The sequence below is a fragment of the Aythya fuligula genome, chromosome 4 (assembly GCF_009819795.1).
Source record: "Aythya fuligula isolate bAytFul2 chromosome 4, bAytFul2.pri, whole genome shotgun sequence".
Taxonomy (NCBI): Eukaryota; Metazoa; Chordata; class Aves; order Anseriformes; family Anatidae; genus Aythya; species Aythya fuligula.
Genome location: NC_045562.1, coordinates 69,297,364 through 69,441,542, shown reverse-complemented (window position 1 = coordinate 69,441,542; position 144,179 = coordinate 69,297,364). Strand labels below are relative to the sequence as shown.

General features: G+C 41.9%; 1 protein-coding gene across 2 annotated transcripts; it reads right to left on the bottom strand.

Moving 5' to 3' along the window:
* Window positions 1-39,760: 39,760 nt before the first annotated feature.
* Window positions 39,761-108,571, bottom strand: FAM53A (family with sequence similarity 53 member A). Of its 2 annotated transcripts, none has more exons than XM_032186549.1 (5): window positions 108,525-108,571; window positions 87,544-87,788; window positions 80,242-80,296; window positions 77,195-77,997; window positions 39,761-40,957 (listed from the first exon to the last, which is right to left on the bottom strand). In XM_032186549.1, the coding sequence occupies exons 2-5, from the start codon at window positions 87,619-87,621 to the stop codon at window positions 40,634-40,636; spliced, it is 1,260 nt and encodes a 419-aa protein (XP_032042440.1). In that variant the 5' UTR covers window positions 87,622-87,788; window positions 108,525-108,571; the 3' UTR covers window positions 39,761-40,633. The 2 variants fall into 2 exon arrangements, with proteins under 2 accessions (XP_032042440.1, XP_032042441.1); XM_032186550.1 differs by having other exon boundaries at window positions 77,195-77,994.
* Between the last annotated feature and the right edge of the window lie 35,608 nt (window positions 108,572-144,179).

Genomic DNA, 144,179 nt, shown 5'->3' with positions numbered 1-144,179 from the left:
GTACTCTCTGTTGAATATATTCAGTTTAACTATGCTTTCCCTTTGCTGTTTTCTTTAGTCTTGTGTCTTGCCTCCTTAAGATCACAAAGAGACTTCTTTTTGTTGGAGGAAACTAAAGCAAAAAGGCATTAAATATGTTGGTCTTCTCCAGGTCATGTGTACCTCTCCTGTTCCTCATTAGGTAATGGGTTTCTGCCTGCTGCTGTCTTTCTCTTACTTTACTGTATTTATAGCACCTTTCTCCTTGTTTCCTAACACTCCTTGGTGGTTGTAATTCATTTAGCACAGCAACCTTTCTGCCCTACATGCTTATTTTATTCCTTGATCTCATCCTCAGTAATGTGACCTCATTCTCCTTTTTTAAACGATTCTTTTGGGACTCCTATCCTTATCCTACCCTCTGGCTATCTGCAGAGGGTAGAGGTGGATCTTCTACCATGAGCTTTGTAGCCTGGCTCGAGCGCTTGCCACCCACAAGTGGAGCTGCAGCTCCTCACCTCTGGCCACACAGAACAAACCTGCCGAGTTGTGGGAGCTCACTCAAATGGGGGCAATACAGGTCTTTATCAACCATACAGCACCCACATCACTCCCAGCCCTCCCAGCACCCACAGACAGGGCTGTGACCCATATCTGAGCCATATCAGGGATATGGTAGATGAAATCCTCTTATCCACATCCCATGTCACTGACATGTTTTGACAGCAACGGGTGGGAAATGGTGGGCTCCCTCATCCATTCCTCATTTCCACCAGCAAAGGACAGGGGAGCATCCAGAGGGAGGAGGACAGGGCTCTAGAAAAACATCTCAGCCCCCTCCATTACCGAGGGGAAGCCATGGCAATTTCCCTCCAGTTTTAAAGTCTGTTGGACACCTTAGCATCAGCTAGAGGCTTATTTGGTCATATTCTGCAGCAGAGATGAGCATTTGCATGTACAGAGCCTCTGTGGCAAGGTTAAAAGGAGGCAACCTTCTCTCCTCCCCACTTCCTACTGCACACAGGAACTGACACCTCCCAAAACCACCTCTAGAAAGTCTGCAGTGAATTAACATTGCCCTGGCAAAAATAAAGCCGTTAAAAACGTTTATATCTTTAAAACATCTATCCCCTTTGGCAAAAACATCTGATATAAAAAGCAAAAGCAATCACACAGTACAGATAACCTGAATAGAAGTGCAGGGGATATTCTGTCCTGCTGCCTGACAAAAAGAAGTTCGCCCACATTTAACTTCCCAAAAGCTTTATCTGTTCCTGCTATGATGCACAGCACCACAGCTCCCGCACAAAAATCCCTGTGCTTTGCTGTACCCATCAGCAGGCAGAAATACCCGTTGAGTGGTGGTGGGGTCCAGCCCCACTTCCTATAACCCTGCCCCCAAAATTCAGACAAAGAACTGATCACCACCCCAGTCCAGGTAGGACACCAAAGACGTCGTGTGTCCCATTTGGACTTGGTGAAAACAAGAGTGACTCTGCCAAGAGCTGATTTGGTCTCATCAAGAAGCCTTCCCCCTCAGCAAAAGATGCCAAATAATTTGCAAAATGCTTGCAGTTGCATTGATACATGCTGACTCTTCTGGACGAGGATGCTTTTGGGGTACTACCTAATCCTAGCATGTGGGGTACATACCTAACCCCATCCTCTTCAAAAGCCTTCTTCTCTGAGATTGCAAGGATTTGGCATTCAGCAGCTGAGGGAAGAGATATCTGTTGTGATTTCTGAACCAGCAGCCCAGGGTGTTTCATTTCAGCGTACCCGGAGGCCAACAACTCCAGAGAGAATCATCTCCTTTATTTAGAGACCACAAACATTGCAGGGCTAAGAGAAGAAGTCAAGAAGCCTCACAGGCTGCTCTTCCAAACTTCCTAGATGAAAAACTGATTTTTAAATATTTTGAAGAAGCATTTTAACACTCACTTACTCGCACATATGTCTAGTGCACCAGAGCATCAGTTATAATATCACAGAAGCACTCTCCTATTGCCATATCTATAAACGTTCTCAAACCTCTCTTTATCATGGAAAGGATGCTTTTTGTTGTTTATACCTTAATACTTTAAATTCGTGTAGACACCAAGGAGCATCCCAAAGTCATCCTAGATCTGCCTGCAGTCAGCCCAGGAGTAGATCAGCGGGGCTAGTTTATTTTCCAGCCTGCAGCTGATCCAGGCCCTTGTTGCTGCCAATCTCACCCCATCCGACCCTGGGGGGAAGCAGCCTGGCCCCAGCAGCTCCGTATCAGGTTGTGTGAATGCAAGCTAAATGCAGTAAGCAGCCCTAATTAATGCTCCTCATGTTTATTTGACTCACCGAAGATACGCGTCAATCTAAGTAGTAAATCTCATCGTTGCATAGGAACTATAGGGATCAGTTCATTCCCGAATGTGTCCTGGATAGAGCCCAAGATATCTAATACTGTGGGGAAAACACATATTGAGTGTCAAATTAAAGCAACAGCAGCTCTGCAACAAATGGCAACTTCCTCCTGGAGGAGTCAAAGATGGCTGTACGTGCTGGTGCTTTCAAATGTACTTTCGGAGTATTAATAGAGCTGATCTGTTTAAAATAGTTCCTCTCATTCCAGTTCCTGCTTTAACTCATACCCAACTGCAAAACAGACTGTGGCTTTTCCTGCTAATACGCTCCCTCGCAAATCACAGCCATGCACAGGTTCCCTCTCAGTATTTTCAATTTACTTTTTTAATGGAAGACAAATGTGTCTGATTTACTGACTGCTTAATGAGTCTTGAAGACTTTCCAGGCGTGCAATGGGACGGTGCTTATTACAGCTGCTTGCACGTTGTCTTATTTGCTTACTGTCTGTACACTAACATCTACATCAGAATATTAGGTAAAAAATAGAAACTTCAGTGGGAGTATTCCCGTTCACACTTGACAAGAGTCAGAAACCAGCACATCAAACTGACAAGTTATACACATAAACAATTGCTTCACTTTCATAGTTGCGCAGCAGCTACTGCTATCTGGCTTCCCATCGTAAGCCTCCTGCAAAAGCACATCAAGGGTCTGATCGTGCCAAATTCAGGTCTAGGTTCAAGCACCTAGGGTTTATTACTGATTATACAGAGGGACTCATTGTTTTGGTGGCCATGTGAAGGGAAGATATCTCTTTGTGGATTTGTTTGTGCATTTGGGGGTTGGATTTATTTATTTATTTTATTATTTTTAGGGTGACAGCTCCATTAGTTGCCTCCAGCGCAGTCTTGCAGACCTAAATATTTATATTACCACCTGCTTTTCCACCTGCTCTCAGCCACTGGGCCAGAGGTGGGAAATGTGGCTTGAGGCCTAGAGACAAGAGAAAAATCAGCAAGGAGATGACATGAGAGGAGAGCCTGGGGCAAGGATGCTCAGGGCATGAGAGCAGCTGGAGGAGATGAGGAACAGCCAGGGTAAGAGTCATGGGCAGGGGTTGAGGGGGCTGTAAAAATAGAATGTAGAATATAGAATTTTGGTTAGGGTGTGAGCAGGTTTTCAAATCTCTTGCTGTTCTTCTCCCTTTTTTCACAAAGGGGTTTATGGGGTGCTGGCATTTGTATGGGCTGTGGGTACGTGGCTGTGCACACTGCAGAGCGCCTTTGGCAACAAAGAGCCAGATGCAGTGGGTTTTATCAGTCAGATAGAGTTTGGGGAAATAAAGAAAAAAGAAAAAAAAACACACACACACAACAAAATAGATGGTCATTGGAATAGAAATAAAAAGAGAAATTGTACATTGACCCTGAGCTCATCTGACCGAAAAAAGGAATAAATCCCTCATTTTTCCTGCATAAAAACCTATGCCATTTTCTAGAGACTCAGAGGCCTTAGATCTTACTGCTTTGTCTTTCCTACTGCTAGTAGGGCATTCAACCTTAAGAAAACCATTAAGAATATGTTTTCCCAGGGTATCCCAGGCTTTTTACTATTCAATAGCAGGAAAAAAAAAAAATGAATTAATATTATTCTGTTGGTTTCACAAGCTGAGAGAGGACTTAAGGATTTTCCCCTTTTAGAAAAATTTTACTTTGCAAGTCTCAACTGTACCATATTAACCACATTTGCTGCAGAATAACCCCTTTAAAGTTTAGCATGCATTTGAAATACACAGGCACGCCAGATGAAAACCAGCAGTATGAAATTAGTGCATCAAGAGAGAAAGGCAAGGATCCGACCCAATCCTCTCAAGCCGGCCGCTGTGCATGTGTGCTTTCCACTTTACTCACAGCGCCCTTGATTTCTCAGGCTGTTTTGAAAGACAAAAAGAAAGTTGGTAATCATACACCGACAGATGGTTCCTTGGTTAGTTGCTCTTTATTTAGAGTGAAGCAACTGCGATTCATCAGCTTTAGATATATATATATATACACACACATATATATATGGTTACATATATATATATGGCTGCATCATGGTGAACTTCCAACTCAAATCTATTTCTAAGAAATACTGAGCAGCAAAAGATCTATTAATAACAAACCCTGGGCTGACTGACAACACACATATTCCACTGTTCATGATGCCTTCATCCAATTTTGTTTCACTTTTCTGTGACAGAGATGTCTAGAAAGTTTTCCAGTCAATGCCACATTAAATGTATTGCTTTTAACACCTATAATTAGGAATTAAATATTTCTTTCTTATTTTTTGAACTGTTTTTCTTTAACTTCACCTTAATTGTAAATTGATAGCAAGCGAACAGTTTGGTGTTTATTTAGATCCTAAACATTTTTCATTGGTTACTTTGGGGCAAACATTATTTTTTTTTAGCACCTACCCGTATGCACATCAAAGTTAAGCTGCATCAGTGAACAGTCTTTTTGAATGGAAATTTACAACACTCCATATGCACTTAAAGTCAAGAATGTCCCTAATAACTTGACTAGATGGAGGCTTGAATTGAAAATTTGGCCCATTGCCTTGATGCTGAGAAAGTGTCTCTCTCCAGTAAATAGAGAAAGTATGTTACAGTCCAGCTCATGCCTAAGGCTGCACTTTCCTTTTGACCCTTTTGCATTGATGTAGGAATTCATTGCACATTTTAGAGCCACAAGAACAGCAATTTTTCCATGATACCCTAATTAGAGGAAAATTCAATTTAAAACAAACATATAAATTAAAAAAATAAATCAGAGACTCTTTGGGGGCTTCTGTTTCATGTTTCCTACCTTAGCAGACATCAGTACAGACCTGCCCTAGAATTTGTGAATGCAAACAAGTGCCCGCATGAAGCAGTGCCCAAGTTTTCTTTTACAGATGTGAAGAATGCTTTTACTGATTGTTGCTGTTTTTTTTTTTCCTAGCAACACAAACTGTGACCTAAAATCAGAACTACTCACTGTTTCAGGTACTGAAGTGGATTGAAGGAAAAAAGATTACAATTTTGACTTTTAAAGAATACATTAAAAATATTTAAGATTTGAAAAACAGGGAACCATCTCTATATTCAGCTACCACAAATAACTTAATATATGTGTGATTATTTGACTTTAAGGAATTCCTCTGAATTTTGTAAGGGAAAATCCCACAGATCTCTAATATCCAATATAATATCTTTAATCCTAAAAAAATCTGATCCAGGCATGCTCTAAATTCTTTTATACTTGGGTCTGACATTTTGGGTTAGTCCACTACAAATCTGTGAAATTCAGATCTACCTCAAAACCAGCCCGTAGTTGTAGGGATCAAAGCTCAATTCAATACCATTTCCAGGTCAATCAGCACTATGCAAGTTTATTTATTTATTTATTTATTTATAATTCTTCACTTTTTTCTCAGGTTATTACCACTACCAAGTGTCTGCCTCAATGTTCATTCTATAACATGGAAAATGAGGGGAACTCTTTCTCACAGGTGTTTCATGGATATACCACATTCCTTGCCTTCTAGCCTAAAACTGTATGTATTGATTTTCTCTGAAGAGCGCCATATTGGCACTAGACAGGATCACTGGCATGAATGACTCACTGCCTTGCAAACCATGTCTTCCTTGTCTTCCTTTTGCATAAAACTCCCTTCTTATTCATGTAAATCAGCAGTCAAATGGGCATTTCTTCTGGTGTTGTGTTCTCAGTTCACACGCCATGCCTTGAGCCTGCTCAAGTGCTGCTGAAAGGCACTAGGCTGATGCCACTTTTAAGATGTCACAAGGACATGCAATGGGAGGTCCCTTAGACACAATTATCCAGAGGACTGGACCAGTGATTTCAAGGATTTATTTTGGAGACTTCTCCCCACAGGAGAGCTCAGTGTAGGCCCTTTGGTCCAGCCAGGAGGGCAGTCCTTCCCTGTCTCCTTGCCATGAGAACCACCACTGGGCCCTGCAGGCACCTTTCTCCTTCCTTGGCTCTGCCGACCCCCTGGCCGCTGTTCTCCTCCTCCTCCTCCCCTCCTTGGCACAGACCTGAAACCCCTACGGGTCACACAGTGGGCAATGAGATTAGGGCCCGGATTTGTAAAGATGATGCCTTTTTAGACAGCTTAACAGGCCAGATGCTCAGTTGAGGCTCAGGCCATCTGTCTACTCAGGGCCTACCTGTACCAAACAGGTTAGTGCCAGCAGAGCAGTTAAGAGAGGGGGAGAGATGATCACAAACCCCAAACCCAGATACTCAGAGATGCAGAAGGACTTCCTGACATGGAGCATGTGGAAGAGAAAATGGGAGACGGCACTCATGGCTGATATTGTAAGAGGGAGACAATCCCAACTGCTTGCATGCCGAAGGACTTCATCCCTCTTTCAGCACATATAAAGGAGTCCAAGCATCAGTAAAAGGCATGATTATAATAACTTTAAAACCCTTTGCACTGCCAGAGTAGTGTGAACTGAGCCTCCCCTCTAAATGAGAGTCAGGGCTGGTCTCCAAAGCCAGCTGTTCCTTTAGTGCAGTGATCTGTCTCCATGCTTGCTGATAAGCAGTCTGTGCCCCGTGACTTATAATAAAAGGGAACGATGGTCCCCGAACAAACCCAGAGAAGAGGTATTGATTTGCAAATAGTTTAAAAGAATATTCAAGGGTCATGAGCTGACCCTTTTTCAGTGCTGACATTTTATATCAGGGAGGATCCTATTGAGATGGGAATTCATATCCTAGACATTGTTTTGTCTTGTTTCATAAATAAGTTGAATAGCTTAATTGATTGACACCCACTGCACTTTCCCAGCTTCCTCAAGCTCAAAAGTACACTGCTGTTTTCTGCCATAAATAATATGAACTTTCAATCAGTTGCCAGGCACAAAAAAGAACTGAAAATTCTTCATACAATAGCTGCAATCTGGCATATGAGGCACTGCAGGTCTAAAAAGGAGAGCGGTATTTGATATCACCAGGTATTCATTTTCTTCCTGTGGCAGCAATAGCATTTTCCAACCCAAGCGACCTAAACCCTAAACAAGAAATACCCAGGGGCCCCTGCAGGGAGGAAGGCTATTTTGTCTCAGCATTTGTGTGTGTCCCGGGGCACTGGAAAACTGGTTTGCAATCCTGTGAACATAACACAGAGAAGGACATGCCGGACCACCAAATACAGTCCCTTAGAGGTGCCAGTGCTGCATCCCCTTGTCCCTTCTGGACTCTGATCCAACTCTGTCTCAAACCAAGCAATGTTATTTGCTCCCAAAATCCTCATTTGTCTCCAAATTTCCTTTGGTAGTTACAAGCCTCCTAATTTCCAGTCTATGCTTATTCATGAGATCATGAATTAACATTAATTAGTTAATTGAGATCAACCTGTTTTCATGGCAGGTTTATTCTCTTACTTAAATAGCTCTTTTCCTCCCTGGGTATTTAGCTTGCCTGATGGATTTTCATTTCTCCTCCTCAGCCTTGGTTTCATAAAGGGAAATAAGCCACACACTTTGAGTCTTTTTAAGACAGTTGAATGATCTTGTCAGCAATTCTGGTGACTTTTGGTGAGCCCTTGGGTAACCTAAAAGCCCAAGTTTTCAAAAACTAGGTACAAAAGTGAGTTAGAAAGTGTCAAAGATTTCCTCTTAAGGGAGAAAGGTGTGGATGTAAGTGCTTACCTTTAGCTGCCCAGCTTGGAAAATGTAAGCTTCTAACCTCCCTGTGCTTTAATTTCCTCATCTGTAAAACAGAACAGAAACCACAGGCCTCAAAAGGTAGTAAATAAGGTTTCCAAAATATTCTGATATCTTTAAAAGAAAGGTTCAGTTCTAAATGCAAAACTCTTATGTCTGTTGTTCTTGTCTTGCTACTTCTTAAGGTCTGCAAACCCTGGGGAGGCAGCACAGAGCCACACTAAAGCCAAGGGAATCCTTCCCTATTGATTACAGTGGAAAACTTGTGTGCAAGAAGTTACAGACAGGGTGACAGGCATCAGTTATTAAGGCACAGCAATAAAAACTTGGAGAGAAAGAACACTGATATAAACTATTGCAAGGCTAAATGCTAAGATCAGTTTTTTTTTTCTTTTTTTTTTTTCTTTTTTTTTTTATTTTTTTTTTTTTTTATTATTTAGAAGCAGCAGCGAACAGTTAAGTCCATTTTTCATGCTTTCAGAAGAAATGTCCCCAAGGATGACCACCATACACATCTTCATCTGTAATTAATAAATGCTTGGAAGGACACTTTCCCACTCAACATATGAAATTATAGATGATCCCTTAATTCCCTAGACATTTGCAAGCCTTGTCTTGTCAGAATTGAATTTACTACAGCTGATTACCCTGAGAATGCACTGACCTTCTTAGCTCCTGCTGTGGTCTTTATTTTTTCCATGGCAGATAATATGGGGACCAGAAACTGGGGACTTAGTAGTAGGGATTATGTGATACTAATGAGACAAAGCTTATTGTTGATGTTAACTGTTATTACCACTAAAAAAAGTACACAACTCCAGACAGATGGACTTCACTTTGTTACACCAGGAGGGAGCAAATGCATTTTGACAGCAGCAGCATCTATTTAAAATCTGGATCACATCTGGTGCCTCTCTGAGGCAGACCATATCGGATCAATCAGAATTATGGCTCTTCAGTCTCCAGATGAGTTAGAAGAAATTCATTATCTGTTTTGAAGCCTGCTTCTCTTTCATCTATTAAAAATGAAATAAGATTCATTGTCACTGGATCCATTTAGCTACTGAAAGAAAAAAAAATGGACAGTAATTAAACTAACTAGCAGGCTCCACATCTGAAGACATGATTAATTCTTTGAAACACTGTGCATGTACATACTTGGCTCTTCAGTCTTAAACAGTTTCTTAGCTGACAAAACACTCTAAGACTGTATCTCAATATCCGGTTATTTGATGAAGTCTTGGGAACCCCCATGTGAATTTCTTCAGGCTCTGGCAGAGATTGATATCTGCCATTCAGTCACATTTATCCCTTGATTGGGCATGAAGCTTGGGAGATATCACCTTGGGGACAGCGATGTCCCAGTGGTGCCGCCAAGGATGTTCTGACCATCCTGTGTAACCCCTTCTAAACAAACAGTTTTGAATGCTGAAAACTGATGCTGAAATGCTGGGAAATCTTCCACACATAAGAGATCTGCTGAATTAATACATCCCAAAAGATGGTGACAGCCTTGGTTAATGAATGACTAAAAGTAGAATATAAAGGGATAAATCCTGCTCTCTGTCACTTTAATTTTTTTGTATGGTTTTTCTGATTACAGAGGGATTTTCTTTCTTGGTACTGTTGATGATAACAAGGGTCACAGTCATGAGTTAGCCCCTGAAATTCTTGTTATTGCTTCCCCCTTTACCATGTGTTTTCTCTGGGGTCTGCAAGAGCATAGCTTAGAGAAAAGCTTTTTAAGAGCAATGGAGTTTTATTTCTTTCATGTAAATTTTTTAAAATAAAATATTGAAAAGATAAGGCGTTTTATAGTTATCAAGCTTAGGGGTGGTAAAAGAACAAAATGGTATTTGGGGGACAGGGAATCTCAGAGTTTAGGTTCAAAATTTTAACCTTTAAATAACAGGTTAAAATGCTCATCAACGATTGTGAAATATTTTTCAAAATTCATTGTGTATTTGCTATTTTCACCTATTTGTGCTAATGAAACCCAGAGAAAAGATGTCCCTGAGTGTCCCTATGTTCCTGAGTAGGGGTGAGGGCAGTGACCATAACCTTTCAGCAGAGGATCAGGTGTGCAAAGGAGACCATGGCTGGCATTTCCTGTCAAACTAAGCTTAAATTTCTTCTGTAGCAGTGACAGCTCAAAAGCAAATGCTTTTGAATACTTATGGATGATGTCCAAATGGGTAAAAAGAAGGTTATAATAACTGCCTGCACCAAACTGCTAAACCACCCTCTAAATCAGGTGGGGCAGTTCCAAAACCATTTATCTGTCATGCACACAGTAATGTCATGGAAACTTCACTCTGAACAACATATCAAAAATGTCCTTCCAGCAGTACTAACTGTTCTGGAATTTCTACAAATAGTGGATGACAATTTTCTAACCAAGAAGTAAAAGTTAGTGGTAGTGAAGGTGGAAGTGATTATGTTTGATTCCTGTCCAAGCCAGTTAAAAACATGAGGCATTTCAAGACAGCCAGTTTCACAAAGCTGTATCAAGTACAAGCCAGCTGTAAGGAAAGATTGAAGACTAAAATGCAATGACTGTTTTGTGTAGCTTTTTTTTTTTTTTTTTTACCTGGATGTAAAAAGAACTAAACAAGAACAACAAAAATAAACTAAATGTGTAAGCAAGAAAACATACTGACATGGTTCAAAAACAAACTAAGCTAGAAAGGGATGATTACTAGTAAAGATGAATGGCTGTTTGGGTGGATGTTTAGAACATAGATGTTGTAAACACTGAAAATACATTAAAATCTTGGAGCTATAGAAAACTACTAAAAAAAGCAAAGGGATACAGGATTACACATATGACCAAAGAAAAAGTAAGATGTCTGAGCGCATTAGGAACAATTGTAACCCTACCAATCCTATTAGCCCATGAATACTAAGAACATATACACTAAGAACATCATGAATACTAAGAACATCTGAACAGTCAGTAATAATACAGAAAGTCCAAAGTGTTCAGCAAATACATCCATTCTTTGTCTGGGAGAAAAACAGATATTGTATTCATCTCATAAGGAAAGGATGAACATTTTTGACTCTAGCCATAATCAACACTGATGTAAAACAGTCACTACTACAGTAACATGTTCATATGAGTATATCCAGATACCTTGCAGCAGGATTGCTAGAAGAGCAGATTAGGAAGCTCTTCTGGAGGCTGATTTTAATCACTCATGTCCAGAAGTGGCAGAAATTTGAGAAAGCAAATATCATGGGGTTGTGTGGACATGGTAAAGGAGATGATCAAATAAGTATAGGTCTGTCAGCCTGACACTTACTGAGGGTAAGAATAACAGAAAATTTGATACAAGATTTAACTGCTAAAGAATTCAAGCAGGTACTGGAAATAAATTTTTTTTTTTTTTTTTTTTGAATTTATGGAAAACTGAGCTTCTATAAGTTTCTATCCTTTTACTGGAATTTCAGGTTTGCTTGACAAAGGCCCTGAGTCCATAAATGCAGATTGTTTTCAAGCATGGTTGAGTGAAACCTCTCAGCAGTATCCATACCCAAAAACTTAATCATTGCAAGAGAGACAGACAGGACCGACTGCTTTCATTTGTTCTCATCTTCAGAAAGGATGCGAAATATTCGGCTTTATCCCCCAGAAAATAAATATTTGTGGGTAGGAAAATGTGACACAAAATTCAGTCTTATGTTCCTTGAAATATATATTTCTTATCAAACTTAGAAGAACGGAGGAAGTCCATTGGAGATTACTAGCTCTAACGTGTAAATTTTGAGTTAGCTGTGGTGATGCAGTAATAGGTTTTTGTCAGTATCGTATTTTAGGAGTGGTATAAAGCCTTGAAGCAGTGTGATCCAGAGCAGCTGCAGAAATCCATAGTTGATATGAGATACTCTTCTCCCCTCTATTTTTATGCACGCTTAGATAATTAAACTCCAAAATGAAGAAATAAAGCATCTGTGAAAAAGTATAAAAGAAACTGCTAACCTCATCTACTGAAGTCAGAAACAGCCATGAAGCATGGGCTCTGTAAATCACTGAAGCACTTTTTTTCCCCAAATATGTAATTTCTTCATTGAATTAAAGCACATTGGATTCCTTGAGGTGAAGAGACAAATTCTCGTTTTATCCTGAACCTTCTGAAATACTTGGCACGCACTTTCAGTTTCCAAACCATCACACTTGCTTTAAAATTGACTCTGTTTGGAGAAGTTAGGTTGAACTCACAGATCAGAACACGGGAATGTACAGGAGTATCCAAATTCTCACTGTGTTCAGTGGAAATGCAGTCAATGCCATCACTGAAATCTGATGTGCCCCTTGACTCTTTTTTTGAAGGAAGGAAAATGAGGCCATTCTCCCAAATGCTGTGTGTCCCCTTCCAGCTTCAGCCAAGAAATAACAATGCTTCCAAATCAAGCTTGCAGGGGATGCAAATCCCTTGCACCAAACAGTCCTCGCCAAAAAGCCAGACCATAGCCACCTCTGTCTTGCAACACAGAGCTAAGAAATGACCAGCAGTTTTGCTCAGATCACACAAGTCTTAACCTTTGGTGGAAACCCCCAAAGCATGAACAGAGTGGGAAGGGCATGGGACAAGAACCAAAGGTGGGAATGCACATTTGCATCAGGTCTCTGACAACCAAGATATGCTGCCAAATGACTGTTTATAGTTACTCCACTATCACAACATGATTTGCAATATTCCAGAACATACACAAAACAGACTCCAAACCGAGGCTATACCCTGCAGCACCACCTCCAGTGCTAGAAATACTTTCCAAACCTGCTGCTTTCACACCCAAACCAATGTCTGTTTAATAAACACTGCAGGGAGAAAAAAATACAGCCCTGGAGTTTCGTCTGCAATTAGAGAGTACCTTCTGGTTTGTCAGCAGTCAGTTGTTTCTGTTTGAGGACTGTCAAGCACTTTGGGATGAGATGTGTTTCTTGGGTGTTCTCATTTGGGACAACATCACAATGTGGGTGAACAATAATTTTAAAAAGCAATCAGAAAACCTGATTTATGTGCTGAATTAGAAAAAATCTCATGGTGGAATTCAGACACAAGATTATCTTGTTCATACATACGGCATAAGCACATTTCCATCCTAGTTTGTGTTTGTATTTCTAGTGCTAATTACATTTAGTTAGACAAGACAAGGAGATTTTTAAGCTTGTTGATAGTCTTTTTGCTTTGCAAGCCATGCCAGTTGTCAATTATTAGCACCTCACAGTCTTCAGATCTTTACCTCTGACATTTTTCTTCAAAGCCTTTTATTTCAGATTCTTTGGATACTCCTCAGAGCCCTACCCAGTCCTCCTGCTTGAACGTCACTCGCTCACCTTCACATGTTGAGCATTAAGCTGCTTGTTGATTTACTTAACAATACTGCCTTGCAAGATCCCAAGATGCCTGTCATCACGATGTTTGGTAATGTAAGTACTCCCTACAAGAAAAATGAATGGTTTTGGTTTTGTTTTCCCCAATGAAATGTTGCATTCTTACTGAAAATTTTCTGCAAATAAACTTATTGAAACTAAAAGTCTAGCATTTTTATGACTTTCCAAAAAAAAGCTACTAAGCCTAAATATATCAAAGAAAGACCTTGAGCTAGAGCAAGAGTGCAACAAAACATTTTAGTCTCAATTCCTAAAAGCAAGTCAAAATTAAGGATCTTGGCAGGAGTCAAGGTTTCTCCAGCTGAATTTTGGTAACCTGAGAACTTTTATAAACCTGGCGCAAAGCCTTCACCAGCCAAATCATCCTATAAAAGAAGAGCCCCTTCCCCAGGGCCCCCCATGCAGCTCTGTTTGCCATCAGCTGAGGACATGTCCTGCTCCGTCCCAGCCCTGCTGGGAGGTTCTCCACCTTTCCCAGCCAGCCAAGTCCACTTGTATCTCACACACCGCCTGCCCAGGGCCATCCCCTTTTTATGCATGTGCCCACTTGGCAGCCCCCCAGCCCCTTCCCCCTGCCCGCGTTCGTGTTACTGCTGTCTGCACACACACGGATCGCAGCCAGAGGACCGTGTTGGCACTTCAAATGCTCAACACCTGTTTTGAAGGTTAACAGATGGTGACAAGTATAATCACAGCCTCTGCTGAAGCTTTAGCCAGTCAATTCTGCTAGTATTTTTTGTAGTTTTTTTTCTCCCCCCCCCTATACATACCCCGTCACCGTGTAAGCCAGCTCTGCAGGCAGTTGCAACATGCTCCATTTTGTGAAGAAGGGCACCTTTTCTTTCTCCCCATCCTGGTGGCCAACAGCTCTTGATATTGTCCTTCACCGTGCCAAGCCACTGCACCACGATGCGGCTCCTTGATGGATGCATGACATGAGGGTGCTCCAGCAGCTTTGGCCACCTGTTGGTCGCGGTTACCACACAAGGCGAGGTTACCTCTGGGGCTCCATCCTCAGATTTCACCATCAAGGGCTCCGAGCTCCATGGCCAAGAGGAGTCACAAGCTGCCCTGGTCTTGGTTGCATGCTGCAGGCCAAGGATTTGAGCTGGGGTCACTGCGAGGGCAAGAGAGGGAGGGATGAGCCACAATGCTGGCTCATATATCCTCATCTAAATGTTCCTGCAACCAGAAAGTTCCTCCTAAGCTCAGTCCAGAGGGCTTTCATTTGTCTATGAAAGTGCTTTGACAGAGGTCTTCTCCCCAGGCAGCACAGGCAAATGTCTTGTGCAGGGAGGAGGACGGGGAAAGGGGCACCATTTTGATTTCATTTTAGCCCAGAAAGTAGAGACCAAAGTGTCTCCTTCCCTCCCTGGGAGGAGGTCCTAAGACCCCTGCAGCACTATGGGCATTCAAAGTCCATCTCTGCTACAAACCCTCTCGACCCAAGCTAAACAGCATGGACACCAAATGAGGGTCCTTTCTTTGGGGTGCTTAACACACACTGCAATTGTATCTCAAGGGTAGAAAGCCAATGTTGAGCCTGGTGGATGCAAACTGTATGGGCAGGGAGAAAAAAGCCAGCTTGTTTATTCATAAAACAAAGACTGTCAACTTTTTTTAAAATACATTATTTTCTCCCCAGTTAAACTGAAAGAAAAGGCAGCAATAAATGCTAAGGGGTCATTAAGTCTGCTGTCCAAAATAAGGCAAACATAGCATCATTGGAAAGAGCTGTGACAAGATGACAGTCTGAAGCTCTTGTCCACAGTGACATCCATTGCTCATCTCCACTGCAGCAGGCATCCATAGGGCCACATGAACTTGGTGGCCTTATCCCCATCCCAGTGATGGGGATGCCAGCCACACTCAGCAGTTCACACTCAGGTTCACAGTGATGAGGTTCTTTGTGGTGTAAAGTTGCAGGCTAGAAAACAGAACATGATTTGTGTTTATTTTGTCCCAACATCAAGAAAAAATGCAGGCCTATCTCCTTTGGAGTGGGAAGAATGGGCAGGAAATATGCTTTTTCTTTTTGCTGTCTTCCCAGACATTTAGCAGGACCTGCAAATGAACAAAACTCTCACAGGTTTGGGGAATGGAATAGGATTTCCTCTGTAAATTTCCAGCAAAATGTCAGTGGAATCCACAATTTCTCTGTGGACAGGAGGTTGACAGCAGCACAGTTTTCAGTGGGCTCCCTTACATGCTCTGAAATAAGAAAGTTCACAGAGCTGTATGGCATCCATTTAAGGAGGTGGTCACCTCCTTTAAGGGAAAGACTGAGGAGAAGGTGAAGGTAGGACCAGCTTCTGTTCATCACAGAGTGGTCCTGTGGTGCCTCGAGGTCCTGGCTTTGGCAGATCAGCCCCATGGCTTCATCTGCTACCTGGCCCATGGGATGGCAGGGGGGTCACAGCACAAAGTCACAAATGCAGATGATAAAAGCCTGGCTGGAGCGGCTCGCACAGGTTCACAGTCTATTTGCTCTAAGCAATTGTTTCCTCAGATACCATGTGCACTCACCTGGATTACAGCAGGGAAGAGAACTGGCCATCACTGCTGCAAGAGGATCTGCCTCAAGATGACCACGACACTCAGGAGGCATCACAATAATTTTTCCCCTGGAAGGAATAATGAAAATCAGAACCTGCTCCCTCAACAACAGCAACCCGATTCTGTTCCCTTAAACGCAGCCACAACAAATAGCCACCATGCCGTGAAGTCTTATATTTATTACTTACTACATTTAAATGAAAGGTGAGCCCCTTGTGCTATTGCCAAATCCAAATGTTGATACACTTTGGAAAGGACCATATAAATTACTAAAAAAGAATAAAAAATTGTAATAAAAAAATCTAGGCTGCTGAACCAAAAGCACAAACTGAAGCACAGGAGGTTCCAGCTCAATATGATGGGGCACTTCTTCACTGTGAGGGTGACAGAGCACTGGAACAGGCTGCCCAGAGAGGTTTTGGGGTCTCCTTCTCTGGAGATATCCCAAACCTGCCTGGAGGCCACCCTACACAATGGGCTTTAGGTGATCCTACTCAGCAGGGGGGTTGGACTGGATGATCTTGAGAGGTCCCTTCCAACCTTGGCCATTCTGTGATTCTGTGTGGGACTGAGACTCCTCCATTGCTATAGAGCACTGGCATATAGAGGTTGTTGTGGATGCTAAGAAACCAAAACGACTCAGCAAAACAGTCCGCAGAAGTGAAAAGGTTATTTAAAGGGTGCTTGCCAGGGCTACGCGCTCGCAATGCTCTCTCTGTGTGGAGGCCAACAACCCTACCGTGGGGGGAGATGGTGCGAGGTGGGGAGGAAGGTGCCAAGTTCTCATCAGCCTGTTCCAGCCACAACACTGCTGCTAAATTTAAATGAAATCTGTTCCCGTCCATTCAGCCCAGTCACACCAGGTGACCTGAACCTGATACATGCTCCAGGACGCTATTTTATTTATTTATTTATTTATTTACGTGCAGCCTGTTCACCTGGAGACCACCCATCCCTCCAGAACACCCCATGACTTCAGGGGCAGCTGGGGCACCCAGCCACTACTGCATGGGAGAGGCCAGAAAAATGCACTAAAGTTGCTGATGTACTGCACTAAATGCCCCCAGGAAGAGCCAGGATTTGCACACTGTGTTGTGTTGGAACCAACTGTTCCCAAAGAGAGGCAAAATTCACATTTTATTTTATTTTATTTTATTTTATTTTATTTTATTTTATTTTATTTTATTTATTTTATTTTTTTTGCTGAAAGAAGGCAAATCCTTTTCCTTTCTTGAGACAGGAGAAGAGGAGGAAGAGCCTGCTCAGAGCTCTAGCAAAGAGCAAAGAAACAGCTCATTGACTGATCCTGTGCTATTAAATTCAAACCAGTGATACCACACAAGTTTTCCCCATGTTATATAATCAAACAAAACCAAATTTTCCATTCTTTTTCAACTGCACTAATACCATTGGAATGGTGAGTAGTGAAGCACCAGAGAAGTTCATGCTGTAAAATAAGCACCTGGTATTTAGTTTTCATACAAGCTTGGGTTCCCACACTGCATGGATTGGAGGCTATTATCTGTTTTGATATATGTCTTTTGTGATGTATTAGAAGCAGAGCTTTTAGAAGCCTGAGAAACAATATGTTTGCATAGTGCCTGCAACAAACACTGATAATTAAAACATTCTGCGGTATATTGCTAATATGATACCCAAAAGTCCAAAATGACAACCACACCATCAGCAAAAAAAAATCATAGGACGTGTCCTCAGCAGAAGGAAGAGACAAAGCACACCTATATTCCACACTGGCATCCAAAATTTTCCCATTTGTCATAGCCAAAATATTGTCATGAGCACAGCATGTCTGAATGAAATCCAAGACGGGTGGGTGGGAAAATGCCAGACCTTTTATTTTTTCCTCAAAATTTTCTGAAAGGAAATAATAATTTAGTTTACAAAGCCTTTCTCATTGGAAAAAAAAAAAAAAATCTATTGGGAAAAGGAAAAAAGGAAAAGGAAAAACCATCAACAACCAATTCAAGCTGTATATGATTCTGCCAAAGCAGTCTTTGTAATTACTACCCCAAGAGAGACCTGGGCTCTTACTTGAGTTCCCCAGCATTTATGTAATTAAATACATAACAACATGAAAGAATTTGTAATTTTTGCCATGGTCACTTGTGGCCTGGGCTGGAAGCTGTGGCCCAACTACCAGGACTTTCTTCCATCTGGCCTGTGACTGTTTTTTTCTTAAGTAACCCTGTACGGACTGGATGTGGTCTCCAAACAAAGCCACGGCTGTGAGCACCCAGTGCTTCTGTCTACACTATGTAGACAAATATGCAGAAAAAAAAAAACACTCTGAAAGCAGGACCCAACCTGTTCTGTATGTTGCCCTAGAAGGTTAGTGCTGAATCACTCTTTGTGAACATGCAAATGATTCAAAGCAGCTACATAAGGCACCTGACCAAAGCCTTCACCCCAGAATAATCTGGAAGAAGGCTCAGATTTCTTATTCAATATCTGTTTTTGCCATAGTGGATGAATGATTTCTGTCATACAGACTTGAGACAGCTCTGCCTATGATACCTTGTCAACAGGAAAGCAGAGAACGGCAAATGCCTCTCAATCTTTCAATCTTAGTCTTTCAATCCCTGTGTATGAAAATGGGGATGGGTTTCTGAGCTGTTGGCTTGAGCCTGAATGCCAGCTCTGCACCACATGCATTTGGGACACTAGATAAATAAAGCCACATACATCACTTATGTGTAACAGAAAACAGTGGACAACAAGAAAAACCTCACTTGACCTTAAGAAGGAGGTCAAATCTATTTTATGAGCAGAGACCTGCTCCCTGGCACATGGCTAAGAGCACTCACACGTTGCTGTGTCATTCCCCATCACCAGTAAAGCTGCCTCCAGCCCTGGTGAGCTCTCAGCAAATAAGCTGGTCCTAGCACAAGGCAAAGAGAAGAGATCATCCTCTATCTTGATTCATCCCTACATAGCATACTGTGTCTTGAGCACCTGAGAACAACAGCATGGGAGACACCAGCCTTGTAGAGAGGTGGAGCATCTCCCTCGGTCCTCAGCCATGACTCTGCAGTTGGCAGTGCCAGGCCTGGCTCTAGTCACCCACCACAAGGACATCACGTAGATGTCCATTTTAAGTATAGGGAGGTGATCCACTCCTCTGCCACTGTGCAGTTAACTGGTGCTTAGCCAATTAGATTGATCTGAGTGTCCTAAATGGGAGGTAGTCAGCATTTAAGTAGATCATTGACAAAAATAGAAAATTAGAAGGACCCGGGAGCTATTTTGGTCTAACCTTTGACTGTAAATGGTGTGGCTGGTAACTGAGACCACTGGCTCCACTACAAGTAAAAGCCCCATTTAAAGTAGGCAGATTAACTGGATCAAATAGGTTAGCTTCTGATTTTATGTCTTTATAAGTCTTTTCCTATGAGAAATGCTTGTAACAAGGTCTACAATACCTTATACCAAGGTCCCTTACAAAGGAAGCAATTAACCCCTATTATTCCCAAATACCTCCTCTCTTTCATGTCTAACTAACTGTTACTGTAAACCAATGTTTTCAGATGTGGTTTCTTGATTCAGAGCACCAATATCTATATATGAAAATGTGGCTTATATCCTGTAGCAATATCAGAGGACCTCAGTTTCCAGTAGATAAGATCACTGCACTAAACCTTATTTTGGAATGCAATATCCAGCCTCTAACCTCTGACTGATTTAATATTTGCCTCCCACTATAACATCTGAGAAATTATTTTATTTTTATTTTTATTTATTTTCTTCCCAGCCAACACCTGTGAGAGGGAGGGAAGTACCATTATCTCTGTTTTACAGAGGATCACTGTTAGCAGAAACAAGCTAAGGTCAAGGTTATCTGAAATGTCTACAACCCAGACAGAAATAGTTCTTCTGGGTCCTTCTGGGGCTTTAACCACACACTGAAAAAGGTAAGAAAGTTGGTCAAAATTGCTCTTGGAAGCCAAACTTCCCCTGATAGTAGAAGAACACTTAATCTTGCAAAAAGCATCACAAATCCCAGTGGATGAAAGCTGAAATAAAGCACTGAAATAGACTGTATTTTTCTGAACTGTCAGGATAACTAATCTTACCATCATCTGCCAAAGATAGGGTGGAATCCCCATCACTGTGAGTACTTCAGTCAAGAGTGGATGCCTTTTTCAAGCTCATTTGGAAGCTATGAGCTCAATGTGAAATGATATCTCATGGTCTGAATTATGTAGGAGGTTAGACTGAAAGATCATCATAATCCCTTCTAGCCTTAAAGTCTATGACAGATTAGTGTCTTTCATATGGGTAGTTCTCGCTTTCAGCAAATGCTAAATTATTTCAGCATTTAAGTGTTTTGCTGCTGGCTCTGATAGAATTCAGTGTTTCTACCATGCTGCCTTCTAGCTCTTTATCTTCAAGAGAATGCCCTGCTGGTAAGGGCTGACATGAGCTTTGTTTTCCAGTCATCATTTTATTATAACAAGCACTGGATCCAAAAATGGACTGACAACCCAAGATAAGACAGTGGCAGAATATCAATTTACAACCTCCTTCTCAAGATAGGCACATCCCAGAAACACCAACCGAACACATAGACGAAATGCTTGAAAAGCACTTCCGGAGCTGTTTTGCTCATGTTGTTCCAACATGCCAAGAATAATCAAGAATACCTGTCTGGCAAATTTCCAGACTATATTTAGGATGCTAGAACTGGGCTTTAGCAGATGACACCTCCTAATACATCACTTTGGACTGATGTCCCTTGAGGAGAAACCTGCTATTAGAGTCCACCCTAATTTTAAAGTCATGGAATAATTTAGGTTGGAAGGGACCTCTGGAGACCCCTACTCCAGCCTCTGCTCAAAATGGGGTCAACTTCAGAGCTGTCTGCTCCACTTTTGAATACCATCAAGGATGGAGAATCCCCACACTCAAACTAATTGAATAAGAGCAATAAATAATGGGGCCATATGGAGTATACACATTCTGACATATATAACAGAGGAAGTTTCTGGACAGTCCCCCAAGAACTTGTGCTGTATGTTTATCAGTTTAGTGTGATCACAGTGATATGGAAAAGGGATGAACAATGAAATGACCAGATGCTAAAAGTTATCCAGGATTTTCAGATCTAAGCCTGAATGTGAATAATCGTGGGAAGATCTTATGACACTGAGTGACCAGGCAATGAAACCACCGGTAAAATTCAGTGTCAATAAACACATGTTAATGTATGTGGGAGAATTCATCCTAGCCATACACAGGAAAAGGATTAGAGTAATTGTGAGTAATTGTCTGAAAATTCCAGTTCAGTTGCTTTGAAAAAGAGAGTGATAGGAATTATCGGAGAAGGGCAGAGAACAAAATAAAATCTATTGCATACACCAAAGTTGTGGAGACTGTAGACAGTCTGGATCCATTGTTCTTAATAAGGAGATAGCAAAACAACAAAATGTAGCATGAAGAAACCTGGAATGGCATCTACATGCCAAGTGACTGGATCAACTTTCCAGCTTTAAAAAAGCTGATAGAGGGATGGGGCCCTGAATGCAGTGGCACTAGAAAGGAGCTGCTCTATCTGCATATTTAATTTCCTCCAGCCCTGGCTTAGGTTCTTTGCAAAAAGCTTGATTACTCACAATTTATAGCAGTGTACCCAGATGTCACACTTAAAATGTGCAGAGGACAGGGTAATTAGCAGCCTGAGATCCTTCAGGTATTTCATTCCGAGATGGCCATATTAGACATACGTGACAAGATCTACCAGAAACCCAACCTTTTAGTCTTCAGAGGTAGACTGAAAGAAGGAAAGAAAGCCAGAGACAGACCTCTGATTCACAGGTGCTCGGGTACGATAAGAATAAATGAGAAACAGCTCAAAACAAGCTGCGCCTTTCACACCTGTAGACCCCATAATGGGACAGTAACAACCACCTATTCTTTGAGTGGCATCAGGAACAGCAGGGATTCCAGTTTAATGCCATTACTGTTTGCTTATAAATAGTATCAGTGGGTGGAAACTCCCATTTTGTATCGGAACAAACCATTCTACAAGTCTACAGTTTCTCCAGAAATATCAGCATCAGGGGATGCAACATGGTCAGTAGCTCAAGGGACAAAGTCTGAGCATCAAGAGCAGAAGATAAGTAAATTATATTGCATGTGTCAAATTGGGGCTGGTGTACAAAATCTGGCTCATCTGTTACTGTTCCCAGGCAATGAGTCCTGTGAAATAAAAGTTTGCTCCTCTGACTGAAAAGAGCTTTCTCCAGGTCACATCCACGTTTGGCTGTGAGAGGCAGGGACCTGCCACAGGCTTCTGTGATAGATGAACAAATGTATTTTCAGTCAACAGAAGTCAGTACTTTCTAGAGAGACTTTCATGCAAAGTGCTAAATATACTGGAAGATTTATGATGTGGGACATTCAAAAGTAGGATGCCAAAACAGTCAAGTTGGTAGTTCCTACCCATACTCAAGCCCAACTTTTCAGTATGTATAGACCCTTGACCATAGAGCTCTTAGTCTGATAAGCATCAACAAAATGGATTTGGGCTTCTTCTGGTATAATTAGTGTTTAAGTCACAAATTGGTGCTTCCATGTGCTAGTATGTTGACTTCTGCATCTTACAGAGTACTAAAACACTGATATTCACAATAATGAGTCCTGCAAAACCAAGCAAGTTCTGAAATAATGCTAAAAACATGCTGCTTTTGAGTCTCAGTGGTGCCTGACAGGTTTCAGAAACTAAAACTCAACCACACAAAGCTTTGCAAACAGAGAGTGACAGGAAAGTTGGCCAGCACCCAAGCCCATCCTGACAGGGGAAACTGGCACAGCTGTTTCTGAAAACACCTACTCAGTTCACCCATGCACCAAGCAGTTTTACAAGTTAGTCATTAACCACCTCGCCCCCACTGAGGCACACATGGGCTATAATAACTTAGTGGTGCGGCTGTCTTCAGCTGAGTGCTTTGTAGGCATGTAATGGATCTAAACCCTCATGCATCTCTTTTGGGGTCTTGGAGAGCTGTGGTAAGAAGGAGCTTTGGAAAGAAGCTCCCATGCTGTTTTCTGTGGTACTTTAGCTGCCAAAGAGGAGTCAGGATCCTCTGTTGGTATGACCCCAAGTGACAAAGATGAGTTACAAAAAGTCAGCTGAGGCATTACAATACCTGAAAATAGCTGCCAGGAGCTGCATTGCACAGTACTGCTCACTGGCTGCAGCTCACCCAGGATGTGAGAAACCAGAGCTCCTTCTCCACCTAGAAAAGATTCAACTCCCCATATCACAGGAAGGTGACTTAAGCAGAGGGGCACAGTTGCTACTGGGTCAAAGGCATGTCCTGTTGAGGTTGGCCCAACAGGTAGCCACAAAATACTCATGGAGATAGAAATAAGTTAAGTGGAGAGGAATGAGACCTGGAAATGTGGGCATTCAGCAGAGACCTGTCTCCTACTTCTTACTCCAACTGGGTATCCTTATGACTAGGCCATGCCTCCTGTCTGCAGGACAAACTGCCTGCTAAGCCATCCATATTCTCAGTGGCAGGTTACTTCTTGAAGGGACAGGAACAGACAACACAGAAAAAGACCAATGCTTTTCTTCCATTTTGAAGAGATTTGCTTCAAGAGAGCAGCTTCCTGCTGTGGAGCCCCTTGCCCATCGCCCCCCAGAGCAGGACAAGCATCACTAGCACAAGGGAGGATTTCCTGAACACCTTCTGGCACTCAGGGAGGCTGCCAGCAAGCACAGGGGTGCTGCAGCAAAAAGCTGGAGAGAACATTTGATAAACAAAAGGTTTCCCTCCCCTTTGTCACAGTGATATTACGGAAGGAAACCAAACACAAAAATTGTCACAGGGCTGAGATAACACCCTGCATGTTGTCTAACCCCCCGGCAGGGCTCCCTCTGCTCTTTTGTGCTGAAAGGCCTGGGAAAGAACACCCTCCAGCCACAGAACCCAAAGTCCTTGTCATCTACAGACCCCCACCTCCCACCGCTAAATAATTTCTGCGGGTCTTGCCGTGGAAAGGTCCACAGCTGCCCTCTCCCAGGCAGCAGCTGTGGTCGCGCCTACTTTCTTTCCTGTCCTGTGCAAAGCCTTTTTTTGCAAGCCCGGCACTGCAGGCAGGGAACAGACCCGGTAGGTGGCATTTCCTCAGCTGCACACAGGATCTGGCCACGGCCATCCCGCGCTGCGAGCAGCAGGCCTCGCTGAGGACTGCCACGCTCTTGAAGTACATTGCTTTATTTCCATCTGGCAGCTCTCTTGTGCAACAAATCAAGCGAGGCATTGTTAGCTTTAAGACAAAAGGGGAGGGGAAGAACAAAAGATCAGAGCAGAACTGATTGCTGTCTTGTCGTCCTCCCTGTGGGGCTCTTTCCTGTTTATGAGAAGTTTGCTGAGGGCTACAGATGAGCCTCAAGTCCAATCTCTGCTCCAGACAGCCTCGAGCACCGGGGAGAAGGAAATGACTCTGAACTTGGCAGCACGAGGCCTGTCTTTGCCTGCACGTCCTGCCCCTCTCTTGAGAGCAGACAGCAGACCCTCTCAGAGGAGGCGTGCAGAGCATTGCTTTTTTGTCTCAGCCCTCAAACTGAAGGCAGACTGAAACTGTGGTGCCTAAGAGGATGCAGGGAACCCACCGGCCTGGCGGAGTCAAGGATGTTGTGGTGTCAGCAGCACGTCTAGAAATGAGGCCGCTCTGCAGCACCATCGCCTAGCGCTGTGTGGTGACGAGCTGCCCTGCACGGCAGTAACCACGCGAAGGGTTTCTTGCACAAGTGACTCAAAAGGAACAAGGAGCTTGCACCTCCAGGCTGCTGAGCGTGCTTGCTGTGTTCACGTGTGAACAGTTTTGGCCCACAAATACTAGACGCGCTGCCAAATAGTCATGGGAAGGCTCTCCCAGATTTGCAAGGAGATGGCATTTGCTGTGGCATTGACAGAGTCCTCGTTCCCACAATAGGGGCAAACATGTAGGGTCCTGGTTTGGGATCTTTCTGAATTAGAATTGGTTTGAAAACCAAACACAACAGCAGCTCAGAGTGGGCTGTACAGAAGCTCTGTCTTTCAGGAGCTTGGGTACACACCAAGTCTTCCAAGAGGACCACATGTTGACTAAACCATTTAAATGTGGTGTCTCCCCATTTTCCCCTCCAAGCCTCCAGGCCTTCAGGCAACTCTGTTTCCCTGGTTCAGCACAGAGCCTGCTGGCCCACCTGACCACCAAGATCCACAACCTGGCCCTGAAGGACTGTCACCCTGCCTGGCACCCTTCTGTTCAAAATAACCAGCTAAAACATGCTCATTGCCATGCCCTGGAAAAGTTTTTCTGAGGGGTAAAGGTGAACATAAAAAAACATCCCCGTGGTACAACAAGGAGAGCATCTGTGAGCAAGCATGGCTCAAAGGCACTCATTTGACCAGAAAGACATTTTCCTCCTGAACTGTTAGCCCTACAAATGCAAGCTGTGGTCTGAGCCCCCCTCTGAGGTCCTGCATGAGCACCTGGTCTATGTGTGGTGCTGCTTCAGCTGCAGCAGGCTGTAGTCCTCCAGCACCCTGTTATGTCTGCTGGCACCGGGACACCCCGGCTGTCAGGGCAAAAAGGAGACAGCTCAGCTTTCCAGTTCCAGATGAGTCTCCAACGTTGGCAGTAAACAACCCACAGCAAATAGGGCACAAGTGACCACAAAGACAGTAAAGTGACAGAGGGCTGGAGTATTTTGCAAGTCAGGGGTGATTTGAGTGGAGTTGGCTCTGAGTTTGCATGCGGGCAGGGCACAAAAGCCCTGCTGGCTCAAACGCAGCATGTCCTACAAGCTAAGGGAAGGAACTGGAGGAGAAGGAATTGGGGGCTGCATGCCCAAAGGATCTGGCAAAGGTAGGACCTTGTTTGCACAGCCAGTATAAGGAGGTGCTACTCAAAAGAGGTCAGTTCTAGCTGCATCATGTAAAAGATGTCCTTCCCTTTGCTGCTTTTCAGACTGATTAATTCCTCATTTTAATTAACAGCTTCCCCAGATGGAGGGGTCCTAGCCTTGCAGGGCTCTTCCCTCCTGCAGCCTTGCTTGGCGGAGGTTTCTCAGGATCTCCCTGTAGCCAGGTCCTTCTCCGGCTGGTGGAGCAGCATCCAAAGCAGCCGTGTGCAGGGGCCTCCTCACCCCGGGAGGTGAGGCTGTCAGCCACAGAAAGGCTGTTGTTCTCCAAGGCAAAGCCCATAAGTGTCCCCCCAAGAGCAGAGCTGTGCCAAAGGACACGCTTGAGCTGGGGTGACACGTCCCACCCGGGCAGTGGCCTGTACCCCTGCCAGTGCACTGCAGGTGGTCACAGCAACTGCAAGCTGTCCTGAAACTGGAGCCTTTACGACTTGTTAGATAACAGATATGGTCCATTAGTTTGGCAGGCCGACAGGCCCCAGTGCCAAAAAGCCCATCTCTACTCAAAAGGGACACTGTTAATGGTAACTCAAGAGGATGCAACAGAAGAAAATAAACAACAGTTGAGGCAGTTGGTATAATTGGCCAGCAGATGAAAATAAATTTATGCCAGCTTGTGAATACGGCTGCTGAGCATGATTCAGTGTGTAAATTGTGTGGCGCAGAAATAAAATAAAGTGAGAGACAAAAGCCAGGCTGCCTCTCAGAGGATATCACAGCCCCAGACACCCAGCTTTTCCCATTTACGCCCATTTCACTCATGTGTCCCCTGATGTCACCAACGTGTGGTTTTCCCAGCCAGCCATAATGCATTTCAGGAGAGACATATGCTTGAGCCAGTGCTTAGACAAACACCAAAATGCCCCAAAACCCAACCACAATATAAAAAAAAAAAAAAAAAAAAAAAAAAAAAAAACATATCCACAGAAAATCCCAACCATTTCAAGTGCTCTTTGAGCACCACACATGAATAACAAAGACGGCGCCTGCCATTTATTCCTTTGCGGATCACTTTTAAGATCAGCTTTTGTTCTGTACTTTTTAGAGCAGCTCAAGCCCAATGGACAAAAATTCCATTCCCAGGAGCACACAAGAAAGAACCATGAGTCCTGGGCTACACATTTCACCTTTACTTTTTTATTCCGTGCTATAAATATTCAGTGTGGTCTTAGCACACTGAGCCAGCATCTTCCTTTATGCAGCTGTGATGACAGCTTGGAAATTGTGATTCTACGAGGAGAAAAGGAGGATGGAGGCTATAGCTGAAGTGAACCATCTAGAGAAAAAGTAAGACCTCAGCCAGCCATGCTGCATCTGGATCTTACAGGCAGCAGAGGAGAAAATCTCTCTCCTTTTCCTATCCTGACCTGGATACGTATAAAACAATTTAGACACCTACTCATCTCCTAGTTTAGCTGCAAACTGCATGCTCTCATCTCTGCAAAGCACAGACCTACCTTTGCAGGAAAGCTCCAGTTCTTGCTCACACAAAGGTGGTTTCAAAGGCAGAGGAGCCCCAATGCTCATGTTCTCTCACACCTTCACAAGGATGTCCTGATTTTTTGCTGGCTCAAACCCTTCCTTCACAGAGGGCTGAGGGTCTCCTTCCTACAGAAAGAGCACAGAAACATCAACAAGCTACCAACAAGATCTGGCTTTCATGCATTTTTTTTTTCCTCAAACTGATGGGCTGTTTGTTTCCCTCTCAAATCCTGATTTGTATCACTCTGTGTTTTTCAAGAAACAGTCAACTAAGTCACAATGCAAAGCAGCGAGGTCAGTATAAACTCTGCAGAAGATGTTATCACTGCAGTACTAAAATTCTCTCTGTCTTTGCTTTGACTGCCTTGTTTTCTTGAGCCATATGGAAAGACGCTCCCACTGCTTCTCAGCAAAATATAGATGTGAGAAATCTCAAGGGGTATGTCTCAGATAACAAAGACACCAGAATTTCCTTGACAATTATAAATCTAAGAATTATAATTTTTTCCTTTTTTTTTTTTTTTTTTTTTTTTTTTTTAATTATAGAAGAAATATTTGGGCCAGATTTTCAAGGATTAGTTAAAATCCCATTTAGGCACAGCAAATGAATGGCCCGTTTTTTCCCCAGAACTTGGAGGCAGAGTGCTGAGCTCTTTCAAGAAATGAGGTCATGACAGTCACACGGAGAGCTGCTGAAGGCAGAGGCCTTCTACCAAATCTTGCCCCAAACAGCTTCCTCTGCCTGCAGCATCACTTTTCTGTAAAGCTTCCAACAGAGTTTGGGAAATAGCATCAGGCTGGTAGCATCAGACAGCTGGAGGAGGTAGGGACCACTGAAGCTAGTGTTGTTTGGTATGGCTGGCATATTTAAGCAAAAATATTTTCATGCTATGATAGGGTGCATGGATTCACTGAAACTGAGGCCAAGAAGATCCATAGAGGTCATCTAGTCTGGCCTGTCATGGCCAGTACAGAAACTATTTCCTAGTTTGTTTGAATATGACAAATGCAACCATGGTGTGACCACAATGTCTCCTAGGCATAAGGCGTTGTAGGGTAAGGTTAAATAATTAATCATGAATTATGCTTTTTCCAATTTGAAACCACACCATTCCTGTAGGAAAGCTGTTTGTGGCCCCAAGTGGTTGTACACAGACACACAGACACACTCACTGCTGTGTTATGTCTAATGGTGAGGAAACTCCAACGCATATCTATGTACCTGCAAAGCCATTCATCCAAAGTCCTCCAACTGCCTTGCAAATATTAATTGATGACTTGCATGCCAGGGACGTAGGTAAATATCAACTCCCCTGTTTTATGGGCAGGTCAACTGTTGCATAATGACAGTTGATTTCATTCAGAAACTAAAACCAAAAGGTCATATGGTCGTTTTCTGTTTTAAGCACTGTATCCCATTCCCTGCGTTGTGTAATGTTACTTCACGTTATGCAACAAATTTTCCCAGTATTTAACATGTTTCTATCCTAAATTCTGCTGGCTTCTGTGATTGTCTGTTCTGCAACCACAGATAAGGATTCTGCTTATCTATTGGAAACCTCCCTTATCTGCAGGCTTTCATCATATTTTGAGGTCCTCCATAGCTCCCATCCCTACAGAGCTCCACCAAGCCCCAAACACAGGCTCTGATTGGGACTGTTTGGATGCAAACCTCAAGACTTCATCACTAGGACAAGCTGTGAACCAGACAGTCAGACTTTTAATGACTGTCCAGACACATCTGAAATCCTGTATTAAGCCCAGGTGGCAGGCATGTCTGCCCAGGTAACAGCTGGCAAACCTAAGCCATCACTTGAGGTTCATTTTCAGCATTTGACACACAACATCCTCCACTATTTGGAGAAGCACCACTGATTTTTAATTCATCAGATCCCCCTGGGGCAGTTAAATCACACCTTGGACAGCGTGAGAGAAAAGGTGTGATCTCAGGACAGCCTGTTACTGGAGAGTGACACAACAGCTGTGCCACATATCTCAGCTGTGGGACAATTTTTGCTCTTATTTTTTGGACCTTCTGCTGCTGCTTCATTATTAAAACATGCAATGCCACCCAGATTTAGCATTACTGCCTTGTTTGCACCACAGGTAGTTCCAAATTTCCTATCTCCAAGTTCATCTTCTGTTTGCCTTTCTCTTGTTGGCCAAACTTGTGGTAGAGCTCTGCTTGGGATGACAACACTGAGTTACAAAGGCTGGGTAGATAAGGAGCAGGAGTGTTTATCCAATGGATAGAAATTCAATGTCAAGATATCAAAGTCAAGCGGAAGAAGTGATTTTTTTACCACTTATTTTTATCACCCCACCTCCCCCCTTTTATTTTTATTTTTTTTATATTTGGAAACATGATGAAACAAGAGTGTTATTTTTGTCACAGGTACAACAAAGCTGGTAAGAAGTGGTGGTAGGGGCTGTTAACTTGACTCTTGTACCTCTGCTCCTGTGTCCCATGGAGTGTTCCCCAGTGTCCTGAGGAAATAAACCAGCTCTGACAGGGCTGTGACAAAACATACAGCCCAGGAAGATCACCATGAGAGGAGCCAGAAGCAACTTTTGGCAGCAGCCCGAGGAGAGCAATGGTCAGCCAGAATCCAACCATCCACCTGGTCCTGTGTCTCATTTCTCTTGGACGTGGGACAGGACAGCCCTCACATTGCCTCTGCCCCCACACTGCACAAGCAGGAGAGAGCCTTTCCAATAACAAGACGAGATACCTTGCAATCTTTAAAAACACATCATCTTACTGTTTGTTGTGGAAGTACCATGGTTGTCCCACCACAATGGCAATGCATGCATTTTGACCCATATCTACCAACCTGCTGCTTGTTGCTAAAATATCATCTTCTGGGCAGGTTACCTTGAGCTTCAAACTGTCTCCTCTTCCATCCATCTCTCCCAGATCTCCTTCCTAACCCAGGGATGTTTTAGGACTTGAAAAAGGAATGATCACAGCTCAGTATGGGCTAGAAAGATGAAGAGCAAACACTGCTTACCAAAGGTGCCCTCCACCCTAGCCAACAGCAGCTGAAGTTAAACAGCATCTTCCAAGTTCCTAAAAGGATCGTTTTACTCTTAGATGGGCTCTTTAACTTGTTTTCTTTCTCTTTTTGCAGCACAGAAGGGGAAACACTAGCCTTGCTGACTGAGAACTTTGTTTGGTGGAGTGAAACCCAGCAATGCTGAGGAGGAACATAAGCTCTAGAAGGAACTGTGCTCAAACGAACGCCCTATTGTGAGACAAGTTTTTCTTTCAGCAACGAATCAACATAATAATCCATCTGTAACATTAGATGCGTCTGTCTGTAGCACAGCAAAGGGCCATCTGCCTATCTGCATATACGTTCAGAACGCTGCTGGGCCAACCACGACAGTCTCTTAATGAAAGCTGCTCAGCAATTAGCCCTTAAGTGAAATCACGCCCGTGCTCCTCTGAGCCCTCGTTTGTCCTTCCCACTCCAGTGCAACAAGTGTCCCTAACTTTTTGTTTGTTTGTTTGTTTGTTTTTATTCCAGCAATTTCTTTCCAGAGCAGGTGGGGAGGGGCGAGTGTGGTTTGATTCCTGCGACAGCAGGAGCCAAGCGGAGCTGTTATCGACATATGTCCGGTGTGAGCTGCGCCGCTGCGAATTAGGGGGGCAAACTGCTCGTCGCTTCCAAAATACCCACCTGCTCCGGGGCCAGGCTGCAGCAAAGCCATCCACTGCCCGGCTCCATCTGTCTGACAAACAGGCTGTGGATTTGCTGAGAGCAGAATCGTTTTGCCTCTATTTACTCCCCTTTCTTTCCCTCTCCTCTCCCCCCCTCTCTTCTAATTGGAGCTCACTTGAAAGGTGCAGACACCCACAAAAACAATGCAGCACAATGAGGCTGGCGTTCGTTAAACTGCTTCAACCAAAATCTGTGCCCGGCTCTGCCCTGGGCTTCCTCAGAGGTTTCAGGGTGCTGTCCTAAGGGTTAGATGGAGCACAGGACACCAGCATTTCCCCAGGGTGGGAATCAGACCCCAGAGCAAAGCGTAAGAACACCGTGGAAATTGTGTGCATCGGCATCACAGTGTCCAGGTAGAAGTCATCAGGGAATGCAGCTTCTTGGAGGATGTCTGCCCGTGCCATCCACAGCCCAGAATCATCCCAGCAGTACTGTCATTGGAAAACGAAGGCTATTTCTATTCCTGCTGCAAGAAAATGATAGCCAGGAGGCTGAGTTGCTCCCAGTCTGGAAAGCACAGACTGCTGCATGGTGTCTAGGCCAGGACATGTTATGGTCATCATTAATTTTCATCTAGTTGCTTAACCTCATTAAGGAAACACTGGATTCCTGCTCTAAGCAGACCTCCCATTTCACGTCCAAAGGTGAGGAAGAAGAAAAAAAAAAAAAAAGCCAACCAATGGAGATTCTAAATACATTTTTACTAAAAACATTGAATAACTTCTACCAGACAGCAAAGACATCCTAGGAAGGTGCAGTATTTTCCTGCTAGCCTGGACTATCCCTGTACGAATCGGTTACATACTTAGACCAGTTACTTGCAAAAGGCATTAAAATTAGACAGTAAGAGCTATTTGCAAGAATTAACATCAGAAGAAGCACTGACTCTCCAGTGATACAGCAACAAGTGGCGGATGAGTGTCCAAACACACAACAACTTGAAGAACAGCTCGCTTTTCCAGGAAAAGCCCTGCAGAGACCTGGGCTTTGCTTTCTGTGGTCGCTCCCCAGCAGCAGCTCCAGGGAGTAGATGGCAGAGGGCCGAGAGGATCTGAAATGCATTGGGTTACTTGAGCATTTAGGATGGGGAGAAGATGGGGGAATAACACCCACTGCACACCCATAAATGTCATCATGTGCCACCAGTACCGCTGCCAAACGCAGTAAATTCCTTCATGGTTTACACGGCTCAAACCTGGTTCTACGTTTGAAAGAACGGCTCTCTTTCATTCATTTTATCCATGATCTGCTGTTTTCCTTTGGCTTTGGAATCCCATCCACCAAGCAGCCTGCCCAAGACTACCTCCCTCCCCACAAACATCTCACCACAAGCACATCCCCCTATAAACCCTCACTGCCACCCACACCCCCTTTCTCGTCTCTCCCACCTCCCCAAACAGCACAGCCAAACACTCGAGCCCAACAATTTACACAAGTGCTAGCAGGGTGGATTTCAACACCTCCCGAAGCCCCAGCCCCAGCTCTCAGCCTTCAAACAGGTGACTTGCCAGCCGTATTTTTCCAGCCCTGCTCCCTCCCACCTCTGCCCCAAAGAAGGGACTGCTTTTGCCGTGGGCTTCAAAGTGCAGTGCTGCTGTTTGGAAATGCTAAGGATGCAATGCTGTTTGGAAATGATAAGAAACTCAACCGACGTCCCAGCAGTGACTGGCGGGGAGCCAGCAAGCCTGCGGCAGGGCCAGAGCCTGGAGGACACAGCTGCAGGGAGAGCATTGCTATCGGGGAGCTGCAGGCTGCTCCAGCTCCTCCTGGCCCCTTGGCTCGTGGCGGTCACTCCTGCTGCCGTCCTGCCTCTCACCTTTGCTGAGAAAGCTCTGGGAGCAGACAGGAGCGTGAAAGGCCTGTGGGGCACCCCCAAGGGGTTTTGTGGGGTGAAGGAGCTTTGGGGAAGTATTGTAGGCTCACCTGCTGCATGCTTAGCACGGATCTGCTCCCCTCACCCAGGCAGCTCTCCTGCTTTTAGCATGGGGCAGGATGCTGAGCCAGCATCTCAGTGCGAGGCAGAGATGGAAACACCATCATTGCAATGAAGAGATGAAGGCTAGATGGAGGAGGATGGGACGGTGTTCAGGGGGAGGTGTTCAGATGGCTTTACAAAGGCCACTTGCTCTCTGGGGAACCCCCCCAAACACCACGGAACTTTTGTGCTCACCCAAAGTTGAAGTTTCAGCTGCCGAAGGGCAAGCCCTGTCCCGACACACCATGGGCGTGTGTTCATCAAGCAGCCTGGCTAACGAGCAAGCCCAAGTCACAAAGCCCAGCTCACCTCAGTGGCTGGGGCTCAGCTGTCTTGCTGCAGCCCCCCTGCTTGCATCTGTGGGGCAAGCTGGGCAGCCCAATGGCTGGCCATTTGCAAAATGGACTATAACCTCCTTTTGTCCCCATGCCTGGCTTGTTCCATGTGTGTATTCAAGGTTCTCCCCCAGCCTGGGTGTCTCCTTTGATGGGGAGCTGTGCTCCAGCTCGAGAGGTGCACTTTGCTCATGACGTTAGGTCTGCAATTGCTTGGGTGAAGAAAGTGCAATCAGATCCAGCAGGGAACAACCCTTTGGCCCAGAGAAGTTAACCTGAATGTGTAAAATTGAGGCTTGCTGCCACCACCTGCAAGCGAATTTGGAACAGGTGCAGCTCTGAATGCTCTGAGTATGTGAAAACACAGCATCAGACAAATCAGCCAGGAAAAAAAAAACAACATGTAAGTGTGGCTCAATTCCCCTCTGAGAGGCACCAGGGTCACTACCACCATTCTTAACAGCTCTCACTATGCAAGAAAGGTACAAGCCTTACGGAGTTCAAGGTCTAGACAGCTTTGTGTATGCACAAACAAGACTTGCATCCCCAGGCCTTTCCTGCTTATGGCTTAAAAGCGCGTTCCTTTCTCAAAGAGCAAATAGTTTTAGGAAACTCTTCTTGGCAAACAGGATACAAAGATTATCACAGCTGTTCCCATTAGCCCTCACTAAGGTAGGCTGATAGAAATGCCTTCCTTTACAAGTAACATGTTTCAGATCAAAAAAAAACTCAGGAACAACAACAAACAGGAGGACAACTTGCACTTGCTGAAGTTCTGACAGCGTGCCACAAACTTTCTGGTTTAAAATATCTATATTGGATTTTTTTTCTGTTCAGATTTCTCTTTATTTCTGCTGATTTCCACGTTTTCCCCTCTTGCATCTGTCCCCATTTTCTCATGTCCTAGACACACTCCAATAAAACACCTGAAATCAGAACACAGGCATCAGGCAGACAAGTGGGACACTCTCACCCTGCCCTAGATGACAGAGAAGAGCTCTAAGAATATTAGCCCAACATTTTTCCACTAAAAGACCCTGTTTTTAGACTTGTTTTCAATGGCCTAAAGGTATTGAGGCTGAATTTTTTCCATGTCAGGTACTTGCTTTGGGCTGATTTCTTCCATTTGTTAAATATATATATCTATGTGTGCTGAAGTGGTTCAGCATTCTTCATAGGAAGATAAGGATACTGTGCTTTGCTTAAAAAACAAACATACCACCACCACCTCTTCATAGTCATCCTACTAAGAAGTCTGAGCATCTATAGGGACTTAATTTTGCCAAGGTTGCTGTGATTGTCACAAAGCTGGTGTCACTAATGAGCATTTGTAATTCCTGTAAAATTTAAACTAATTTTGACCTTGCATTAGGAGCTGAAAACATCAGTTTGTAAACTCTTCTGCTAAGTTTGAGACTTCAGCAACTCAACCCTCTGAAAACTGCATCTGTGCTGCTCTGGAACTGAATTTCCAAAATGAGAGGGGATGATGGACGTAAATCAGCAGCACATTTGCATGGGGGATAGAATAGTTCGATGAGGGTGTGGGGATTGGTATAACCCGGAGAGGAAGAACAGAAGTAGATCTTGTAATAGCCACATACACAAAAGTAAAATCCATGCTACCTAGGCACGAAAGGAGATGAAAATTGCCAAGTCCTAGAATTGGCAAACAGCAGATGTAAAGCTGCCTGCAGAGCTGCAATTCACTCTCATGCACCTCTGCGTTATGCAAGAGTCTCTGTTCACGTACCCACGTGTTCTGTACCATGAAGATATCTCATTTCTGTGCATGGAAAAAGCCACTGGGAGAGTGAAGCAGGGTCACGCACCAAAATCAGGCCATTGTATCCTGAACTACAGCCTCATGAGCTGCAAAAAAAAAATCCAAGCGAGGTATTGCCATAGCTGCCTAGCCATGAGCTGCAGCTCTGATGCTTCCAAAAATGTCAGAAACCTCACCTGACGTACAGTGGTGGCAAAACAAAGCAAGTTCAAGAGCAAAGATGAAGAAGAAAGGCAGCTTGGACAGTTGGATGTCTCCCCAGCCCACAGCTGGGTGTTCTGGGGGTATTTTCTTCTTCCCCACTACTGCAGGGAGGAGTTCGGCCACATCTGTTTTGGCAAGTTGGACACAAGTTTGCAGTACCCAGCAGCACAGCCCTCACTTTAAATTCCCATCGTCAGCCAACATCAGGAAGGCTTACCTGAATCAGGGCACTGCATTTCCTTGTCTGAACTGAGATGTCATAAAACATTTAATTTTGTGGTTTGGGTTTTGTTTTAATAGGGTCAAAAATGAAATGCTGCTTTAAGGAAGTTTTCAACTCATCTCTAGAGTTCGTGCTCCTCCAGCTCAAATCACTCACGGCACAGAGCCCTAAGTTACTCTGCAGCAGCAAAAATCCCACATTAAACAGTGCTGCAGATAGTGAAAGCACCCTCATTTTCCCCTAGTAAATACCAGGTTTCAGCATACCAGTGATTGCTGTGCTGACCAGATGGCGGTGGGAGCAGTAGCTTGGATGATGTTAATTACACACAAACTCCAAAACAACCGATGTCAAAACTCGCTTTGAAAACACCAGAATGGGCTGCTAAGCATATGGTAGCAACGCTCCTCTGAAACCATATTTTGTGTGTGTTAAACAACTGACGAGCTCCACCAGAGGGTCCGAGGATAAGTAGCCCCAGGGGCAGGGTCCCAGCCCCTGGCTATTTGATGCTGGTGAAGGAAAAGGCACGTGGATATGTGGTGGAAGAGCCCACAGCTCCTGCGCCAGGTCCTATGTGTGCCACATACCCAACCCATTTGTCTCGTTTAAGCACAAGACATGAGCTTGAAGGAAATGTCCCAGGTAATCCAAGCTGCCCTGGATGATCTCCAGTGAGGGAACAGAGACTGCTTTGAAAGCCCAGTGTGCAAGCACAGCAAGATTTACACACACTTGGGTACTTTTTAAAACTGAACACAGTACAGTATGTAAAATGAGATCAAGAAACTGTTTCAAGGAGATCTGCCACTCACCACCAAGGACTTTTGGTCAAAGTTGTGTTGTCAGAGGTTCAGCAGGGCCTGGCCTGTTGTTGCCCCAACAGCTCAGTCAGCACCTTTACCTTTATTTTCCAGCTGCAGGTGAAGTCAGCAGACTCCACCCTGCCAAAATGGACTCGGATATGGTCAGGTACAGATGTAGGTGTTTCACAACGACGATTTAGGCCAAGCTTACAAAACAGGGGCCTATTTTCTGGCAAATGGCAACTCTGGATAGGATCTACATGTCACATGTTATAGCTGAACTCCTGTGTTATAGCTGAACTCCTGGAGCTCCTGTTTCTGCTCCAGGGTGCTTTCCTTAATGTTATCCTCACGTCTTCCTCCAGCAGTTATTTACCTTCCAACTTCTAGTCCTTGGTTGTTGTGTTAGGCCTCAGGAGAAAGTATCACTCACCCTAGCTGCAATTTAAGCCCGGCCTACCGCAAGATTTCAAGCTCGATTCTTTCAGCGCTTCCTCGAATGCATTTTCCCACGTTCCAACCTATCTCCAACATATCAGCTGTGCCCCTCTCGACTGGACTCTGCACTCCTAAGCGCAGTATCTCGAGTCGTGGACTAAATCCCGTGCTTCCCAGGAGCACCTGCACCTCGTGAGCCTTGCCAAACGCATCGCCGTTTGTGAACCTTAGCCTGAAGCTCGCCTTTCTCCTACTGGCAAGGCCAACTCCCAGCTCCCTTATCGGAAGAACTAACGAGTTGGCCCAACACTGGATTTGTGCAGTCGTTCAACCCCATCTAAATTTAGTGCCTTGCTGAAAAGGATCTTGTCTTTCCCTATCTCCTCCCTGTTGCAACCATTTCTGCAAGTTGCCAAGACTATTTTGAATTCTAATGCTATCTTATCTCTCACATCTGTCCAGCTTCCTGTTGACTGCAAATTTAACAAGCATGCTACTTTGTTAGCCCTGTTGCTAATAAAAATGAGAGATAAGTGACCTAGAGTAACTCCCACAGCCTGTGCAGAAGTCTGCTGTTCTGACACCGGCTGCGAGATGGAAGGAAACCACTCCCAGACCCAAGCTGCTCTCAGCCTAGCTCAGCCACTACCAAATACAATTCAATCTCTGAAACCATGTTTTCCCTTTTTGCAAACTGCCTTCTTTAGTTGCCCAAAACAGCCCCTCGGTTTTATCCTGTAATCTAGTGCAAGAGAGGTGCCAAATTCACCATCCATTAATTTCTTTTGGAGCAGGTCTTGATATCTTGCGTATGATGCAAGGCCAAAGCCTGCCCCAGCTGAAATAACTTCTAACCAGTAATTCCTTTTACTCTTGGTTCTCATGTGGGATTACATTAGGGGCTAGAGACGAAGTGCACAGATTCCTTTCAGCCAACTTCTTCATTTTCTGTGTTCCTGCACAGCTGTTCAACTACTTATTTTCCTGTCACCAACTAATAAGAGCCTGAACTAGATAATTACTACTTCCTACTTTCACAAAACTTGTTCTTCAGTATCTAAAACCACTCCTTTCTGTCTGCGTCTATGAAAGGGCTATTTAGAGTTTTAACAGCTGGCTGCCATGGGACTGGAGCCCTGTGTTACCATAAGCAAACACATCTGTACTTTAACTTGGGAAACCCCTTCCGACCCAAGTATGGGGGTAGGAATGTGGCTTTGTGTTGAGTGAAAACAATGCACCTACAGAAGGGAACTGCAGAGCCCTGCCTTTGAGGCTGGAGAAGTGAATTTGAGATCTCATAATTCAGAGCTAGAATATTATCTGCTCTATTCTTGGCTTTGCTTTATCACTGTCTTCGTAACAGCTGCAGTTCCTGCTAAAGCTTTTTCCCCCCGCTCTCCCTTGACAAAGTACATCTTACCTCCTTTTATTCATGCCCTTTGAAGTATTTTCTTCTTTTACTTCTTCCAGGAGAGCTTGTCTTCCTTGGAGGAAGAGCCAAACGGATTGCCACGCTAGTTTTCTCATTCCATGCCATTACAGTTTTAACCATTCAAGCAGGCAAATTGGCTTTTAAGTGATCCCAGTTGTACAATTGGCCTTCACTACAATCCTACTTTAAAGCTGATTCAATTTTACTTACCTCTATTGCTCAATTAAGAAAAATACAAAGAAGTGTAGCTCTGCAACTAGTAATTGCAGCCTCGGCAGGAGCTTGGTAGTCCCATTACCCATGATGACAGATCACCACCACACTGCAGTGCATCTCCCACCTATCCACAAGGAAGAACAGCTGTACCTCATTCAGCACTTCTTGAAACCTAATCTTTAGAGTGCAAAACCAGTGATTTTCAGTTGCATATAGTTGTTCCTAATAGCTTGTGCATGTATATATAGCACCACCTGCATGATCTCTGCTACAGAGGAGCAAATACCTGTGTGTGATGCACATTTAAGAGGAGCTTCTGAAGGAAATGAAAGCTTTGCTCTGGTACCATCTCTTTTATTTACGCTGCTAGAAAAAGGAGGATGACTTTGTGCTGCTGCAGTGAGCAGCTTCACCATCTCCCACGCAATGTATATTAACACATCAAGAACCTAACAAGTCTTTTCAGTGTTCTTGCACCTCCGTATGCATGCATACCAGCATCGGTATCACAGACCACTGCTGCTCTTCGTGGTAGATACAGTAGGAGTCATAAAGGCAATAAAAACATTTAGAGTTTTTACTGGTTATCCAAGCTTTTAAAACTGTGTATAGATAGTAAGTTATATAAGCTGGTTCAGTAATCACAGACCAATTCTTTTTATGACCAAAGGCTGACCTAATCACAAGGCTGGAGCCTGGGTCACACCTTGCTCAGCCTCAAGATATTCTTTTCTCATATAATCATGCTGTTAGGTGACTTGGAACATTGCTGTATTTTGGTTTTATGGTACAAGTTACCATAGGGAGCTGGCTCATTTAAGCAGACCAACATGATGCACTGAAATGCCATAATCTAAGCCTCTCCATTTCTATCCAATTTAAAAACTCCATTTTGAAGTTAATTTACTCCTTGACCAGGAAAATCCCTATTCCATCTGAACTAACGGAGTAAGTATGTGTTGCAATAGCCTGCAATGAATACAATATTACATTAGAGATAATTATGGTGTATGTAATCACTGAGACACTTCTGGGATCCAGCATGAATTATTCCCCAGCTCCCCAGACTAACTTGACTTCACTTCCTTTTCAGATGACCAGAAGTCTGTCCTCCACCCAGCTCTGCACATAAACACCACATTGCAGAATATGCCCCAGATTATAGATTTTCCTCAAGTAAAATTCATCAACAGACACAAGTGCAAAGCAAAATGTCATTTTATTTAATTCAAGGACTATTTTCCTTCTAGTATTGCTGAAGGGATCACCTCCTGGGGAATTGATCATTACAAAGTCCCTGTCTAAAAGTTCAAGTGCTCTTGTTGTACATTCTTTTGAACCACAGAAAACATAATGACCAAGTAGGTGGGCAGCTACTTGCAGTTTTATCCCACCTAAATTAGCATTGCTTCAGGCTAGAAAACAATTCAAGTAGTAAAATCATGGAAAATGTTAACCTTTAAGGTTACTACCATATTTTGATCAAAAAGTCCTGAATGTATGAAAAGAACATTTGTACATGTTATGAACTTTTTTTTTAACCAGACGCTGTCAAAGATGGCAGTTAAGTGTTTTGGACCAGTTGTCAACCAGGTATTTAAGAGTTCTGTCTGAAGGTTTATTACCAATTTCATTATGTAATTCACTTTTCACATTAAGCTCTTTAACAAAAGCAACATATACCCGCACCAGAATCACTGTAGACAGATTTAGTTTTATAGAATGCCCTTCTGAAAATTCATTTCAAAATAGAGATGCTTTTTCTCCAGAACTGTAAAAGCCATAAAAATGCAAAATATCTGTTAGGAAATTTTATAATCAAAATTATTCCTTAATGTTCAAAATAACATTTAACCTCCTACTTTTTTGTTGTTGTTGTTGTTGTCATCCACATATTGATCAATAGACTAAACAGGTAACAATGGTTTACGTTTTTCCCCCACCTGAAACATTTCTAACACAGGCCCAAGATAGGCAATACAGAGATTCAGGGACATGGATTATGCATGGCAAAGGTAATCCTCTATCATTTTAATTTAGAACAACTCTGATTCTAGCACACAACTTTGAGTCTCAGTTGTTTTCAATCTGCTCTAGGTCCAAGTCCCCACAGTCTAGAGGAAAGATGCCCTCTTCAGTGCTCTCACAATCACTTGTGTCCTCATCGCTTTCACACACTGCAGCTGCTTTCTTATAATCCCTTGTTTTGAAGCTACCTTGGCATGACCCATGATGCCTTACTTCATCCAGCTGTTCTTTCATCGGACTGGAACCAGGGGTGATGATGTTCATAAGATCATTTGAGTCACATGGGGATGACACAATTGTCTTCATTTGTGTGTCATCATCGTCATCTTCATAATCAAGGGAGCAAAGACTTTTGGAATTTTTTAAAGTCTGCAAGTGAAAAAACATGAGTAAGTTAGCAATGATTGCACAGGAGGAGCAGAATAAATTCTCTAAGTTCTTGAATGGGTTAAGGGTATGTACACAAGTTTAGAAAGGCATACGTGTTTAAAATTACACTGGAAACAATGTGGAGAATGAAGAAAAAAGGAAGAAAGGCATTTACTTAATAAACAGTCTGGTTTTGCACAGATGTTTTGCCAATGTAGATTCAAGTTAGTGACAAAAATTAGCAGTCCCCTTCTTTCTAAGAAAAGACCAAAAACCTACCTTTACTCAACTAAATAAGGATCAACAAGCATCCGATCTGATATATTAACTCCCCAGCAAACCCAGAGCATACCAGTTGGTAACATAAGCATTTAGGTCAAACAGTCGCACCGCAGCCTAGCCAACAATTAATTTTTCAAAGTTCCCAAATGTGCAGATAATGAGCTCCCTGGCCTCACCTCGGTGACACAAGAGCCTGCAACAAGGCAGCTGGCACATTTCGGTAACCTCAAAACAGGGGAAAGCCAAGCTCCTGCTGGAAACATCTTGCTCCAGAGACAGCTTAGTTTGTTCAAGTGGTACCCAGAAGTAAGACAAGCTCAGGAATTTGAGAGCTGTTTAAATGAGTATATTAAAAAACAAAGGGGGTGCTCACCTTGACTTAAAAGAGAAAACCTCAGTGTGCTATCTCTGCCCCTCAGATACAGGAATAAAGTGCCTGAGCTCCTCACGCAACTGAAATGGATGCTTGATGAGAATCCAAAAGCTGCAATTAACAGCAAGGCCATACAGAAAGCAGAAGCTGGATTTTAGTCTGTGCAAAACTTCTGAATTCTGTCTCTTGAATGCACACAGTGAGCAGAAATAGCCACAAAGGGCTTCTTTCTAAAGCAGTAAGAACCTGGAGAATCACGTTGTGGGGGCTCTCGATATTGTACTGGTTAAGCGCCTCCAGTCTTGCATGCACACGGTGATTATTTATTACAGCCAGATCCACAGGGAACAAAATCAACTGTTCACACCCATTTTCAACTTCCCCCCTCAGTTTGTCATTTCTTAAGTATTTTATATTTGTTAATATATTTGTATGAAATAGGAACACTACAACACTCATGATGTGTTATGAACCAGATGCTTTTCCAGAGCACTGGAAAATTTTTCTACTCCACCAGTGCACATTAGCAGCCATATGAGCAGCTTACCAGATCTGTTCAGTGGCTTTTAAACAAAAATTCATGAACTCAGAGGAAATCTACAGACATTGGCCTGCCTTGCCTGTATACGACTATCAATATATCCCTACATTCAGTCTACATAGAAAAATTATTTGAGGGAAAACTCGGGTAACAGTGAAAAGCAACACACACTTGAGTTCTGGAATTCACAGTCCAGCCAGGCTGAGGAATGAACAGGACTTGTAAGGGAGGTGGTTCACCATCACTGGAGCCTCTCCATAGCTGGGGCACTGCAGCAGTATTCCCCAAGGCTGCACCAAATGCAAACACTTCAGTGTTACGCTCTTCGCTACTGCCCAGAGGTTTGTTATGCCTATATGGTACACCACTCTTGCTCAAAGGGCTCTGCTACCTTATAATTTGTAGTAGATCTCTAGTTAGGTTTAAGGCCAGAAGGATCTGAGGGATAGCAGTGTGCCTGGGCAGACAGAAACAAGACTTCATTTAGGAGTTGGTTTATGCAATTCCAGGAACTGCATCCAAAGATCAACCTTCAGGGGGGAAAAAAAAGAAGACTGATCACAGTTCCACCAGGAGGAATTCACTGAAGTGTTAGCCTTCATCAAAACCCACATCCTATTTCAGATGTAACAAAATTGATAACCTTGCATAAGCAAAAAGCTTTATACAGCCATGTTCCCCTCCCCTGTTTTATATACCAAAAAACAGCTTTGGTATAACACACATTGCTGTTTTCAGAACACATTTTGACATAGCTCACTTGCAGCTTATGCAAGCACAAACATTTGAGCTCCTTTTTATGACTAAGAGGTGTGAATTTCTCATATTTACTTAAAAGCAAACCAGCATATTTTGAAGTAGAAAGTGTTAAAGGATATTCTAATCTTATCTCATTGCTCTGAAAAAGAGAATACATTTCCTGTTGTGCATCTCCGCATAGGGGACAGTATTTCTAGTCCTTTAAATCTTACAGTAGACATCAGGAAGGAAAGGCATCAAATAAAGGAGAGCTTTCAAAGATCTGCTTTCAGTGTTTTAGAAAGGAATTCCCGAGTCCCCCTTCAAAATATCTTTTATTCAATTTACTGCTAGAAATTAATCCAACCACACAGCTGTCTTTCTAGAAGGTTTGTGTACATAAATGGAAAATTGCCTGTTAGCTGCACTGTGCTGAAACCACTTGAATGGGAACTTTTAGCTGGTTTCAACACAACAGCAAGTGCATTCAACTGGGTCTTTGTTCACCCACTTGTCACAACCGCACCGAACTAAAAATAGGTGGATTTATTATCTCGCAGCACAATCCTGCTCCTTTCACAAAGCAAAAAGGTAGAAGTCTCAATGCATTCAAGCCCTCTGAGCTGCAGCTTGACATGTTACGCTGGTACAGTACCACACCTTTCATGCACAATTGTGCTCTGCGGGGAGCCAGCGAGGACTTGCTCAATGGTCCTCCTTCTATAAAGGATGCTGGGCTAACAAGACAAAAGAGTCCGCAGTTGGCAATGGATAGAACTCAATCAGCTAAAAGTATTCTTTTGTGCAATGGGGGGAAAAAAAAGAAACTCGGTTTTAAAAGAAGGGAGGCGATAAAATGTCTGAATATTAAGAATAAAACTTTGTACCAAAAACAATGACGGGGAGGGAAATAAAAGAAATCTCTCTAGACCCTTGCCATACAAAGCAAACAAGAAAGGCCCAGAGTAGCTTGAAAGGAAGCTAATGTCTGTACTCTTTACTAAACCTCAAGTTCAGAAAGTGATAATACATCACTTTCCAAATATAAAAAGCAATAAAAAGGTTGGGTTTTGTTTTACTAACAAAACTAGAGCATTCGCTACAGCAGTCGAGGGAAAACCAAGTCATTTGCAGGCATTAAGACCTAGGGCATAATGGGAGCAGCAGTTCTCATGCTTCTTCCCCACGCCCCCCTCACACCCCAAGCCCACCCGTTCCCCCCTCGGATTGAATGGGGTGCAGGACACAGCTGCTCCCAGGAGGTGCAGCTGCAGCAGCTGGCACCAAGAGGAGAGCAAAGGAAGCCCAGAAACCCTAAGCCCACCCTGCTGCCTCTCAGCAGGCATCTCAACAGCAATAGCAGCTCCCTGAAGCTGCAGGTTTAGGAAGAGAGGGAATTCATCACATTAAGGAGTTACCTGGCTCACCTTCTGTCCCATCCAGAGACTCCTGCCTATGACTGAACAATGTGGAGATGCTGCTTTTAGACTTATTTCACTTCCTGGACTTGCTTCTCCTACAGCTTGGTCAGACCGGCTCAAAATCAAAGGCCTCCACTGTTAGCAACTCAGAAGCACCACACATAGCATGACACATCAGCATCTCAGTCCCCTATCCCCAACAAGGTTACAGCTTAGCCTCAGCAATAACGAAGTCCAACTACATTTAAGAGAAGAGATTTGATTTACAAAGCTAAGTTGGAGACTGCAAAACTTTAAATTATGCAAACTGTCACAACAGAGCGGTACTAAACACTACATGGAATCCTGCTGAAAGCTGCCTCCTAAACATACCTCACCTGACATCACCTCCCATCACAAACAGACATGAACAGAGGTGTCCTTTCCTATAAAAGGCATTTTCAGGTCATGCATCTAATTACTTGTATTTTCAGTTCATGCATCCAATTAACTGTATTAGTATCTCTCAGAGTGGAGACATGTACAGTGTTTATTGCAAACCATCGGATTTTGTAGATTAAGAAATCTGTCCTAACGTCCGCACCTTCTAAGTAACATTAAATGAAATAGTAAAAAGTGCAGTTTATGTAACAAACAAACCCTACTGTAGAATAAACCTCCTAGCTCTGAGCATTTTGTTCACAGATAATGTTAAGAGGCTAATGTTTGTTTTTAACTTGTATGGACTGAACTAAGGTGACTGAGGAAAAAAAAATCCCTGTTCAAAACAGAAGTGTAAAAAAATTGAGCTTTTTGTAGACAAAGAAGGTAATTCCTCTTTGCAAAAGTAAAGGACCTAGCTAAGAATCAATACAAGCTGACACGCAGCAATATGAAAGTTGTTCAGTACTTTGTCTCTGCTGTATCTTCAAAAGGTAATTTTAATTTTTTAGATGTAAGTGCCCAGGAAGGGAAGTAAACTGACATCAACTCATTTCACATCAGATGCTAAACAGGATCATGAAGTAATAGGCTTTCATCTTCCACTAGCCAGACTGTTCTAGATTTAAACATTCTGCTTTCTGGTGTAGTCTACCATGAAAGCTGATCTATTTATTGGCCTAGATTTTTTTTTAATGCTTATTCTAAATTGTGCCACAGTATCCTTGTAAAGTTTGTTTATGAGCTGTAAGAACTTGTGATTTAATTTGGCCTTTTTATTTTGTACTATTAGTTGAAGAAATATGTCCCAATGAAATAGAAATATTTTTCCGAAATGCTGAGTTTGTCTAATTACACTCACATACACAAGGATACGAGGCTATTCATCACATGAAAGAACTGACTTGAAACTACTGGGGTAGTTAAAGGTCTACAAAATGGACAGACTGGGAAGCCAGGGGAGGAAGCACCTGTGCTCAATTAAGTTTCATCATTAAGTGACAAGCTAAGCCATTTAAGCAGATTAAAGAATAGTTTGAGTATGTCAGTCTGAAGGTGTTTTCCCTACACTGGATTTAAAACACTACTGCCATTTTACATCATCTTTATCCAAATTAAATTTAGGTCTGATAGGGACAGGTTAGCAGAGCTAATAGACACTGAAAGGAACTCAGGTAGAAAGGTTTTGCAGTTTCCACAAGTCCAGCACCAGTCAACACAGAGGTCAACATTTATTATTTTTACTATTTTAAAGACAAATTAGAAGCTAAGTGAGTTGATACAATATGTAATGTAATACAGTCAAGAAAATGATTCAATGGCAATATTAGCATGAAGTGGGTCAACATATATAGTAATTTTCCCCTTATGTAGAACCCAGGCCAACATTAAACTGCATTTTTAAAAGTTTACAGTATGGAATTTTAATTAAGATGTTGGCATCTTACATTTTCCAAGTCTGTGGATTTGTGAACTGCAACCTTTCGCCTTTGCTGTTTCAGTAAGTATAAATCATGCAGTCTTTTATTATGGGAATGGGGGAGTACATTCTACAACCATCAGGCCTACCTATTTCACCTGCTTGTAATTAAGTAAAAAAAAAGTTTCAACTGCTCTTAGTACCAGACCAGTAAGAATACCTACAGATGCTATGAATTATTCCATTAGCTAACAGAAGAGGTTCATACAGTGGGTTTAACTCCTATAAATTGGCCAATAATCAATATAGTGTCAGACAAAGTAAAACATGACAACATTTGCTTTGTTCAGCTGAGTAATACAGTGCAAGACTTTGGCCAGGGAGAAAAGAAATTAAGCCAAACAAGACAACTGCTAGATACAGCAGTGTTCATCTGAAACGCACTGATGCATTAGAACAGAGGTTTCCCTCAAAGGGAAAAGCCCCACCACAGGCAAGACTCAAAAGGCTACTGAAGCAGCAGGGAGAGCAGGCAGAGAAAAGGGTTCTAGCTCTCCTCTTGCAGAGGCAGCAGCTGCAGCCTGGGGTCTCCTGCAGCACCAAAGACTGTCTTTGCACTTTGGCTAGTTATTTTCCTGCTCCCTTTTTGACCTTAAGTACATCTCTAATATGCACAGGGGATTTATCCACTACACAGATGAGCCAAAGAGCTGGACAATGTGGAACTGGGCTAAAAAGTGCTTGAGCTGCACAAGCAGGAGGCTTCAGGCTGGCAAGTTTGCTTCAAGTACATTAGTGAGTGGTGGCGTGATGAACGAACAGCTGCAGTGTTTGTGTGTTCCTATGAGGATGAACACATCTGGTTTGGTCGTAAACTGGCACAGAGGGAAACAATGGGACCACGTGCTCTCCCAATCGGAGGTGATTCATGTTTTGCCAAGGTTGTTCCACCTTTTCCAGTTCAGAAACTTCTACCTTTCGGAAAAGAAATACGAGCTCTGGAAACAAGAAGTAATTTATAATGCACGTTACCATCTTTGTTATTAAAACTAAATCTCTACAAAGTCATTCTTTCACATTATTAGCAATAATGTTCAATTAATACACAGATGCATTTACTTTTCTGAAATTTAAACTGGGAAAAAGGAAGCATGCACATCATTAGCATGAGCTAGACACACATCTCTTCAGACAGACAGCAATCAATACATCTCACTGCTGTAGTGGCCAGGGACATACCAACATTTGGAACAAATACACTGCCTAACAGAATAATTGCTTGCAGTATTGCAGCATTCAGGACCTGAAAAACAGAAGATCACTCATGGCAGCCAAAGAACTGGCCCTCTGGCAGAGGAATTAAGACTTGCACAGCTACCATCAGCTCTGAAATAAGCAATTCCCTGCAAAACCAGGGGTTTTACTGGGCATCCAGGTTTCTCACTAGATGTATCCTAACAAGAAGAGCAAGTGCTGCTTTGTGGAAGTACAACTGCTCGGTCACATTTTGAAATTCTCTTTGCAGTGCCCAAGTGTTCTCAAGTAACAGGGTTTAAGTGGACTGATTATGCACCAGTGTAACACAGGACAGGATTTGACCCTCGTGGCTTCAAAACATGACCATATTGGCTTCATTTCCTGCCATTTGTGTGTCATCTATTTTTATAGAGAACTTCTATTCCTGAGCACCTCAGCCAAGGTCTTATTCCTGCATGACTCTGCTATGAGCTGCAAATAATTACTTTCACAACTGAATCACACATGCACCAATTTTGAGTACATCCACGCACCACCTTCTCTGTGTTCCACTGCATTCATTTTTCATCCTCAAGTCAAATATTTAAGTTGATACGATGGGTCAAATTTATAAAAAATTTGAGAGGTAAACTCCCAACCCTCATTCTAAGGCTGCCCTCATTAGTTACTGACAGATGTCAGCCTCACCTATATTATTGGGTTATGCTGGCACTCCATCATAACTAGCATTTTAAGGGATTCTATAATTGGGCCATAAAGCTCACTTCTGCCAGGGAAGGGGGGTGGGAGAAAAAGGCAAACAGTCTCAGCTTGGGAACAGTTCCCCCTTCCTCCGATCAATTTTCCACTACAGAAATACTCATCCAAAACAAAGCCTTGAGATCTCGTTAAGCAACTGCATGCAGGCACACGTGGGTATACATGCGTGCAGACAAAGTACAAGTGCCGTTAGGAATCTTTTGTTCAACTCAATGCAAACACCACAATTTCACAATAAATTCTTGCAGGAGCATTAATTCAAACTGTAGGTGGACTCTGACCACTAATTACTTCCAGAGACAAGGTAAATTGAACACAACTCGTTTGTTTAGAAAGAACACAATTAGCACTGTTCACCTTCAATCTCTAATACATATATTGTTTTTTTTTTTTTTGCTTAGCATCTGATTTTGGACCATTTTGAGTGTTTTTGAAATGATGTCAAGAATACTTCTTGAGCTGCACGAGTGGCAAATCCATTACAGGTTTTTAATACTGAGTCAACTTGTGCTAAAACTTGGGCTTAGTTAAAGATACATCCAGTTTGGACAAGTCCATTTATTGGACTGAGAATCAAATCTGGAATCACAACACTTCAGCACTGGATGCTCAATAGTGTGCATTTGTGGTTTTGTTTGCTTTGTTGTTTTTTTAAGTCAAGTCAGAAAACCATGTATATGGTATTTATCCTTCAGCTGCACTGAAAAACAATAAAATGTGTTTTAAAATACATTGTACCAAATCAGAAGACAAGCAAAGCCTAAGCAACTTGCGTGCAAGAAAGTCAATATTCAGTATTGAAACATTGTGGTAACACTAAAACTGAGCTCAGCTTCTAACAGTATGGCCAACTTCAGTTTCTCTCTCTATTTTCTAATATAATCAGCATTTGCATGAAAAAGCTACATGTTCAAGTGTTACTCACACTTTGCTTTAAGAGATTGGAAATTATTTAGACTACCATGACTTCTAAACTCCTTAGCATACTGTAACAGCCTTAAGTTTCAGTCACATCGTCTCTACTACAGTGAAAACTGAAATCAGGAAACTGGTCAGAATCTTATTTAAAACTCAATTTCTGGTGGTACTTAAGTTTCATTGCAGAAGCATGTGTCATCATCAGCATGTAAAGAAATGTGTACTTTCAAGTATCTGAATGGATCAACTAGCTGCAGCTAACACCAAGCAATCACCTCCCAGATCACTTGCTCAGAAGGCATCTGTTTACAATTGCATTCCAATAGAAATTTACATTTAATACTGTAAAAACTCTTTTCAGTCCACATATACCTGAAAAAGAGAGCATAAGTCAGTATATTTCCTATCTTAAAACTCCAACAGGAGAACGAACTGGCATCACTAGTTGATATAGACAAACTCAAATCGGTTCATCTTCCACATGCGTGGGAGAACTGCTCCGCTTATACCACAACTACATATCAGTATATATGTACAGCATGAACTGATTGATGTAATGCAAGAGTAATGAAAGACAAGATGACAGTTAAACTTAAGACTTTCCAAAGTGATTTTGAACCTCCGTAGAGAAAAACCTCAGGTCAAACAATTTGTTTAAAGTCTTTCAGAAGATGGTGCACCAAGTCAAAAAGTGACTGTCGAGAGCAAGGGAAGCACATCTGCCTTACCATCAAGTTTCACAACAGTTAATATTCAGTATATGAAAGTCCAAAGCCTAGTTTCAGAATGAAAGGAATTATTTTGTTACAAAATCTTTCATTATAAAGATACACTAATTTGTTTCTGATTACCATATCACAAAAAAATACTGAACATTAAGAGGACCCCCTTTCCCAGAATTACCTTGAGTTACTAGAAAGTAAATTATACCTCTGAGTGTAAGTTAAACAGTAACATTGGGATTTCCCCCCACCTCCAGATGGGGAAAAGTCACAGTATTAATGATAAAACACTACTAAACTCTGATAGCCACCATCTCTTGCAATTTAGAGCAAGAAACAAACCTAATCCCCTGCCACCTGCCAAAATCCAGATGGTAAAACCTGAGAAAAGTGCTCTCACCTCTTTAAACCCTCTGGTGCAGCTCAGGCACATTAACTGTAGGTACCCTATATACGATATCGAACCACAGCTCTTAACTCAATATTGTATTGTATTCCAAACAACATCACCAATAATTTTAGCATAATCCAATTTTATGACAGGCTAAGTAATAATTAAAAACGAAAATACCCACAGCTGGCTGAAACCTAGCTTGTGAGTTAATAGATGGCCCCTTTGCTCATAATGTCAAATGCAGCTGGTCTGGTACTCATTAGCTCTTTCAACAATGAACACTTACTTGCACATACGGGAACTTGCCAGAAAGGAAAAGTAAATCCACTGCAGATATTAAGCTGCCTCCTCCTCTTATTAGCGTATGGCTCAAGAAGCCCTGTAAACATGCAAAGCCAGTTGCACATCTGATGAAAAGCAACACAGCCCTGAACAGCTCTGGGCTCTGAACAGCTTATTTTTCAGGCATTTGTTACAGAACGTCAGTTACAAAAGAGTGGGAAAAAACCTTTATCCTTAATGAGATTTCCCTCCCTTTGCTATCCTCAAGGCTTATAGTGCCTCGCTGTCAGAGCACAGGGAACCTCCAGCGCAAGGGCTCACTTCATTAAACGCCGTTTCAGGCCTAATTTCACATTGTGACCCACTCTGCCGGCGCAAAGAAAGCGAGACGCCAGATGCTCTCCGCGCCTGCTACCTCTGCAGCATTTCATTCACTACTCCAAAAAAAACCTCCAAGCACCCATTCAAAACCAAGTACCCCCAGCCTGGGCTCTCCTGTCACAGGACAAAGTGCTGGCTTGTCTTCAGCTCGCGTGATGCTTGACTATCATCGCCCAGCCCAGCCTACTCCTACGGCTCTTTCCCTTCTTCCCAAGCCTGCTGGAATTTGAACTTTAAATGGATGCCCTCCATGGCAACAATAGATAAAAAACGAGCCTTTGATTGTTCATGCATTGTGGAAAAGAAAGGAGGAGATTCATCCTGGCTGTGACCTAGCAGGAACTCATCAAGCACGGCTCCCCTTCCATTGCAACGGGATGCCTTTGCCTGTAGCTACTCATTCAAGCTCCCTGTGTCTATGTTTTCCATTCAAAGAGGGTGAATTCTTCAGGTTTCCCCGTTAAGAAATTAAATGTTGATCCTATGAATGAAGGGCAACACCACGCTTGGAAAGCTGCCAAAGGGTTCTGTAACACTCAGCAGTTTGGAGTTAATTCAATACTTATTGATATCTAGCAGGATTTATAGCTGCATTATTTATAAGGAAAAAGTCACTGAGCCATATTTAGTCTCTGGTAATAAACTATTTTTAGCACCATCTGTTTTTCTAGTTTGCTCCCTTGTTTAGGCAAGAGCATACTTTTCCCCAGTTCCCTCCTCCTTACCCATTTAAAAGGATCCACAAACAAAACCTACACCAAAGCACAAGTAAGGATCACACTGAATATCTGTTGTGCAGCGAACCTCCTAATCATGATTTTGGAAGTAAAATTTGCTGACTAAGAAGTGTCAAGCTGATGCAACAGTACACGCTGTCTTCAGTTACAAAACTGAGCTTTTTTTTTTATGCAAGGGGAAATGCTTTTCAGAGAAAGGACACTACTATCTAGAAAGGAACAACTGATCATTAACTGCATTAAGCCATCTGAAAAACGTTCACACTCCCAGCACTGCTTGCTTTTCTGGGCCATAGTTGCCAAGTTTCACCCTCATTAAACCCACAGATATTTTGTCACAAGTACATTCAGCCAGGCCACTGTTAGAGAAGGAAAGGAGAAGTGTAAGCAGCTGCTGCCAGCACCTTGCCTCTGTTAGATGAGGTGTTTGAAGCTGCAGCTGCCACCCAGTCAAAAGCTCCCCCAGACCTCAAATTAACTCTTCAAACTCACATTTATATTCTGCTGAGTGGGGGACGCGACACCGGCGGCCTCTGCAGCATGACAAGAGGGACAGAGTGGAGGGGTTGCTGGTTCCTCGAATTCTGAGTGAAGCAAGGCTTTGGATCCTTGCATACTGATTAAGTTCTCAGAAACACACTTGATAGAAGCAACGCATTCATCTCGCCCTCCTGCCTCAACAAAGTTTGTTTGTTAGCTTAAACAGTAGCCCAAGTATTTGAAAGCTTCGCTATTAAGTCAGATTAAGAAATTTTACTGTAGAGCAAGGCAGAAGTCTCATTAAAATATGAGCTCATGTAGTCCTTACCCTTTGTAAAGGGCAGTAAGGGTTACAAGCTGGTTTACTAGGGCTTGCAGCACAAGTCTGGCATTTCTAATAAATAGAAGAGATGCAAAAGCAAGGATAAGCCCCAGCATGTAACACACAGGTCAAAACTAAATTCCACACACACATAATGGACAAATGCATGGCTATTTTAGTGGGTTCCAATGAAGTTCTATGGACTCTGAAACACCTTCTGAGCATTCAGTTCAACACTGACATTATGTGACAGTTTGAGTGTGAAAGTAAAAACAGTACTGTCCGACTGGTAGCCCTTGGGATGCTTCCTTCCACCCTACTACTTCATTTCAGCAGATAAAATGGGGCTCAGCACTTGCAGTGGCAAGTACCACAAGCTGCCTGACAGAAGGCCTGTATGGGTACGTAATCCAGAGTAGGCCCCTGCCAGGATGCTGAGGTGTGGTGCTGGTGAGAAGGATCTCCACACACCCCAGCAGTGACCAGCATGTCCCGTCTGCTAGACAAAGCCCGGTGGCAGCTGCCCACCGTGTTCCAGGAGCAGCCTGGGCCTCTCCAGGGGCAGAGCTCCAGGCCTGAGCCATTTTGACAGGACACATCTCAAAGGACAGCCTGCCTTGACTGCGAGGAGTTCAATAAAAACTGTTCAAAGCAAAGAATCAAAGTCTGCAGTACTTTCAGTGGCCATATAAAGCACATGGACAAAAGCCAACACATACAGTAACTGTCGCAGTAAATTTAAGAGCTATTGCCAAGTATGTTTGAGAGTAAAAACTAAGCTCGCAACTTGTAGTTCAATTCCCTAAGGCTGTTGCATAACCTGCAAATATGTTACAACATGAGAACAAATTAATGCTGGTGATGAACCAGGAATGTAGTCGAAGGATCTGGAAGTCTTCAAAATGCAGCTTGCTGCAAGCATAGTACCAAAGCATTCAACTTTAATGTGGGCAAGGACACTCACTTGTTTGCACTCAGTGTCTATGTTTTATATAACCGTGCACTTCACCCACATTTGGAAGGTAGGATGTACAGCACTACTTTTACAGAGTTTATACCTTATTAGCTAGCATGCACATGTTTCATATGATTACGCAGTAAGACATGACAGAGACTCTAACTCAGACTCTCAGAAAGCAAATGGTAAATACGATAGAAAAAAGCCAGAACAGGGCTTGTTAGAAACTGCCCATCCACCCCTCCCTTACAAGCCAGATGGCCAATGGAAAGGAAATTTATCTGCCCTTAAAAAACAGTTATCAGAAAGGACTTTGCGATTAACTCTCAAGTCCATACTTGAGAGGTGGCCCAACGCCAGTAAAAAGAACAGTGTCAAGTCAGAAAATTCTACACAAACTCCGTTTTATGTCCTAGTCCACCCAGGGAATTCTCTTCTCCACCCTGGTGCCCAGAAGGAAGGGGTCTAAGCAGTTGTGATCCACAGCTCCCACAATGAAACCCTTTCTCAGACAATATCCTTACATAGCAAGCTTATATTCAGGTGATCTACAACTGGTTACCACCATACCAGACCACATCTTGGAATATATCGGAAGCCACTAGGAGATTTGCAGTTTATCCTGGTTAAGGAGCTATTAATCTGTGAGTAAAGTCTGAATTCAACCCCATTTTAGAAATGTTCCAAATCCACCAAATTAGTATTAGCCAAAAAACAAGACTTAAAGGATTTTATAGAAGTATGTTTTTTTTTTTTTTTTAAAAAAAAAAAGAGCTTCAAGCTTGTTATCCCACTTGCATTTTGAACAATATTACTTCAGTCTTCACTATGATCACCATTCAGCAACATGCTTCCATGTCAAGGACTCCAACTGCTGAGCATACGGGAAAAAAGGTACAGAAGTTACATAATATGTATAATGCTCTTTAAACAGCCACCAAGCACTATCTCTTGATATGTTCTTCCTAACTTAGTTTCAAATCTAGCCTAAAAGATTACTTAACACTGAACAAATTAATGCAACTTCTAGTTGCAGTCCCTTGACAAAATACTTCTGCTAGGAAAACAGTATGCATGCAAGTCTCCTTGAGAGTTTCTAGTAGCTTCCCATGTCCTACAACTAGTTTATTTTTCAATAGCATGCTGATTTATGCCCATTACAAATGTTTGGAGGCCCCTTGGACAAGTCTGTGTGTATACTTCACTCAAGCTGAAGGTGGGATTCAGAGTCTTTAGTTAAGATTTAAGAAGTGGGTGCATAGCTCAGGTATTGCAAGTATTTTATTTACATAAGATTACTCCCCCTCCCCAAACATTTGAGAGTGCAAGATTCTTACTATATCTAAATCTACCTTGAAACCTACCTTAAAGTTTATTAAAATTGGTTTACAATCAACCTGCCTCACTACAAGATGCAGCGAAATCATTATACTTCACATCTAGGTACCCTGTTGGCTTGAAGAGTTCAGTTCTGCCTAATTTTAAAATTGAATTCTTTCTGCTGACCACTCATCCGGGAAGAAAACTCCTCCTCAAATAACACAGTGAAGAAGCTAACCTGAATTGGGAAAACTTTTTTCTCCAGGGATAAGGCAGCAACCAAGTAGTTTGGAACTCCAAGAACAATTTAAGAGTTCCTCAAAAGATGGGGATCAATTAAGTTTTCTAGTTGAGTCAAGTCACTTCAGATCATTAATTGCTACATAACTACCTATGGTCTATACTTTTAGTAGTTAAAGTAGCTTGGGCTCAGTAACAGAGAAGATTGATTTTTTTTTTTATTATTATTATTTTTTTTTACTTCTTCACAGTTGTTTGAACTCTACAGGTGGTGTCTCCTCTCCCTGTGAGAGGAGCAGAACAAATTCAGTTATTTGAAAATATGAAAAGTAGAAGGTAGTATTTTTTTAAACAGAAAGCATACATATTCTTTAGTTATAATATGAGGTGAATCTGGAAGTTAAACATTCCACTGCAAAGTTAAGCATTTCTGTATCGTATTAAATCCCATTAATCCATTCCTACTCACTTGACCTAATATACCCCACACGTACTAGGTATTAAATTTAACAAGCTTAAGATCAATTTACCAATCCAACTGAGGGCTTGCATGCCCTGAAAACACATCCTCCTATGCCAACTACGTGAGCCTCACAAGGCCTAAAACAACAACAAGGTTTTTGCTCTGGGATATGCAATTTTTAAAAGCCTAGAAATTTTAAAACTTTAAGCAATTTCTGGTTCTGTAACAACATATGCAGAAGTTACAAGGGCTACCCTATCCAAGTAATATATATTTTAAAATGTTTAACACAGTGAACACCACGCACTGAGCACTTCCAGCACTATACAAATCACTGAAATCTTGAAGCCCATATTTTGGTTCAGGAAAGTATCCAGAAAAAGAATATGATCGAGGACATTCTTGATTGAGGACGTTCTCAAAAAAGCCTGCTGTGGCAAGCTTCCATGGAAAAGTAAACTCTACTTAAAAGCTGAAAGGAAGGAAAGAAGAAAAAAACACATGAAGGTTTTTAAAGACTCAGAACATCAGGAATGTCTGCTGCTGGTTTGATTTTATGGTTGTTCAGCAAGGAAGAGTCACCAGTGAGGCTCTGTGTTGACTGTGCTTCAAGCACATGTGAGATCTGCCACTCCAAACACCATAGCAGTTAAAAGTAACCTTGAAACTCTACAAAATAGGACATGACAGTTAAGCCACAAGGCACCTGTCATATGCTCTGTATGATCTTATTTAAGGTCTTTCATACTACTCATCAATTGTAAAACTAGTTCCTATCACTTATTTTTAACCTACTATTTTAACCTACTACTTACATCTAAACATCCTTATAATGTACCTCCTTCTGAAAGGACAAGTTTTAACACAAAGTCAGTTGCACAACGTCACCTGAGTTCAGAATTTTTACTCCTCCAGCTAAATTTATGCAACAGTATTCCTGTTCAAATACTGCAAAGATTGCAAAGTTCTTCAGTTACTTACAGTTAACATGCTTTAGTTTACAAGACAGCCAAAGTGCATACTGATCAATGTAAAAACAGAACTGAAAGCTGAGACAGTTAAAATATAACTCAACGACTAAGAGGAAGCTTTGTACTGTATCAACAACTTAGCCTGAAGAATACCTGGAATCTGCAAGAGCTTTTTCCAGAGGAGAACTTCTGCAGAGCTTCACCTGCTTCTTTAGGAAGTTGGAAGCAGCCTCTTTAGCAGGTTGGAAGCTACAACTGTTCATGAGCATGGTGCTGGATGCCCCTATCTACATTCTACCTAGGTAATGATGATGGAAGAAGGGAGAGAAAAGAATAACAACCACAAGCAAGTTTCTGTGAAGTGCTCCAACATCCAGGCAAGGGGACACTGAGTTGTGCACCAGTACTGATGGGTACCCAAGTATCTACTGAAGTGAGATCTACCATTCCTCATTCCCCTTATGCCAAGGTGTACAGCAGGCAGTGGCTCCATTACTCTGAATCCCATGCAAGAACATCAGGGCCTTACGGAGATAAACTAGAAGCTTCTGGAAATAAACTACAAGCAAATCTTCTGAGCTGATAAAGGCAACTGATGACAACCTGAACACATTAAGCTTCCTCTCCCCTACAGCTAGGGGCAGGCAGGTTTCAGAGACAGCATTTTCTCTACCACCAACATTACAAAATCTCCAATCAATCTACATCAATAAATAAGAGGAAAAACCTCTTTAGTTCATCCTTCCACATTTCCTAACATTATGTCCTTCCATGCCTTACAAGAGGATTCAGGCTTCCCAAGTCTAGAAATACACACATCCAATTACAACACTGCTCTGTTAAGAACGGTTGGTCCCAAAGTCTTATTAATTGATGTAGTTGGGAGGTTCACAGCTGTAGGGTCTAGTTTGAGAAATGAGTGCATATTAGATTATATAAAGCAGTATTTCAGAGGCAATGAACACTTCCAAGTTTTTCTAGACTTTTTTTTTTTATAATTTTATCATAGAGAAACAAACACTCAGAAAGCCATCCTAAACTATAAACATTTTCTTGCACAATAGCCAATGTAAAAAAACTACGTGGAAAGTTTCAACACTGCAATATTTCCAGTCAATGCAAACTATAGATACCACCACCTAGAGCATGTAAGTAACACCACCTAGAGCCACCGAAACTGAAAGTTACCTAAGTTACCTATTTTCAACAGTCCTCAAAGATTTACTCAACATTTTATCTCACTGCATCATGAAACACACCAACCTTTGTGCTAGAGGTGCTTCACATTCAAACCTACTGATGTAACTAAGAATGCCCCTTTTTGCAACCCCTGTGATATAAAGATATTGGTACTTCTCAAATTTTAAAAGGAAAATGGCCATTACCAAGTGTTGGCACTTAAAGAAGTGGTCATGGCAGTCAAATGGGAAAAAGGCACTAAGAGGCGTGTGCATTCAAAGCTACTTTACAAGTCATTAGACTTAAAAATTCACAGCCTTCCCTACTTGGTAACTGTGCTACACAGGCAAGCCTCTACTAATTTGTATATCAAGGCCTTGCTAAAACTTGCCCACTTAAAATAGTTGTCAAACTCACAGTATCCTTCTGGAAAAAGGACATTTTTGAAGACCAAGTTTCCTTTGGCAATACCCTGAAGTTGTTTGTGTGAAGGAACATTGGAGCTCTTTCTAAAATCAAACTTGAGGGTGTTGCCCTCCTACAAGGAAAAGCCATTTGAAAGTCTCAAGGTATCCTTTATCAAATTGTCCTGTGTACCTTGCAATAGTTAAGCACAATGCAACTGAACACAAGTATAGGTATTGAACTCTATGATCCCTATGGCTCCCTTCCAACCCAGGATATTATGATTGTGAGTTGACCAGCGTTCATGCAGGTGGAAGCAATAGTTCCAGCAAAGAAGACAACTACCAAAAAGTTGCAAAAAAAAAAAAAGAAATACCCTTCCCCAGCTTCTGAAGTATTCTGCAGGTTTTCCTTCTCACATCATTCCTCTTTGTAATGCTCAGAAGAAAATTTTTGATGCAAAATGATTTAAGTGAATTGGCAAGAACATTAGCTCTAAAAGGTTTAGTTAAGTGTAACAAAATGTTGAAATCAGGTCTTAGTTTAGATGTCTTTATCAGTTTCTATATATAATTTGAGCACTTCAGTACTCAGGCACTTAAAGTTGACAAGCTTGCCATATTAACCCCAATGGTAGTTGCTTAGCATGCAGTTGGAACAAGCCAAAACTTGGGCTAGGAAATAAGGTCCTCCAAGTTTCACAGTTTAAAGTCAGAAGTATTAGTTTTGTTACTACAGATTTGTCAATAAACAGTCAGCAAGTCACATCTTTTCACCTAGTAAAACAAATCTTAATACAAAAGGAAATGTATCTATTACTTATTGACTTTTTCTACCTGCAAATTCTATTTCATCTCAGACAACTTGGCACTGGGCTAGAGTTCAGAACAGCTTTCCAGGAGCTCCATTTTGTTCTTCATGCCTTTGCTATGACAACAGGACCTCATCTCCAAGGTATCACCTTATTTGCTAGTTAACGCAAATATTTACTTGAACTATTTAATTGTACATTTAAACCAGACAGCTGATGCCTGATCAAAGCATTTTCCTGAAGTCAGGTACACAGCATAGCAGATGTGTTCACGTGGCAAAGCAACCGCAAAAAACCTACAGTGTGGAACCTACATCCTGGGAACAGAGCAGAGAAGCTATATCCGTGACAACAGCTCATCACCCATAAAAATGCAACACCCACCAGTACCAAAACAACAGGTATGAGTCCTCACTTAATCCTGTGTTGCCCAAATACAAGCTTTTTCATCCAAATGAATGCCTGTGATCTCAAGCACTGAAGAGCAAGTTCAGAACTGGCTCCTTCAGTTGCACAAACACAAATCAGACTAGAGCACTGTTCAGGAACCACAAAACCCAAAGACTCCAGGACCTAGGGAAAAGCGTTAGGATATACATTATTTTTTGGCCCTTTGCTTGCACTGAAAGAGAGGATTCTAAAAGCCTAGAAATGAGGCAACTAGCAACATTCAGAAGAATTGCAGTCTCATTTACTACACGTGATTTAGATTGACTTGTCTGGAAATGACAATACTGACTTCTGTCATAAGGAGTTCTTGAATTTCTTGAATTTAAGAAAATCACTAATCTTGTCTTTGAAATTGTACACTATGTGAAAGTGTACAGTAAGAAAATCATTCATTCAACTACTTGATTTTTGGAAAATCCCCACATGCACTCCAGGAACATTTGAAATCCTAACCAATGGAGTGCACATTGCTGTCAAGTATCTTTTTTTCCTCCCTCCAACCCCACCAAAAAAAAGCCCCCAAGCTTAAGAGAGACTCTCAATACTTTCTACTCCCAGATACTTCTGAAATAATGGAGAAATTCCCATTGCCTTTTGCAAACTTATGCCATTCTTATTTTAAAATGGAAATTCCCCTCCACATACACACAGCTCTCCAACCTTATAATTTTAGCAACATAAAAACTCATTGCATCTGCAGCTGCATTTGTTATAAGCCTATTTTGCTCTTCCATCAAAAACCCACAGCAGTCATTTACACTGAAGTAGTCTTACTGATACAAGTAAGAAACAAGTCGTTTTCTGTAATATGTTTATACACCACACTGAATTCAAGAAGTCTTTCTGAACATCAAAAACCCCACAGAAGCCGAGTTTACTGCACCGCTCCATCGAAAGCCTAGGACCTCCTTATCTCCTCTGTGTGTACCGATCTCACAGGAAGTTTCTTGGGTGGAGACGTGAAGCAGTTTTAAAATGCCTCTAAACCGTATCTGAATTACTAGCACTAGTTCAGTTTTCCTCCACATGCTTGTGTATGCCGTTCAAAGCACCAGACCCAGATCAGAATAGGGTTCCAGAGAAAAACCACACTCCTGGCACATCTTCAGCCCTTAGAGCCTCACACAACCCTCAGCACAGCAATTAGTTGCAACTTCGAGCATATTTTTACCCACAGAGACATAATCAAAGCAGATTAATACACGTTACCATAAGCAAGATAGGTAAGGCAGCTAAACAACCAGACTTTGGTCCAAGGGGGCCCATTAACAACTGCATGACACAACTCGCCATGGAAGTTACGCCTTATCCCAAAAGAAAAAAGGGTTAGTGTGGTTTTTGAAGAACTATGACATACCACTTGGCATCAAAAGCCAAAATAAAGTCTGTTAAAACCCCCTAATGGCAAAGTCGAGCTGCCTACAAAAAAATAAACTAAGCATAACTAAGCATCGAACCTCAATTGCTTACTGTGCAGAGGTAGGTAGGAAAGTTCAGAGCATCTTAATTGTTTCTTCAATATTCTCCTTCGCATCCATGCAGTGAATGGAAGCATTAACACGTGTACCATGCTTGAAGTAAGTAAGTTTGCTCCGCTCTTATGCTATCTACCTCAATAATCAGCTAAAACCTCATATATTGCTTTTGCCAGACATATACAGTACTAAGAACATTGAGTAGACATGAGAGCTAGCCAGCACACAAAATAACTGCACAATGATGGTGGCTACGCAGATAATGCACCCAAAGACTGGTTAAAAGGCACAAAATTGCCCAAAAGAGTACATCACGCTAACACAGCTCACTAGATAATGCTGAGTGGCATCAGCCACATAAGGGAATGCTAGAATACTCGAGAACCAGATTGAAATGATATCATGGACACATTTATAGAAAAGCACGAGGTCATACTATCAAGCTGCATTATGAGGAATTCATCAGTTGGAAGGGTCATAGCAGGACAAAATACAAGTAACTACAGAGAGCAACACAATCCAGCCATAAAAGGAGAGAGAACAAAGCAAAATCAGGCCCAAGGCAGAATTGTAGTGTTTCAAGGGTAGAATTTGAGGTAGGAAAGGTTCATGGCACAGCTGTTTGAAAAGAGCCCATTTTACATAGTCTATGGGAAAAAGAGGACAAATAGCAATGTAACTTCTCTAAATGTGCATATAGTAGAAGGATCAACTGGAAAGGAAGAGCTAAGGAACTAGCTCTAGAGATCATATTCATGTAAGGGCAACTGCTATAACTCACCATGAATCAGTTTAAGGAATTGCTCTTAAAATCTTATCTATTTTCTAACACAAGTCAATTGGGTTGGGAATAAACGTTAAAACTCAGTTTCACCTATAACCCATATTAGCTGGTGCTCATATGCTGTTCTTAAAGAAAAAAAGACGTCTACTTCTGCTTTATACACTTGTGTTTTGCAATGTGTTGAGGCCTAGAAACCTGTGAAATCGCTTTCAACAAAAAAGATTTAATGAGTTTGGCTATGTAACAACTCTTTTTTGGAGACTGATGTTGCTATACTATACAATCCTAACCAAGAATGTTGCAGAAGAGAAACCATGGTTGGGGGGAGAGGGTGTTACACAAGAACAAGCTTATCACAAAATTTCAAAACATATTTAAATACACCACAGAAAATGTTCTGAACACAAGTTGGTCAGTTAAGGGTGAAAGCAGCCTCCTACAAAATAAAGTGTGCTGAGAGCTGGATTTTAAATACAGTGGAATAACAAGGAAGCAACATTTAAACAGCCTGTGTGACAGGCTAGCGCTCTTCAGCAAGATCTTCATCTCCCTTGAGGAAAACAACAGTGAATGGAAACATCTATAAAAGGAACCTGCCCCAAGTTCCCTAAAGTGAAGCTTCACGTGTCTGGAGCACAACAAGAAAAAAAGTGAAATAACTAGGAGGTGGTACATTTAGTTGACCAATTAGCTTCCTAAGGGGACCAGAAAACGCATATTAGGACTAGAAAGTTAAGAATAGAAAACAAGGGTAGAAAAGGCATCACGAGCATGCATGAATGAATACTAAACTCAGAACAGGCCATCTTGCTTACTCCTCTTCAGACTTTTATCATTCACAATTTAAGTTACAGAAGTTAAAAAACAGATGCTGAAGTCATTAAAAAAAATTCTTAGCTTAGTGATACTCAAACCCCTTACCTTACTTGTCAGGGAAATGAGTATCAAGCTCTACCTTAATTCTGCATACAAGATGCCTGTTCATTAGGAGAACAATAAAACAAAGCAGGTATGGATCACAACAGTGACTGATCTCCTTCCCTTTCTACATATCAATTCCAGCTTTAACACTGAGGGATTTAACACCATGCATAGTTTGCTAACATTTCCATTGAGGTTTGTTGCTAGATTAGAGATTACAAGATTACAAATATGACTGCTAAAGAAAAAAAAAAAGTATTTCAACATCCTGCCATTCCTTTTCATTTCCTTTCCTGTAACCCTCACTTCTATCCTTGAAATTCATGCTTGGAAAGTGTACAGTTATTCCTGTTGTAACTTTAAGGTAACACTACTATTATGCATTGCAAACCATTTTCATCACAAATTTATACTTGATCTTTATACCAAATGGATACAGATCAAGTGATCCCCATGGAATAAATGACACAGGATCTATTTCATAGTAAGGGAAGACCTTAAAGACAGAGGGGGGGGAAAAAGTGAGCAAAGCAGCTAACATTGGCAAGCAGCACATTTTGCAGTATTTCCCATTAAATATGAAGAACAAAAAAGGTCTTTTTAGTAAACATGGGAGAAATTCAAAGCATCCCAAACCTGTCACCCATTATGTTTTGCAGGCAACGTGTTGTAATACTAGTTTGAATCTCTTCTATTTAGGTCACAATTCCTTCTACTCCCACAAGTTACAGTGCAGTGCTGTAACATGGATGGAGGAATACCCCCAAAATTGCCACTATTAGTTGGAATGAACTGGGCAATTTATTGATTTTTACTTTGTATGACTGACAACTGCTTTCAATACTACTTAGGACAAGAGTGAATGAAGTTATTTTGCAGCTGTGCAGAAAACTCCCAAGGTAGATGATCTAGCATATATCAGCAGACTTGTACCTGAAGAAATGGGCATTTATGCTTTGAAAGACGTTAAACCAAAGGCTGCACCAAAAACAGTTTCACAAATAGCACTGCTTGGGGAAATAACTGGGAAAGACAGACATTGAGATTTATTCACAGAGAGCATAAACTGAAGAGGATGGGGAAGACTTTTCTTCCCTCCTCTGTGAAATCCCAGGACCCTCTCCTGAAGTATCAAAGTCTGCTTTTTCCACCCATTGCTTTAGGGCAGTCAAACTGCTGACAGTAGTAAAGAAAAACATTATCCCCAAGCTCTGCTTGAGAACATAACTGTTGGGAAAGTTATTTTGGGAAATTCTTGTACCCTTTTGCCACAATCGTTGCTTGCTGACTGTGCCACATAACCTGTTTGCAATGGTAAAATCATGGCTCCCCACAGGTCATTTTCAGGCCTTGGACTAAGACAAAAAACACAGAACCATGTTAAGTTGATTACAATTTAAAGCAGTAATGTTAGAGATGGAGAAGCAGTCATCCTGTAAATAGTTGTACTAAAAGATAAGTGTGTCATAACCGGTACTGTTTCAAAAAATTATAAAAATTATCATATTTTAGAGTTTTTGTAGTGGTGTTTTTTTTTTTTTTTTAAATAAAAACAAGGTCAGGAAGGGACGAATATAAAATTTAAGCCAAGACAATTGTGGGTGGGGAGATTGAAGGAGTTCACATGGCTTTACAGATGCTTAATGCTCTCAGGCCTGGTCCTCAAGCATGCAACGGCCACACTTGAGTCATCCTGCAAACTTCAGGGTTACCAGGTCCTACACCTCACTAGTCAGGGAGTATTTCCGTAGCTTGCATAAGGCAGCCTCTGCAGTCACACAGAAGTGGCTCAGTAAGCTCCTGTGTTCCTGTGGGAGCCACAGATTCTACAATCTGTTGGTCACGACACTGCTCAGAGGAGGACCAAAAAGTCAGGTCTACTGCATCTCTGGTACCTACTCACACTTATGATGAGAACAGAGGGGGAATTTAGCCATGCTCAACACCAGGAAGCACGGTCAGTTTTCTGGGCCCTTCTCTAAAAAGGAATCTAAGCAGGATTTTGACACCAAATCACACAACGTGAAAATAAAAATAGAAAGCAGCATGCCTTGATCTCACAACCAAAACCAATTCCTCCTGCTTCCAACATCCAGCTCTGCCACGCTCCCTCCAAGCAGCGCTAACAGTCCAAAACTTCCTTGTGCTTCCTCATAAGCACATGTAGGCACACACAGATCCAGTAACAGGGAAAGAAGCTGGCAAAACTTGGGAGGAAAAAAGTTCAGAGCACATGGAATTAAGTCATGAGACATCATGCTGGCTTGCCAAATTCTAGCAAACAGACATTATTTTGTAAGGATGCTTAACTGCCATTTGACAAGCACGCTGCTTCCCAGTAGAACAGTTGCATACTTCAGGGTTGTACCATTTAAGATTGATTGCAGAAGAAAGAGCTTTATGTGCCCATAGAAAGGTTTGTTTGCTCAAGGCCTGTTACCTAAAAACATCTCCAAGTTCAAGTACCTACACTATTTATTTTACGAATGCAGCTGAGGACAAGAGCATCCAATTCACCAGGAACAGAGGCAAAGACAAGAGGCTCTCCAGACCCTATGTCACAACCCATCAGACTAACCCCTACAGGCAACAGCACTCGAGGTAAGAAAAACAGTAGTGCCTTTGGAAAATAACTAGGTCAAGCAAATGCTCTGCTGCGGTTAGAAAACCTCAAGGCCACTTCTTAACAAACTTTATGACCTGTACAACTCCAGTCTGGAGCACAGTCATCAGTTATGTTGCAGTACAGAACTTAAATCTGTGCTTGACAGCAAGAGCATTTAACGTACAAGACTGAAAAACTTATCGTCTGATACAGCTCAACCTAAAAAACTACTTCTAACTAAATTAAGGGCTTGGCTAATTAGCAATTACAGCTATAAGTAAAAGAGCTTTTACTCATGATGGAGGGAACAACAAGATCTGGATTATCCAAGCTATATTATTTCTATAATGAAGCCCTGGATGGACAGCAACCCCCTGCCTTCCCCACTCTCTTATCTATGACCTTATCTAGGTCATTTTTCTTGTTCATGGTAGCAAAACGTGAAAGCATCCAATTTAACACCTGCATCATCTCCAACAGGCTGGCAAAACTCAGATTAATCCTCAAGTATTAATACAGAAGCCACAATAAAGCAAATTGAAATTAACTGGTCCTGTTTATTAAAACAGGATTAGAAAAGCGAGGAGTTTAAGCCTGGTATAATCTGAAGGCACTGGGACAGCACATGCTGGTCCTGCCTAAAGGCTGTCATTGAAACAAATGCTTGCTCCCATAGGTCTGAGACTATGCTACAAGACTCAGATGCACCCTAAGGGTTCTCTTCAGCAGAGCTTCCTGCTCCGGAACGCCTAGAAGTTAAAGATGCTATCTGGTTTGAAAGGCCTTCATTCACAGAAAGGCACTTCCTTGGGAAAGCTACTGAAATTAACAGCTTCAGTACCAAAATATCTTCATCAATAATAAAAGCTATCAAGGAACATTACCAGTTTTATACCAGCTGCACAAGAGCAGCACCAGGTGCACTGAAATAGCACAGATTCAGACAACCAATTTTGTTCAGAGTCATTAAGTGCCAAGGGCAAGACTCTCCCATTTAAACAGAAAGCAAGCACTGATGATTAAGCACCCTAGGCTACTCAAAAGAAGGCCACTACTGCCAACTGGAGACTCCTAGCTTGCTGAAGTAATTATTTGTAATACTTTAAAACTAAGCTAAAGTTAATTCTCTCAAGAATGATTAGGTGACTTCACTTGAAGTTTAAAATAATCCTTAATATAGAAAGGATATTTTTCCTGCTCATCTAAATCAAGTATTAAGCTAGTGGCATATGTACACCAATGGAGTTGTTCAGGCACTTGTCTCCTAACCTGTAATAATGGCTTTTTTTGACCATTAAGCTTTGATTTCCACTGTCTGAGAGTAAATTCACAAGTCCTAAATGGGGAAAAAACAAAAACAGGTAGTGCTGTGAGAACAATTCCCATTGCTTTTTTATCACGATCAAAAAACTGACACTTCAGACTCGGTACATTAGATCAATTTGTAAGTTGGGTACTAAAATGTTTTTTAAAACCATTCCACAGAATGGTAAAACCCCTGTCAGATACTGAAGCTTAGTGGGACCAGGACATTTTATTTATTGTACTTGAGCAGTCCCACAACTCCATTATTGCTTCCTCATATGGAAAGTTCTTAAGGACTGTCATATTCTGAAGGCTGGCAGTCAGAAGATGACTCATTTGCTTTGAGACAAAACATTACTAGCAAAATATAATGTCTGTTTCAGACATTGTAATCACCATTGTATTTTAAAAAGGGAAACAAGGAAAAGGAATTCAGCTTCCCTTCCTCTGAGTCGTCCCCATACAAAACTCAAACCACAGGGGTGGCGAGGGGAATATGGGAGGGAAAAAAAAACAAATAAAGTGGTTTCTATAAGCAAATCTTAATTTCAGTGCAGATTTCACTGTACAACACCAATATGCTAAGAGACAATCACAAAGCAGCACAACTTCTGGTAGGACATTATCACCAACACCTGCTGAAAAAAGAGATCATCCTCTCTGAAAAGGAAGTGTTCCACTAAAGCTGCTGCTATTAAAAAAAGGATGATACAGCAACCGAGAGGCACAAAACCCATTCCCAAATTAGGAGTACTCAAGCACAGGGGAAGTCCTATCAAGCATTTTATTTAGCATCCCCAAACCTCTATGTCCGCTCGTCTGCTAGCACAGTCAAGTTGAATCTGCAGCAAAAGGCTTCAGATGAAAGCTGCTTTTCAGTTGTGAACAAATCAACTTGCACAATGGCATTTGCTTAAGTGTACCACTGAAATACCAACATAAGAATTGAAGTGTTTTGAGAACCCAACCTCAGAATTACGCAACAGTGGATATGAAAAGAACAAAGTGTTTCACAGCTGACATATCTTCATTTCAGCAACAAGACCAATCAAGAGATGAACTAATGTAAGTAATGAAGGAGGACCTGTAATTCAGAGCAAGGAATAACAAATTCAAGTTCCCAATATGCATTTCACTGAACTGCAGGTGGGGAAGATGTCTCATCTCTGCTACAGCCCACATTCAAAGAGCATTTGGAGGAAGCTGACAAGAACTGCAGTTTCAACACCCCATTTTGTATTTGGAAAAGGTCACACTGCTCAGCTGTATTCAACTGCATAGCTATCTAAACCAGGAAGTTCAAGAAATTTAAGAGCAAATAGAAACTTTTTACCTTGTAAAAATATAAGAGAAATGAAAGCCTTTAATATAAGACATGCTTCCCTCTTTAGTTCGCTGGACTCATCAAGTATCAAACAATGAGGATCCAATCATATTGTAGTCTACCACTTCACAAGGTCTCCTATTCTCCTATATCTTGCTTTTGTAATAATCGCACTCGAATTACCATTGTTCTGACAGGAAACCCTTACACAAGCAGCAACACTGATTGCAAACAGAGGTTCACAAAGACTGTTCAAAAGAAAGGCTAGTTTAATTCTACAGGACAGGGACAGTCAAATCCCCAGCTGAGTTGCATGTTACCCACACCTGAATAAAGCCCCCTCAAGTTTCACACCAAAAGCTCACACACTAGTTCAGCAGCTACATACCATAGCACTGCCTGCTACCCTAAGCCTTACGAAATTCATTTTCAAGTTAACCTGATCTGCTGTTCTTACAGCCAACACTTAGAAAGGTTTTTTATAATGTTCTCATCCTCTCTGAAAAAAGTGGTATATAAACTTTTAACTTTCATTCACTTTAGGAACCTAGACTCCTTTCTCACTTCCATGAAAATTTATCACAGCACAGTAAAGAACTAAAAATCACACTTAAGCCTACACTTCTGCATCAAGAGCAAAAGCTCCCAGCATTTGTTCCCTCCCTTCAAAGCTGGTCATGGCACAAAGGTCTTGACTAGACAGGGCTGCTACACAAGTCTTGGTGGAAGATGCAGCTCTTTGCACAGGAGTCATTTGGATTTCACCTGGTACAGCACTTAAATTTAAGAAGTTAAAAACAGGTACTAGTTATGCATGTCTTCACTCCAAATCACACCAATACAGGCTTTCCTCTTCTTTGATGCAACACAGGTTTTTGGCTTGAAGTTTTGAAGACCGTGGGTTTGAGTGCTATTGTTTTTACCTAAAAACTTCAACACAGGAAGCACCATCTGTGTAACACTTCACAAAGAAGAGTAAGACTTAGGAAGACTGAAAATGTTCAAAATTAGTATTTTGTGGAAAGCGATGATCAACCTATTTTCCAGGATTACTTTGAACAGCTTTAAGTTAAGAGAATGAGAGGAATAACCTAAGTATTTGATTGGAAAGAGGTCTACAAGAGCACTCTGCCCTACCCAAGTCCTCAGAAGACTCTGCGGAGTCCCAGTCCTTGACTATTATTTCACACAGCAAAAATTCATTCCTCCTTACCTCGCATGAGGCATTCCATCAAAAAGTGCATTCATACCCAACATTTTCACAAAATGCAGAAGAATATACGGACACTGACTCCTACTCTCTAGATGCCATAGTTAGGGCCTGCTAGCCCTCCTCCTGCAGGAGCTGCTTTCAAATAGAGACAAAAGGAGCTCTCATACGTTTTGTTAGCCAGAGGATAAAGCAGCTTCAAGCTTTATTTCGATAAAATAGTATTTGTTATCATGACAGTGGGGAAGAGATTCAAAAATACATGCTGCTATTTGAAGTGAGCCTGAATACGTTTTATAGCTTATAGAGAAACTGCCATGGCTTCCCACAAAAGACTCTATCTGCTAAGGAAACCACATCCCTGGAGGCATTTAAAAGGCTGCAGTGGACAGAATTAGATATTGAGAGAAGTAAACATGAATCAACAGGAAATTAAGATGGATTGATAGCCAAATGTAAACAGTCACCCACATGAACATCAACTCAAACTACCATACATTTTCCATTTAATCTGAGGACATAGGAAGCATGTAATCACACTACACAGCAGTGTACTGCTCAGCTTTGAAAGAGCTAATCCAGCCTACAATCCAGATCAAAATACTTCAAGTTTACCTGTTATCCAGTCATAAATGCAGACAGCTCAAGAATATCTGTGCTGTCACCAATGAGACTGGTGCTGTGACCATCACTGAAGCTGCCTCAAGAAGGTTTTTTGTTTCAACTGCTACAGGACAGCAGCACACCCTGTTCCTCCCCCAAAAGGTGGTCTTCCCTAACTTGGTAATTCACAGGATCACAGAACAGCTTGGGTTGGAAGGGACCTCAAACACCATCCAGTTCTAATCCCCCTGCTGTGGGCAGGGGCACCTCCCATTAGATCAGGTTGCCCAGGGCCTTGTCCAACCTGGCCTTGAACATCTCCAGGGATGGGGCATCCACGGCTACTCTGGACAATCTGTTCCAGTACCTCATCACCCTCTGAGCGAAGAGAGTGAAGAATTTCCTCCTAACATCTGATCTATTTCTCCCTTTAGTTTAAAACCATTCCCCCTTGTCCCATCTTTGTCTGCCCAAGCAAAAGGCTTCTCTTCATCTTTTTTGTAAGCTCCCTTTAAGTACTGAAAAGCTGCAATAAGGTCACCCCAGAGCCTTCTCCAGGCTTAACGTCCCCATCTCCCTTAGCCTTTTTTCATAGAAGAGGTGCTCCAGCCCTCTGAACAACTTTGTAGCCCATTCAATACATTCTCTAGCTTCCAAGTTCATTTACAATGAATAATACCTTGACCAAGCTCTAGCAGAAGCTGAATTGCATTTCCTTATTCAAAACCCTGCAGGCATAGCAGCAGTCTGCTTCCACTCTACTGAAGCTTAGAAAACCTACTAGTAGTTTATTGAATCCATTTCCATTCAGATATCGGTCCTCCAAGTCACAAGGCTGCCGTTAAAGAGAAAAACATTTAAACTTGGCACAAGTTGATGTACTTGGTCCTCTGCACTTTGGGCAACATCGTATATAGAACAAAAACAGTAAAAACACGTTTTCCTCGAGGTCCGCTGCTGAATATTACTTTTCAGCTATATATTAAGTTTATACCTAGAATTATACAACCTGGATTTCAACTACTGATTTACTCAGCCGGACAACTTTGGCACCTAACTCCTTCCCTCTGAGCAAGACCATTGACTTTTGAGCTTAAATTACTTCATGCCTTTGAAATAGCAATCATCTTTTGCTTCCTTGTTTTATGATCACTTATAGAAATTATTACCACAGTGGGGAAAGAAAAAAGGCCCCAGAACCATTTTTTAAAACAAAGGTAGGCCAGGATTTACTGTTTTTCTTCTCCCAAATATGAGGTTAATGCTTATTCCTAGATGTGCCTTGAAGTTTTCAAACAAGAACCAAAAATCTGTCCCTGGCTTAACTGCTTTATTCACAGCTTAATCTTATAAAAAGGGAAAATACTGGCAAATTAGCTAACACTACAGACTTAGATTTGCTGTCACTCTGCTGATCCCAACCAACCCCAGTCCAATCCCTTCCTACACAACTCATTTGTATTATATTTCCCATAAAACATACTCCAAGAGCCAAGGCCTTCCAGATTGCCTCAAGTCAGAAGATACACGCCATACAGTGCAAGGACATCCACCACCCATTTTGTTTGAGAAGCAGTGGTATGTTCCAACACAACCACCAAATTGCAAAGTGCTGGCAGCAGGTAGAAGAAATGAGACCTATATTCAGACCATGAAGTGCTGTACTAGATAGACAGTATTACAAGAGCACTGCAAGAGTTTAAATGAGTTGCAAGCATATTAAACACCTCCCCTAAATCACACTATATGGATGTAGCATGCCAGGCAGAGAACAGCCTTTGCTGACTTCACTGTTTCTACAAGTAGAAAATATACCCACCTTAAATAACCTGTTTGTTCCTATTTTGACAGGAGGCTATAAGAGATGAGCTTTACATAAGCAAAGGGAGGTTTATTTAAAGCAACATGCTTACTATTTAAAGAATGCAATCTGAATGAACTTCATAAGCCAATACTTAACCTACTTGAACCAATTGAGGCTTGACTCCCTGGATACCCTGCTAGCAGTTACTTCACTACACTATTCACACATGTGGTATTTTGCTTTTTATGTCCACACTTGAATTCTACTTCTAGCTACTTGTGCAGCTTGAGAACACAGATTACACTACAACAAAAATGAATTGAGGTGAACAAGGCTATTGTAACTATGCCTAACAGCGCATACCTGGAAATTTTCTACACAACAAGAATTCAAAGAATCCAGGCGAATGCTTCAGAGCTTTGCTTAAGTTTAGTGTGAGGCCACAGCCTGGCTAATTCATCTACCTGTCCACTTAACGACCATTACAATGGCCTCAAAAGGTAACAGAAAACCAAACTATTGCCAGGCAGATGAATTGATACCACTAAAGTGTATCAAAACTGCTATCAACTAGTCTCTTTAGCCTCATACTTTTGCTCTACAAGTGATACTGGTCTTGCTGTTTCAGACAAAGTTGACACATCTTTACGACTCCAGTGCTACCTTCTACAAGAAATCCCCCAGGTTTTCTACAAGAAAACCACAGCTTTGTAGATTCACAAAGTCATTATATCTCCAAAAATGAAGCATAAAGCAGAACCATAAATAACCATAAAGCAGAAGCAATTTAATTTTGACTTTTAAGAATTAAGTTATCCAAGTGTTTCAGTGATTCAAGATTTTATACTCCAAGAAAAAACACTTAAAGCATTTGGAGAACAGGATGGATAAACAAGAGTTTACAAAAAAAAAACTGCTATGGAATATTGCAGATCCAAGACAAAGGGTTAAAAACAAAACTGCTGACAGACAACGGATCTATCAGTGGGTCTCAGACCGGACCACTGATGCACATTTCGGAGCCCCCAGGATGCACACTGGCAGAAGCCAGGCCCTCTTGCTGGAGGAAGTATCACATTGCACATTCATTGTTCCCACATGCCTCAAAGCAGCTGTTATCCATCAGGCAGGATGCCAGGCTACACAGAATTTAGTCTGACCTGGCGTGGCACTTCGGGCCTTTCCCTGTACCTAGAAAAGTCACTAGTATAAAATCCAGATCACGTCAAAGCATTTCTATGAACTCAGAAGCCTCCTGATGCTAGGAAAATACTAAACAACCTCAGCCCAAGGTCTTTCACTGTTTAGAGACCCCTTAAAGCTTTCTATTTTGTCTTCTCTCTTCTCATCTCCACCACCTCCTCTTCCCAAATCAGTACTGCTCTTTGGAGGAGGACAGAAGGGCACTGAATAGGTATGGCAGCAGTTTGGCTAAAAACCACTAACACCATCTCCAGCTTACATTTTTGACCACGACTAAAAGCACAACATGCCACACTATTTGTTAAAGGTTAGAGTATATGAATATCTTGGTACTCTTTTCTTACCGGGCCTTGACTGATTTATATACATAAAGGAGTGGCATTAATGTCTGGAATCTTGTAAAAATTAGGCTTGTTGAGACTAAAAAACTCTACACCTTAATTTGAGAATTTAAAAGCTATCCTCAATCATATTTGCCAGTAGTTATTTCATGTTATTTCAACACAGTTAAAATAATTGCAATTTATGCCTGAAGATATTACAAGAAAGCTAGCCTTCAAATAAGCAAAACAGCAACATTTGACTGTACATAGGACACTGCAACTCCAACCCTGCCTAGTTTAAAAGGTATCCAGTGTTACTGCATCAGATGCCATGCAACTGAATTGTTGAAACTACTCTTTAATACAAGCCAGCTGTCTTTATCCCAGTAAAAATTTAAACAAACCAAAGACCACTTCAGACAACACATTTAAAAGGTTTAAGCATGATACCAAGCATAGTTTCTTTTGGGATAGAAAGCAACTCCATGCCTAAGGGTTGGGGGAAGAAGTGCACAAGTATGTTAAACAAAAGAAAGTCTTGAAACTATGCTGTGTTTGATCTGAAACAGAATAAAACATCACTATCACAAGAAAACTTGTTTATTTATTGAAAAGTATGTGCAACATCTTGGCTGTTCTTTCTCACACCTCTTTCCATTGTTGCTAAAAAGGATCAACAGATGTACATCTACACAAAGCTGAACATCTGAAAAAAGCTCAGTTTTCTGGAGGAGAATTCTTCCTTCCAGTAAAGAAAGGTTTCTCTCTCTCCAACTGCAGTTACCTGTCTAAACTCCACCTTCACTTATTCTGCAACCATCTGTTATAGAGGCTATTAGCTGCAGAAGAATGAACATCCAGAGAGGCTCCTGTTTGCCATGCAGACATCTTGAGGCATCAGGATGATCATATTCCTGCTACAAAGAGAGAGGACCAAATATCTAACACTAGAGCCAACCTCTTATTTGGGCAGTTGTGAACAAATGCTGAATAGGCACATATACAGTGTACAACTATTCCACAACCCATACATACAACTACTGTAGCACACCAATTGAATTGTCATTTTGAGTCCTTAGGGACTGAAACAATGTGATAGATGTTTTCATCATTTACGGGTCTTTTCCGCTTGTTTTTACAGCTGTCTTCATATTCTAGTAAGCCTGAAGTTGTACAGATTTTTATTTTCAGCTTTAAATCCAGAATAAGATCCTTCCAGAATTTAACAGGGCTGTACAATGCTGGTCATCAGCCCATCTGATCATTTTGTTTCTTGAATATTAGTGTTGTTTTTTTTTTTTTTAATTTAAGACATGGTATTCTTTTCCCAAAAGAGCATAAACTAAAACAGAGGGGGTACAGCAAAGTGGGAAGGTACTTAGAAAATATTAAGGAACGCAGAAAGCCGTTTATTAGGAGCTACCTGTTCTTTCCTTTTTAAATGGTAACATAAAATTGAATGTTAAAGAGGCAATACCAGAAGAAAGTCGTTAACAAGTGTAGAAGCCTGAAGCAGACTAATGAGTTTACTCACCTAGGAGCTCTATTTAAGCTTAGAAATAGCAAACCTGGCTTCCACAATTAGCTTATTTTGGTTTTTCTAGCATGTACATTTAGTCAATCCAGCTTGATAGCCAGTATGTTTGCTAGACCTCAGCTAGAAAAAGACTTATTTTGTCAAGCTTCACCTAAACACACAGCTATTCAAGAACTTCACGCCCCAACAACAGAACTTACTTGAGTTTTAGGTAAGTCATTTAGATATGATACATACTGATTTGAGAATACTACAAGCTCAGAAACCTTGAGCAATTTTGGCAGGTGTTCTAATGCCAGCCTCTCAGGAGTCAAATAGCATTGGGAGAAATGGCTGCAGACCCAAAAAAAATATTCTTCACAGTTGTGGATCCAGTACTGCACTACCATGTACTGCACTCTTTTCTCTGCACCTTCAAATCTACAAGAACATGGGTCAATTATGACTTACACACAAGGAATACTAATTACCTGATTACTGACCTGTTTTTTGGGTAAATGTTTGACAAGTTCTGCTTTTACAAAGATATGAGGATATCAAAACATTTGCAATAAAGCATAGAGCACAAATCCCTACGAACACTTGTTTTCAGGTAGGTATTTCATAAACTGACTTAGAAGTGAATTTGAAATCACAGAAGTAGTATTTTTGGAAACAATAAGGAGCCCTCAAAATACATGAAAGAGGTCTTATTGAACTTCTCCTTACCGTAGTCCTGTCCTTCACTGAGCTACATGCAGATGTAGGACACACCTACATCTCCTTATATGACACTTCATAGCAAGTCTTCTGTGGTATTGGCTTATAATAATTTGCACAACAGTAATTTTGTTAAAGTTTATGAAGAAATGTTTAAGACTACAATTTAAGTTTCAAAGCATATACATTTGCCAAGAGTTTGGGTGTGGAAAACGCAGGCTATGAAAGATAAATTTATAACAATGTAAGATTCAGTAAACTGCTATTCTAGAACATTCTTGAAAGCTTAATTCAATTTTTGCTTGAAATATGTTCAGCACTTGCCTAGTTCCTAAAAGTATTTTCATTAGTGTTTAGCTCATTTTAAATAATTCATTTTCAAAACTATACTTTGTGCTTTTGATTAGGTACATAGCAGTATCTTTATAAGATTCTACTGAAATTCTACTGAAGCAACGAAAAACCCTGTTGAGCCTTGACACCAGAGTGAACTTCGCTGCATAAAATACTCAACTTATCATGAAAACAGCTTTCAAAATAGGTCTGACAGCAAAAAGTGATCAAGAATGCATGAATATTAGTCTCATGTACTCTTAAACTCAGCAGCAAACTTAATTAGCTAAAAAAAACTTTCTATAGACATGGACTATACCAGGTCTTCTCCAGATACAGTAGCGTATGGATTTAGAAAGCATAACATCTGGACAAACAAAACATTTGAAACACTGAATATCTCTATAACTGCTTGCATTCTTCAAGCTCATCTAGCCTAGAGAGCAGCAATTTCTAAATTTTATAATCAGTTTAAATAAAGGAATCTGCATTAGAGCAGAAAGGCAACTTGAAAGGCAGATCCACTAATATTTCTGGAGCAGATTATCAACCTAAGCTCAACGGTGATTAACAGAAAGAAACACATAAGACCTAACTAGCACACTTGCATCTTGACCAAAACCTAGAACGTTGTCTACGCATATCTGGAACAGAACTGGTTACCAACCTTGCCAACAAACAAGCTTCTTGTTTATTCATTCTGCATTGCTTACCAAAGAAGAAAGTCCTTTAAGCTATTAAGGAAACTGTTTTACAGAGGTAGAAGCTAAGGACAGATGCTGTCATGCAGACTTTTAGCTAAGTGAAGTGGAAGTAAATTTGCTACTTCAGTGAACACTCCACAGTAGACAGTTCAATATTTCACTAGTACTTCTCCCCAGACATTCTTACGTAAAGGCTACTAATATCCAGGTACCACAGTTTAGACATTTTAGCCACTCTATTCAGTGATCCAGTGCTAGTTTGTTTTGCTTTAAAGCACGGTTCATCAAATGCAGAGACACTGGTGAAGAACTATTTCTCTTCCTTACATTTTTATTGCTACTTCTGCAAACTGTCTCCTCACCACTAGTGCAACAGCTCTCTTAAGAGGACTACTCAAATGCCTCCCATATGGTATCTACTGAAGGCAGTTGGAGCTACACACTCAAGTGCAAAACGTTCTTTGACCATAACATGACTCAATTTTACACCTCTTAACTCTGTAGACACAAGTTTGAAAATTGACTTGTGCACATGTATTTGTATTGCAAGTACAGGCACAAACTGAAGTTGTTTTTTTAAATCAGCATCTCTACTCAGAGCTCTACTCCCCTCATGTAAAAGTAACTACAGTAAAACACTCCTCTATTGAACTGGAGCATATACAGTTGATATATTAGACCACTGTTTTCATTTCTGACTGGTTATCAGCAGTTTCTTAAAGTTAATTCTCTAATACAGTCTTTAGTTGCTCTTACTTAGGTCAATAGAATTACTCACACCATACTGGGAGGCTTAACCAAATGGATTTGCACCAAGATAACACACCATTGTACGCTGTTCTCTGGGAACACTGTGGCCTAACTTTCCCCATGGCTTTCTTGCATCTTAAAAAAAAAGCCATTTTTCTTCGGCTTCTGCTTCAAATATTTTTTCATAGCTCCATATATTTTATATTGAGCAGACTGGACTTCAGGAAAGATTAAGTAATTGACTATTGGGCACAGCACTGGCAAATATAAGAACCCTGCTGTACTGCTGAAGTTAGTGTGTATCAGTACTAACACCCAAGCAAATGGAACAGCTACAAATTAGTCTGGTTTATCTACAGATAACCTTTCTGCAACATCTCCTTTCACACACACTGAGGAAAGTAAAATCTCACCCGTGTCATTTTAAAAAAGTCTAACGATGGCCTGTTCCATCGTACATCCTCCTCCCGTCTGCGCTTTAGCCGGCTTTTCTTTTCGTTCAGGACACAAGGCTGAGAGCGGCATCTCAACAAGCCCTGACGCCGGCTGAGCTCAGGGGTGGAGGTGGGAGTGCTGTTGGCTGAAGGCAAGAGATTTCCTGTCTCAGTGATGTGCTCCTGCGAGAGGGAGAGGCGGCGCCTTGGGTTAAAGTCACAAGGCCCTCCGGAATTCCAGCGGGTACTCGAGCTCGTGCTTCCCTCGCTGCTGTCCACAAACCCGCTGCTGGCTGAGGAAGGTCTGGGTACTGGTGATGTATTGAAGCTGGTGATGGTGAAGACGTTATTGAGCGACAGTATGTTTTGGGGCAGGCTGATGCTTGTGCTTCTCTGCAAGGTTGCGCTTCCATGACTGTTGCAGCGCTGCAAGGTAGCGCTGCCGCCGCTGTTACACCGTCTCTTTGACACGGGAGTCCAAACCTTGGAATTGCCGGGTTTCCAGGGCGAGCGGCAGCGAGCCAGCTCATCTGGCTCCGAGAGGGACCTACAATGGCGTTTCGTCGGCGGGGCCAAGGGCTGACCCGAGTTTTCGTTCAGGTTTAATTCGCTTATCCATCCTGACACCATCGACGTACTGGAGGGTTCCTGCTGCCACTGCAGGCCACCATTACTGGCAGGGCCGGTGCTGAACGGGCACACAGGGAAAGGGTAAGCTGAATTCCTCGTTGGGTCAGTCTGGATTGGGCAACCCCCATTTAAAGCTTTCCAAGGACTGTCTTCTAAAAGCAAGAGAAAGATATGGGTGAAAAAGGGAAGGAAAAAGACTACTCATTTTAAGCATAGTTTACGTAAAACTGTGACTCAAACTCAGGTTTAGAAACATAAGCCACAAATACCCAGGCCTTCATCCAAATTTCAGAATATAATTACAAAACGGTTTCAAAGGTAGAAAGTATGTCAGGAACTAACCCAGTATACCTGTTAATTCTTTTTGCTGTACATTGAAGGATTAAAGCACTGTTTTTCCTCAATAAGTAAGTTAATTTCCTAACCTGGTTCCTAGTGCACACCATGTACCATAACTAAAGCCTGCAGCATTGAACCTAAAGCATAACCAACGTGGATTAATGAGCCTTGTGAAACCCCATCAGGGATTTTTATTTTTGTATTTAAAGGAGCAGGGTAATTTGTTCATAGACTGCTGTCCTTCATTTGGCTGTAATGCTTTTCCATTAAGAACACCTTACTAATAGAATTGTTCCAAAGAGACAAGCATTCACATCCGACAGTGTGAACGGCTCTTCTTTAAATTAGAAACAGTATAAAGTTATTTCAGACTGCAGAGTATTTCCTTTTTTGCTCATACTCAAAGTGTCAGGAAAAAAATCTTTCTTCAATGCATAAAATAAAGCAAGGATCCCTTAAGAACCTCCTGCAAGTTTTACTGTGAATACAGACATAACACTGTGCACAGCTTCTCATCTGAAGTGGCAGTGCTGGGTTAAAAGAAGTCTGCCAGCGAAGCCTCTCACTCTTTTGTAAAGCATTTCTTTGAGAACATTCGGCACATTTTACAGCTGTTCCTCCACATTATACAATGAAGTGTAAGAAGAACTGCAGCAGACTTTGGATTTGTAAATTGAAAAGCAGCAAAACTGTTGGCCAGTTAGCAACGTTTCATGCTTGGTTAGCAAATTTGCTAATTTAAACCAATTAGCCAAGAAAGTTTCACTTATCCTAGGCCTAAAGAAAGAATATTATTTAAAATATCACGTTTGCTAGGCCTATTTTAAAAACCTAGAAATATTAGATTTTATTAATATATATATTTTTTTTACAGTTGGCTGTCCAAACCAACTTTTAGAATAATCAACAGATAAAAGATACGCTGAGTGGCTTTAAAAACTGCAAACCCAAATACTTGTACATGTTCCATGCCCAAAGTATGTCATGGATTATCCTGTTTATTTGGATCTTATTTAAAGAACACCCTATTGTCTCAAAATCATTTAACTGTGCAGACAGCTGGCCTATTCAAACAACATGTTTTATTAGAATTCCTCTGTCCTTCCTTCTCCATTCTTTCAGATGGGTACAACCACATACTGTGCTTTGCCTTAAGCATGTAAGCTCTTCAAGGCAGGGACCATCCATAATTCAATGCAAGTAAAATAGCCAACACAATGGGATCCAGATACTGTTTGAAACTCCTTGTATCTACTGTAGGATGATTTGTTAGCTTGGACTGGCCTGATTTTTTTTGAAAAAGTCCTTAGGAAGCTTTCTTCTAGGCTGGGAAGCTGGTTTTAAGTTTACTGTAAAAAGTCAGAAGCTGCGCATGTGTTCTAATCATTTACATGGCACCAAAAGTGGTATTTTAAGATAAAGTACCATTTCCCTTTGGAACACCACATAACCAAGCGTCACATTTTAAGGGGAATCCCATGCAGCAAATAAAAATCGTCCATGCTTAAAGACAGGACGGAACATGCAAAGCTTCAAATCCATCCCTTTATAAGGCAGTATGAAGTTCAGATATCAGTAATAGCATTTCTGGTTTTGCTAGGTAAAATTTACTCTTATTTTAATAGGACCAAAGGGGTGCTGAGTGGGTGGGGGAGCTAGATACACTTCTCCCAAGGCACTGGACTTCAGCTTATGGTTTGCATCATACTAGACAGATATTCTGTGTGGCAAAGCACACAAGAAGGTGCGTAAAGAGGTGAGTTTTCTTGCAGCAGAGAAGCCTGAAGGGATGTTTCGCATGAATAACAGCATTGCTGGGCTTCTGTACACCATAGCAGATATTGAACAAAAACGTGTTACGAGGGCTTTTACTATGCAAAGCAGATCACAAGTACAAAACTAACAACCAGCTATTCCCAGCATTGTTCAGAGACCAGCTTAAACCAGCAGGCTCTACAACAGCATGCTCCATCCCCCTCACCTTATTTACAAAAGAAAGGCTGCTGGCTATACCAATTACCTCAGTAAAACACAGCTAAGGTTTCTGAAGAACTTACCGTTGATTTCGAAAGGGAACAAGCTGCCACTTTTGTTCAGCTTCTCAGATGAGTACTGAAATCAATCAGAAAAAGAGTTTTAACTGTGTGAAAGAGTCAGCATACACACCTCAAGGAAAACGCATGCAGTTTTCAGTTTCCCTATATGTGCCTCTAACAACCCTCCTTAAAAGGACTGGGTTTTGCTGGTTCTCTTAAAGGAATTCCTGAAGAGCAGATCTAAGTAAAATCTAAGTGAAATCAGAATACATTATGAAAATATCCTAAGCAAAGTGTTTTGAAAGTTGCAACATTAGCCCACGTATACAAGGTTCAAAAATAAGAGTGATAGATAATTCACCCTCAATGAAAAAGCACTGATTCAATTCTCATTTCAATGGAGATGAAACTACAATTTGACAACTGGGTTTCCATGTTCCATCTTAAGGATGAATTACAAAATACTTCACCTTAAACTAAGGACACATATATCTAAATTAAAGATTGAAACTACTAAGGGTCCCCACCATGAACATTATTCAAATCAGGCTTTACTAGCATTTTAAGTGTTCTTAAAATCAGAAAGATGTTTCAAAGTGTTTTCTTAATTTCTTAAGGTATAAAAGCCTTAAGAATCTTTCCTGTCCAAAACTCATCTTTTGCAGGCTGAGTTTCTCATGGTTTGTAAAAGCCATAACTTAAAACAAGATTTGTGTGTAAAGACCATCAGAATTTAAGATTAAGCTTAGTCAGTAGCACCTGTACAGTAACACAGGCTCATATGCAAAATGCTTTCCATCTTCTTAACTAATTTCACCTAGAAAACATCATCACACAAAAGCCTCCTAGAGACCCCAGATTTTTCAAGCAAGCAGCTTGTTTTCTGGCCTCTTATAAAGAGAGCTATTTTATTTAGAGCACTTCAGTCCCCATCAGATCCCAAGGACCATTCTTTACTCCCCTCCAACAACTCGAGATGGGTAGAACACTACTTAAAAGAGCAACACATTTTATGTAAAACCTTATTTTTAGTGTATAGCCAAAGAACATGATAATATTATCCACAGACTTCCTTTCCACATACAAAGTTAATTTTTAAACAAGCATCCTTGGGCTACAAAGCTTTTCTTTCTTGCTATGTAAGAAGAAATTGAATACCAGTGATGTATTTAAATCCTTGAATTCCTCATATAACATACAGACACTAAGCTATAGCTATATTCCCTTGGTGGTTATGTTTTAGAGGTAGGGAATGAAAGAACTGATGAAAGGACAGACAGCAATCAGATTTTTAATCTTATTTCTTGTCAACAGTTGCATATATGAAAAGCTATTTTGCAGAACTTTTACTTAACACTTGCATCTACAAATGCTCCGTTTTAGAAAAATACTTTAAGGACATAGCAAAAATCTGGAACTCCATTGGATTTGCAGCTGGTTAGCCTTTCTCAGATGATTTAAGTAGGGAACTTGACAGCAGGAGCTATCACTTTTACTATCTTGCCTTTCTTAACTGTCATTGCCAGTTATATAGTACAAACATTAATAAAGCTAACAACAATTTAAACAGCTACAAGGATAGCATGCAGAACAAGAACACACTGAGATAACAGTAATAGCTGCATTTCAGCCATCTCCGAAGGACAAAGCCAAATTACAGATACTTCAACAAGAGGTTATTCAGTAAACTTCTCCCTCTCCAGTTTTCCCAGATCAATCTACTCAACTACCAGATTATAGCTAGGGAAAATCCCTTTTTGGGACCAGATTCCATGTTGAGAAGTCTTAAAGTTACTGCACCTCAAACCACACAGAGAAGGACAATAAGAATGACTTAGCCTGTGTGCACAGTCTTTTAAATAATCCTTAACAATTAAGGTTAAGATCTTGGATGTTTAGAAAGAAAAGAACCTTGAAGACAGTCCTGTGTGGCAGTCATTAAATTGCTATTTAGTTTTTACAAAGACTTTCAACCAAACACATCTTTAACAAGGTCCTCTTCAGGTATCTATTTGCTGCTCTCCAAACACCTTAAAAAGCCTTGTCCAACAAATAAAGACTACTCCGCTGCATCTCTGACAGTTGAAAAAAAGCATTTTTTTATCAAATCCTTTCTAAATTGGATCACATACACTCAGACTGGCTGTAGTACAGGGAATGGCTGCAATGTTCTTTAATTGCCAACAACTCCATCCTTAGAGCTATTTCTCATCAGCTTCTAGGGAAGTCAGTCCTCAGTTCTGTAAGATGTGTTGCAACTACAATTTGTTCTGTGATGCGAGTGTTTACACAGAACCCTGTTAAATTACTAAAAGTGTCAATTCTTTAGAGACTGAAACCAAAAAGCCTCATTAAGTGTCCCATGTGGCACTGTACACAGAGAAGGGAGAAGGTGCATCATTTCCAGTACAAACTTGAGGCAATGAAATTCTCCCTTTAGTCAGTCCCTTGTAAGTGAAGAATCTCCCTTATATATACTTGGCTTTTGAGAGCTGAAACTAAAAATACTTGGAAGCGTTATCTGCTAGTGTATTTTAATGATGTCTGGGAGTCCACACCTGAGTAGAACCCATAAGGCTATAAGTTGTTTATTGCAGTTAGGAACCTCTTATCTGTAGAGAACATGGCAGACATCTCACTAGATTTACTGCAACGGGGCACTGAACCAGTTTATCAGCTCTCCAGGATTGGCTATACACACCACCTTCCCCCAGTCACTCTCATGTGTGTTAAGGTCTACTTGAAGCTTCCTGAATGAAGAGTCTTTTTATTCTTTTATGATTGTTCTGGAGAAGAGATAAGCAGAGGTCACAAAGCAATAGGGAAGTCTATTAAGTTCCGTGTACAGGACAGCTTCTTTAGAATAAGGTTAAGTTATTCAACCAGGTCATTTTCCTGATAGACTTCAGCTTATGCATGTTCATCTTCCAACAATTGCTTTTTGACTTTTTTTTTTAAAGTGATACCTCAAAATCCCCCCAAAGCAGATTAAGATAGTTTATCGATACAGAACAACGAATCCACAAGCTTCACTTGAGGCTGGAATTGATTACTTCATGCAAGGAGGTAGGTCTCAAAGTGCTTCTTTAGAAGTAGAATCCCTTACGTTTGGAGAGATTATGCTCAAAGTAGATGGGAATGCATTGTATGACTTCCGTGACAGTTTTTTTTTTTAAGTTAAATATTTTAACCAAAGAACACCCTAGTATTGAACTAAGTGGAAGAGGTACATAGATACAATAGATTAGTAATATGAAAGTGTGCTTTGCTAGCAAGAACTGCAACAGAAGTAATTCAGGCTATTCTTCTACATGCACTCCAACCACCTGTATCAAGACCTCTACAGCCAGTTCTACCCTTAAAGTTACTGCTTGATCTTCATAACCTTAAAATTAGTCATTTAAACACATTTTCTGCAATTCCCGAGTACATTTGGAACTCCTCCAATTTGTTGGCATTCTTCCTAAGCCACAGGAAAGCCAGAGTTTACTATTCAAGTACTAATTTAACCACCATCACACAGATGTGACAGGGCTACACATCAGACTTCCATTTCTACCGAACACCTTCCATATATGACCAGATAGGAGAAGCATTTGACCTGTTATCAGCATTTGAAGAAGAATTCAAGTCACATCTTTGACCCAGCCCTCACATCTTTCCACCAGTGACCTTCCATCCAAGGCAGTTATCCTAATTTTAAGTCTTTCAAGATAAATCAGCTTCATAAAAATTAAAAATAAAGATTCACATGCACAGAGGGGGATTTACAGTAGAGCTTCTTCCTTCCACAAATGCTTGTCTGGAAATGTTTGACTTCACGATGCTGTCAAGTCGTGAAAGCCACAACATGTTTCCAGAGCATCTTAGTGTTGAGTTGGTCAGCCAACCATGGATACTGCTCCACTTTGTTTCAGCTACAATGCTTATTTCAGATAAAAGCTTAAGACAACCTAATGCCCCAAAAGCACCTTCCTGCTTCTACAGCAGGAAATGCAATCATCTTTTTCCCCCTACACACACCAAAGGCAGGTGCAGTACAAGCCTGTTCAACATAAATGAGCAGGAACTGATCAAATGTGTTATACTGCCTGGGAAAATTAGTATGTTGGTTAACAGAGGAGTAAGAGAAGCTACAGTTGGTATTTTACAACATACTCAGGCAACAGGTAAAGAAAGATACTTGGTCAACGTACAGGTTACACAACTGTGTGTGTTATGTCCCACATATGTTACCATACAACTACAGAATGGTTTGGGTTGGAAGAGACCTTAAAGCCCATCCAGTTCCAACCCCTTGCTATTGGCACCAATGGCACCCACTAGATCAGGTTGCCCATGGCCCCATCCAACCTGACCTTGAGCACTTCCAGGGATGTTATCTTTATAGAGAATGATAGCTAGAAAGCAAACAGCTTGGAAAGAGCAATTTTGTTTTTTATAATTAACTTATGAACTATATTACTTTGCTATTTTTCCCTCTGTCTGAATACAAGAAGTTTTGTTTTTCATACAGGTGGATACAAGGGAAAGACAATTTTTTATTCTTTGCATGAACTAGTGAAATACTTCATGCAGCTAGGAGAGTTCTTCACTCTTAAAGACCTAACTCATAATGAAAACTAATCTATAACAGTCTTTTCTGTGTTCTCACAAAAGTGCACAGGAAGAGAGAAAGTCATGCCAGAGCCTTAGAAGTCCCCCAGATCAGGGTGAATCAGAGCATGTGTTCAATGAAACAATCCCCTTCACACCTCCACAAGACTAATACTGACTTCCTTTGTATTTAGCACCCCACAATATCATTTTCAGGTTCTTTATATTGCTGAGTTCTAACAGTCTAAGCTGTAACAACTTCATATCAGTTACCCCCAGTGGAGTAACCTACTCCACCCACAGCAGAGAAGCTGTTCTCGAAGCTTGTCCTATCTGAGTTTACGATTAAAAAAAAAATAAATGAAGTCTTCCAGGGGTACTGAAAGGTCTTTGAGACCACCAGAAACTTGAAAGAATTCAAGTAGGCTCCCAAGCCTAAGTCTAGACTTAGTTTCAGGGTCATTTCAAGTCAGCTTAAACCGACGTTTTCAGTTTCCCCTTTTCCCCAGCTATTTTCTCTACTTATGCCAAGATATGCACTTGTACAGATACACTGTGAAAGGGAGCACAGAACTGATAAGGGTTAACATTAACCCAAGAGAGGTTACACATAATCCTCAATCAGCTCAAGAGGTGATTCACTGCAATGTCCCACAGAACTTTGTGCCAGTACACGTAATGAAAGGTGCAGGCAAGACCATTTAAGGAATGGCTCTAAGTTGCTACTCCAATTAGTACATTCATCTTAATGCTGTAGTTTCTTCTAAAAAGTACAATGTGCTAGAGCTGATTCACCTCCCCACACACACACTATAACTTCCCCCCATTAAAATTTAACAATAACCTTTACTAGTGGAAAGAAGTGCACTTGGACCATATTTCGGTTCAGGTTTTATTCAAGAAGTCATCATTTGCTCCTATGAATCCTTTTTTGTAGGGAGCAACCTAGTTGTTCAACTTCATTCACACGTGCTCCTGCATTTTCACACCTCACCTTGCAATTTCCACACTTTTTCAAGCTGCCATTGTGTAGAGATAGAACCTATCCCAAGCCTCAGAGGGCATTTTCATCTAGGAATACAGCATTTAGAAAAGCAATTCCTTGGTGGTTTAAAATGGGGACAAGAAGGAGGAAGGGAAAGGATGAAGTCAGTGACAAGATACCATTTGCCATTCCACTCTAGACGTTCTCCCTGCTTTTCTCCCTGTTTTAATTTTAAATAGGGATAAGGACAGGAATAAAAACCAAGTCACAACATGTGACAGCATGACAACAATCCTGTATAGACTCTATATGGTATAAAAGCTTTCTCTGCCCTTCCAAGCCTCTGATGGAAAACCTGCAGTGACCATCAGTAGAAATGTAGCTCTTTTTCAACACCGTGTGAACTTCAGCTAGAAATTACAAGCTGCCACTACAGTTTTAGAGACAAGCACATGGATACAGGCCATCACTTGCCAACATCTAGGCCTAGCATTTAGCTAGAAATAACACAAAATTGCCAGCTCGGGAAGACAGCAAATTCCCCTACAAACTGTATCTCAAGTGCCTCATCATGCTAGCTGAAATGAATGCAAGCTGAGCAAGCATCTCTATTTTAAGAGTTACCCTCTTTTCAAGACCTTACACATGCCTTCAAGAATGGTACATATTTAGGGTGAAGAAACTAAAACCAAGTTATCAGAAGAACCCTTAGTGGAGCTGTTCAAGCTTTAAAAATAAATACTTTGATTAATGTATGCTATTAGACATCCTTACTTTTGTGTCAGTTTTTACATGCATGCACACAAAACATGGGTGCTTTTCTTTAACACAGACAAGGAGTTAAACACTTCACATTAAGAATTAGAGGTACTTGTGTTGTTGTTCAATTAGTACCCTAGAGCTGGATCTGCAGAACTGCAATTGAAGTCCATGAAAGCAGGCTAGTGAGGCTAGTGCAGTGCTACAGTGCTTTGCATTACATGCAGAATATGATCTCATGGTTCTCAGGTACAAACACAAGATTAAGGGGAAGACTACTTTGCACTTTTTTCTTTAAACTCCCTCTGGAGCATAGATTCTCTCATCTCACAAATCAGACTCGAAGAGAATAGATTCCTTATGGTCTGAGTGCTATGCTTGAATAGCAGACCCACAAATTAAGTCAGCAGAAACAAGCAGTAAATATTACATAACTTCTCAGAGCAAACCAGCCATCTGACACCTTCAACAGCAGAGATCTACTGGTGTAGGTCAGGCTGGTAGTCAGCAACCTGACTTTCACTTCAGCTGCTTTCAACAGATCTGTTCTCCTTTTGCCTAGTGCTGATTGCTACCTACACAGTGGTCACTGATTTTTGTGATTAAATGTTGTTAAATATCTTGTATTTGCCTACATAAAATGAAGAAAGCTTGAACAAATACTAGTATTTGTGTTGTTGGAGAAAAAAGACTCATGAAAAGCTTTGATAGTTCTTTTGAGTACACAGGGTTTCAGCCATTTAAATAAACAAAACTAAGATTAAATGATTATTACAATAAGAAAGCATCTCTCCAGAAAGGACCACACACTGAAATTTCATTTTTTCCTTTAAAACTTTCATCCACATCACAAGGCATTCCTAACTTAAGTGGCTGAATTCTGACTGATCTACACTCTTGAATTTGTTGTGCAGTTTTGAGATACATGTACCTTTGAACTACTTTGCATTTCATATTTACATGTTATTTTCATACATCCTTACCAGGTTAATATTGTACGTCTTACACGTCAGATCATCCAAGCTCTGGTTCTGCAACTTTTCTGTTATTAGTGTTACCATTGTAGTTGTTCCTTTTCCACTGCTCACAGGGAAGCGTTAGAGGTTTTTCAATGTCTTGTTTCAATACTCGTGAGCCATTTCTGTTTTGGTTAACAGTCGAGATTTATGCTTCCATTTTATTGCCAAGGTTCATTTCCAAATGATGTCAATGTATCATGTCTGCTTCTCTGTAAAATTGAGGCAGAAAAAGAAATGTCAGAAGAGTTATTGATTACATCACAATTAGTGGTGGTGTCATAACAGAACTTGTGTTTGGACTAAGACGACAAACTTTCTTCCCTCATTTAAGCTACGACTAAAGTATTATCTAGCACAGCCTATGAAACATGTAGATACTTACCATTCTGTTCTGTATGTTCAGACATTTATACCATTTTGTTTCATCACTAAACCCTTTTTAAAGACAAGCAGAGCGGTGGGTAGCTCAAGTGCTCCATCAACTTTCCATACCATCAGCTACTTTTAACAAATTGACTGTTATTTTAAATAAAAAGACTTTGTAACTGCTATCTAAGCAAATATCAGATCTTAAGTTAGAACGCAGGATGGATTACCATACATGTAAAACATCACAGACAAAAGCTTAGGTACCTTTGTTCTATGAGCAGTTATTTATATGATGAGTGCTAAGTTCACTGGCTGCTTCTTCCTATCCTCAACATCCTCAAATTAGCTTCCAAACCTATGTAGCTTTCCAAACAACGTCTCTGCCAGTATTAATCACAGTTTCTCCAGTGACATCACCTTGCTGCATTACCAAAAACATCTTTACCCAACTCATGACAAACTGGTTGAGTGTTCCATGACCAAATTTATCTTCGTGGAATTAAAGGAATCTATACACATACACTGCCAACTTCAAACAACACAATAAATCTTTGAGAAGTTTGTTTTCCTTTGCTAGATTTTAAGATCTATAGTAGAAGAATACTAGAAAATCATTTAAAATGAATGTTTGTGTAAAATATTGCATTGTTTCCACACTGTTCCTTAATGACTAATTAAATAACTGGTAGTAGCAAGAGAAAAAAATCACTTGAGTCCATGACCCAAGTTAAACCCATCTTAAACTTTAAGATATTAGTGGTATTAATGATACTGTTAGATTATCTTTTAAGCCTGTTGCCTCTGAGTACGTCCTCAAATATGATTTCATATGCTAGCCATACATTATTTCACCTTGTCAGTTGTGTTGGTCTCCCATTAGCCTCAGAGCTATCCCCAGAAAAATCTTAGTTTCTGTTCATCTTTCATCCTCACTTACGCCTAGCTTCATTTACTACAAGACACAATGCTTACAAACATTCATCTACAATACATGCTACCCAGATTTCTGGAGTCTCCATTGGTCTACTTTTACTGAATATATCCTATCTTTCCGGAAAGCACCCAAAGATTTGAAATATTTACCACATCTTGTTCTGAAATTACACCAAGTCAAATATCAAAAGCACAAGTTCATGTTCTGTGGTAAAAATTACATGAACCCTTTCCAAAGTAAGCATCTGCCATGGAAAGTGTGATTCATGAAATGGTAAGCAAGTTGAAGGACAAATGTGCAAACAAAACGGTACGGTGTATTATAATGCAAAGGGACTTCTATGTCCCTTTAAAATCTGGTCAAGTTTCAACTAGATCTAGAAATTCCCCAATAAAAGTGGAAAAAAGGCTGACTGGAGGTCAAAAATTGTCTTTATACAGACTGAATATACACTGAAACCAAGGAACTCAGTAACTGGCACAAAGGCTGTCAAATTCATTTTGAGGATTAGGATTTCTGCAGCTAAGAGGCTACTATAAAGAAACAGCTGAAAAGTTCAGCAGGTGTTTAATTACTAAGCATCAAGCTTTTGAGTTTTTCCCCACAAAGGAAAGAAAGCAAATCCAATAAAGCTATCAAAAACAGAGTAGGAACAAGGTTTTGATCGGTTAACTATAATAATGTATTTGTATTTTGCCTAGTTCTTCTAATCTTCAAACATTTCACTGGAAAATTAAGTGTGCATAACACCAAGTAAAATAAGAAAAGAGATGCAGGAGTATTAATCTTCAGTTAACAAGCCAACACATTCAGTCGCATGAGAGGATAATGGGGAGGCACAGCGCTTTCAGATTCAAACTGAATTACCATCCACATTTTTAAACCTTGCCAGATGCTGAAAGTAACACTCCAGAGCTGCAACTGTTCAGGCCCTTTCTGGGGGTGCTGTCCTCTCTTCTGGAACACAAGCAAAATGGAGAACCCCAAAAATGCTTCTCATTTTAACGACTCAGTTGTATTTCATTTTGTGTTAAAATGAGACATGCTCCACCAAAGAGGTTCTACTGCTCCTCCCATCAGGGCATTTCATTTCTCAATGAAAAGGTAACACTAATCAATTATACTAATATAATACTAAGCACAAACTAAGATTATGAATTTTAGTTCAGATCAGAAGCATGCTTTGGAAGCCAATTCCACATTTTATAGATGAAAGCTGTTCTAGGTTGCACTTTGATATACCTTGACATGCCTTAGCCACCACCACTCAGCTATGCAACTGCCAACACATTGCCTCCTCTGGCTATTTGTCACCCCCAGCATGGCACAAGTCTTTGTGCTACTACAGAGAACTAAATCAAGGCATTTTTACAGCTAGATTAAAAAAAAAAAAAAAAAACTTCCTCTTCTCTGGTAAAGAAGGTTTTCCAGCTGGATCAGTTCCCCGGCCTGGTTTGCCATGAACTGGACACAAATGCCTGTGTGGGCACGCTGTGGGAAGCTGACACTGCTGACTGAGGTTCCTGCCCAGCTACGGGTTCAGAGAGAATAATAGGAAAGCTAGATGACATTAGCATTTTCCACACCAAGCCAAACAGATTATCCTGTAGCTAGGAATTAGCTCTCCCCTTCCAAAGCAAGGTTTGAATACTTTTAGCCCTGGTTTTCCAATTCATACCCCTTTGACCAGCCCAACCAAGCACAAAGCGATGTGAGGCCTGCCCTGCAGCCTCAGCAGCCAAAGGCCTAGCTCCCTGGAGCTGAGTTACTGATGCTCCACAAGGAATTGCTTCTCTTATTTTCGCTAATATTGGCTATTAATTAGTAAACAGGAGACTTTTACAGGTCACTCTAGCATCACTGTGTTGTTATTTTAAGGCTTCGTTAATATATCTGTACTACAGTATTTTCAAGTCTTACAAGACCTTGACCCTGAATACCTTCTACCTTCCATACGCTACAGAAAGCTCATCATGGTATTTTTGCATTTTTGGGTAGCTTTCTTGTTTGTTTAAAAATCCTCTACTGTGGTATGTATTTAATGTACCCACATAGAGAGTAAGCTGTTCATTTTACGTACTTTTTCCAGCCATGCTCTTCTCAGAATCGTTTAAAGGCAGCTAACTTTCTTTTCCAGTCTCTCCTTATAATGCCCTTTACACTCATCAGGCTGAATCCCTCTCAAACTGCTTGGCACTTCAAACTAATTGGATTTTCAGTAATAGGAAAACCCTTTGACCATCCTTGTTAGGGAAACGTGGATCCTGCTGCATTTGCATTTCTTCAGCTGCTTCACAGCACAGCTCTTAGTACAATAGAGTTTTGTCTGCCATTGCAACTGCATGCCCTGCTTCCTATGCAAGCCACAAGCACACCCAAACATGCATCTCTCTGCCGTCACCAACACTAGACAGGTAGTGTCTGAACTTGCCTGCCTCAGCTGCTGAGACCCTCCAAGCCTCAAGGTAATAATAGCAGCTCCTGGAGGTCCAAATTGGATCAGGTCCTACAAGATTACGGCCATCCTTTCCTTAGCACACCATCCTTTAATGGAGCCTGATTAGGTAAGAAGTGAGAAAGCTGAGCCATCCAAGACAAATATGCATGACAAAAGGCATTAGCCTCCCTCTGTCCTGGAAAAGACTTCATTTTACTGGGATGGCCCTAAGCTAGGGGGTGGGAGGTGAGAGAGGTGGAGGTAGAGAAGTTGTTTTCATTGCTAAAAGACAGACTAATGGAGAGGAATAAAATGAACGGGATACAGAAAGACTCCAAATATAACAGCAAGCCAAAGCTAACATTCCTCAGAGATTGAGAATGAGCTGTGATGGAATCAGCATCACCATTATCTCCGACTTAACGTTCCGTGGTACAACACAAATATTCTCAAGTCTGAGAAGAATGCACTTTGTTATTGTACGGTACTAAAGAAGAGAGGTTTTATTATTTTATTTCTATAGTACTATTGAAGAAAAGAGGTTTTGAGGTTTTATTTCTTAAATTTTAGGCACAAGTAGTAATGCCTTGCAACATCTCTGCCAAAATTAAGGGCAGAGAAAAAACTGCGCATGCCACAAATTCTGCATCTCCTCAGTGATGTCACCAGGGTCTTTTTTGGGAAAAATACTAAAAATACAGATTCTCCCCCACAGTCAACTGGAGGATGCCAGAGGCTCATCCAATTTGACAACCTACTTTCAAAGCGATGAAAAGTCCTGTTGAAGAATATAAAGCCAATTCAAAAAAATCTCTTCTTGGCTCTAAGAGAACAAGGCAGCCAGACTCATTTCCAACCCACTCCTACTCCTCTGCATCCTGCAGGACACAATGTTCCAGCAACAGCTCATCTTGCTGGGAAAATTTACATTTGTTTGAAACACTTCTAACAATTTCTTCTCTGTCTCTGGAAGTTCCATCTTGGATAAAGAAAAGATCACAAGATTTTAGATGATTTCCCCATAACACTAATGTAGGTGTTTCTTGATGGTTGTAATTCCACAGTTCTGCCTATGGGACTAATACTGCCCAATGAGAGTGTAGGTCATTACCTTTTTTCTGTTCCTTCATATTATTTCCTATTCTTTGTTCAGAGAGCTACATGGAGCCCTTATTACCAGCAATCCCATAAAGACATACTTAGCCAGCTCCCAGCAAAAGAAAAGGATTAGCTAGAGTCAAAATTCCAATTCGGATAAGTAGGTCCTTTAAAATATTATCTCTGCTTCAGCAAGCCAAAGCAGCTAATCACCCCAGCAGTACTAACTCCAGATCTAGATGGTTTTGCTACTAGACTCCAGATGAAAGATGCTGTGATTTTTGCCTCCTGGCACTTTCCACAGCATCCAGGAAACATTTCAGAATTGTAACATCACGCAAAACCAATCAAGTTTTTAACAGAACATTGTCTGTCCCATCCCAACTTAGTCTTGCTTCAAGCATAACTACAAGACCAGTTTTTTTAGAAAGTGTTAAACTGATACTTTATGACATCTGAAAGAAACTACAGAATATCTGGTTTCTTGCAATGCAAAGTTCTGCCTTCCAAATGAAAAGAGCACAGTCTACTTTTAAAATGACACATTTACCACAGTGCTAAGAGGTTCACAGGGAGGCTAAGCATTCCTTGTAACATAAGTCTATTATTAACAACTTTTAGCCCAGAAAGGTTCTTGATAGCACGCATTTCAGGAAAATTTGGACTTTTGCTCTTTTTAGCACTAATCTGCAGTGGTTATTTTGAAGCCTTCCAAAATTCCAAGTCAAGTCTAAATTAGTGCTTTAATTAGAAAGCTTCCTGCAACTATCAAACTATTCATCAGCATTTCAGGGGGACAGGTACTAGAGGTGAGCACCCCAATTTCCAGGTTATTCTAGTATGCTATGCTTAAGGGGTCCTCTCTTTGTATACAGTTAACTAGCACCCTGTTGTGCTGATGATTTCTGAGGTACTCTACAAAAAGTAGAAAAATAGTGTTAGATTGATAAAGTTACATTTCTGATCCAAAGGGGGGTAAAGAGTATGGTTTATAACCATAGTTTGTAATCTATAAAAATCATTACACAACTGTCTAGCAATCCTGTTTAAACAGTAGTGCTCCCTGAAGAGTTCAAATGTGACAAAAAAAGGCAAGGACCAACACTACCCCCTACACATGCTAGAATTCAGAACGAAGCCAAATAAGTTAGTTCCAACATTTACAATTCAGAGATTTTTTTTAAAGACTAAAAAGATACTTCTTGAGCTACAGAATCTCTCAGCTTTCTCTATACAATTCTTTTGTAAGTCAGTTTTTATTAGAAGAAAGCCTCAACACTATGAGGTGTTCAAGCCTGGATTATGGTTGCCACAACTCCACCAGAAAACCACAAAAAAAAAAAAAGGACAAGAAAAATATGCTAGAAGGCATCCTTTATATTAAAAGATGGACACTAGACTCAGGTTTCATAAATATTCCACACTCAGGAAGCATAAGCAATATAAGGAGCTCAAAACAGTCCACAGAACATACCTCACTTAACATGCAAGACAGGACTGTATTTTAGCATCCTAAGGCTGAAGAACTAGGATTTGGATTGTTATTGCCTCCAGTGATAAAAAAAAAATAAATACTAGGTCCACTTGCCTCAAATGCAAAAAGTCATAACGAAGCCCACAATTTCACTGCATTTGGATCCTAAAGCATCACCTTTCTAACACCAGCTGGTCACTGAGACAGCTCTGACAAAAATACGAACTGTTACTAAAATAAGACCGCATCCCATACATTTATTTATACTCTAAACCCCACACTTCAGATGTGAGAGCTCCTATGAGGAAGGAGCAAAGCCTAAACCATCAAATTCAGCCTTTGGACTCTTACTTAAAATGCAACATGTTTTGGCAAATCCTCTGAACTCAAAGGGAACAAGAAGTACTCAGAGTTTTCTGATTGAAAAAACAGACCTTGTTCAAAGGCTCCCATGTGAGATGGAGAAAAATCTGCAAGCAGAAGCACCAGAATTAAACTAAAAAGAATATCCTGGCTTAAGGTGGTGGTTTCCAGTTTGCAAAATTCACAGCCAGATGATGTGCTGGAGAGAGGTTAAAGGTGATACTTCAGCACAGACTTTCTCCTTCACAGGCAGGATCCGTCCAGCTTGGACAAGAAATACATAGAAAAAAGGCCTAAAACTGTTTTCATAAAGTTTGATTTAGAAATGGAATATTTTACTCTTTTACAAAATGAACTGTTGTCTGTAAGAAATACTACCCTTCGTTTCTCAAGTTACTATCAGGTGGTTTGGGTTTATTTTTAAATCAGGAAGAAAGTCTCTTTCCAGAAAGGAGAAGGAAGGGCGAAGATGGGGGATGTTATGAAACGTATTTCTCAAAACAATGGAAGCAGGGGTGAAGTAAGCTCAAGAGACTTTTTCCAGGTCATATGGTAATGTATCACCACATAAAACTAAGGTGAAGAACTCAACCCAATGCCAAAGGTTAAAGCTTTTATTATTGCCAGCTTACAGCAGTATGAAGTCTCAGTCTCCCAGATTTAAATCCGTCTTTCAGACTTGAGGAAGACAAACATTCACCTCACAGATGTGATGTTATCCCCCATCTTTTGAAGTATCTTTGTCAGACAGGAGAACAGATGAGCTGTGCCTTGTGTCTGATCCCATACCAAAATGGGTCTGTTACTTATGTTCTCTATTTCTAAAATAATGTACCCCTATTTAAATACAGGCAAGGCTTCCATTAATTTTGCTAAAGGATTTAAGTATCATTTTGCTAAAGGATATGTATATCTATGTTTGGAGTTGCATTTGAATTTGCTATCAGCGTTAGCCCATGACCTCTCACCTCCCTGTGATGTGCAAGCCTGACTTTTTCCTCCTTCTCAGCACGACTGCAGAAAGCACAGACACAGTCCCATATAGTGCTGAGGAACAGGAAGCCTGCTCCACTGAGGCTTTTACACATGAACTCCAAGCCCTTTGCTCCAGCTATAATTATGAAATAATGACTGTTAGCACATTCAGTTTAAGACCGTGCTAGCTCAAACTAGATATTATTGCCTGTTTAAGTAGTTCAAATCAAAACCTAGTGGGCAAGCACCACTTAAAGAGCATTACTTTTACTTACAGTCTGTAACATTGCTGAAAGCTTCGAGCTCAGGTCCCTCTCCACATAGTGTTTGTAGAAGAATCCTGTTTATTCTATTTAAAAAACAATGGATCAAGCATACAATGCACCTAGTAAGATACAAAACTGAGATTCACTACAATTAATTTATACAGTTTTAGTGCTTGAATAAATACGCACACCAACTTAAATCCACCATGCTCCCACTAAAGCAAGTGATGGAGATTACACAAGACATAGAAGACTATTTCACTCTAAGGCTTGTGGAAAGTAGTAAGATGAACCAGCCCTACTACTGCAGAACTTGCTTCACTCTGATTAGAGAAAAGGCAGGGGAAAAAATAAAGGTAAGTAATAGTATCACCTACTTCTTTTAGTGATTACACTTAAAATGAGAAGAGTCACACAGGCATATGCTTTAAGAACAGGACTGAAGAACACATAGCACTGACCCCTAACTTGTATGGCAGCGACAGAGTTTGCTGCACACCCATGAAAGACCAAAATCAGTAGTAAGGTGTATTATCAGATATATTAGCAGACCCCATGGGCTTGGTGTTGAGGGATTATGCAGATCTCTCCCATACCCCCTGCTCCCAAAACAAACAGCTATTAAACCTCCTCCTACTTGCCTTCGGGTTCATTCTGAAGCATTTCAGACATCTGGTTCATTTGTTTAAAATAAAAAGCCCAACTAGTAAGTTTGTTTTTATGATCCCGAGTGTGAAATGTTCTTGCTGTAGGCCTCAGGCCAGGTGAAAAACATTTGTGCTGAGATGCTACTTCATGGCATTTCAGAGATCTAATGAGCTGTATAATCTGCGCACAGGGAAGTCTCCCTAACATTAGCCCGCATACAAGCATGAAAGTTAAAAACAAGGAACCTGCAGTAGTCCAAATATTTTCCAGTAAATAGTACAGCTGGTGAATTAAAGATACTGCTAAATTTAGAACTCAAGTGCTTAGCAGTGTTCTGTAAATATCCACGCATCTCAGTGCTTACAACAACATGGAGTGCACTCTCCCCAGCCTCACCACTCGTAATATGGAGAATTAGGACAGGATTTCCCTCACACAGAGTGCTACACCCAGTTTAGGAAGGCTTCAGTCTTTGTCTCAAAATTACAACTCTCCAGAAGGTCATTTTGTAATTGCACAAAGTGAGCACAAGTACATGTGTATCCTTATTTTAGCAGTTTGTGACAAATACACTGCATTTTCATGTAAACCCCAAAAGTCTAGGAGAAGAAAGCAAGTTACAGGTAGAGATAAGCAACAGCTAAGCCTTCTACAAGCTTGCACACAAGTTATAGCAGAAAACCTTAACTTTAACTTGCGTATCATTTATCTTGAAAGAGCACGGAAATGCACTGAGCAGACACGAGATATGCTGCAGAACAAAGCAAGTCCCCTTTCCTGGCACAAACTTGTTCTCCATCATGGCCATCTGTAACTTCTTACTCAAACTAATTAATCTGACAAGAGAGACACCACCTCAAGAGCTTCAGGAGGCAGCACACTGAAAGACCAGGTTTTGTAACACCCATCTTGCTTCCTCTTCCATTAGAGCTCAGAAAAACCCAACATAGTCCCTAGCTTTTAAGCAGTTTGTAACACAGGTGTCAGACATCACATTACAGATACCAAAACTAAATGCTGGCTTGAAGTTGGCATTGCTGGTGCTGCTTACTGTGCTAAACTGCATTTCTTGCCTTGATTTGGTCGTTTTCTACTTCTGTTTTGCACATCCCTGTAAGTTTTTGAATACTGATGTCTCTGAGTAGGTCCATGCTACGTGTATATAGTGCTCTGCAACATGAGCCTTCAGGAACAGTCCACGAATGCTCAAAGCATGAGCAGACCATAAATTAAAGTTCACTATAGTCATGCGATGAAATAAAAAGAAGAAAGCAGTACAGACATTGATATTGCATGCACTTTCAACGTTGAGTTCAGATGGTGCTTGACGTGTAATCACGGACATCGCTCCTGCCATGCTTATTAAGATATTCAATAAAACCAAATTCAGTTGAGCTATGCAGCTTGAGCTTTCCCAGTTCACCAGATCATTCCAAAAGCAAAGGAACTTTGTCCGTGCGTCCAGCTGTTCAGTGTGCAATTGAAGGCTGCAATCAGAAAATGCTGTTACAGGCTCAAAGACACAAATGAAGAGGTACCCAACTGCAGCAGGTACTTAGGAAATGCATTTGTAATAATTACTTGAATTGAGTTTCCTGTGACAAAGGAAGTTACGCCATGTAAGAGAAGACAGCTATGCCAAGTCAGAGAAAAAAAAAAAAAAACAGTTGAAAATTAACACCCTTAGAACTTGAATTAGTTTTTTTTCTTTTGCTTTTTAATACTGAAAGACAGCCTGCTGCTTGGTGGAAAATCTCAGGCTCTTCAGTGAGCACTACCTCACCACTATCAGCTGTTTAACAAATGAGTCACTCATTCTACAAGCAAGGTCTGTGCAGAGATTCATTTGCCAAAGTAGATTCTGTGAAGTCTCTAGGACTCCAAATCATGTTTACTCACTCAGTGCAGGGTACCAAGCCCAAACGCAAAACCATATTCCTGTATGGAAAGCTAGTGCACATAAGGTGCCAACCAGTACGTATAAATTATGGGTTGTACTTCACATAGTATAGGGCACAATAACTCAGTTTTATTTGTGTCAAAAAAAGCCAAGTAAGAAGTGAAAGTAGGGGAAGGGCCTTTTGTTCCAGCCTTCACTGATTAGGACATAAGTCTGGCAGCTTTAAATGGTGGCTGGTAAATAGCTTGACTAGCAAGTCAAGCACACATCCACAGGCAGCACTGCGAGAGAGGACAGGAGCAGGAGTGTTTAGAAGGGAAATGTCCCCCTCTCACTTGGGCAACTAGGTTTAGTGATGACTGCGTTCCGACAAGATCAGCTTCTGGTAACCAAGTTGAAGGACAAAACAGTAAAGATTTTATCAGATGAAGTCAACAGCAAGAGAGATGCAAGCTTGTACTTTCAGTTCTTCACCTGAAAACTCTCAGCCGTTCAAATGAGGTCTTTCAATACTGATAAAAGTGTGCTTTTATCTAAAAACACTTTAAAATATGCCTCTGAAATTACATCTGAGATCCTGGCATCTTCACTCCAGCAAAGGTTAAACATGCCATAGTCTGTATAAGGCAGTAAAACGTTTTCTGCTGAAGTTCTCAAATGCCAAACCACTGAGATAGAGCAAAGTCAACCGCTGAGCACCTGGACCCAAAGAGTATGCCAGTGATAAACAAGCTTTTGACAGCTGCAGCTTATTCTGCAGGTGCAGGAAGCATTTACTTCAGTTTGTTCAGTTTAACAGTTAGTTCAGAATTTACAAATGGGTTTGGTTTTTATCTGATCCTGCTCGATTGAGAAACAGGGAGGAGGGAAGAAAAGACCTCAGTCACCCCCAGCCTTCTCTCCCAAGTTATAAAATCCTGCTGGAAATTGTGCTCACGGGCAGTCAAGATCATTAGGGTCAAATATTGTTTGCAATTCAGTTCATTTGAAACCCAAGTGCTGCTTTGCAATTAATCCAGTTCACTTAATGTAGTTTTAATTCAATAAAGACTTTGTCAAACAAGGTATATTAAATTTAATCTCACTTCCATCTGAAGAATTATGCATGTCTTGCCACATCAGAAAACAGTGAAATTAATCATTTTTTGGTATATATGTGTATATTAAGGCTATCTGCAGTGCACCCTAGAAGACTATAAAGCTTAGACTGAATAAATGGTATTCTGCTGCTGAATACACTACAAGAAATTGAGCACCTACACTTAATACAGAAAAGCCTTACACAACCCAGTGTTACCCCACCTTGGGAGAAGCTTTCTGAACACATTTCCCACACAGCTCCCACTGCACCAACCTCAGTTGCAGTTTCCACAGCGAAACTTATCTAACAGCATCACCAACAGCAGGATGCATCCAGCTAAGTAAACCTGAAAAAAGCATCCTCCCAACAAAATCCAAGTATCTCAAGTACTAAGGAGCTTGGAGCAATTAATTCAGCTGGAGGTGTTAGAAGCAAGCAAGTAAATCTCACGCTGGCAACTAACCCGAGGACAGGAACAGGGATATTCCTTACTGTGAGTGCACAAATGCTGTATGTAAGCACGGTGTTATTCCCCATTTTACACACACCCCCATTCCCAGCACAACACCACCTTTTTGAGGGAATATTTCTCAGTTCTACTACTCCACAGCAAAAAAAAAAAAGTTTGGGGATAACAGCACAGAGCTGTTTCTATATTAGCAGTTTGAGGAGGTAATGTAGTGATTTTATTTTAAGCTACTGTTATGCAAATAAACAAACAAAATACCCTTATTTTTAAACATAAAACCTATATATTATTTAATCAAAATACAAATATTTATTAACTACCTCAGCTATATTTAATAAACATTTCACCATCCAAACTGCATTCAGCCCTGAACTCCAAGAGATGTTGCCTTACTTCTGGCAGCACACTGGGGGTTAGAAGTGATCACTGAAGTGGTCTTAGCTAGTATTGTACACACAAACATGAAACATTTTTGGAGAATAATTACCAGGTTTTTTAAGCCTCCTCTTAAATTTAAGACTGTAGCATAATCTAAGGAGACAGACATCCATCCTTGGAGCATGCAATGGTAAAAAAACAAGAAATAACTACACCTTGTAACCAAATACATCAAAATTTTAATTGTACTTGACTATATCCGGGTGATGAGGACAAACTGCTGCACATGTAGAGACCATAAACAGTGCAACGATTAGGGCAAAGCTGATGAAGTAGCTGGAAACAGGGATGCAGATTACTTCAAAGGCTTACAGAGACTGGAAGAACAATGAGAAGTACTTCCAGAGCTGCGTCAAACAACCCTAACAGAGACAAGACTCACAGAAGCCCTCCTCTATGAAGTACAAGATTCCCTATGTCAATCAGGTTAGGATTTAACAAGGCAGGAGAGATGTCATGAGAGCTAAGATTTTAAAGAGAAAGTTACCCCCACAGAGAAGTCAGCAAATGCTTAATCCAAGAAAAGTACCTTAAAAAGTCAGCCCCAAGTAGTGGGGCTTATTCTTCAATGCCTAGCTTGTGATGCAAGAGGAATTCAGCTAAATAATGGGAAGCTTAAAACAACCGTAACTACAGATGACTTCAGAGCGACTCTACAATACCTGGAATTATTTGCAAGATACCAGAATTAGGCTGGTATGTGGTAGATTTGAGCCCACACAGCAACAGATCACTTTTTAAAAAAAATAAAAATTTGGACATCAGTTTCAGAAGCTTCCTTTCATCCCAGTTGTGCCTTCAAAATAAAGTTAAATTCATGTGACTGGTCTCCAGCCCCCTGGATTTCAGCAGATCCCCAGGGGAAGGGGTGCAGGGAACCTGATATAAGTGCTGTGACATCCCTGTATTGGGGCTTAGTTGAACACTTCAGTTCTTTGAGTTCTGATGCTGGCAAGCAAGTAAAGGCTTTACAGTGAGAGCAGCCTTGCTGGATAGCCATGCTCAGAGAGCACTTACCAGTGGTGCATGGGGGAACACATCAAGCAGGAGACCAATTCACTGATTTCACTGCCAGCAACAAATGAGAAAGAGTGGGCTTGGGACAACAGGAGAAGGGTAGGAAGAACCACAAGGCAATTACAATTCTGCACAACTGACACATTGGGAAGCTGTTGTGGAAGGTATCAGGTACAATTATGGAAGATATGTTCAGGCAGCATTACCCAACTAACCAAGCAAACAGTAAGGTGAGTTCCTCATAAGGAAGCTGTTGGCTATGCTGGATCAACAAGCTGACCTTGAAAGCATGTTGGGCTGCTGCAATGAAGTCTAATGCATGGTAATGCATCAACAAGCATGCCAGCTGCAGGGCCTATGAAAGTCTTTTTACTCCACTCAGCAGAGGGAAGCCTCAGCTGGAGCACAAAGTTGGGCTTTGAGCACCACACTTGAAGACCAGTGTGAGCTAACTTGGGTGCTTAGAAAAGAACAAGAGTAATTAGAGCTGAAAACAACGTGGCCTCTTGGGAAGCCGGCCTTACTTAGGTCAACAGCATCACAAGGCAAAGACACAAAGACAAAACACAAGAAAACAGGAACACAACAAAAAAACAGTTCAAATATTTTTAAAAAATTACTACAGGGAAAATAATAGCTGTCCCTCATGGCCAGGGTATTAGGCAATAAGCTTGAGCTGCAGTGACAGAGATGCCTAGTTCCATATTCAAAAGGAGATTTAATGCCAAGGACAGCAAAATGCTGAATTGGAGAGAAACTTGAGCTCAACTTCTCTTCTGAATCACATTAGATGCATAATACTGTCACAGGGCAGTAGGCTCACAACCAGCCCACATCCTTTTCAGCCCTTTTTAGGGCTGCATCAATTTCAAGCTACAATACTGTCTTTGCTCATCATCCAACAGATGGGGTTTATTTTGAATGGGCTAGAAGTCAGCCTTGATTTTTCAAACAGATTCCATTAGACATTTCTAACTTACCATTTGCTTGCCTAGGTGAAGTTCAGCGTACAACAGAAGAGTCACACCTGCCTTATACCTTCCTCATGCAGAAATAAATCAAGTCTAGTTATCTCCCACAGCAGTATGAGAATTTCATCAACATTATAGTATCCTGTTGGTATTTTCTGCTCTGGCCAACAGAATCCAAGATCAGATGTCTCCAGGACAACGCGTACTTACCCTGCTGACAACCTAGAACTAGCATTTTGGTGATGTACGAGCTTCCATTGATGTGGTGTCACAAGGCATCCTCACAGAGCACACGCACACACCTTCCACTGCAGCTGTAGCCTCAGGCCTGGTTGCAGCTTCCTGCCTATGGAAAGTGCTGCATGCAAACCAAGCACTCCAAAATAAAAACAGATCCAAAATCCTGCAGACATGGAGCTGATGCAGGGAACATTAGTTACAGCCAGTCAGAGGAAGTCTGTGCCTGTAATAAGTTACACGCTCACGTTTCAACTGCAAAAAAATCAAAGCTGTGAAGCTGGAAAAAGATGAAACTGGGGAAAAAAAAATGAACCAAGTGCTCAAGCACAAACAAGACACCTAGGAAGCACACACACAAAATACCATGTTTTTTTCTTCTCTGTAATCGTTCCAGTGTACAAATAGTTCTCCAGGTACTAGTCTGATTTGCTTAAATGCCATTTTTCTGAACAGATTTTTGTGAAACATGAGAGCAGCAACGGTCCACCTTGCCCTCCCAAGAGTTCAGAAATTTCTTATTCAAGTACTGGAGCAGACAGCCCTGGTCAGGATGTAGTGCTAATAGAAGATGCAAGGACACATAGCTAAGCTGAAGTGGACTACCACACATACTGAGAAGTGAGCAGCCTAACCTTAAAATTCACAGCAGTATCTTCTAACCAGCTCTGCCTTTCAACAGCGCCTTAGAGCAAGCCCCAGCACTTCAGTTTAGCACCCCTCAAGATACCAACATGTATCAAATTCATCAAGATTTACTTCAAACCCCTTTTCAAAAAATGCAAAGATCAAGTTTTGGGTACCCACGCTCTTTCCCCTCCCCACTTGAAGAGATATATGCCATGTTTTAGCCAATGAGGGCAGTAGTTATTCAATGTTTTCGTTACTCCTCTCTCCTCCTCACTAAGTATCGTATCAAATTATGCTGTGGAGCACAGCAGCAGTCTTAGAGCATGCTTACACATCACTATACTCAATTCCAAACTGGACAATGAATGATCATTTGCCACTAGTATCAGCCTGGGATAAGCAAAAAGGTTACTGCTTCATTTAAAAAAAAAAAATAGGATTTTAAGATTCTAAATGTCAGTTTATCAAAAAAACTACAGGCATACACATCAATCCCAGGTACCTAAGTACATCCCTTCAAAACAAACCACACCCTCAAACAGCACACAGAACAGATGTCTCCTACGTTATGACAGCAAAGCTGCTTCATGCCATGATGTGAAAATCACCTGCAGCCTCAGTGGCTGTCTTTGTGTTGACTAAGGAACACCGAGCTGCCAGAGCCAGCACCCTGCAGATCCAGAGCCATCCGGCCTCAAGCACATTTCCACAACTCTGGGTTTGAATCATGTTCTGCATCGTACCACAGACCCCAAGCAAACAAATCAGCCTTCTTCACATCCTGCACGTGACTTCTGGGCTCTAGGAGTTGATACTGCAACAGGGTTTGATCAAGAAATGACATATGGGCTTTTTGCTTCTTCCTTAAATACGTGAAGTTCTCATCCCTCTAAAAACAAAATAGGTCAAATCAACAGAAACCTCAAAGAAAGGCAAGTGCATTTGTCAGTGGGAAAATGGGGAGTGAAAGGAAGCAGTGGCCTTTAAAAGAATTTGCCCTATATCCAAACTTTGATGGGTAGAATAAAGAACCCAAACATCACAAAGTATCCACTAGTAACCATACAAAATGTGAGCAAGATAAGAACACTTTACTACTATGAAATCTAAAGCCACAATTAAGGCAAAAAGTAATATATGCACAGAGTACTGAAATCAAGGATTTAGTTCCATTTACCTCAACATAAGCTGCACGGAGAAAAGTTAAACATGCTGTAATAATAATTTGAACTGCTCAATTAAGTTAAAAAACACATTTACCATACAAATTAAAAAAACCTCCCAAACCCCTCAAAGGCATTAAAGCTGTTCAGTGTTATTTGAGATGCAAATTACAGACCTGAAGTTAATATAACACCAACAGAAGTTCCTATTATTCCTACTCATGGCTCAAGGGGAGGTGACAGTAGAAAGGAGCCACAGCCTTGTTGTACAAGGTCTCCTTAGGACGGTAGAGGAGCTAGTTTGTTTTTAAAGATAACTCACTTTAGCTTTTACATAGAAATTGCCAAATTACAACTTATCTTTCGTAAACCTGTAAGTCTTAAATGCATTAAGAAATGCAAGACAACTCCCTGGGCCAGCTGGGGGCTATTAAGGAGAAACAAGGATTATTCAGGAAAAAAATGAATTCAGATTCTGCCTTCCTGCATCGCAGATCTCAGCACAGAAGTAAAGGTATAGACAGTGCTGCTGCAGTTATTTCATCAACCCTTTCCTGTAGCAGCTGGGTTCCAATTTTAAAGCTCAGCAAATGCAGGAACAGCTTTCTTCCATCTCAGATGCCTTTCCCACAACGACACACGTTTCTGCCTATACAGAGACAGTTTTGCAAATGACACTTCTAATGACAGCTCCAGGCAAAATACTGTTTGATTTCACACTCCTAGCTCCATCTGCAGACACACCTACACACGCTGAAGGGCAATTACCATCGCTGGCACCGGGCAAGGGTCTCTGAGCGCCTCCAGAGCTCTAGGCCTGCAATCTGATGCACCACTGCAAGTATTCTTCCCTGCACTTAAATACAAGAGGTTAATTTTCATGGGAACTTCAATCAGTGCTGTCATACCAAATTCAGAGCAACGATGCTAGCATTAGGTAATCAGAACCCTTGATCTTACCGCTAGCATCAACAAGCATAGCGTTAAGTGATGGCCTGCATTTCAATAAAATATAACCAAGTACAAACAGCAGAAAGCCAATTATATATTTTTTATATAATTCGGTACTTTTTCTTTATATAAAGTAACTTGAAGACTTTATGCATTCTAAAGCATGATCTTCAACCGTTTGCATAAAGAAATATTGCTGTCAGTAAACCAACGGCCGTAACCCAGATCACACATGCAGCAACAACCTGGCCTACTACCTCACCCCAGCCTGTCAATTAGCAGAAGCAGGGCCTTCAGAAGGCATCTCTGCCCACTACAATGCATTAAGTCACGAGTTTCTTGCCAGCTTGTCGATGACATCATTTTCCCAAAATGACTGAAACACAAAAAACAGCACACGTAGTAAAATAAAAAAGGCAATATTAAAGAGATGACAGTTAGCTTGATTTTAGATTTTTCTATGCTTGCAGAGTAGTGCACTACCCAGCCATATCACAGAAAAAAAATGTAAAATAGGTCTAGAGTTAAAAACATAGCCCCCACCTCCCTTTTGAGAGCAACTGAAACTCCTTAAAGAAGGCCATTTTCTGGAAAATTGACTGGTTTTATACAGACTGCCTCACTGGATTGCAGCATTTCACTGATGGCACAGATCTCGTTAGCCACATCTAAAGTGAAGTTGTCAATGGCCATCTCTCAGGCATGCAGTCGATCGATTCAAACAACTTACCTGCCAGGAAGCCATCAGGCAGTACACTACACTGACTCCAGGTAGCTGATTTCCTAGCCTTGAATTTCCTCCCCGCAATTAACGAGAAGGCTACCTACCATTCACTCATTCAGGAGTGTTCCTAAAGCCCTCACAGCTTTGGGGTTGCCACCTCCCAGTAAGCTTTTATTCTAGGTTATATGAATAACAGGAGTTGCAGCTATCCCTATAGCAAACAGGAATTTAAGTCTTCTACCGAAATATGAACTTAAATGTAATTTTTTAAATTTCTGTAGGTTGTACAAGACTAAAGACTAGGTCCTATGAGCATTTTAGCTCCAAGATAATTCTTACATTAACTAGAGATCTCAAGAATGTAATCTAAAAATAGCCCAACGAGTTTATTTTACAGAAATAAAGTTTCAAACAAGCAAAGACTTTTCCTAAGAAAAGCTCAACTTGTATGCTTGCAGACAAGAAGGAAACTCACTATTGCCAGGAGGCAAAACTGCTGTGTATATTACCACCTCCAAACTATGCAAGAAGAAATGAAAACCACAACATAAATACTAATACTTTCCCTTAAAGGTTTAATAAGGCTTCTTACTGCTATTTAAGAAGGCTCAAAGCAAAACCAGAAAGGACAAATTCTTAAAACAAAAACTCAGAGCCAGTAACTAAAAAGTGTAGGGGCAAAAAAAAGAATCATGTTTGGAAAGTTTTAAGTACACATGTTTCTAAAGGGAATAATCTATCAAACCACAGGAGGTGACTAGAACTGCCATCATCACTGCTAGCACAAAGGAATGTAGATTGGGGGGAGGCAATAGAGGAAGGGGGAGAAAGAAGAGGAAAGGGAAAAAGGGCAAGGAACTAAAAGAGGGAGCTACAATAATGGTTACCAGACTCCCAAGGAATTCCTATAGGAAAAGAATAAATCCTACACAGAGAAATAAAACCACCCAAAATAAAACAGCTAATGCAATATATTGAAAGATCCCTCAATAAAGTTAGGCTTTCAGTTTATTTGCCCACCACATTTCCATAAATTTAGTTTTATGCCATACTCTAAGCCTCCAAAAGCTAACTCAAATGTTGCAAATACAAACAGTTCTTCTTCCAGCCTCCTCCTCCTTCCTAATCACAGCAGCCTGCACAACACAGCTTTCAAGAGGAAATAGGGAAGTTTAACTACCCCAAATGTAAAATATCCCCATATAGTGATTTAATCAGCTTTAATTCTTCCACTTAAGAGACAATAACTAGGGGTTACACACTGGCAGGTACAGGCCGCTAGAGGACAGACAGATTGCCCCAGCACAAGATATCCTCTCAGGATATCATTGGGGGATCCTGCATATCAGTATTTTAAGTTTGTCTAACAGCCAGCTTGCAGTTCTATGCGATGAAGAGCAGTTACTAACACAAATGAGAAGATTAAAAATATTGGACTGAGAGCATTTCCCAGAAATTCCGCATAAATGGGTAGCAAAGTGATTTTTTTAGTTAGGAATTCAATGCTAACCATATGGAAACCACCTCACACAAAACTACCTGGGACGTGTTTTAGATCCCTATACATACCAACCTCCTGCCTCCCTGGAGATGTCTGCCAGGCGTTCTCAGCAGTCCCATAACTGTACAGACACAATCTCTCCTGCCCTGATTATGAGCACTGCACCTCCAATAACAGCAGATCTCAAGTCACGCACCGCGATAGGAAAGTTCTTTTTTTTTTTTTTTTTTTTTTTTTTTGCCTTTCAGGAAACGCTGCCCTCCAGATTTCATAACCCTGTCTCGAAGCGCGCAGCCTATTCACAATTAAAACCCACAGAAGAAATATTTCAGCTTGCCACAACATACAGAAACTTCCTGCTCCTTGCCAAAAAAGCCTACGATGGAAACATTTCTCTAGCAGCCCGCATCGGAGGCAAGGCGAGGGCTGCAATAACTGTTCTAATTTTAATGTAAGCACAGCGGACCAGAAAATAGACGTGACCAGCTGGCTCAGCTCATCCCCGGGCCTTGGTGTTGGAAGTCGGTGCCTTATCGGGGCTGATTTGGGTTTGTGAAAGGACCCCAAAAGTTGGGGTGCTGTCACCCAGAGGGGTTTCGGTGGGGGCTGCCTTTAGGGTGCGTGGTTTGCCTGCAGGGAAAAGGGCTCAGCCTCAAGAGCCCTGCCACAAGGGCGATGCTAAGGGGTGCCGGGGGTCACCTGCACCACCCAGCCCCTCTGCTTTTTGTGGGATCTCCCCCCATAAAAGCCCTAATTTCCCCCAAATCGGGTAAATCCAGGCCTCCTTGCGGGCCGTGCAGGCAACGGGGCCGTTGCTGGAGCCCAACTGCCCGAACAAAGCCGTGCTGCTGCCCGGGCAAGAGCTGGCATGGCACAAAGCGGCGATTTAGCGGCAGATCTCAGGAATTAGTTTATTTTTTTTAAATCTTCGAGGCATCGTGGCGCTGGGGGGTGGGGGGGGGTACCCGTGATGGTTGGGGTGCGGGGACACCCGGGGGGGGGGGGTCCGCACCCCCACCACGAAGAAGCCCTGCACACCCACATTATCCCTATTAAATAATTTGTTAATTATTTTATTTATTTCTTTTTAATTTGGGGCTTTTCTACCCCCCTCCCCCCCCCAACACCATGAAGCAGCCGAGGCCTCGCCACCCGGCCCCCTTCCCCACCAAACTCCAGGCAGCCCCCAGCCCTAACCCCAACGGCCGTTAACGGCCGGCTGCGACCGTTAACGGCCACCAAGGGCTGCACCCCCAGGCCCCCCCCGCCGCCTCTCCGGTTCCCCCCTGCAGCCGGTACCTGCGCCCGACCGCGCCGCCTCCCCTCCGCCTCTGGCCCGAGCTCCTCAATGGCAATTGAACAAAACACAGCTGGCCCCGCCCCCTCCCGCCGCCCGCCCGCTCCCATTGGTTGCCGCGCCCGCCCGCGGACCTTTCACCCGCCCTGCCATAGGGCGGCGAGGCGCGGCGGCCCCGCCCACACAGGGGCCGCGCTGCGGAGCGAGGCGGGGAGTGCGCACGCGGACTACAGCCCCCAGGAGGCGTTGCGGCGGCGCGGTTCCCTTCCCTCATTGGCTGAGCCGCTGAGGGGGGGGAGACCCATTACGTCATCGCGGCCCCGGATGGAGCCGCAAGGAGGGCGCGCGTGGCGCAGCGAAGCCTGGCCGGGCGTTCTGCGCATGCGCAATGTCGAGGGGCGGGGCGGGCACCGCCGGCCCCGTCATGGCGGCGGGGCCGGACCCTGGGCAGGGGGGCGGCTCCTGAGGCGGCCCTGGGGGGGCGCAGCCGGGGCTGGGCGGGCACGGAGGGAGCGGGCCGGGCACCGCGAGGCTCCCCCCGCTTTTATTTCGGGTCCTTCCCGGCGGTGGTGCCGCGTAACGTGGGGCTACACCGCCCTCTGCCTGCCCCCCTCAGGCGGGCAGCCCGCTGGGGCGCTTCAGGTGCGCGTCCCGCGGGGGGTCGGGAGGGGTGCCATGTTCTGCCGCCTCTCAAAATGGAGGCTAAAAATAAAAAATAAAATAAAATAAATCACGTTATTCTCAAAAAAAATATATATATATTCCTGTGGGAGTTTTTTTCAGAAGCAGCCGTGAGTCAGGCGCAGCGAGGCAGCGGAATGTGTTTGGGCAGCACTTGTCAGGGCAGGGCCTGCTCGGTGCGGTGCCTCATAATCCCCAGCGCTGTGAGGAACCCAGCCCCGATTTACTGCTGCCTACAGGCCTAACGCCGCTGCGTTACGGGCGTGTGGTAACCATTAACAAGCTCTTTGCATCCCTTTAACAAGCATCTGTTATTTCAGCTTTCCACAACCTGTCCTTGGGTTTTTGCATGTTACACTTGGCTTCCACACCTTTCCTTTAACACAGAAGTTTCCCCGTTCACCTCGTTATCCTGTAAGATTTCGATAAATTACAAGACCATGCAGCAGCAAGTATCTTGAGTTTAGCAAAGCAGAGTCCAGATCAAAACTCTGTAACTGGGACACCCTTATTTCAGCCTGGCTGTCTTCCAGGCTTTCAAATTTTAACCCTAGAAGACTAATACCTTAAAACTAATCTTACTTCAAACATTATTACCATTTTTCTGCTTGTTTTTTGTCACTATCATACATTTTTAACACCACATGTAACCCCTACAGTACCCATTTTCTTGAAAATGTGTGCATATTTATTTTGATAGACCTGAAGATGAAATAGTTTCAGATAGTTTACCAGAATACCTTTCACAAATTATACACTGAATACTTAATTTAGTGTACTAGTTCTCTGGAAGATCAACGCCTATCTCTCTTTAGAAAGATCTTGCAAGTGATTAAAGGTACACAGATTTTTTTCCCATCGTTCAGTCCTGGTTCTTAAAATACTTTCTGGTTGTGCTCATTTTGCTTCTGGCCTTGTTGTCAATTCTGGTACATGGGAAATTGTAGTTCATCTGTTTCATCATCCTATCCGTATCTTTGGCAGGGATTTGGCTCCATTCTGTAATCAGTTTTGTACACAGAATTCCCCATTGAAAACAAATTATCCCTGAAGTATTTCATTGCTAAATCCTTATCCAAACTTAGAATTAACAGTTTAGTTTTTAAAAATCGTCATAATTTTATCTTTCACAACCATTATAACCAAGTTTTTCACTGGGGTTTAACAGCTGAGGTGAGAGATTTTGATGTAAAGTTGATTTTCCCTTACCTACATGTTTAAACATTTTCATAGTTGCTAGAGTTAAGCCACAATTTCTTTCCTCCAGCCTCCTGCACTATTTCTGCTGTAAGTAATGTAAAACTAGAGGGAACTTCATACTTCTGAAGCTCAACTGCTTCTTGATTGCAACAGTTTACTTACAACCATCCCTGTGGCCATGGGGGAGGCATGTGAAAGGGTTTACAGCTGCATTCCCCCAGCAGTGAGCTCTGAACTTCCACAGGCTAGAGACTTCCAACCAATGTAAGAACCTTACAGTAATTAAATTACCTTATGGAGCAGATAACTCTTAGGTCTTCTCCTGTAATGCTCCCCTGTAATTTCTCCCCTGATTCCTTTTATCACCCTCCATTCTTTTCTCTAACTTTATCAGATTTTTTTTCCATTCCGACAACGGCTTATACTCTGTTCTTTTGGGGTGGAGCTGCTTTCAACCCTGTTCAACCCTGTAGTCCTAAAACAGGTGGGAGGCTGAGCCCTAAGCTGGTCATGATACAGAGGTGGTATTTCCTCTGATCAGTTTGCTGAATCTCAAAATTTACCTCATGGGCAAATCACATACAACTACAAGGGTCAACAAAGACTAGGGGACTATCAGGGTCATAGGAGTGAAGGATCTTATCTGAGACAGGGCAGGTGGCAGCTTTAATCAATGTCTTTTGGTATTAAACCACAGTCTTCTTTTATACCCAGGAGTAAAGCTCTGGCAGGGATCCAGGTTATAATTCAGATTTTGGTAAACACAGACCTAAATTTCCCTCATGACAAGGTTTGATAGTAATTGTCTAGCACTTCAAAATATCTAATTACAAACATGCTACCACATGTTAAAGTGGTTGATGTCTGTTCACTCAACTGTGGTCTCTAGGAAGGGCCATCTGTTTCCAACAAAGCAGTGAGACATGAATGTAGACAGGTTTCTAAATTTAAAAACCACAACCACACAACAACAACAACAAAACCACCTAAAGAGGTAGTGACACAAAAATGTCATTACAATACATCACTGGCCAATATAGGTGTAATGAGCCCATCAGAATGACTCTTGAGAGAAAGTTTTCATCTAGGGGAGCAGATGCATGGCATGATTGTTCTAAGATAGCATTCTGGGGAACCCAAAATACTTGAGTAAGTATGTGTATACAAGTCTTCAGCACACACACAAATAAGAGGTTGAATTTGGTCCATCGTGACCTACATATACAAATAGGACTAACATTTACATAAAGGAATTAGCAGTTCTTAAATCCCATCTCAAGACACCTAGCTCCTAGGCACGGCTATTTGGGAAAGAAAAGTTGTTCCTTCCTTGGTCAGAATATGGTAGATACACATGTGTGGCACGTTGGTTTTACCTCTCCTGTGAAAATAAGTAGACCTTAACGCGCTGTGTGTGGTAGTAAACTGTTACCTACCTAGGCAAATTACCACCTAGTATGAAGAAGGGAAATGGAGGAGACTATGCAGCTCAGTTCTTTTATTTTTCTTTTTCTCTTTTTATTTTTTGTTACTAGCTGTAGATAAGGAGCCTAGCAACTCTTTGATCTAGTTATTGTTTTAAAGATAGCACAAAAATGTTCTGACACTAACGTTCAGAGCTGCTCGTAAGGTTAAGATGAACGTTTCCAACGCCCTATTTCAAATTGGTTGAAAGGTACTTTGTACACTAATCAATTTTTACTTAGCACAGCATTACTAAGACAAAAGTTGTATATTTACTACATACAGCGGTCCTTTTACAATGAAGCAACACAATTGAGTTGGGATATTGATTGCAAGTCTTAGGCAAATTTACTCAAGTCGTGGTATTTCTCTTCCTGTAGTAGTCATGGTTAGTCATTCATCTGTTTCTACATAAACTATGTATAATGGAAGAGGGGCCTCTGTTTTCAAGGCAAATTTATGAAGACCTGTCAGAAACATTCCAAATCCTTCACTGATCCCCTTTGCTTTAGGGTCACTTTGCAGTTGCAAGTGGGCAATGTGGATTCCATCCCTCAGTCCATGACCTTCTCACTCAAGGGAGCAAAGACAAGAAGTGGACTGACTTCAGAGTCTGACGTACAGCAGGTACAGGAGACACAGCAAAAGGTATTGAGGTGTGCTATGATATCCTGTGTGATTGAAGGGGATGTTTCAGCATGGCTGATGCTCATCAAAGATGCTTTTTACACTTCTCCATTCTCTTTGTTTAGCAGTTTCACAGCTGAGTGTACAGGTTCTGGGCACAAGAGGAAGTTCTGCCACTAATTATATATATCAGTTGGTGGTTTTAATGCTAACCTTGCTCAGACTGTTCAAACAGGTCAGTTTTCTCTATAAGGAACTTTTCCTTATTTATGTTCAAGGGCTCGTTACGAATGAGATAAAGCAGTAAGAATGCTAAATAAATAAGCTGGAATTGAGAAGCAAGGGAGTGTTCAGCATCAAAATCTGAAACAAGCAGAGAGCTGACATCCTGGGATATTAGAATCAGGGGTCTCATATACCACTACAAGTTGGCTAGACATTATGTTCTTTGTGAACTCTTAAAAGGATTTTGAAAATGTTGAGTTAATCATGACCAGATCAAGTTTTATTGGATTTCATGGAAGGGTGACTCCATCCCGTGCCCCCTGTACACAGCTGACTTTTCCTACACCCAGCCTTTCACCTCCCTTACCTGCTATTCCAGCTACACAGTTGCCTGCTTCTTCTTAAATTGAGCCATCTGGCCAGGATATACTCCATTTTTCAGGGTCTGAATTAGCCACAAAATTTCAAAAAGGGCAAATCGAGCTCCAAGTACTGAGCCAATACAGCATTGTTCTGCTTTTCACTGCAGTCCCCTAGGAACAGTCCCACTCATGAGAACTCTAAATTGCTAAGAGTTCAGCCAAAGCATCTTCTGCCTACTCAAGTTTCTAGTCCCTCCTACATAAATTTCCAAGTGCCTTGTTCTTTTTGCAGAGCACCAATACATGACACTTCCTTCCTAGACCTTCCCTGCACTTGCCTGCTTTACAAAATGTCTTATTCACTTCCTGATTGAGCCTTTTCTCAGCCCAGAACTTTTTCCCACCTTGTCTCTCTTTGAACAAAGCAAGAGATGGTGAAGGTGCATTAGTTACTCACATCCTGCTGTAGCTATAAGGGTTGCTTGTTCTCAAATTCCCATTTTTTTCTGTCAAGATAGGGCTTACAAAGGTCTTGCATACTTCTCTAGTGATTTCCAACACAAGGCACAGGGAACACAGATCACTAGCACATAAATGTGATTAATAAGCATTGTTACTGAAAGCACAACTTATCACATGATATGTTTCTCCATCCTTAATACAGAATACCTGTATGAGCCATTTTATCTATTTTATTATTTTAATGAGTTGATTTTTTGTCATTATTTTTTGTCTGTTTGTGTTGTTTTGAAGGAGATAGTAGTGAGCACTGTTCTGGTACTTATCTTGCTTCTGTTCTTACTTATCCAGAAAATAAGGCAACAAGTAACAAAGTCTTGGTCCTGTGTTAACACCCTGGATAACTACTTATTTAGTGTAAGAATTGTGTATACTTTAATAGATAGGATTTTCTTTTATTCTACTTCAAAATCTGCTGAGGAGTGGTAGAGGATGTACAGCGGGCAGTGGCATTGTGTCAGGCCTTAATACCTTTTACCTGTTTCCAGGAAACAAAGATCTTCCAAACATGAAACCTCACTGGAAAACAAAGTGGTTGCAAAACATTAATTGTACTTCATCTCATTTCTAAATTTACTGTGGTTATATAAAGAAGGAACTATTTTAATCACTAAATCAAACTAGAGATTTGGGGATAAATTTTCACCTGCGTTTAGCTGAGCAGAGTGATATATACGCAAGATTTTAAACATGAATTCTTCACATAGATTCGTGAATGCTAATCATCAGGTATATTCTTGTATTGAAGGGCTTTCTTTTAATCTTATATTTCCAGATAATTTCCCTTGCAGATGACAATTCAAATGCTATGTTTCTACTCATAGACCCAGACCTGCCTCCTCTGCTCAAACTAAAATTGTAGCCTGTCTCTCAGAAATCCCATCCCAAATACGTAACTGTCAAATTGAGCTCATTGTGACTCAAATAGAACTTTTACTTTTCTCTGACTTTTTTACTTGACTGATACAACCTTACCTCATTCATATCCATTCAAAATGCTTCAGCAGTGGTTGTCTAGCCACATCCTTTAGCCACACCAACCTTCTTCTAACTCCCCACTGTCTTCGGTTTTGTTATATCAAACACATGTTCTCTGTCTTTCCATTCAAAGCCTCACGTAGCCTGTTCCACCTCTATATATCTTACTAAAGCAAAAGCAGCTTTTGCCCCAGACACAATGAACTGCACCATATGATCACCTTGTGTGACCTCTACTCACCTCAGACCTTTACATTTAGCAAATAAACCCATATATTAAACCCAAAGGTTTCAATTAAACTGAAGCATTTTAATTCTCAGGAGACCAACCTGTGTTTCACAAGCAGAAAACAAGAGTGATCACCTTTGCCTGAGGCTTTTACGATGGCCTGAATGATTCAGGAGGTCAGCCAGGCCGTTGGCTGTAGAGGAAGGGGATAAAAAAAGACAAATGAATCTTCATCTTACTGCTCCCCTGGCTGGGAGGGAAATCTCATCCTGACCCCCAATGAACCCTGTATGAGGGACCAAGATACATCCATCAGTCCTGTAGACAGAGGGGTTTCCCTGTTACTTCAAAGCACCTACTTAATCTGTTCTGTGTTTCGAGTTCTGAGCCATCTAGGATGCCTCTGAAGAAGGGAGGAGATAATACTTGACCTAATAAATGTGTCTGTTTTAATGAAACCTGGTGTCTTTTGGATGTATTTCAAGGCTGACTAAGATACAAGTCCTGACAATCTTTTTCTGTAGCTGGGGTAGGTTCAAAGCCTCATAAGCTTTTTATTTTTTTCTGTGTTCTCTGTGTCTATTACTGTGGGAATTGATGAAGTAGCTTTGTCTTCCGTGGGAACACTTGTAGGGTATCTTCTATTCAGTTGGCCACTTCCATAAATTGTGTACAACCTTAATCATGAGGCCTCTAAGTCTTTACCAAATTCAGATGAAGTTTTCCAACTGGTTTTAAATGTGCTACTGTGAGTACAAATATGCATGGATGGGCACAGATGACACGTACTGGTGGCTGTGGATTGGGAGAAGGAAAATGGAGGAGTAATAATTTCTCCCTCATCTCCGATACTATTTGCTAAAGACAGGAGATTTGGTTATAGCCATTATTTTAACACTGAACCGGGATTGTTACAAGAGTGGTGAAGGCCATGCACAAAGCCTTACACACAGAAAGGACAGAGCAGGAAGACTCCAGTACAGATACCAGATTCAGGAGGAACCAGTCGAGAACCTCCAGCCCCAAACCTAGAAACCACAGAGGTTCCCTGGTTTTCCTCTTGAAGCTAATGAAGCATCTCACGATTTAGCTTAAATCGATAGCCAGCACAATGCATTGCTAACTAAGCAGCAATACATATGTACAATCACAACTCAAAAAATGTATGTGATTTCAAATTGCAATATATCAATATACAAATTGCAATATATCAGTATGTGCAATGAGGGCCACCAGAATCCATAATAAGGACCAGCCATTGAACCTCTGTCTCCTTATTAACCTACTGGTGCACGCTTCTTGGCTTTCTTCTGTGCCAGTCTTCAGGCTGTGAAGAAACTCCCTCTAACCACGAGGTTATATTTATCTCCTCTCACATCCCCTCACAGTCTCCAGCTTTGCTCTGAGATCTACAGAAGCTTGACAAAGCCCACAAAGGGCGTGAAGGGTGAAGGTCCTGCTTACCAGGCTGAAGACACTTACTTACCACATAGTCTTTTCCCTAAACTCTGGGGACTGCCTGCTTCTCTCCTCTTGGCTCATCTATATTTTGGCAATTCTTCAGGCCAGGGCTGTACAGTGCCCAGCATAACAGGGGTCTGGACCATCACTAGACTTCTGAGGTACTTTGGGTAGATAAATTACTGATGGTACTCTGGGTTCAAGAAATTGCTTTAGGGACTTGAAGGGGAAAGGGGGTATTTTCTGTAAGCCAATGATTTTTGCTTGCCAAAGAAAAAAAAAATCCACATATGTATCTGCAGATCCAAACTGCATAGAGGTCACTCCAAACAGCTGAAAGAATTTCCCTTCCCCCAAGAGAGCAATCATCAAATATGTTCTTTGAGGAAGAAGAAGTGCAATTTTAGAGTGTACATTTCCTGTTTCAGTTCATTTTTAATGTTCTGAAGCCAGCAGGTACTTTATTTATAACAAGTGTTTCAAACTTTGTAATTAAGATAGATGTTTTAATATTTTTTTTATTTTTTTTTTTTTTACAAGCGGTGCATTTTAAAACCAACTTTATTTATATGTACGTGCATTTATATGTATATCTGTCTGTATGCTAAGGCCTTATGTGAAAAAAGAAAAAAAGCAAACCTCACAACAGCAATGTAAGGCTCTGCCCATTTCTTTTCCTGGTTACCAACCTTGTACAAATTAAAAGCACATTAGCCACTTTGAAAATAAATCTGACTACAGTTCAACCTCTTCTCTTTGGAGTTTTAGTTTGAAGATAGCATTGGCATTCCACTGCCTAAGCCACTTGAGTGAATTTCCTGATTTTGCTTGGTTGCTTAATTTCCTGTTGGGCTCACATTTTGCCTAATTCAAGACAAAAAGACCCCTATAAATTGGATGAATGATTGAAATTGCAGAGCTGGGCATAGTAATTTGATTGCAGTTCAGTATGTGCCTCTCTGAACAGAGGTAGAATTTCTGAGACATGCGTGTAAGTAACTCTAAAAATGTCTCTAATTCAGCATTTTCTCCCCTTATTGAATTACCCATGTATGCATCTAAATATCTGTTATCAAAGGTCTTCTCTTGGTGTTTGGCTTTTAATGTGTGTCCATGACAAGTTTTGCCCTGTTATGACATCACTCTTAAGTCTCTAAAACAGGACAAAAATAAAACAATAGGAAGTGCTACAGTCTGTTATTCATAAAAGCACTCTAGCAGTACTTAGGAGTACATTTGAAACAGATCTCTGCATCATTTTTCCAGTGTTGGGCTTTGCATTCAATTTTTAAATGCTCAGGATTGTGAATGGGGCTAAATAATGTGTTAGCAAGAGCCTATAAATTATGGATACGTACAATTTAAGTATTTGACCTGATTGTTGTACATGTCTTTATACATTGCCTATCATGCTGTACAAAATTGCTAAACTATAAAAGCTAAAAGTGGGCTTTTTTCTGATGTTCCTGCCTCAGAGAAGAATACTGCCTATGGGGCAGTTTATTTAGAGGTCAGATCAGTAGAAGACTTTATGAACCAAAAGATGCACTTTGCAGTTGTATATGATCACCATCAGCCTGAGCTCAGCCCGATCTTTTTGGGGAAGGACTTCCAGGGCACCTCCGTCTGAGAATGCAGCCTTTCACAGCACGAGCAATGCTCCAGGAGTTCCCCAGCATATCACCTGTACGGAGCTGGAAGCGTAAAGATTCAAACTCTGTATAGATTGAGGCTAAACGAGAGTCAGGATGACACCCTGTTATAGGGTCCACTTCTGGAATATCAGCTATTCAAGTTTCTTTTCAGTCTAGAACTTGCTGGTGGAACTTGTACCCCGTTATTAATACAGGTGAGCTGAACACTTGTTGAAATAAAATGTCAGCATGGCTGTAGATGCTTGGGCCATGACTCTGAAAGGGCTGTTGTGAACCACATTTCCAGCAGCCTGATTCGCTTCAGACATGACAGATGGATCCTGCAGGAAATGAAAATGCTGTGCCTTCTTTCCTGGAAAATATTGTTATTATTCTTAAGCATCACTCTTGTGTATGTCTTTTTTTTCAGATGGTCCGTTAGTGGCAGGGATCTCGCTTACTTGTACATCTGGTTAATGGCCTAGAACATCATCGCTGTTTACAGTTATTTCTAACAGGAACTGAGATCAAAGATCAAGTTAATGGAAGAAAGAACAATGAAAGATGAGAGCCAGTCCTCTCTGAGGAGGGACTATATGCTGCCCTTGCAGAGCCTTATCTGATAAGTATTTTTCCATCTCTGACGACTTTAAGCCAGATCCTGTGATCTTTATATTGACAAGCTTTGTATTTAAAAGTACATCAGTAAGGCCGCATTTAATTTGGACACATTTTTAACCCACCGCCTTTTCCATTCTTCCAAAACCCATTTTGCCTAGTAAGAGCTGTAAAAATGCTGCCTCTAAAAATACTGTGCCGAGGCATCCTTACAGCTGTGAGCTTGGACTTGATCTGAAGGTTGCATCATCCTCTGGGCTCTTGCAAGCAGAAAAATATAGGTTGAGGCAAGGAAAATAATCTTTCAGAAGAGCCAGGTACATATGGATCTAATAGCATCTTGAGACCTTGCAGACTGGGATTCTTTAGCAGTGGGCTTCACGTTTCTGTCTGTACAGCAGCAAATCCAAAAACGCATACATAACATAAACAGGACCAAGCTACTATGACCGATTTGGGTGCCTCTATTTTTATTTTCTTTTCTTTTTAAGCTAGCTAGGAGCAGCCATGGTTTAAATTAAACCCATCACTTCCACATAATTGAAGAGGGATTTACAGATGAGGCAGACACTTTTCACGCCAAATGTTGTGCATGTACAGAATGAGAACCAACAATTACAATTAATTTCTGCGCCTGCACTCCGTACTGAGGAAGCAGCAAAGAGCCCCCTTATCACCATGCATGCGCAGGGGAAGGGCACTATGGCGTTTTGGATGCGTTTTTATCAGTGATATCAGCAGCTGGAAGTTGTGAAATGATTTCCTTTGCCTGCATTTGTCCAGGCCAGTGAGAAAGCTGCTGGGATGGCGAAGGCTCAGGCAGCATCGCAGGGCTTTGAGCAGAAGTTGGGGCAGACAAAGGCGGCAACTGTTGCATTCCACCTGTTATCTCTGGGAGTCAGCAGCGCTGCCTTCCCCCTCCAGCCTCCCGGCAAGTCCTGGCAGCACCGAGATAACATTTCGCCTCAGATCTGCTCGTGCCAGGTTATCGATGAAGTTAGGAAAACGAATACCTTGAGGGAGCGAGGCTAGATTTTCAGCTGGCTTAATTTATGGGCCAAGTCTGGCCTGGCACACCGAAAGTCCAGCTGTCGGTGTTCTTTGTCATCCAGCTTTCAGGGGGATGTCATTTTGCGATGGCACGACATAAAAGAGGGCTTTAAGAATACTCTGCAGCCCAGTAATGGTGGCTGACTGCTGCCTTCTCTGGTTACAGCTAACAGCACATTCTCACCACCTCTCTCCTCCGATTCTGTTTGTTCACAGGCCCGGGGCAACTGGAATATCTTTCTTTTGTCCCACACTCCTTTGTTACCGTGGCAACAAATGGGCAAATATTATAACTATTTTTTTTCTTCTTCTTCTCAAGTAGAGAGGTAAGTTTTCGAGACCACACACACAGAGTACAGGTAGCTCGAACCGGGGGGTTATTAGCATGTGGAAAGCGTGGGTTTAAGCTGGGCCGCGGGCCGGCTCTGTTCCAGTGCCCATCTCCCTGTCACGTAGCGCCTCTGTGCATGGGTAATGCCCAGTGCCAGCCTGTGGCTGGTGTCACCAGCAGTAAAAGGGACACTGAGTGCTCTCCAGGACCACCCTGAGCTCATCCTAATTGTGAGACTTAGCCCTTGCGCAGGGGTTTAAAGGCCGAGCTTGCACTCCCAAGGGGACACTGCAACCCACAGCCCTTTTGGACACTGCGGCCACTAACTGGGAACCAAAGTCACCGTCCCCTTCCATAAGTGCTGGCCCCAAGTGGCAGGGCACAAGGAACAACATCAGTAACTCCTCCTGGGAGCTGCAGGAGGGGATTCACCTCCAGTGGCTGCCTTTGTGCAAGTCGAAACCCTTGCGTCAGCGCAGGGCCCCACCGGGCAACACTGCCGTGCAGCAGCAATTACAGCACCAGAGCTGTAGACAAGCGTGGACTTCTTATTTCTGGTTCAGAGTCTGGGAAGAGATCCTTGCCAGCTGCAGCTGCTGGAAGGTACAGAGCCTTGGCATGGTCATTAGGCTGATGGATCGTCTGGCGTCAGACCCGAGGAAGCCTGAACGCTCTCATCTGCAGCCTCTGGATCCAGGAGCTAGCCAGAAGGTCTCGAGTTTTTTCCCTAACCTGTGATTTGTTAAGCACCCGGCAACATCTGTATCACTAGGGTATTTCATGGGAAAGTTTTCTTTTTGCTGGTTACGTGTTGCTGCTTGCATGTGTTTTTTTTTTTCTTCTTCTTTTTTTTTTTTTTTTTTTTTTTTTTTCCCTGTATCTAGACCATCTATTCTTTTCAAGTGACAGATACTAAAAGTAGTAAGCTGTAAAAACATGTACCACCAGAGTTATAAAGGAAATCTCTTGGGAGACGGTAAAACAAACTGAGTCCCAAACACCCTCCCCTTCCCCAAGCTGCCAAACCACCTCCTTTTCTACCTCCTTGCCAACAGCTCAGTTCTTCCACAGTACCTACAGGGAGGGAGGTGGGAACAGATTAAAACCCCAAACGCCAGGTTGCTCCCTCCTCGAGGCTTCCCAGCACATACGGAAGGCCTGGGGAATACGGGGGAAGGGGAAAAGCTGGCGGTGCCCCGTGCAGGGCCAAGCAAGTCTTCAGCCGCATAAAATAAATTCGATTCCAATCTCGCCGGAGCCAGCGTTGAAAGATTTCAGCGAGGCCAACACTTGACCTTTAGCAGACAATAGCCACGGCCCTAATTGGCAACTGCTCATTGTGCCTTTGCGTGCGTTTTGAACAGGCGGGTTTCATGCTCATTCCCCTGTAGGCTCAGGTCTGGGGCTGCAAAGTGGGAAGCAGCGAAGGTTTGGTGATTTCCGATTGTTCTATAATGCCACCTGCTGACTCGCGGGCGACAGTAGCCAGTGTATCAAAAGTCCTTTCACACAACCCTGCTTTAAACTGCGGCGCTATTTATATTAATGGGATCATTCAATGCATTTCACTCACGTTCTGATTTAGAGGCCGAGGACCGACCTAAGTTACAAATCCCAAGTGAACACCATAAGATATATTGTACGCTAGCTATTGGGCTCCAGCTGGGTTGCGGCTACAAAATATAACTATAAAATAACTAAATATAACCAGCTCTGAGTCGCTCTTCAAGCGAGGCACAGATTTCGCCATCCGCAGCAATTCATGCAAAGATGCATGGAATAGCAGCGAGGCCCCCATCCAGAAAAAGGCTCCCAATCATCTACTTTGCAAAGCCTGGGAAAGTTCAAACGGGAGTGAATGTCTCACTTCGAACTTAATCTTGTAGCAAAGGGAAAAATCACGACCCTTTTATCTAATGAGAATTCTCTCTTCTTGGACTCATCCCTTTACACCAGTTTGTCCTTGTTCTTCTCCATTTCCCTGTTTTGATCAATGTTTTCACCCCCCATCTGTGGCCAGACCCTTTTATTGGGGTTAGCATTAGCCTTGCAGAGCATCATACTCCCAACACACCCCAGCTGCCCTGACATCCTCGTGGGGCTCCTTCCCTTAGCTCTGCAGCACGCTGTTGGGTTGTGCTCCTGGCACCAGCCCTATTGTCAGCACCATAAATAAACTCTTCGTGCAGGTCTCCACCAGCACCCGGAGCAAATCCTTACATCTGCCTTATGAGTTCCAGGTTGACACACAGGGTGTACATTTTTCAGCGGGCTTCTGGCACGGGGAGTTTGATACTCTCCAGTGGAGACAGGCACTGCAAAGCCTTTGCACCACTTTTCTCCTTCTGGCACCTTAATGGGGTCTAATTTTTGTGCTGGCCTCCCACACATTTAATAAAAGACGCACACTCAAGCAGGCTTTGTGCCCAGAACGCAATTAAGCATCCAACTGTCCGATCTGTGTGGCCAAATCTGCGGCGTTCCCGGGGGTTCTCAGGTGCAGGTTCACACTGGTTCATCAGGTTTCCATAGGGGGGAGGAAATGTAATTTAGCTCTTTCGGTCTTAGTCATTGAAAATAAAAGGGGAGTAAGTGAAGCTTGTCTTTGGCGGTAGGAATGGCAAACAAACCAGGCATGATTCTTTATCTTAAAGTGAAATTTGCAAGTGAACAAGGCATTATAATTGATGCAGATTTAAAGATATAAGGTGAGGCTATTCTGTGTTTAGGTTTAAATGACAAACCTTATCTCACTTTTCCCATCCCCTCCCTTTTTCTTCCCTTGCACAGCAGAATGCTTTACCATAATTTCTTGAGACCCAATCCTCAGATCTGCTGTTCCCCAGCAATTTTTAGGGCAGCTGGAGATATTTAGCAGCCCTGGAAAAAAATCCCCCCTACCAGACCTTTCTTTGAACACAAGCTGACCACAGAAATGTCATAATACCTGAGACAAGCAGTTTCGTTACATGCTCCGGGTCATTCCATGGCACTAGCAAAAACGTTACATGCGATGAAAAAAAAAACTAAAGCCACAACACAGAAAATATCCGATGCGTCAGCCCACGCGAACATGTAGAGGGATGTAGAGATATATATATATGGAAGATATATTAGGTCTGTTTAGTTTGGGACCTAGATTCGATGTGCTGCAATGCCAGGCAGGAGGGACATTCAGAGGCCCTTTGGAAAGGAGTTTTAGGTCCCAGGGGTTGGCTCTCTGCTGTTGGTGTGCCCCTCAGCACTCTGCAGGAAACCTCGAAATTCAACCACCACTGATCCCAGTGGCAATGTCTGCACTGCTAATAGATCCAGAGCTGAATCAGACACAAACTCTGGACTGTTCATTGTGCACCCCACTGAATTATCAGTATCATTCCTCATATAGCTGTGGCCTGTGTTCGTAAGTACCCTCCCAGAGATGGCAAGCATGACCTGGGGGACAGCAGGCACTCCTGAAAGGCAGCATGGACAATCCAGAGCCAGCTCTGGCTCCCTCTGTGGCTCTCCAGTGTTATCTCAGCAGGCTTTGCATCCTCGGGGATGTCTGGCCCTTTCTTGTGCTGTGCTCCAGGTCTCACCAAATGTGCACGCCATCAGTTTTCATGTTGTTGCACCACCTTGATGGGATGCAGCTCAGCTCTTGTGTTGGTTTGAACACTTTGAACCTCAAAGTACAATGTCTTAGGCCTACAAGGCCACCATGTGGGTCCAGAAGGGACCCTAGTGCCATATAGTGTACATGTAGCCACTTTTCTTTGTGCCAGAAAACATCACCTATTCCTTTTTTATTTAACATAAACGTCACGAAGGAAGCAAACATTTCCACTTCCTAGGACTTACCAGGGGCAAAGTCATGAATTCTGCCATGAGTTTAATGAACCCCAACTCTGCAACACTGAAAAACACCACGCAAGGTTTGGTCTCTGTTTGTTTAGGCACTGAGAACAGGGAGGTTAAAAGACCGCAGGGAATAACTGATGCCAGAAAAATAGTCTAGGATGAATGGGAAATAATGAAAAATATTTTATAGTTGTATTCCAGAATGACAGAGCTTCATTAATACACTAATGCATCATGTATTTTACTGTGTGAGAAGGGATATTCAGCCACCCAGTGATACATCCACCCAGAGATGGAGCATAACCTTTCTCTTGTCACAGCAGCTTCCTTTGCATGGGGTTGGGCACAGCATTGATTTTGCCCCTCAGCTGTAACTAAATACGGAAATATAAAAGTGTGCAAAGGAAAAAGAGCTGCGAAAACACAAACTTCAATGCAAAGCAAGATGCCACAGGAACAATAGGTTCTGACATTTTGATTTGCATTTTCCAGCTACTGCAGAGGACCTTGAAAGTGAGCTGTCATTTGACTGAAGGCAATGCTGTCCCCCGAAATATTTGACTGCAAAGAGAGGCAGATGACCCTCTGATGAATTAGCTGAGGTTTGAAAGTGGTGCACAAAGATGAAGGCAGCACGCTGGAGAACAAAAGGAAGAGGAGCATACCTCTGGCTTCGTTCTTAATGTTGCTAGATTCAGGCAGGGAAAAAAATGGAAAATTTCATTCCTTCCTCACCCATCCTCCCCAGATATGACAGTTCACTAGTAGGTAGCCATCACCATACCAGGAGAGACCTGGTTTTATGTCAGGCTGCCTGGAGGCAATGCCATGGTCTTGGAGAACTCACCCAAGCTCCAACCCTACTAAATCCTCCCTGACCTACCCTGTTCCTCTCCCAGGTTATGCCTGCAGCAGAGATCAGGAACCAGCTTTATCCCTACTGCAGGACTGCTCTGGGACAGGAACACTCTGTTTTTGCTAGTTCAGCTCTAAGCACATTGCATCACTTGTTGTCACAAAGCTGAGAAGCTTCAGTGCTAAGCTGGATGTGGGTGGTCAGGCTTCCCACCTCCCTTAGGACTGAATCACAAAGAATGAATGGAGCTGGGCCCTCGATGGCAAGAATATGATTTCTGAAGGCAGAGCCCATGAAGCTCCTGCCAGTTGCTGGGCGAAGGCAGTGATGTGCCAGGGTTGCCAGAGGCATGAAGCAGCATGGCAGCAGACAAACAGCCCTGCTGATATTTCAGCACAGGATTCTCCTGTGACTTCATTTACTGGGACAGAGCCCATGGCCTCACTGATGGAAGTAACAAACCTCCAAGCCTAGCTGTCAGAAGGGTTACAGGACAGCACAATCGTACACTGTTGCAGCAGTAGGATTTACTCAGACTCCATTTCTCCTTTCAGGGCCTCCTCAGGGCCTTGCAAGGAAGCTGGCCCTAAGACTAGAACTGCCCTCAGCAGCAGGGCTTTTTGCCCCGTGCATTTTTCCTCCTCACAAACCGGCCCGAAACCACTAAGCTTGTTTGGAAGCAGGCAAAAATGACAGAATGAGAGCCCTGTTCTGTGAGGTGATGTGTGACCCCTTCTGCAAACCATAAGAGATGTCTGATATTTTGAGCCGCATCAGTCATCAGGGCCAGGCTGAACCCAATCACTTGTAGGTGAAGTGTTGAACTCTGGCTCCAGGTTCCTCTTAATATCTTGGCCTTTCATATATTTACTCTGTGTATAACCCCCACAAGAAGAAAAAAGGAAAAAAAAAAAAAAAAAAAAAAGAGTGATTTTAAAGATTTTAAGTAATTTCTAAGTAAAAACTTACTTTTCAAAACTCACATACACTTATACACTTCTATATAGTTGTCCAATATTAATTGCCATCTCTGTGGTACATACTGTGAAAGCACATTTCCTTTAGTCAGAAGATCTCTCCTGAGCAATCCAGAAAGTTGTAGATTTAATAAGGAGTCAGTGTTTAAATGTACTTTTTATTTCATTAGTTATATATTAATTATGTTTTCAATGCCTTTTAATGAGAGTGAGAGAGAACATGAGAAAAACTTGCTCTGGGTGGCTACTCTGAAGAACCTGAAGTCTGAAAACATACTTTGAAAAAACAACAGATGTTGCCCAGTGTTTCTGTTGCTTTCTAAGATTATTGGTGCAAATGAAAGTAATGCTGATGTTTTTGTTCCAATTTCGAAATAAAGGCTGGATAAGGAATAACATTAGAGACTGAAAGTAATTGCCTATTTCCAACAAGCTTTGGATGGGATATTTTTCAGAGAAAACGGGAAGCCAGTAAGGGACAGCCTGCTTCATTTTCTGGTTTAGAGCAACCTTAAGCCTTTGCATTTTGGTAATCTTCCCAACCCACCTCCAGATGTGAAGTCTGGCTGGCTGGAGGAGGGAAGATATGCAGAAGCAAGCACACCAGATACCCAAGATTAGCATAGACCTAAAAGTTATGCAGTCTCAGGCTTTCATAAGAGATTGGAGCTCACCGGCTCTTCCACATATGGGACGGAGATTTGGAAGTGGAATACAGCTGTTGTCCTGTGCTACCTCCCACCACAGCTAGAGATGCACAAAGACCATTAACACGTTACCAGGCTACAGCTGACCCATGGTAATGACAGCCCGGCTCCTATTCCTTCCCTTGGGGCAAAGAGCAAGTCATACAGTCAGAAACTTTGAGCAACAGCATTGAAGACATGGTTAGCAGGGATGGACAATATGGACATCACTTTATTTAGGGAGAAGATACAGAACCAGTGCTGGAAATGCTTCCAGCCAAAAGTTGGTGGGGCCCCAGTTCTGTGCCCAAAGCCTGCAGAGAAGCAAGGTGTAGATACCAATAAATAATTTTACAGGGCTTCTCTTCTCTTAACAGCTCTTCTCCATAAGGGAAACTGCCTAGGAAGCTCACTTACACTTCTTCCATACTGGACTGTTGAATTCAATGCCCCAAAAACAAAAACAAAAACAAAATAACCATTAACACTGAATTTGGGGGTCTTTGTGCACAGCTCCCTCTACATTTCCCTTGAAATTTGTATAAATGTTAGTATATGAAAGGGGGGAAATATGAGCTAGAAAATAATGGTGTAATTTAAACCTATGGGTATGAAATACTAGGACAATAGAAAGAGGACCTTGCATTTAAGACACCCACTGCCTTTTCAGGGACTTGGGGCTACCAAAACCACCCAGCTTTACCTCCTGAGTGGCACAGGCCACAGGATTTCATGGGGCCATTATCACACCACAGGCCACAGGATTTCATTATCACACCAAGTAATACATTTCATTTAGAGCCACCAAGGGATTTAGCATGTATCTTGGTAAGCTACTGTCAGGGATAGCCACCACCACTACCAGTCTGTGCCTTAATTCAGATTATTTAATTCAGGCTTCATTTGCCCCAGCTAAAGGGACCAGTATATGACTGGGGAAGTTCTGATCATAGCACAAGAGGCAGAGTATTTTCAAACAAATAATCTGATCAAGCCTAGGGAAGGCAAAGCCCCTTTCCCGGCTTGTTGGATCAGGGAAACTTCAAGTCTGTAAGGAACTTTACTCTCTGCTCTCAAATTCTGCTTTTAACTCAGAAAGGAAGAATCAGCCCTGAAACAAACACCTGCACAGGGCCTTGTGCATCGTGAGAAGGAGGTACTGTGAAAAGGCAAAGCATGGTTAAATTCAAGTCAAAAAGATCTCTGGGCTGAGCAGAGGGAGGGACGTTTCTGCAACCACTGGTCTTTGGCATAATTTTTTTCAAATGCCTTAATTGTGTTCTATTTCAGTTTTAATTCATGTTACACAAGACAAAGGGGAAAAAAAAAAGTGTTTGTAGTTTGGATAGGTCAGCCAGAAGACTGATGGTTTCAACAGTTTCTTGGACAGCTGACTAAGAGCTCAGGAGACATAACAGGAAAGGAAGCACAGTTTTATATTAAACAACAGAGGCATCAGAAGGTTTTGCATATTTTGACTCTGATGGCAAAAAATTACTGTCATTTGCCAATAAAATTGGGAAAATATTCCCTGAAGAGCAAAGGGAAGCCATGGCTTAAACATCAAGCCGTATCTTAATGCTGCATGATGCATTATCTGTTGATGAGAATAATTAATACAGGGCTTGCCCAAGAACCTGGAAGGAGGAGGCATGTGTGTGAGAGAGCATCTCCTGCCTGCGGACCCACCAGACAGCCAGCTCAGTTGTCAGGACATCGCCATGGCTTGGCATGGATGTTGAACTGGAGACCAGAGTCCACCCTGAGTTTGGTCTGGTGGATCATCCCCACACAGCCACAAGCTGCAGGTACTTCAGGACAATGAGACACCGAGGGTGATCAGTGTAACCCAACCACAGGAGATGTCTGTTCATTTACAAACATGAGATTTATATCTCCTTTAAATTAAGGATGTGAGCCACTGAGAGCAGCAAAACGAGACAGCATTAACCTCCCCAGAGTATTCATAACCAGCCTTGCTTGATTTCCTTTTTTAAGAAGAGTTTCAATTGCAGAACTGGCTAGAGCTCAAAAGAATTCTAAAAAAAAAAAAAAAAAAAAACAACCACCCTTATATCCTGATATTATTTAACAGGGCTATGGACGACTGATGTTTCATCTTCAGTTTCTTCAACTATCTTTAAATGTTATCTGAAATGCTTCCCAGATGATTGGATTCCTGAAAACAGATGTATTGGAAAGAGCCATTGTAAATGGCCCATTGCAACATTAATGGTGAGGAAAAAAAAACAACAGCGCTCCAGCTGCCCCAGAACCATGCTGCTTACACCTGGCAGGGGAAAAAAAAAAAGCGCTGTGGTGCAAGTTAAAATAGTTTTTGATTTATATCGTGGTATTAAATAAAGTATCTGTATTAGTTAAATATTTACTTATTGCTTGAAGCAGAAGGTCACTTTTGTCTTACGAAATAGAAGGCAGAACTGCAGCAAGGGAAACCGTTCCTGCTATGCCTCTGACCTCCCGTGTGACATGGGGCAAGTCATTTCTGTTTTGCTGCAGTTTTCCTGTCTGTAATTGGGACTGATGGGGAAGCACTGGCATGTAAAATCCACATATGACTGTCACGTCCATTTTCTCTGTACAGTGAAAGTTTTTAGTTTTTAGTTTCCTAAATCCCTCTGTATGGCTGATTGGCTTTTGCATTTCCCCAAACATCTCCAAAAGGAAGGTGAGCCTTTGTCCAGCTGCAGGCCCGCATTTCTGCTCGGTTCACAGGCAACTCCATCTGTTACTGCCTGCTGCCCTGGGACACTGGAATCTTGCACCACACATTGCACTTTGATGTGGCATTGGCACAAGGAGGATGCTTCCCTCCAGCAATGCACACAGCGAAACCATGAAGTGAAGCGCCGAGTCCAGGCAGGGTCAGGACGGATTCTACAGCTTTTGTGTTGCTGCCGCTGCCTCCTCTTCACTTCCCCCTTCCTGTAGCAATTATTGTTCATCAGCACAGATTAACAATTGCACAAGCAAACCCTTGGAACTAATGAATTCAGGGCCAAGGGCCAATCTGAGTCGGTGGAGCTTTGCCACCGACTTTAAATTCTTTAAATGGGATTGGGATCGAGCCCTGCAGCCTTCCCCTGTGCTTCCTCTTTTCACCCCTTCATGTGCTGCACATGTGCAGCTTGCTGGCGGCTGCTCTGGCTTCGGGACGAGGCACTGCCAGGTACGAGCTCCAGAAGTTGTTCTTGTAACCTCCCAGCATTCTTCTCCACCCACTCCCTGGCCCTATCTTTCTGCTACAAGTTGTTCTAGCTATTTTACGGCTCCTTTTAAAAGGTAAAGACAAAAATAGATCTCAATTCATTCCTACAGGCTTCCGTTGGGCTGTGAAAAGCTTAAAGGTCCCCTCACCTCATCTCTTGTTTATCTAGTAGCCTCGGGCCTCATCTACATGAACGAGCTGCACCAATTCAACTAGATGTTAATTCAAACCAATTCATTAAACTAATACCAACCCTGGAGCAAGCGGAGGAATGGACGTTCCTGCAGTGTATTAAAACCAGGCTCCTATCGGCTTGCTTTAATCTGGTGAGAAACTAAAGCAAGGCAAGGAGCGCCCATGGACAGGTTTGCTCTGGTTTTACTGAACATATGGAAAAGAGCAATGCAAATCACACCAGGGAGTTCTCACTCGGCAGAGCCCTGCTTCTCATGCGCCTGCAGGGACCAAGTTATGACTTGAACACGTTCCACTCCAGCCCAGCTGTCTCTGGTGCAAGACTTTGCTTTCCTTCCTTGCAGAGGAGAAGCAATCTGTCTCTATTTAAACGCTTTAGAGAGGATTCTTTGAGGCACTTGGATAAATCCACTCTGGGCACAACAGCACCAGAGGCAGATCTAACGGCCTAGCAGTAAAACTGCACGGCTGAAAACGCTGCTGCCTGCTCCATGCTGCTGTGGCGGCTTGCACAGCTGCAGGAGGGCTGGCAGGGAGCATGTATCCTCCTTGGGTTCACAGACCAGGCCTCTGCCTTCACACAGGGTGCCAAGGCAGGGTGGGAGCTGCAGCACCAGGTTTGGCAGGAGGTTGGTTGGAAAATGGGCATGTGGCCTTTCTGCTGGTGCTGCTGGATGAGCAAGAGCCTTCCGCACTACGGGGAGGAAGCCTCTTATGCCACCCCATCAAGGTTCACCAGGGATTTTTGTCAGCACCCTGGATCCTGGCCTCAGATTCTGCCATTCAGCTAGCTCTGGATCCCCCCAAAAATGGCCAGGAACCTTCAACATACGTGTGGCTGCCATGAGTGTGCCTCTTGCACTGCTGTGTGTTGGTCAGGCCTCATATGTCTTACCCAACCCAGGGGCTCTGTTCCAGGCCTTTGATTCATGGCCAGTGTCCCTGTAGGTGGTAATAAAATCAAAGCAGCGTTTCCACACCACGGCATGGGGGCTGAACAAGGTAGAGCATAGCTCACCTGAAAAAAACTAGTATCAGTAGGAACCAAAAAAAAAAAAAAAAAAAAAAAAAAAAAAAACCAAACCCTAAAATAACAACAAAAACAGGAAGGAAGGACAATGAATTCCACTCCAAAGTCCTGAACAAAGTCACTTTTCAATTAAAACAATCCCAAAAGGAATGAAGAGAGGGATGGCACTCATGGCACTGGAGCATTTCTATTTGACAGTACTGCCCTCCTTTCAGTGGCTGAAAAGGGACACATCACCTCTTGTTGAGATCTCATGAGGATTATAGGGAACGTGAAGCCAAGCTCTTCTCACAGGAGCCTACTAAAAGGATGAGAGATAAGAAATCTAGGCTGCCTCTATGAAATTCAAAAGGATATTAAGAAGAAATACTTCATAATGACAGTGGTTAAACACAGGGCCAAAGAGGTGGTAGAATATTCAACACTAAACCAGGCAAGGCCCTGAGCAACTTAATCTAATGTTGGGGCTATCTGTCCTTTGGGACTACCCAGGTGTTCAGTCATCCAGAAGGCAAATAGAAAATTAGGAAACTTGAATGTCTGCAAAATGGTGCCAATCACAAAGTAACACAGAAAGTTTTCCACCAGGAAAGCGCAAGTGGGAAAGTAGAGGCCTGCAGTGAAAGCTCCTTGGCAGCCATCTACCTGCTGAGCGGGCCCTGCTGAGATGTCTTGACTCCAGGGGCCCCATCTAAGCTGGGGAAGTCTGTGAAAATGTTTCCTGATGTTGATAATATCAGTTGGCTTTCCCCACAGTTGTAGGCACTGGGAGTCTGAGTGTAGGTGGCTGCTGGCTGGTTCTGGCACTTGAAAGCTACCTCGGAGAAATATGTTCAGAACAGCACTGCACCACCACGTAGGGACCTTTAGCAGTGGTCATGAGCCCTGAATTTCCATCACAGTGAGTATTCAAGGCAGGAAGAGAAACAGAATCGGTGTTAATGTGGGCAAAAACCTTAGCATGTGTAGGGGCGGTGTAAATATAACGAGGTTCTCATTATTTAAGGAGAAAAAGAGAAAAAAAGAAGGATGGTTTTGCAAAAGGTAAACTGTTTTTACCAGTAATTGAATATTTTTACCTTTTGTTGGTCTTGCTTCAAAAAATAAATATATATGTGTATATGTATGTATACTTAGGAAAAAGATGTAGAGCTTCTGTTTACAAGAAATTTTCATTACACTAGAGAAAACCTGGTGTTTTCTGCTAGATGCTTTTATATTATGATGGTTCTTTTCATCCAAGGATCTCAAATTATCATGCCAAAGTTTTCACGGATTCAAAGACACGGTTAAATAAGTTTGCAGGAGGAAAATATGCCAAGGGCCATGAAACACAAAAGCGTAATCTCCAACTTAAGAAGCCTTTAAGCCACAGATAGCTGGAAGCTAGGAGAGCATACCAGAGAAATCTCAGAGTGCACTTCGGTTCTTACCTTCTTTTCTAGCATCCAGCAGAAGCATGGCACTTATTACATGTTATTTTCATATTCTTAACCAGCTCCTTACATCTTTGGTCAGAGGAAAGTGATGATGTGTCCTCCCTTGATTTCACCTGTCCTCTCATATCAACAGATATCCCTATTGTGCTTTCATTGCATGGTTTTTACCTGTGGCACAGGCCACTTTCCCCTGGCAGGTTGGAGCCCAGGCTGAGGTATCCCCATGTAGGTGTGCCTCCCATTTTGGGATGCCTTTTGCTAAGTGATAGTCCCCACAGGAACCACATCCCTTGGCCTGTGCCTAGGCTCTTGAGGTTTGTCCCTATCACCACAGCACCTTCAGCTCGGACAGACCAAGGATTCGACCTCCACCTTTCTCAGCACCCCTCCTTCCCACTGACCCTTTGTAGAGCTAATTCAGGTCCCTCGGAGATACAGGCTCTCTTTTATTCCCTGTGTGCTTTTCTGCCTGCTTAACAAGTTGATTCAACGTGTGCCAGAGCTGGCCCAAGGGAGAGGAAGGGAACGCACAGCTGGAAGCAGAAGGAAGAAAAGCAAGGTTTTCTCTCACCATGACAAGCTGTTAAATTTGCTCTTGCCATAAGAGAACTACTGCCTTCGGGCACAGCTCCACCCTATCTGAAGATCTTCAGTGCATCTCCCATGCACTCCCAGCCTCTTGGTCCCTTTCCGTTCTTGCACTTGCTCTGGCTTTTTGTGACTTTCACTGAGCTAAATCAAGTGACTGATCTAGCAGTTGATTTTGTTTACAAAGGGGTCTGACAACTACAAGAGATTGTACGAAATAAGTAGGAGGGCCATGTGGCTGGCTGGAGATAAAAGGAGAAGGGGAAAAGTAGGAGAAAACAGGGTCCTCATTTTTGGCAGCAGTTAAACAGTTCGTACCCTTCTACAAAACTTCATGCATCTTTTAAGTATTTTCCCCTTTATAAGGGTCAGGGTCTTAGAAGAGCCTCAAAATTTGCTCATTAACAAAGAAGTACCAATCTTCAAGCAAAACAACTTTTTTAAGGCTTCAAAACGTCTCACACAAGCTGGAGTAGCAGAGGCCAGATGCAATTTGTCCAGACACATGGTTGGTTTGAGTACCATTTAACACTTTCTTGTTCGGTCAGGATATGGTAGGCTGTCCTACCCTAAAGCCCACCAGAAAAAAAAAAAAAAAAAAAAAAAAAAAAAAAAAAACAGACTTTGATCTGAATTAAACTTCCAAATACTTGTGGAATTTCGTTTACTCATTGAGAGTAACAGAAATCAGCCTGGCCCTTGGCTTAGGATCTCAGTGCAGGAGGTTTGTCAGTCCAACAAGCTTCATTGCAGTAAAGGAATGTCATGTTTCATAAACTTTAATGAGCTACATCAATTATATGTGCTGCTTTAAAATCTGATGCATATTATTTACAAAATAAATCCATCAACATTTCAGTACAATAAGGGGATGGTAAATGTTAATACACACTGATATAACGACCAACATTAGAAACTGTCATGTGAATTCTTCCTTTTATGGGATGCAATGGCAGAGAAATTGAATTTTGAACTCCATCAAAACTATTTTTCTTTATTTTTCTTTAAAATAAGGTGTCTTTTTTATCCAAATACTACTACTTTTTCTGGTTCTTTCCTTGCCACCATTTTGTCAGGTGTAAAAGAACCATAATGCTGAGCAAATATTTTGAAGTTAGGAGGGTCAGAACATTAACTTGTCCCCTTTGATCCCCTTTACCTCAGGACAACAAATGCCAGGAGAGAGCTGCCTTCATGAGTGCTCCTCTGTAACTCTTCTGTTACTCTTCTGAGACACTTCTGTTATTATTTTTTATAAACCCAACAATAACCTCAGTTGAGATTTATCTCTTCACATGCTCCCAAAGATGCTAATCACTCTAATTTTCCACACATTCCCCACCTGTGGTGTTAGCTCCTTTACCCTGAAGATGAGTTGCACCGGGGAGGAGCTGGTGCATCACAAATGGCCATTAAATCACAGCAGCATTGCAAAACTTAATACTCTTGTATGAACCTAAATCATTGCTGTGGCATGAAAAGAACAGAGATTCCAAGGGGCAAAGAACCAGAAATGGGTTAATAAATAGGTTGAATACTTATGCACAATGTCATCTGTTTTGTGAATCTGTCAGATCTTAGTGGTCTTAGTATGACTCCTAAATGATAAGGTTTTTACAATGATAAGGTGTTTCCGATGGATAACCTCTGTTCCGTGCCAACAGTGGACCGGATGAGAAGTAATTGCTTTGAACTACTGCAAGAAGGTAAAGCACATTCAGGAAGAGTTTTGTAATAGTGAAAATATGGACACACTGGAAATGATTCCCTAGGGAGGTTTCAGAGTCCCAGTGATGCATCTGGAGATAGAAAGAGGTCTGGCAACGCGTGCAGGAATGTGATGGGTGAAGCTGAGCCTACTTTGGGTAAGGGCATTGTCTTGAGGTCTTTTCCAGTCTTATGTGATGCCTGGTATTAACTAGAACTTGTTTCAGCTGTTGAATTTGACTCACTTTTTCCCTGCCACTCCACAGAACAAATACCATTATAAATTAGAGACAGATACAAGTTTCAATAAAGTGCAAGAATGCATGAGCAGCTAACAGAGTTTAAATTGTGTTGGGTTGTGCCCTATGTCAACAATTGTCAAGTTGCTGCAGCCTTCAGCACAACACAGCCCTAAGTGGTCCTGCAATGTGAAAAGAAGATGATATTTCTTTGCCAATACAACTGCAAAGGATGAGGGAACGAGTTCCCATAGATCTCAGAGCTTTCCAAAAATTGCTGTGAGATGCCTCACAGACACCCTAATCTTGCCCCTAGCTGTTTGTGGAAGGTGCTACGGACAATGAAAATACAATTGTAGATGCAAGAATTCACATCTGGCCACCCAGACGGACCAGCTGGGAGCCTGGTGAAGGCTCTGTGTTCCAAAACCATGTGTAGCAACTCTTACAGAAGAAGCCCAGCCCAATTAACACCTGGCTATAGATGAGAAATGAGAAATCAGACGAGGCAGAAAACCTGATATAATACAATTTGAGATACTTACTGATCACAAATTATGCCTTGTGGCCTTCCCAAACACCAAATCTGGCAGCCATCTAAAGTCAGTGAGAGAATTACATTTACTGCAACAGACCTTCTAACAAGCAAGTTGTCTATAAAGCATATATATAGGAATATCTTTCAGCCACCAAAGTCCACTGAACTAGCTACCTGTTCAAGTTAATGCAAGTGCTGAAATTGTTTTCTAAGTATGATGTCTAGACAGAGCTGAGGGTGCTTAGAGAAGAAATCTTTTAATTAATTTATTTTTAAAAGTATAAAAGTCATCCTTCTATTGCCAGAGAAATGTCATGGTTTTCATACTTCACTGCACTGAGGGCCAGTTTCTATTTGCTTTCAAGTGTTGCAGAAAGTTGACAGGAGGTTTAAGAAATTATACTGAAACTGGTAGCATCGTTGTTAATGGGCTTGTCTTTTGTTTTGTTAAAGAGATTAGAGCTCAGGCTGTACTTAGCTTTTGAAGGTGAAGAGACACTTTTCTTCAGATTTCTACTCACAACAGACCTCTCGGTATTTTATGTTTGCTCCGTTAAATACAGCCACCCGAATACAAGAGAGCAAACCCTTGGACACAGAAGATAAAATGGATTTAAATCATCTTTAACATGTGGTGCAGTTATTGCACATTCACAGATGTGAAATAAAGAAAACAAGTGAGAATATAAACAGGCTACAAATGCTGACAGAAGAAGCAAGAACCTGTATCTCATCTCGTTTGGACAGCATGGGAAAGAGGGGGGGACAGCCAGAGCAGCTGCAAATAACTACGTCTGTTTCACATTCAGAACAAATCATCTTCTTGCCGTAATTCCTGACAAATAATTTTCTTGCCCAACAATTTTTAGGTTGATCCCATAGGGCTGCTGGGATAATCATCCTGACACTGCAGATAACAGGATTGGGATCATAAATCTCAAGATTCAAGTACATTCACCATGGTCGAGTGACCACCAGCATTTTAGGGGGAGGAGAATATTTTTTTCCCCTGAAAAGACGGCAGTGTGTATGCAGAAAGCAAAGTGAATTACAGAATCTGAATGAGAGAACAAAGCATCGTTTTTACTTGCAGTTTGCCATGCGCTCCTTATCGTTTCACCCACATTCTGCCCACTAATCAAGGCAAGAGGGCTTGGCTGGTGCAACTGGTTCTCGACGGATCTATTTGGGGCCGTTGCTATTTGCAACAGCAAAACCGCCTTTTTTTGTAGAAGAATCTAGGCTCTGTCCCAGGATATAAGAGACTTTATCTGAGAACAATTATTTTTGTCTACAGAATGAAAGAACCTTTACTCCAGACTAGCCTTGTGTGGAGCTATTCCAGTCAGGCATGTGTAAACGATGAAGGAAAGCACGTCTGTTCTCACTAGTTGGCCCTGGTTGGTAACATTCTGCCTTTTCCCCACATATTTAAGCAATATTAATAGTATTGAACTACGGAGATGTATTTTTCTTTAGGAATAATGAATTTTGCCCTTTGAAGCCTGCTTGTCTTCCATGGGCAAAATGAGAACACTACACACTAGCACCGAGTTGTTTATCAATATGAAACATTCAGCTGATAAAAGCACTAATCCCCAGCCAAACCCTGATAATGGCCCAGCTGACTCATATAAACCACCACCTTGCTCTAAGTAAAGGCTTTTATATGTGAAAACACTCAAGTCCTGGACAATACCTAGAATTTCAGCCAATTCTACAGTGAACCAGAGCCCTACATACCCACAGTGATAAAAAAAAAAAAAAATCACCTCCCAAAATGTGAGGAACGTGACACTAATACAGGCATGCTACACCCCGCTAGGCAATATACAAACCTAGCAAACATGCCACATTATATCACTTGCAAACTAGCCACAACATAAGGCAAACGCATTAATTGAGAAACTGCTGTCAAAGGAGAAGGGGCTGTAAGTCTGGATTTGCTTTCTTCCCCAAGGACCTCTCCAGCAGCCAGCATCTTGTCCTTAAATAGCTGTCACGTACCCTGTACAATTATTATTTTTTACTAGCAATACCTGCTATGTCTTGTAATTTCTGTCCTAGTGTTACAAAGTGCTCTGCTCCTTTGGACCCTGCCCTCTCACGTCGCTGATTGTCATGCTCAGGTCACACAAGATCCCCTCGTTAAAAGACCACAAACAGCAGCGGAGCTAAAATACAGAAGGGGTGGAAGTAAATGACTGAAAAAAGGAGGACGAGGATAAATGCCGAACTGCAGTCTTAGCCAGCGGGGTCTTACAAGGGGTCCCCTTGGCTTCCATTTTCCCTGTGCTGCTTGTAAAGCAAACAGAGCTCGGCAAACAAAGCACCGCACACAGGATGCCCAAGCCTTTCTGGAAAAAGTCGGTTAAGTCAATGAGTAAACAGTTTTGTTCGGATGGAGATGAAAGTGTCCTGGAGTACAGCGAAAGCTTCTTACCTCCTCTCTTTGCAATGGCAAAGCTCACGCGACAGGACCCTCACGCTCTTGCCGAGGGGTTTATATATTCCCTGTGCGTGGGAGTGAGTGCTCGCGGATCTGGGGAGGGAGGGGGAAGGGGGAAGGGTCCAAACAAAACATTTAAATGTACCTCCTTTGATGGTGCAGCTGTGAGAGGGCAACTATCCGAGCCTATTTTGCTGTGATATTGCAGAGGCCGCGTGGTTTTACTGACCTTAATTAAATATGCTTCAGAAGCAGCGTAGGACTCGTGTTTCCACAGCCAGCCTCTCCTGAAGTCTTCTCTCCCCTCTGCACGGTGGACCTCTGCTCTGCGTTCATACACGACATCAACAGATGCTGCATTTTCACCCTTTCTTGTGCCCTCATCTTCCCACCTTCTCTCCCAAACATTGCATACAGCAGGTATTTCCTAAACACTGCAAGGAAAAAAGTTAAGAATGAACCCTACCTGCTTTGGGACAAAACTGCACAAAGGCCCCTAAATGAGGAAAATAAGTCAGGGTATTGTCTTTTCCCAATTCCTTTAGGTGCCCGTGCATTCACTTACGTTGTGCATGATGGGTGCACCACTGAATCCCAGCCTCCACAGTGCAGGGAGTGCAGGGCAGGCACCCCAACTAAAGGCAACATCAGAAACCGGGGCCATAGAGCTGGCTAAGGGACCAAATCGCTTCATATCCGGGTGATTTGGTGTGGTACTGTGCTGAACAACTTGTCCAAGAGAGGAGACCCCTGGTAGCTTCAGCATGCCCGTACCACACCTCCCTGCCTGCCCCGTCTCAGGAGGAATGATGGCAGCACACGGCTTTCGGGGATGTTTTAAGGACAAACGCGCTGTAGGGCAGTTCCCTTTCCTTCAGCGCTTTGTTCTTGTTCTGCCAACCTGCAGTCCCTAGCTTGAAGTGTTCAACCTGCTCCTGCTAGTACAGGTTCAATCAGTAAGGGCACAAAACAAGAGTGCTACAGGCCAGGCTGGTGTCAGCAGGCTGCAGGTTCGCAGATAAAGGAGCATGTGGCACTACAAGAAACCCGCTACCTGCAGCGTTACACTGCTGTATGGCAATGGGAACAGGGAGGGGGAGTGGGGCAGGAGAAGTTTTGCAGTTCTCTTTTTTGTTTTAGCCTCCCTGTTCAATAACATGTTCAATAAAGGGCTAAACCATTCAGAAATGTCACAAAGCAACCCAGATACAGAGCAAAAGTCTCTCCTCAACCCCTAGCATCTCCAGCAAGCGCTGGTGTTACGCGCCTGACATGATTACAGAGTGATGTTTAAATACCCTCCCTTCCAAACCATTCTCATCTTCATAACCTAGCACCTGGCTCCCTGGCTAAGTTCCCTGCTATCTCTGCGCCCTTGATATTTGCATCATTACCACTGGGGCTGCAAAACCCAGCCACTTCTGTCAGGCTCCGAGCTGCATCTGACAGCCTCCAGAAAGGGGGAGGCGTGGGGAGGGAAAGTGTTACCTAGGAGCTTCGGGATTTTCTCCGATAGACTTGGTTCATTTTCTCTGAAGCTTGTGTTTTCTTTTTTTTTTTTTTTTTCCCCCCCTTTCGCCCCACTTCTCTCAATGGTCTGGTGCCCTCGGAGAGCCCAGGAGCAGACACCAGCTGGCCCTAGCAAAGGCCACATCCCCCCCCGCCTGCCTTGTTCTCTGCAGCCCGGCTAGATGGGTCCCTTAATTGCATGCATGTCTTTCAGGCTATTCGCCATGCATGAGCTGTCAGCAAAACCTTGCTGGAAACGCTGGAATTTCACATTTTTCATGGAGCTTTTCCATATCAACTGGGCAGTTTTACATTTTCCATGAAATTCCTAATGACTACAGAAAAATACAGCCGTGGCGTTCGGGAGGACTTGCTCAGCTTGCCTTCAGGCACCACTTGAGCGTTAAACGCAAGTGTGTGAATTTACTTAGCATATCATTTCGGGGATGGGATCGGAGTATTTTTTATTTTTTTTTTGTCGCAGATGACAGGGGAGAAGCATGCATTCATCCATTCATTCATAAACTCGACTTGTGGCACTGCACGCTGGGGAAGGGATCTTTCGCATCATTTTTAAAACAGAAAGAGTGCAAAGCCCTGTCAACTGACAATATCCATCCAAGCTGTCATTGCCAATCACTTGAATGGACTGCAGCAGAGAGTATTTTCCACAATGAGATACCAATGGGGGTGACCATTAGGTCAGGAATCTTATTTTCTCAGCTCACCAACCCCTGCAAATAAATTCTCACCAAAAGGAGAGAAAAGCCTCATTGATTTGACAAGCGATCAGACACTGCAGTTGTCATTTTCCCAGCAGTTGCTGGCATATTTTTGCCTGGTGTGCGAGATATGAATTTCCTGACTTAACCTATCAAGCTCTTAAAGGGATCATCCCTTTTTCATCTGCATCCCTGTGAAAAGCAGAACTCTCAGCAAGAAGAGCCTGAAAGCAAAACACTGCTTTGGGCTTTAACTTACTATTAGTTGATTTACAACAGCCCAAGTTCAGAGGGGCTACTTTGCTGTTACCAGTCTGACACACTCACTCTACCTGCAAGAATGTGTTTTTTCCCATTTATACCCACCTTAATTTGCAAAACACATCTTTACCAAATTCATTTGTTTTTCCTTATGAATGCATCAAAACCAAACCAAGAGAGGCAACGAAAGCAAGAAAACTGCATCCTTCAATGGAAGAAGTCACATTTTCAGGTCTCTGTGTTCTAAGGAATCCACGTGGAGTTGAATTATCTTTTTGGAAAACAGATTTTAAAGTTCTGTACTAATGTGAAAAAATCTTTATGTTGAGTTCCAACAAAGGGCTTAAATTCTACTTAGGATTTTAGTGTCACAGACTGGTGTTGGGAAACACGGCATGCCTTACTCTGTGCTACCTGTATCTATACTTAAAAGTTCAGGTTAGACTTGTTTGGGAATTTTTGGAAGGAATGTCTTTGCTGATATTTGTATATGAAGGTTCTTTGGGAGTATTTTCTGACCATGAGGAGAGCTGGGGCCCTAGCTGGAGAATAATTAAGAGTCTGCAAGGATGCAACAGTCCTTCCTCTGCCTCCTCCACATCAGGCAGCTGTGGAGAAGCAAGGATCTGAATCGGAATTTCCAGGATGACATCTTTGCTTTTCCTTTTTTTTTTTTTTGTTTGTTTAAAAACAGAGATTCAACACACAGAAATCTTTCACAAGAAGCCCATCCCTGCCCAGTTCTAGACACTTGCTAAAGACCTAGCTGAAGTGCTCACTGCCTATTTGAATAAAGCTATTTTCCACCCCAGATTAAGATTTGCAAAACCTGTAGTTCCATTCAGCCATTCTATCTCTAGTTCCCAATAATAAAAATTGCCACAGGCCTTGCTTAATCTATGGCGTGATTATTATTCAGAAAAATAATCCATTAATATTGGAAGGACTTACGTTAACATTTCAGTAGATGTGCATATATATACATATATATATAATAATATATGTATACACACGTACATATTTATTATATATACATGTATAAATTCATCCCAATACAATATCTATTTATTATTGGGATGGAAGTCTGAGAAAGTCATATTCTGAATCATGCCACAAAAAATACATTAAAAGTCAGGTAAAGCCTCACATCCATACTTTACACTTCGTGCCATACTTGGTCTAACAAAGATTGTTGGTTTGCCCTATCAGGGCTCCCTAAAAAGAGAAAATGAAGAGTTTTATGATCAAACACCAGAGAAAGAAAATTAAAAAATTTTCTGGTAAATTGACAGTTTAATAGAGTTGGTATCAAATGCATTAACTGTTGCCAGGGCATTGCCTGTTAATCAGCAGTGTGTATTTCCTTGCTGGTCTTTTCTTTGGAGCATATTGTTTTAGAAATTCTAGTTGCATACTGAAGCCTGAATTTGCTTCCAGAGCAGCCTGGCTAGCTTGAAGTTCTTCCTCCTTCTTTTTCATTGCAGATAAGGAATACTGCCTCTGCTCAGGGACAGGGGACCACCAGAACATCATTTTATTTCTTACACATTTACCAGCGCTGGGTTTGCCACCACCTTGCATACAATGCTCAACAATTCAGGCTTTGAGCAGTCTCTAGATTGTACTGACACTTTTTTAACTACATTTTCGAGCATTCTTTCCTCTATGCATTGTACGTGGTAACCTTACCAACGTAGTCTTTTCAGTTGCTGCTAATTTCCTACTTTGATTTTACAGCTAACTCTGCAACTACAGCGTATAATTTTTAATTCATACAGCAATGCTTTTAGAGCACTAATGATCTGGTAGATATGAGACTAACACAGTCTAAACGATTATGTCAAAGAAAATGAATTCAATGCTCGGAAAGGTTCTGAAAACAATTAACCATGGACAAAATCCTAAAAGGAGTCTTCTTTGGGAAATTTAAAACCCTGAGGGGGGGAAAAAAAAAAAAAAAAAAAAAAAAAAAAAAAAGTTTCCTTTATTCTTTGCATATGAAAAAAATGTCTTTATAAAGCAAATTAAATAAGCATTTTTAAATACTTCCACTGTATAGCACTAGGGATTTTAAATGCAAGCAGGCTAGTGCTATCTGTCAGGAGGACTTTCTCCCCTCCCCAGGTCCATTTTTTTCTCCCTGTCTGCTGTTAAGTTTCTATTATCCTCCATTCCCTGTAATAATGGGCTTAAGATCAAGTGAAACTGGAAATGGAAAGAACAGTGAAAGATGACAGACTTGAAGGGATTTTATTGGAACTATGGGTTGCTCCTAAGGTCAGAATCAGTAAGTATAATTAGATTCCTAGCATTTACAACAAATGTAAAGCAACTCGGAGATTTCTTTTGTGTGCATGTAATTAAACATGCACTTTTACTGCCCTCTGCAGTATTGCAAAGTTACTTTGATTCCAGCACATGAAAGCTGCTTGAAAGAACAGACACAAATCTTCATCTCTATATTGCGCTCATATTTCTGAAAACAAAGCATTTTTCAGAAGAAATGGAATAGCCCCTTTCTAACGGGACACAAAAGGGAACATTGTTTTTACTAATAATTAGGGCCTTTTCAGTACCTCCCAGGAACTCTCTCAATGGGAACCTGAATAGAAAGCAAGCTCCCAACGCAGACAGCTGAACCCCGGTTTAACCCATGAAGGAAGTTCCAGGGTTCCACTTAAAACTTATTTCTCAAGTGTATGAATCAGCACCTTGGGGATAAATTCGTTTCCTATTGTGTTTCAACACTATCCAAGGGAGGTAAAGTGGCAAACTCCGAGAAGAAACTAGCATTGGGAATCCAAAAATCCAGTGAAGTGAAAGATGCTGGACCTCAATTCCTTGCACATCTTGTATTTAGGTGGTGGATGCTGCAAAATTAAATACCAAATGTATTGAATAAATTCTGCCCCGCAATACTGCCTTCTCTCCTGATTTCGTACATATCCCACTTCCTAACTACACTGGGTTCTTTGAAACTAAAATAGATTTTGACCCTTCCCAAAGTAACTTCAGTCTCTTTGCCAGTCATGCAGTATTTCACCAAAATTATCCCTATTTGTCATGAAGCTCTCAGGAAGGAATTCCCAAATAGTTATTAACCAATCTTGTCACGTTTTGAGACACCATATAGAAGGAAACCAGAGAATGAGAACTTCCACTAAGTTCAAATTTCTTTCAAAAGAGCTCTTTTACCAATCCAGTTTTGATTAAAAAAAAAGCCCCCAGTAGACTTCCCCACGGATCCACATTCAAATGTAATTACAAAAACCTTGCCTTTGTACCAGGGATCTTCTGTGCATTAGCAACACAACAAAGCAGATAATCCTGAAAATAACTTTAGTAAATACACGCATGAACAAAATGTTGTTTGAATGGGTATTTTTGACTTAAAAATGGATTCATGGAACAAAGCTGGCTTTAGCTTGGCTTCCTTAAAGAGGCTTAAATCATTGCATTGTCAAGTCTTTTTCAGAACATCTGTCCCACCCTTTCTAATTTTTAAACTAGCTTTCCATTTTCCTCTGTATTTAACAAAAGGGTACATACCTTCCTGTAAGCTTTATGTGACACCGGCTAAGTAATGAAGGAAGGCCCAGTTAATGCACAAATGAAGGAAGAGTTGGCACAGCTTAGCTCCGACGTGCTCAGCACGTTACCAAAGTCAAAAAAGGTGGAGTTTTGAATTAGCCAGAGCCAAGACTACTGTCAGTTAGCTAGGCATGGTTTGAGGGATGCTGAAAGAGGACACAAGGCTCTTGCTATGATGGGAGTAAAAGAAACATAAAACAGAAGGCTCAAATCTATAAAAAGCAAGGCTGACAGGTTCTGCTGCCCACATAACAACCTGCGCGTTTTGAAAAGGCTTTAACCTATTAATTCCACTGTTTGACTCACCAGTTCTCCATCTGAAGCAAACTCCATCAAATGCAATCATGCACAATTGAAAAAAAAATGTTATTCTTCTATAATATTGTTCTATTAACTAGACATTAACCTATCCAAATGAT

Bases quoted from the DNA above. Each gene is read 5' to 3' on its own strand.
- FAM53A (XM_032186549.1), bottom strand. From the start codon at position 87,621: ATGGTAACACTAATAACAGAAAAGTTGCAGAACCAGAGCTTGGATGAT. The intron at 77,998-80,241 runs GTAAGTTCTTCA...TCTTGCTTTTAG, and splicing joins GTTCCCTTTCGAAATCAACG to AAGACAGTCCTTGGAAAGCT. The intron at 40,958-77,194 runs GTGAGATTTTAC...TTTCACTTGCAG, and splicing joins ACTTTTTTAAAATGACACGG to ACTTTAAAAAATTCCAAAAG.